General features: G+C 47.1%; 3 protein-coding genes across 3 annotated transcripts; 2 read left to right on the forward strand and 1 right to left on the reverse strand.

Annotated features, from left to right (window-relative positions):
- The first annotated feature begins 12031 nt into the window (after nucleotides 1–12031).
- Nucleotides 12032–17912, forward strand: RRAD (RRAD, Ras related glycolysis inhibitor and calcium channel regulator). Its single transcript, XM_075576390.1, has 5 exons — nucleotides 12032–12189; nucleotides 13870–14235; nucleotides 15074–15147; nucleotides 16281–16485; nucleotides 17080–17912. Exons 2-5 carry the CDS (start codon nucleotides 13872–13874, stop codon nucleotides 17355–17357), a joined length of 921 nt encoding a protein of 306 aa, XP_075432505.1. The 5' UTR covers nucleotides 12032–12189; nucleotides 13870–13871; the 3' UTR covers nucleotides 17358–17912.
- An 8977-nt stretch (nucleotides 17913–26889) lies between these two features.
- On the forward strand, nucleotides 26890–93598 carry CDH16 (cadherin 16). The gene is made up of 17 exons (XM_075576391.1): nucleotides 26890–26947; nucleotides 27904–27987; nucleotides 32764–32904; nucleotides 33649–33787; nucleotides 40279–40434; nucleotides 43634–43830; nucleotides 45987–46112; nucleotides 46623–46770; nucleotides 52311–52541; nucleotides 54986–55062; nucleotides 59740–59928; nucleotides 71994–72244; nucleotides 75068–75201; nucleotides 83712–83951; nucleotides 84265–84381; nucleotides 90983–91099; nucleotides 92169–93598. The coding sequence occupies exons 1-17, from the start codon at nucleotides 26900–26902 to the stop codon at nucleotides 92252–92254; spliced, it is 2481 nt and encodes an 826-aa protein (XP_075432506.1). The 5' UTR covers nucleotides 26890–26899; the 3' UTR covers nucleotides 92255–93598.
- A 40130-nt stretch (nucleotides 93599–133728) lies between these two features.
- Nucleotides 133729–139651, reverse strand: PDP2 (pyruvate dehydrogenase phosphatase catalytic subunit 2). Its single transcript, XM_075576392.1, is given in 3 exon segments — nucleotides 133729–136778; nucleotides 136781–137014; nucleotides 139496–139651. Coding segments are annotated over 2 exon segments (1608 nt in total). The 5' UTR covers nucleotides 136953–137014; nucleotides 139496–139651; the 3' UTR covers nucleotides 133729–135342.
- Between the last annotated feature and the right edge of the window lie 760 nt (nucleotides 139652–140411).

Raw genomic sequence — 140411 nt, forward strand, 5'->3', positions numbered from 1 at the left:
AGATGGCGCTGGGATCTCACCGATGACACGCTGCAAGTGTTCGTTCCGTGGATAATATGTGGCAACTAATCTTTAATCACAATTAGAAAACATTAGTGGAGCTCCCACAGTAAATTGAAGGCTGTGCAGCTTTAAAGCATTGAATGGACAAGCCCCTGGCAGTTGAGGTTCCTAACCTGCATTTAAATAAACACAAATCCTCATACGGGAAACTCAGCCATAATAACACTAAATACCTCCCGGGATACATAGAAACTAAAGGTGCACTTCATGGTAACCCTGCAGTGGCAGATTAAAGCTGCCGTTTACATTTTGTATTTTTTTCCATTCAATATGTGCATCTGTACAATCTGCACACTGACAAGTGATTAGCCAAGTTGCTGATCGATCCGTTCTCCTGTGATCAATCGGTGAAGATTCGCCTCGGGGGTTCACTAAATCCCTATCAGTGCAGCAGAAGAGGACACAAGATGCAAAGATCTGTGTGGAAGATCATGTGACCAGGCAGTCACTAGATACAATTAGTTCACTGCTAGAGAGGGCAGGGCTCAAACAGGGGTGTGCAGAGTTTGTTTGAGAAGATGAAGGGGATGTGACTTTGTAAATGGTTGCTATAGAAACAAAAATGCTTGTCACATTATAATACATTAAAATGTCTTTTAAAAAAAAAGCTACAAGTATTTTCTCATAGGACAGAACTGATATATTTTTTTTTAAAAACCCCACCAAAGTCCCTGAACCCCCACCAAAGTCCCTGAACCCCCACCAAAGTCCCTGATCCCCTATCAGCATCCCTGAACCCCTATCAGCATCCCTGAACCCCACCAAATTCCCTGAACCCCTATCAGCGTCCCTGAACCCCCACCAAAGTCCCTGAACCCCTATCAGCGTCCCTGAACCCCCACCAAATTCCCTGAACCCCTATCAGCGTCCCTGAACCCCCACCAAATTCCCTGAACCCCTGTCAGCGTCCCTGAACCTCCACCAAATTCCCTGAACCCCTGTCAGCGTCCCTGAACCCATATCCGTGTCCCTGAACCCCCAGCAAATTCCCTGAACCCCTATCAGCGTCGTTGAACCCTGGACCAGTATTGCCTAAACCCCTCTCAAAGTCCCCGAACCCCAACCAGCATCCCAGGGTTTCCTGCTGCCCCTGGAGATAATTTTCATGCTAAACCTAATTAGAGTCACTTTTGCATACACACATGCCCATACAGTAAATAACCCCTTTACATACAATCTTATCAGTTCCCACCTATTATCTTCTTTAGTTTAACCAATATGTACCTGGGTAACATAAGGCACAAGAACATAAAGTGGTTCATTCATTTATGAACTCAAATTCTTGATTTACTAGACTGTAGAAACCCCTTTGTGGCTAGAGAAAATGCCCCCTTTGCAGCAAACCCATTAAAGCCAGATCCACAGACGTCTGTTAACAGATCATTATCAAAATCATGATCGGGCTTTATTTTTCCTGAGGTTAACACATCAACAAGCTAATTATATGCAAAAACAACAGCCATTGTATATATCATTAGCATAGGCTTAACACCATGTTAATTTAGCCCTGCCATGCATTGGCTTCAAAGAACATAGCTTAAATGCCCACATGTGGACCCCCTAGTATTCGTGTAATTATTGTCCCCCACCCCCTATTATTCACGCTGAAATGTTCTTTCGTCATGCCAATACAGCTGATTTGATAGATAGAGAGATAGATAGAGAGATAGATAGAGAGATAGAGAGATAGAGAGATAGAGAGAGAGAGAGAGAGAGAGAGAGAGAGAGAGAGAGAGAGAGAGAGAGAGATAGATAGAGAGATAGATAGAGAGAGAGAGAGAGAGAGAGAGAGAGAGAGAGAGAGAGAGAGAGAGAGAGAGAGAGAGAGAGATAGAGAGAGAGATACAGTAGAGAGATAGAGAGATAGAGAGAGAGAGATAGAGAGATAGAGAGAGAGAGAGAGAGAGATAGAGAGAGAGAGAGAGAGGGAGAGATAGAGAGATAGATAGAGAGAGAGAGAGAGAGAGAGAGAGAGAGAGAGAGAGAGAGAGAGAGAGAGAGAGAGATAGAGAGATAGATAGAGAGAGAGATACAGTAGAGAGATAGAGAGAGAGAGATAGAGAGATAGAGAGAGAGAGATAGAGAGAGAGAGAGAGAGAGAGAGAGAGAGAGAGAGAGAGAGAGAGAGAGAGAGAGAGAGAGATAGAGAGAGAGAGAGAGAGAGAGAGAGAGAGAGAGAGAGAGAGAGAGATAGAGAGAGAGATACAGTAGAGAGATAGAGAGATAGAGAGAGAGAGATAGAGAGATAGAGAGAGAGAGAGAGAGAGAGAGAGAGAGAGAGAGAGAGAGAGAGAGAGAGAGAGAGAGAGAGAGAGAGAGAGAGAGAGAGAGAGGAGAGAGAGAGAGGGAGAGATAGAGAGATAGATAGAGAGAGAGAGAGAGAGAGAGAGAGAGAGAGAGAGAGAGAGAGAGAGAGAGAGAGAGAGAGAGAGATAGAGAGATAGATAGAGAGAGAGATACAGTAGAGAGATAGAGAGAGAGAGAGAGAGAGAGAGAGATAGAGAGATAGAGAGATAGAGAGAGAGATAGAGAGATAGAGAGAGAGATAGAGAGATAGAGAGATAGAGAGAGAGATTGAGAGATAGAGAGATAGAGAGATAGAGAGATAGAGAGATAGAGAGATAGATAGAGAGAGAGAGAGAGAGAGAGCACAACACTAAAGACACCTGAGATGCCTAGGAAATATGCTAAGTTCAGTCATTTGAATACACTTTGCATATCCAAATTAGCATATATCCCAGGTGTCTCAGCTGTGTTCCACTTAGGTCTCTCCCTCTCCAGCAAAACCCCATATGTCAGGGTCTGGATGGGCATAATGCCAATTTAGGTATGACTTAACTAGCTTCTCGTTAAATACCTGCGTTAACTTTAACAGTCCTCTGTGGATATGTGTTGTTACGGGGAACGCTTCTTATGCAAAGGCCCTGCAGACCCTGACCGAATATGCTTGTTCTGACCTTAAATACCTCGTCAAGGTCATCCCATAACTGAATACTGAATGTATTATGTATTAGCTAAACTTAGCATGGTAGCTGATATCCCCCTCCACCCCCCCCCCCCCCAACCCAATATCATAACACATATGGCAAAAAATCTAATTTAGCAGAACATTTTAAGAAAAAAAAAATCTCCTGCTGAATCTAGAAGGGTACAATTACCACGCATTTTGTGGATAATGTATCAGGAAATACTGCTGAGATGAAATAAATCACAAAACAACAAAACAACGTCCCGGCAATATCTGTAAAATTAACTTTATTAGGTTTTAAACTGTGTTTTTTAACCGTGTTTCTTGGGAAACCTTGGGTTTCCCGGGCATCCCTAAAGGGTTTCCTGCAATTTTCAGGTCATTTGAAAATTGTACCAAATACAGAAGAATGTACAATGCATCTGATCACAGACACGCTATTAGAGAGGGTATTGTATATCTTTATTTATATAGCGCCAAAAATGTACTCAGCGCTTCAAAGAATACAGTACAGGGAATTATAATAAAACAATAAGTGCAGCAAAATCAGACAATAGGAAAGGAAATCCCTACCCTGAAGAGCTTACAATCAAAGAGGTTTGATGGGAAACTTACAGAGACAGCAGGTGAGGGAATAAGTGCTGTAGATGGCAGTGCTTGGCCACAATGGGTGGTAGGAGTGACTGTGTGAGACAATAGCCATGAGTGAAGGCTATTGGGATGCATGATTTGTGGGGCGAGTTATAAGGTTAGTCAGTATTAAATGAGAAGGTTAACACCATTTACAGGGGAAGAGATGGCAGGGAGGCATGGGTGAGATCAGGAGTGTATGTCTGGCGCCAGGCTTAGGGGAGATCCCCAGCAGCAGGGCATAGATAGAGGGTGGGAATAGAGGATTTGTGGGGGTGCTTTTTATTGAGGGGTAAAGAAGTTGTTGGGAGAGAGGTGTATAAATAATGGTGCAGTGGGGAAGTTGGAGAGAACAGAGACATTCACAAAGGAGTGAGGAAACAGTAAACAGAAAAAGCAATAGGGAGGGCATAGTGAGATGCAGAAGGAGAGACTTCCCAGGTACTGGAGGATAGGAAGAGTACAAATAACCACAACTTTTGGAAAGTGAAGTTCTCACAGTTGCAGAGTTGCTGTTGTGCAGAGTCCAGATCTTAGCCTCCAATTTCAACTCCAAAATTAACTCTGCCAGACACTCTAAATGTGACACAGCCATACTGTATGGCTCACAGCCAAGATAGTCTGTCTTAAATACTGTGATCATATGCACTTGACTAACAATCAAGGGAGGGGGTTGCCTAATCATGTCACACAGACAGGACCGCCAACAGAAATCATGGGGCCCAGGACAAATGAAAGGAGCAGGGCACTCCCCCCACCCCCATAGCGCACCCCCCCCCCGAACCAATAGCTCACCTACCACGAAAAAATATTTTTTAGCGCGCAACTTTTACTTAACTGCTTTCTTATTGTGATACAGAAAAAAAAATTACAATGCAACCTGTTTACTTTAATATTTTCAACAAAAGATGGGTGACTGGGTGACTGCGTGGGTGACTGCGTGACTGCGTGGGTGGGTGACTGCCTGAGTGGGTGACTGGGTGAGTGGGTGACTGGGTGGGTGACTGCGTGGATGGGTGAGTGACTGGGTGGTGACTGGGTGGGTGGGTGACTGGGTGGGTGGGTGACTGGGTGGGTGACTGCGTGGATGGGTGAGTGACTGGGTGGGTGAGTGACTGGGTGGGTGAGTGAGTGACTGGGTGACAATGTTGGTTGGTTGTGACTTACCTTTACCGGTGGGTGCTGCTTTCTTGCAGCCAGACGCTTCCCCCACTTGCCCCCGATATCCCCGGCAGTGACCGGGTGGTGACTGGGTGGGTGGGTGACTGGGTGGGTGGGTGACTGGGTGGGTGACTGCGTGGATGGGTGAGTGACTGGGTGGTGACTGGGTGGGTGGGTGACTGGGTGGGTGGGTGACTGGGTGGGTGACTGCGTGGATGGGTGAGTGACTGGGTGGGTGAGTGACTGGGTGGGTGAGTGAGTGACTGGGTGACAATGTTGGTTGGTTGTGACTTACCTTTACCGGTGGGTGCTGCTTTCTTGCAGCCAGACGCTTCCCCCACTTGCCCCCGATATCCCCGGCAGCTGCCACGGGGGGGGGAGCTCGGGGTAGGGGGGTGCAGGAGGGGGGGAGGGCAAGGCGGGCTGGTGCAGGAGGCGCGCGAGGGGGAATCTGGGTTGGCGCTTCCCGCTCCATATCAAGTTGGGAGCGGGTGAGGGGAGGCTGGGTTGCGCGCGGGGCTGGTTTTGGCGCTTCCCGCTCCGTCCCACGTGGGAAGCAGAGGGGCTGGGTTGCGCGCTGGGCCGGTTTTGGAGCTTTCTCCTCCGTCCCACGTGGGGAGCGGAAGGGCTGGGTTACGCGCGGGTTCTGGTTTTGGCGCTTCCCCCTCCGTCCCACGTGGGGAGCGGGGAGGGGGGGGGCTGGGTTGCTGGGCTGGGTTGCTGGGGGGAACGGGCAGTGGGCCAGACACCCTGCTTGCCCTACGCATGCGCGCTGGGACCACGGGAATCGCCACCATTTTTTCAACTTTTTTTTTTAATGTAATTAACTGGCGCCCGGCCGAGCAGGGGGCCCAGGCGGCCAGGCCCCCCTGACTCACGGGGCCCGGGACGCCAGTACCCTTTGTGCCCCCCTGTTGGCAGCCCTGCACACAGACATACCAATTAGATTTTTAATTCTGTAGAAATTTATGATAGAATTCAGCTCACAGACATACCAATTAGATTGGGGTTGGGCAAGGTTTGGGGTTCCTTACAATGTATCTGATCTCCTCAGAAGCGCTATTAGAGAGGTTTGGGGTTCCTTACAATGCATCTGATCTCAGGAGTACTATTATATTAGAGAGGGTTGGGGTTCCTTACAATGCATCTGATCTCAGGCGCGCTATTAAAGAGGGTTGGGGTTCCTTAAAAAGCATCTGATCTCAGACGCGCTATTAGAGAGGGTTGGGGTTCCTTACAATGCATCTGATCTCAGACGCGCTATTAGAGAGGGTTGGGGTTCCTTACAATGTATCTGATCTCAGACACGCTATTAGAGAGGGTTGGGGTTCCTTACACTGCATCTGATCTCAGACACGCTATTAGAGAGGGTTGGGGTTCCTTACAATGCATCTGATCTCAGACGCGCTATTAGAGAGGGTTGGGGTTCCTTACAATGCATCTGATCTCAGACGCGCTATTAGAGAGGGTTGGGGTTCCTTACAATGTATCTGATCTCAGACACGCTATTAGAGAGGGTTGGGGTTCCGTACACTGCATCTGATCTCAGACACGCTATTAGAGAGGGTCGGGGGTTCCGCAGAATTTCACAATATAATCATAGGGTATTTAAACAAAAAAAGGTTGAACACCACTGGTATATACGTATCCACTGGTGAGCCATAGTCTGGTTTGGTAAATGTATTAAATACAACTGTGGCTCTAATAGACATACAGTATGTGTAAAATGTTAATTTCCTTTCCTACTTATTGTTCATTTTGGGACTTCCCAGAAGCCTACTTGCCGATTTAACCTTGTGTCATTTTGTGCTTCTGCTTTGAAAGATTGTGTTCTTGTGAGTCAGCAAATGGAAATAGGACTTTCGTGGCATCGAATCCCCTCCTCAACAATTATAATAAAACCCACCCAGACTCCTCCGATTTTATACACTTTTGGAAACGCTTTAACTCACGAATGTTCACAGTATTTTATCAATGTCACTCACCTATGAAATGAAAATGATGACTATTAGATGATACATACGGACTATGTTCACGGCCACTCACTTCCGTGAAACTGTTTCAGTGAATGATTCCTGAACCTTTTTTTCTAATGAGTAATACTCCTTAAAAAGTTCCTCATTGTTTGTGTTGTTGCCTAGGAACTTGCTGCTAATATGTGTATCCCAGCCCAGCCTTCCCAAAAATGTTTTCCTTTTTTAAACTATGACTAAGTGTTTGTATAGAGCGCTTTCTTTTCTGATTTTTAATCCCTTCATTGCTGGGTGTTTTACTCCTTTTACACGCTGTAGGCCGGGTGGGAGACTTAGGTCTACTGTCCCAGGCCTGGTGGCTGCAGGGGCCGTGCCCCGGGACCTCGGGCTAAGCCCAACTTCTGCATCTGGCGGCCGGGCCTGATTGGCGCTGAGCCTCATCTCTCCCAAGCTGCTGCGGGCCTCTCTCTCCTGCCAGGCTTGCCTCTCCCCCAATGAGCCTCACTCTCTCCTGCCAGGCCTGCCTCTCCCCCTGCTGAGCCTCACTCTCCTCACAGGCCTGCCTCTCCCCCAATGAGCCTCACTCTCTCCTGCCGGGCCTGCCTCTCCCCTGCTGAGCCTCACTCTCTCCTGTCAGGCCTGCCTCTCCCCCACTGAGCCTCACTCTCTCCTGCTGGGCCTGCCTCTCCCCCGCTGAGCCTCACTCTCTCCTGCTGGGCCTGCCTCTCCCCTGCTGAGCCTCCCTCTCTCCTGCCAGGCCTGCCCCTCCCCCGGCTGAGCCTCACTCTTTCCTGCCAGGCCTGCCCCTCCCCCGGCTGAGCCTCACTCTCTCCTGCTGGGCCTGCCTCTCCCCCGCTGAGCCTCACTCTCTCCTGCCAGGCCTGCCTCTCCCCCGCTGAGCCTCACTCTCTCCTGCCAGGCCTGCCTCCCTTGCTGAGCCTCACTCTCTCCTGCCAGGCCTGCCCCTTCCCCCGCTGAGCCTCACTCTCTCCTGCTGGGCCTGCCTCTCCCCCAATGAGCCTCACTCTCCCCCACTGAGCCTCACTCTCTCCTGCCAGGCCTGCCTCTCCCCCCGCTGAGCCTCACTCTCTCCTGCCAGGCCTGCCTCTCCCCCCGCTGAGCCTCACTCTCTCCTGCCAGTCTTGCCCCTTCCCCCGCTGAGCCTCACTCTCTCCTGCCAGGCTCGTTGCAAGTCTTCTCCTGGGCCGAGATCACGGTGGCCACTTTCTATTTAAAGCTAACCTGGAGACTTTTTTCAATACATTTTTTTACATTTATTTATATATTTCTCTTAAATGCGGCATCTTCCTGCAACTTCTCTCCCTGAAATGTCCAACCAGCATGGCTCTGCGATGTTAAAAGGTGCGCATTGCCATGACGTGACGTCACAGCGTCACGCGCATGTCAAGTTGCTATAACAACGGGGTTCCTTATGGTACCGAGGCATCGCATGACGATACGTTGTCATGGCAACGGAACACCGCGTGGCACTGCGACGTCACCTAGCATTCTGTTGTCATGGAAAAGGGAGTCACGTGGCGCCGTGACATCCCGTAGTGTTCCGTTGTCACGGCAACGGGGTGCCATTTTGCCATCAAGCAGCCATGTTGACGGGATTTGCAGGGGGAGATGCTGTTGCCGCCCGGAGATTTTCCAGGTAACACCCGTGGCCGAAACCCGTAGTCTCTGGGTCAAACCCGGAGTGGGGGCGACCCTGGCCGAGATAACTCTGCTCTGAAAATCTTTCAAAACAGGCTCACGGCCTACCTGTGTACGCAGGCATTTAATTACAGCTGCAGTCCCACCTGGCCATTGTGGTTTTTTTTTTATAGGATGGGAACCTGTTCTGTCCGAGCGTATCTGGGCTATTTTCAGGTCTGGGGTTGCCCGGCGGCCATTTAAATCCCTGGTAACATAAGTAACTTAATTATATATCTTGGGAACTCGGGAGTCCCCGAAGCTAAGAATAACGCGGATCAACTCAGAGGACCCCCCGCTTTCCGTCCGGTACAGAGAACAGCGGTGAATTCTGGTAGTAGCGCTGCTTTAATGCGCCACCGCTATTACTTTGTTACATTGTGTGTTTGGTTTATTTTACCGTTGTAAATGTTCTCCCTTATTTTGACACTTGGAAGTACTTTTGAGTCCCACTGGACTCCTTTTCCTGTTACTTTCGTGTCTTATTCCCATTGTGTGTTATATTATTATGTCATTACTGCTGTGACGCGCTGTGTTCCTGGATAGCGCTATATATTGTACATATACAGTGTATGTGTGTAGGGTGATGATGAGGACTCAGACATACAGAGATAAATGCCTGTGTGCAAAGTAAAGTTAGAAAATGTCCAGCACTCACAGGGCATGTAGAAGAATGAGACATTTTGGTCCGTCATTAAAACTCTCTTTCTTATGGCTGAGACTTGCTAACTAAACTCACGGTTGTTCATTTTACTCCCACCAGACTGCACTGTGATCTCTCTTTGTCATGTGAATATTTGTGATGAGGTGTTTTGCTCTGTAAGGATGTATCCGGAACTGTACCCCCTCCCCTCCCTGTTTTATTTTCTGTACCCCACCCCCTTTTTTAATTTATCCCACCCGTGAAAAACTTCAATAAAATTTGTTTAAAAAAAAATCCTCTTTCTTGATAATTTAAATAGAGTTGAAATAGGCAGTCACTTGGTACTTAGAATGAACAAAAGAATGTATTTCACGTGTTAAATAAATTATTGCATTCGTTTCATGTACCTGTGAGCGCCTATTCCAACTCTAGTTTAATTATCAATTCTCTATTAGTGCACCCAGGCAAATGACAGCAATGTTACATGAGTGCTGTCATATATACACACAATACAGTATATGTGTGTGTGTGTGTGTGTGTGTGTGTGTGTGTGTGTGTGTGTGTGTGTATATATATGTGTGTGTGTGTGTGTGTGTGTGTGTGTGTGTGTGTATATCTGTGTGTGTGTGTGTGTGTGTGTGTGTATATATATATATATATATATATATATATATATATATATATATATATATATATATATATATATATGTGTGTGTGTGTGTGTGTGTGTGTGTGTATATATATATTATGCGTTAAGAACAGAAGTATGAGGGCACACTGGTAAAATTAAAATATTCCATAAATGCTGAAAGATGTAAAGAATAAAATGTACAGATATATTACTATATAAGCAAACAGTGCGACATGCACAGGTATATTACACAGCACCTTTCTAACCCCCATTGTGGGCACCGTTTGATTGACCGTCCTTAACCCTGAACCATCCAACCCCTTTGCTAATGCAATATGTCTGGTGGCCTGTCCTGTTTAAATCCCCTATATCCCCTCCTGATGGTTATGGGACTGCAGGTATCTTTAGATCACAGTGGGAGCAGGACTTCCCTCTCTGTGTGGGTGTAATGCTGCAGCCACACTGCACAGACTCATGCAGTAGCACAGGGGATGCTCAGCATTGCACCTGCCATGTGTCAGACAGAAAGCCCACAGGCATGACGCCTTGTCAGTGTTGTCACTCTCCTATTTATATGACTTCCAGTTACTAGTTTTAGCCCAGCTGCATGCTCCTGTAACCCGATCCAGGCTCGTGTCACTTTCTCTAAAGAACTCACTCATCACCCCCTGAGTCAAATTATCCCCCCCAGGCCAACACTCAGCATCATACATGCGGATACCAGCATGCCAGACTGACATGCGCAGTGTGCTCTCTATACAGAGAGAGAGTGAGAGGGAATGCACATCTAATATGAAGCTATGCGCTGGATTGTCCCTCCATGATCTCAGTTCTGCATCATATTTAGATTGTCCAGCAGGCAATTATTTCTCTGTGTGAGTCACACTTTGCCAGAGCACTGTTAATCAAATGAGAATTCATTAGAACATTTCCGGTTAATAAAAACACATGCAAGTGTCAGCATTACCTAATGCATTCCCAATTAACTATTTGGTGTATCATTCAGTTAAAAGAACAGGACGCATACAAATGAGGGTTAACTAGGAATGTAAAACATACTGGACACCTAACAAGCTCCAATTAAACCCCCAAAATACCCACAACATATATATAAGCATATGAGTGTCAGAAGAGTGCTACTGAGCTGGCAATTGCATTAAAACCAGAGACATAACATAAAACACAGACAGGGCTCAGTTTTTAGCACATCTAGTGAGACTCATACACGGTACAGTGCCTAAATATATATGGAATAACTAATATGTAAATGGTCTTTTAGTTTGACATTTTTGGCCAAAATTGTTGTAAGCCCCTGAGCCAACGCCAAGGCAGACCACATATCAGGGGTCCCTAACGCTAATATAAATTCTTAATAACCTGTTTAATAACAGGAAGAATGAATTATAGTAAATCTGTCAATATTAGCTGTAAAGTTCTGTCTGACTGAAGCTTTTATTAACCTGTACATTACCAGGAAAAGCACTCTGTATTAGAGATGTCTCAGCCAAACTGCAAGCCAAAGTTCTGTCTGACTGAAGCTTTTATTAAAATAAAATGCCTTGGCGTTGGCTCAGGGGCTTACAACAATTTTGGCCAAAAATGTCAAACTAAAAGACCATTTACATATTAGTTATTCCATATATATTTAGGCACTGTACCGTGTATGAGTCTCACTAGATGTGCTAAAAACTGAGCCCTGTCTGTGTTTTATGTTATGTCTCTGGTTTTAACTAGGAATGCCCTGAAATAAGCTGGAATCAAAATGTTCTGCATTGTTGTATAGAGATATAGAGATACCTTTAAAAAAAATACATACTTGGTGCTGGATGTTAAAGGGTTGAACTGGCACATAAGCAGACGTTGGTTATGTGCCAGTTCAAACTTTTAACATGGGATAATAATAATAATACTTTTCCTTCCCCAGAGTATACATGAATCAATGCTCTTTATTTTCTTTGGAAAGACTCCAATTAAAATGCTAATAATACAGTTGAGCTTTGCATTAAATCAATGTTTAACTGATACCTACATACTGTGTGGCTGCGAGACATAAGCTTTCCAAATTAGCATGCCAGCTGACAGGAGGTGGCAGATGTGCAGGTCCCCCATTGGCTTTTGCCACCCCTTCTGCATTTGTAGAGGTGACACTGCCTGCCCAGGCAGCCCTGCCCGTGACGTCACGCTCCGAACCCATATGGTAGCAGGGAGGATCCAGGGCTCTCATATGCTGGGAGCATGGTGACGTCACATTGCCTGCTAGCAGCTGGACCATAAATAAGAAGAGGTGCCCAGAGCAGGATGAGCAGAGAAGTGAGAAACCCCTGAGACAGAGCAGATCACAGCTATAGGACAAGTGCACAGAGGAGCTGCCAGGAATATACTTTTATTTCCAAGGAGACATTCAGCTGACCACCTCTAGGAAGTAAGTTATTACTTTTTGTATTATTATTATTCATTGCTAAGCAGTTGGACATGCCATTTGCAGTGATATTACAGTTAAAGATCAGACGTGGTTAGTTCTGCTTGTATATATGGATTTGAATAGAAACGTTTGCATTAATGCAAGGCTATCAGGAGAAAAAGAAGTGTTTTTAAAAGGGAAATTCTTACAAGCAACATCTTCCCAGTTTGCCCTTCCACAATGACATAATAATTCCCTTTTAAAGTGGTTGGACATGCATACAATCTGCAGGCATCCTGGGGCATTCACGTACAGTAGTTTAGATATTCTTTGTGTTAACAATTAGTGTGATAGTTGCATGAGTCTCTAACCAGTGGATCTAGTCTGGCATAACACGCGTGGGAGAGAGATGCATCTCTGTGGGGAAATGACAGGGAATTCCAACCATCCCATTATATATCAGTCGGTTAGAAAGAAGACAAGACAAAACAGAACACAGCTTTACTACAAAAAAAAAAAAAAAAAAGAGGTAATGTAGGTAAAACATAGCTAATTAGTAAAAACGCGTTCTATCAAATAACAACACATCTAATAAATATTTCAACAATAAATACAATACACTTACACACTTAATACACTTAAATACAAAATACTTTATATGTCTTCTTTAAAATGAAACAAGTTGTATGCAGTTGTTCTGCTACCTTTGCATCTACTTAACCCTTTAACCGCTGGCTTTAGTTTTTATATCAAATATATCTCTGCATCAGATGTCCAGCCGGTTAAGATTGTACAGAATAGTAGCTCGAAATTTGATGATTCATTTATGAGTAAGATTTCTGATTTATGGAGGATGATGATTTGAAAGTAGAAAGGGCATCTGGTGAATCTAAGAGAGCGAGTTTAATCATATGTGTCTGACACTCTTATAGTGAGGGTGAGATAACTGGTACGCAACCTGTGCAGTTAGTCTACTTTATTCATCTAAAAATGTATTTAACAGGAAAGATGGATTGAAGTGAATATATTTTTTGGGGTTCCTTACAATGAATCTGATCTCAGACGCGATATTAGAGAGGGTTGGGGTTCCTTACAATGCATCTGATCTCAGACACACTATTAGAGAGGGTTGGGGTTCTATACAATGCATCTGATCTCAGACGCACTATGAGAGAGGGTTGGGGTTCCTTACAATGCATCTGATCTCAGACGCGCTATTAGAGAGGGTTGGGGTTCCTTACAATGCATCTGATCTCAGACACGCTATTAGAGAGGGTTGGGGTTCCTTACAATGCATCTGATCTCAGACACACTATTAGAGAGGGTTGGGGTTCCTTACAATGCATCTGATCTCAGACGCGCTATTAGAGAGGGTTGGGGTTCCTTACAATGCATCTGATCTCAGACGCGCTATTAGAGAGGGTTGGGGTTCCTTACAATGCATCTGATCTCAGACGCGCTATTAGAGAGGGTTGGGGTTCCACAGAATTTCACAGTATAATTATAGGGTTCCTTAACCAAAAAAGGTTAAGAAACACTGACATAGTGAGTAAGGAGGACACTTCTCCAAACAGTTGGTATCATACCTGCAGTAGTAATAAGGCATGCCAGTTACAGAGTATGTGCAGCTGGCAGCACAGATATGGTTGTTCACTAGTTAACGACTTGTGTACGTCTGTTTTGTGTCTCCTCCACTCTTAGAAATGACGCTTAATCGCAGCGATCGGCTGAAGAATATGGAGAAGCGACGCGGCAGTATGCCCTTCTCAGTGCACCAGCAGCTGCACAGGAGGAGCATGCCTGTGGATGACAAGGAGCTGCACGGCAGTGTTCCCTCGGGGCCCCTGGGGGAACTCTCCAGCCTGGTCCGCTGCACCTCGTATAACGCCGCAGAGGAGCACCGGGAGAGCTGGGCGTCAGACTCCTCCGACTCCGTCATCTCATCCGGCAGCGACTCCGAGGAGCACGTGTTCAAAGTGATCCTGCTCGGAGAACATGGGGTGGGGAAGTCCTGCTTGGCCAGGATCTTCGGGGGAGTGGAAGATTTACACGATGTGGAAGAAGCAGGTGAGAAGAGGCTCAAAGGATGTGAGAATACAAGCTACACTTGCCACAGAGTACACACTCACACACACACACTCACACACTCACACACTCACACACTCACACACTCACACACTCACACATTCACACACTCACACACTCACACACACACTCACACACTCACACACACACTCACACACTCACACACACACACACACACTCTCACACACTCACACACACTCACACACACACACACACACTCACACACACACTCACACACTCACACACACTCACACACACACACACACACTCACACACACACTCACACACACTATGCATACATATAATTTTAGATTTAAGGTCTTTTTTTTTAGAAAAAAATTAAGAGTATAGTATTTCTACATATAGATTATTTACTTCTTTTTATAATAAACACCACACAATTTAGAATAGCTTGTCACTTTGTTATCTTTGTGTAGTTTTTCTTATTGATCTCTCTAGTAACGTGGGTTGTATAGAATGTATTTGATCATGTAGCTGTAGTGCTTTATATGTGTACACACACAGTAAATGCATTTACAGAGTACACTTAGGGCATTCTGACTTCACTGGATTACTGAATCACTCATGACTGGTTATTTTTAGTTGGACTCCCCATGTTTGCTGCGTGTGACAGCCAGGATCACATCCAGAAACATCATGCACATTACCCTACAGTACATGTTTCCCAATTAAGAAAGGGTTAAACAGCATATTGTAGTACAATTCCGTGTAAACGACACATTCAGTACAATTCCACCCAAACTGTTTTTTCAGTAGATATTTGTATTTCTTTTTTTAAGTGTTTTTCCTTTCTCTGTAGGAAATACATATGACAGATCTATTATGGTTGATGGAGAAGAAGCAGGTCTCTTAGTCTTTGACATCTGGGAGCAGGTACGGAGCGTTTTTTTTACATCGCTATAATCTCGATGACATCCAGCACGTAGAAAGCAATTCGCAAAGCAACTGTGCCCCTCACTTCTTGCAACTTGGCAGACGGGGTTAAATATGACTCTGCTAAAGAATATTCCTACTTACAGCAACTCTCTTCCCAGAAGCCTCTATGAGATGAACTCACATCATGTTAGTATCTTGTTCCCAGAGCATGTCCTGCTCTTTATTTTTATCTTAAAATGTTTTTATAGTGTCAAAAACATGATTTTCTTCATCTCTACAGTCTGAGTTTACCATGGCGCTTATTCTTTATCCGTCGATGCAGGCGATTTGGCCTTTTTTGCCCCAAACTTCCCACGCTTCGGCGGTTATAGAATAAGACCCTTAGGGGCCTATTCTTGTAGCTCCAAAGTGGTCATTGCCAAACCGCCCGGATTGTACCCGCTTTAGAAGGGGAATGACCTGAGCTGGGGCTACCTCCCTCCCCAGTCTGACTCATGGGGTTTTTGCTCTCTCAGCCAAACCCATATTTCAGGCTCTAGATGGGACTCATAATATCAATTTCGCCCCCCTGGAGGTGCTGTAAAAACATGCAATTTTTTAGAAGCTGTTTGCATAACGGAGCTACAGGAATAGCAGTTCTGGCCCAAAAATGCGAGTTTGCGACTTTTTTTGACAAACCGATCAGATTGTCAGAGCTGGAGTGAAACCGCTTCTAAAAAAGCCGTATAGACGCGGTTTGGACATGCGATAATGGCTTATGGAATAGCAAAGCGTGCCCACCCGCTTCTAAAGTGCACTGTAGAAGCGGTCTGTCACACTACCAGTATAGGCCCCATAGACTGTAAGGGGCTCTAGGGAGGGATTCATTTTAATCCCCCAGACCACTTAATATTTCCAACGCATACATCTCCTGAACAAAGCGTTAAAAATGGGAGAGCGCGTTGGAAAGGTGAAAGAGGAGATAACTTAAAATAACATAAAATGCAAAAAGAAAATGGCGCTTAGTGCTGCTTTATAGCGCTCGCAGAACGCAATGATTACAGAACAGCACGCAGTGCAGGTGAATGATAAGATCTAGAATATTTTGCCAATTTCACTGGAATAATCATATCCTCCTGTTCTGTTTAAAGGATGACAGCCACTGGCTCCACAACCAGTGCATGAAGATGGGAGACGCCTACGTCATTGTCTATTCAGTTACAGACAAAACAAGCTTTGAAAAGGCTTCCGAGCTGAGAATCCAGTTAAGGAGAGCGCGGCAAACGGAAGATATCCCTATTATTCTAGTGGGGAACAAGAGTGATCTGGTCCGGTCGCGAGAAGTATCAATAGAAGGTGAGGACCAATGTGTAGGTGTGGCAATAAAGCATGGGGTGGCCAAATCCAGTCCTCAGGGACCACCAAAAGGCCAGGTATTAGGGATATCCCTGCTTCAGCACAGGTGACTACAGAGAGTCCATAACCCTGAATGCCATTTTTAATGTATTATAATGTAACAAGCATTTTTTTTTCTATAGCAACCATTTACAACGTCGCATCCCCTTCCTCTTCTGAAACAGGCTCTGGCACACCCCTTTTTGAGCGCTCTCTAGCAGTGCACCCATTGTATCTAGTGACTGCCTGGTCACATGATTTTCCCCACAGAACTTTGCATCTTTGGTCCTTTTCTGCTGCACTGACAGCCATTTAGTGAACCCCCGAGGCCGAATCTTCGCCCATCCATCGGCAACTTAGCTAATTACTTATTATTGTGTGGATTGTATTGATGCGCATATTAAAGGGGGAGAATATAAATTAAATTAAATATAACGGCAGGTTGGACTGCTGCTTTAAGATTGCAACTGCTGTGTGTGTGTGTGTGTGTGTGTGTTTGTGTGTGTGTTTGTGTGATATATTGCTATTCCTAAACGATCCTGTTTCATATTTCAGAGGGGCGTGCGTGCGCAGTAGTGTTCGACTGCAAATTCATCGAGACCTCAGCAGCCCTTCATCACAACGTGAAGGATCTCTTCGAAGGCATAGTGCGTCAGATCAGACTCCGCAAAGACAGCAAAGAAGACAACGCCAGGAGAATGGCGAGCAGCAAGAGACGGGAAAGCATCGGGAAGAAGGCCAAGCGGTTCCTTGGAAAGATTGTAGCCAAAAATAACAAAAAAATGGCATTCAAGCAGAAGTCCAAATCTTGCCACGACTTATCTGTGCTTTAAAAAGCTTTTATTGGGTCACGTGCTGCCCGGCACAACTGAGTATTGACTTTTATGAAATGAAGATCCACATGGTGATGGTTGGAAACAAATCTACAGCACTCATATTTTCATTTCTATTTTATGCCTTAATAAGCAAGACTGGGAAGTTGCATTGAGACGTTTGCCTCGGGGACGAGCGCTTTCAGATTGAGTGTGTGCAGTAAATGGACAGGTTTCCAGCGAGTGGCTATTTTTCCTTGCCTGCACTTTCTGTGCGTCCCCTTGTTCTCTGGATGCGACAGAACGAGGAAGACTGGTTCACTCTGCAAAGAAAGATCTCACCATCGCCGTTTGTGTTAAAACTTGAAATGTTGTACGCAGGATCGTACATATCAGTGTTCAGATTTTATTCTTACAGTATACGTATCTCAAATCACATAGACACACAGGCGCCTGGATTGAAATATAGGCTACTAAAAAAATTTTGAATTGTTCTTGCACTTCCATTAACTGTTATCAGATGGATTTATTACTTGTTTACATGCAGATTTTATAATAAAGTATTTACTGTTATAATCCTTAGACTCTATCTAATGGTGACTACAGAACGTAATTTCTTCCCTGTACATATACATTAATAAATCTATAAGTTCAAAAAACACGCTATGGTGGGAAAAAGTGACAAAAGCCCTCTACCGTGCAGATTACAGTAATGATGTGTTCTTTATCATTGCTAAGATATTGACTATGTACACAAATGTTATATGTTTGTGTGTGTGTATATATATATATATATATATATATATAAGTATATATATATATATATCAAATGGAAATATTACTGTGTGCTCATTTGCAGGTCTGCAACCCTACCTTTCACCATTATCACCCAGCATACAGTGCTTCTACTGCAGCAAGGGATTCTGGGAAATGAGATGCAAATGAGCACACAGTGCCACCTTTTGCTTCAAATCCATTTTGACATGGACCCCTATAAGCTTATGCTTGCTGCATTGCACAGCTTTTCAGCACAGCCTGGGTTAAGATGCATAGCCAGTAACCCTGCTCACAGACAGCTGTTTCGACCTTTTGTGTCTCATCAGTGTGAGGCTGGTTATAAGTATTTGTGGGCACCTTACTGCAAGATTTTGTAAAGTATCAAATCTATTTTATTTTATCAAGCGCTGTGATTACAGCAGTGTCATTATCTATAAAGCTAGCTGGGGGTGTCTTGCCAAATGTTAGAGACAAGCTGGACAGAAATATATCGGATAAGATGTTTTTTTTTAATGTTTATATTTGCAGAATGAAATCCTCACTGACCATGATAGTATTATTAGGGAATCCTGAATTCAGCAGAAGTGGGCAACATGATATACATTAAGCAATCCATGCACGCTGATAAATACTGCTCTGCTCCTCTTACATTGGGAATGAATGATTAGCACAGGAAAGGAGCCTGGCAGTATTTATCAGGGCACTGTTATTAAAGGAGCAATTCATGCATTATTATTATTTTTAACACGGGTGAAGCAGGGGGTCTCCGGAGCTTAACCCCATTAAATTCAGCTACAGGAAACCCCTGCTTCTGGAGATATTTACCTCCGTAGGGGGTGCCGGTAGCCACTCCATCTGAGCTAGCTGTGGTTTAAAGTTTCAAGCTCCGGCTTCACGCGGCCAATAGGAAGCCGAGCCTGATGACATCACGGCTTCCTATTGGCCCGCAGGGAGCTTTGTAACTCCGCCGTAATATGAACCCTGCTAGCCAAGCGGCTCCGGGAGCTGCCGAGTTACACTGACTGAAGGAGGGATTGAAACTGAAAGGCGGCCATTTAGTGAACCCTGGGAAGCAGGATCTTTGCTGATCAATCACGGGAGAACGAATCGATCTGCAGCTTCGGTAACTAGTTTTTAATAAAGGTAATCAAAGGCTGTATATATTAAAACAAATATATATATATTAATTTTTTTTCAAGTGCCGCTTGTATTGCCTCGTAAAACGAATACAAAATGGCATTGAGTTGAATAATAATAATAATAATAATAATAATAATAATAATAATAATAACAAATGTAGTAAGTATTATCTAAAACTACAGAACTGTTTTACTTAAAAACCTCACACGTAGGATATTGCAGGATTGCTCCTAAACGTTCACTTCCGATTACCCATATTTTTTACGTTCCATGTAAGGATTGAGGAGCATATGCTCAGCAAATCCCGCCCCCCCCCCGCACCCCCTGGGTGGGAAGCAGGGGGTCTCTGGAGCTGAACCGAGTTAATTTCAGAGATACCTTCCGTAAGGGGACTCATAATGGTTCTGCGGGTCTAAACGTCCTGATCATGCGGGCCAATAGGAAGCCGCAAGGGGTGACATCGTGGCTCCCTATTGACCCGAGTGACGCAGGAGCTTTAAAACCACCATTCGATAACACCCCCCATAGCCAAGCCGCTAACAGCACCCCATATGGAGGTAAGTATCTCAGGAATCAGGGGGTCTCCCGGGGCTGAAATGAATGGGGTTCTGCTCCGCAGACCCCCTGCTGCCATCCTATAACTAGAAAAAAAAGGAGAGCAGCAGCGCAGCTTCAAAGCAACAATCCCAGATGTATTTAATGTCTCTTTTTTACAGCATTGAGATGGAACAGGACGGGGGGATCCTCTGGGGGGGGTATCTTCTGGGGGTATCTTCTGGGGGGATCCTCTGGGGGGATCCTCTGGGGGATCTAATGGGGGGATCCTCTGGGGGAATCTAATAGGGGATCCTCTGGGGGATCTAATGGGGGGATCCTCTAGGGGACTCTAATGGGGGGATCCTCTGGGGGATCTAATGGGGGGATCCTCTGGGGGAATCTAATGGGGGGATCCTCTGGGGGGGGATCCTCTTGGGGGGATCCTCTGGAGCTGGACCATGTTATTTCTTAGCACGGTGCACCCCTGCTTCCTGACATACTTACTGGTGTAGATACCGGTGCCGAAGCAGCAGTACCTTTCCAAATGAATATTTATTTTTAAATCTTACCTGAACCGGAGCTTATCCCGGCCCCCTTGATGACCGGGGACCCCCGTGTTCCCCAAATATTTGTGCTTATTTCTGCCGGATTTGACATTAAAAAAATACAATATGGCCACCAGTCAACAAAAATGGCTGTGGCGCTCACCAATAGGAAGCTCCAGAAGACGTCGCAGCTGTTCTACTGGCCGCCGCGCCGAGCACTGGCCCCGCTTCCATTTTGTGTCTGGCGAGCACATATTTTGCCTGATCTGAGACTGGGAGAACAGGGGTGGGGAGAGGAGGGGTGGGGAGAGGAGGGGTGCCGCAGGGGTGGGGAGAGGAGGGGTGGGGAGAGGAGGGGCGCCCCGAGGGTGGGGAGAGGAGGGGTGGGGAGAGGAGGGGTGCCGCAAGGGTGGGGAGAGGAGGGGTCCCCCAGGCGTTCACAGGACCACAGAGGGAAATGCTGCTTTAAAGCTCCATGAAAATTAAAGTAGCTGCTGGTTCTCGCCAACAAGAAGCCACAAGGTCATCGGCCCCGGCTTTCTTGTGGGCGGCCGGTTTAAATGTCGAGGGAGAACACAGGCAACTAAACCGGGGAACTGGGGGTCCTGGGAGTTAAAACGTACGCTGGTCAGTTCTGGAAGCTTAGGTAAGAATGTAGAATGATACATTGTCACAGGCTTTACATATACACATAAGAAAAATAAAGTGGGAAAGTAGTTTTGCTGCTTTAAGCAGCTGGTTAGAAATGACCAAGGAGAGAACATGCTAGGGCCACATCAAGGCATTTCGTGGGCCGTGTCATTTAGCCTGTGGGCCACCAGCGGAAGAGCCCTATTACAAGGTCATAATGAGTGTCCGCTCCTGCCCCAAACAGCATTATATTACTATAGACCACTACAGCATACAGTGCTGAGCACAGAAAGAGGCATTAGGCGTAAAGGAATACTGCCAGCCCAACACTGCACAGAGTGCTCCTGGCATTATAACATGGGTTCCTCTCCAATATCCTAGTAAAAGGGAAATCCCACTTCTTCTATAAGAGATCCAGATGCCAATACTCTGCTTCTAGCTCTGAGTACAGTTCCAGTGTAGTATCATGCTGCAGGCGCATTTGTTCTGCAGTGAAGAAGAGAGACATTTACTGGACTTCCCATGCCTCGAATCTGTCCCCTCCTTCCCATCTCCCCCACCCCCCCCCCCCCAAATAAACAGACCCCAAGAGACTTTATGGGAGGAAAAAACAGTCACAGTTTTATTTACATAATAACATATCAAACATCACACATTGATTATCCCAGGGACCCAGCCACCATGCTCCGCCATCATTATAAGGGCCCGGGAGATTGCCTCGACTCGTACCCAACATCCAATTTAATGTGTAGTTAAAACACTTTTTACCAACCACTCTTGCTTGTCTATTGCATATGGGAGATTGCTCTGGTATTTTCTCACCATTTCTAGTCCCTGATGAATGAGCCATCTCCGTTACTAGCTGCATCTCTAACATATTAGGGCTCATTGTCCCATATTACCTCCTTCATCATTAGTAGGCTAGAGCGCACTCTCTGTTTCTTATACATCCTTCCCCATAAATGGTAATAGTTTTTCGGAACAAAAGCCGAGCGCTCCAATGCTACATTCAACACAACAAACCATCTAGTTCAGTACATCCCTATGTATGTTACCTGGGTCCTTTCTTCAGAAGCACTGTATGGTCCATCTAGTTCTAGTACATCCCTATGTATGGTACCTGGGTCCTTTCTTCAGAAGCACTGTATGGTCCATCTAGTTCTAGTACATCCCTATGTATGTTACCTGTGTCCTTTCTTCAGAAGTATGGTCCATCTAGTTCAGTACTCCGTACACATAGCGTTTCTTACAGTTTATCCCCACGCGGTTGGCCACAGTATTTTGTTTTTCTCGCCTCTCTAGGCCGTGGAAGAAATGCACGGCAGTATAATATTGGTAGTGTAGGACCTACTGAAATAAATGGGGTTCTCGTGACGTGATTGTAGGCTTGAGATGTTCTGGCCAAAGGATTGAACTAGGTGACCCATATTTATGAGGAAGGAATACGGCTAAAATACATAGAGATGTAGGAGAACACACACACACACACACACACACACACACACACACACACACACACACACACACACACACACACACACACACACACACACACACACACACACACACACACACGTGGGTTTGGAAGCATGAGCTGTACAATGAGCCATTAAAATGTCGCCTGCGGGAAATATAATACAGTTAGTGATTGGTGCGGGCGTAATTGTTAAGTAAATCATTAACTGGTACGTTTTTATTATATCGGTCCAGTAATTTTGTTTCTGTCCTTCAAGACTAAGATGAGGTAGGACACACTTTTATTTGCTCAGATCATATGTTAAAATCAAACTTGCTTTATTAAAACTTCTTGTATTTCAAACTGCTTTTTTGGGGTCAATTTACAGCAGGTGCGGCTAACTCCAGTCCTCAAGGGCCACCAACAGGTCAGGTTTTAATGATATCCCTGCTTCAGCACAGGTGGCTCAATCAGTGGCTCTGTCGAAGGCTGAGCCACTGATTGAGCCACCTGTGCTGAAGCAGGGATATCCTGAAAACCTGACCTGTTGGTGGCCCTTGAGGACTGGAGTTGCCCACCCCTGAGCTGGAGAGTTTGAGGGTTAGATGGTAGCCTCCTCTGTGGCACTTACCTACTGCAAATGTGGAAGATTTATCTAAGAAAGTTTTTCAGGCGGAGACTTAGAAAACATTATCTTTTCATGTTAGGACGCCAATATAATTGGATAAATTATCATTAAGTCCTAGTTTTTAAGGAAATAATGTTAGCTTAAACTAAATATCGAAACAATTACCTAATGACCAGATATTCCGGTGGATGGAAGTTTCTGCTTCAGTGACTCTGCGCCTCCCCGCTTCTCACTATAATCAGTAGGGGGCTGGTATATAATCACTCCTCATGTGGAATCACAGAATAGCTCATCTTAACATATTTTAATTAAGGTTATTATTAGCATATGAATGGAGTGGACTTCTTGTGACCTAATATAATAAGATCTTGAAACACATAATATTAGCTACTAATCTCCTTGTGATAGTTATTGGTCTGATTATGGATCAATTTCATTCATAAATAGCATATTTTAAGTTACACATATTGATTTGTCGTGCCTGATATCTTCCAAGAGGAAATAGTCCAAGTACAATGAGTTTAATAGAGTAGTTCCCCCTACACCAGGAGTAACAAACTTCGGTCCTCAAGGGCCACCAACAGGTCAGGTTTTAAGGATATCCCTGCTTCAGCACAGGTGGCTCAATCAGTGGCTCAGTCATTATGGACTATTTCATCTCGGAATAAAATAAAATGGAGATTTGAATCTTCTGCATCGCGCAGGCCAATAATAACCCACTACGTATCTTGGAAACCGCAGGGTACGTGCAGCTGCAATTAACGCGTTCAGCTCCACTGACCCCCTGCATTCATCCCACGTTTAAAAAAGGTGGGCATTCAACTGGGAGTGCACCTTTAAATATGGCTGAAGGACAATGACCCAACATTCTGAGCATGCAATCTCCCCGTGGGAATGACAGCTTGGGATGTAGCCAACATTTTGTACAATGCAAAGCTTTGGAATCTTATCCGTTCCTTCACGAAGAGCACTCAAATGAAAACTTCTCTTCCTTGTGACATTGGGGCAGGGGTACTAAGATTTGAATTTTCTTCTGCGTCATTTTCACTGCTAAAAAGTAGTATAAACCTTCATAAAATGGGAGTCCAATGTAGGAAGGTCGTACTGTAACTTCATACATCAGAGGCATAATCTGAGGTTTGGAATTAATTTTGACGCATCACATCACATCACGTTGAACACCTGATTGATACAATTTCAATTTTGGATTCTACAACTAGTATTAGTAACTATTAATTATTTGTGTAATATTATTTATACCAGCCCTACTGAGAAAATAATACATGTTGTTATCCTGTATAATGAAACATCCGTTCTGCGTGAAATACATTTTTGGTTGGTACATAGCAACTGCATTCTGCGCTAGCAATATACACTTTTTAGGGTTGACACCATTCAATTTTTCTCCTTTTTTATTTGGCGATCAAAAACATTCTCTTTTTTTTAGTACATACCGTTAACTTTGGTACGTTTAACGCAGTCCATTCATAGGCACCAAAAAAAAACCGAAATAATGTTTGGTGCTGATGACGCAGGGTGAGACATTTCAGGTTATTACATAGGTGCGCACAAGCACACACAAGCACACACAAGCACACACAAGCACAAGCACAAGCACAAGCACACACAAGCGCAAGCACACACAAGCACAGACAAGCACAAGCACACACAAACACACACAAGAACAGGCACACTCAAGCACACACAAGCGCACACAAGCAGTTTACAATGTTTAGTACATAGTTGACTCCAATGAGTTTGTTCGAATACAGTGACTTTGATTTGTTCAATGACATATTGTAATTTTATTGCATATACTGTATCAGGGGAGGTCAAATTCAGTCCTAAAGATCCCCCAACAGGTATTAAAGAAGCAATTCCAGCTAGCGCATATTTACATCTAAAAAAAATGTTTTTAACATAGGATTGAAACAGGGGGTCTCTAGAGCTGAACCCCACTCATTTCAGCACCGGGGACCCCCTGCTTCCACAGATACTCACCCCTGTTGGGGGTGTCTATACATCTCTGCTTTTTTTAAATCCCACGTTACGTGGGCCAGAAGGAAGCCGGCTTCTTATTCACCCGCAGGGCGCGGGAGCTCTGAAAAGCGGCCATTTTATATACCCGGTACCTATGAAAACCAGCTGTACCTATTGTACCAATTCCTGCCTCTCTTCTATTGGTTGAAGCTTGGATGCTTTAGCTCAGGCGTGCTCAAGTCCAGTCCTCAAGCCCCCCCCCCCAAACAGGTCAGGTTTTCAGAGATATCCCAGCTTCAGCACAGGTCAGTCAAAGACTGAGCCTCTGGTTGAGTCACCGGTGCTAAAAACAGGGACTGATTGAGCCACCTGTGCTGAAACAAGGATATCCTGAAAACCTGGCCTGTTGGTGGCCCTTGAGGACTGAGTTTGAGACCTCTGGTCTCTCCCATATAATGTTAGTACTGTATCTCACTCCTTTAGCATGTCCTGCCCTTGCAAAAAACAAAAACCCAAAGGTGATTATTGCGGCGTGCGGCTTTAAAACCTGCGCGCCCGCTGCTGCCGCGCAGCGGGATCCTACGGTGCCTCCGCAGGGTAAGGAGAATCCGCTGGCGGCATTGTCATTGCTGGTAGAACTGGAGGACGCGCTGAGCTGCCGCAATCCAGTATGTTCCTGAAATCCACCGGCAGTAATTGGTAACGTCACGCTGATCTCAGTCACACGGCATCGAGGTGCAGAGAATGTTAACGCCCCGCAGGCAGAACGCCGAAGGAACGGAACCATTTCACTGCTGGGGCGCGCCCGAAACGTATGACATGGGGACTGCAGGCCGCTTTATAAGGGGGAAAGGGTTAACGCTTCAGTTCAGCTCGATTTAACACGCTGCAGTTAAACGTAGCACTGCGAGTGTATGATGCCAACTCCCCCGGACAGAGTATAATACCCATCTTAAAAACCCCATCGCAAAATCAAGCGTGCTGATAATAACAGTAATGTATTCAATAGATTAAAGGACTCTATGCTCTTCCCTCATTTTTGTTCTCTCCCTAGGTTGGAAGCAGGGGGTCTCCGGAGTTGAACGCCATTCATTTCAGCACCGGGGACCCCCTGCTTCCGGAGATACTTACCTCTGTACGGGGGTGCCGGTAGCAGCTCCGCAAATGTAAATGTCCCAGTCACGTGGCCCAATAGGAAGTCGCAAGGGATGACGTCACGGCTGCCTATTGGTCCTCGTGCTTTAGAGCCGCCATTTCTATAGCCCCACATTGCCCAGCCAGAGCTGCTTCCCCTACGGAGGTATGTAACCTGGGAAAATCGCAAACTTAAACTGTATTAATTTTTATTTTTCAAAGAAGAGAGCTGCAGTGATATATTTTTGACATATATCTCAATAGGCTGAGGACAGTTCTAATGGAAGTGAGGGGAAGTTAATTCATTGTTAACTGTGCATTACACCCTTTATCACCATATTTAGCAAAAAATGCCCCCCTGCCCCTCTCCAAAAAACCCTGTTTGTGCCATTTTTCCCACTGCTGACGCAAACACTGACTCAGAGACAGAGATACATACAGACATTAGGCTGTTACTGGTGTTACTGGTGTTAACTGGAGCCATGCTACACTCAGCACAGACATGCTACACAGTTTGTTCTTTTAACCCTTGACAGCCAGAGGGTCACACAACCCAATATCAATCCCTGTAACAAGCAAAACATGTCAAAATATACAAACACAAAATGCGTATTTTGAAATTAAATGCAAGACTGTACTATTCCATTGAAACAATGAATTATATATATATATATAATGTGTATTCATAAGTAATGTGCAATGCGTGTGTGTTTCCCCATACAGAGCTGTTGCAGGGATGCATCACTTCTTCTTGTACTTTGCTCTTCTTTCTGCTACAAGTCAGGTATGTGTAGCCTGGGAAATCATTCAGTCTGAATACTGCGCCGCTAACTCAGCACTCGTTAGAGATCCGGGTTTAGCTTTATAATGAACTTATATGGGTCAGTGCCAAATTCTAAGTATATAGGCCCAAATGTACTAAACTGTGACAGTCGTTGCACCGTTTAATAGATGTGGCCCATGCAGTTCAAAGCAAATGATGCCGGTGTACAAATATAAAATGTGTCAAGTTTACAGCCTGAGGAAGTACATTAAGGCCTCGTTCATGCTGCTTGCACGCATGCGCGAGAGCTGCGCGATGAATCACATTAGGGTAATGCGATTGTGTATAGTGCGTGCGCGATCGTTGGCCGGAGAGCAGCTTACTGAGACAAATTATTTTGTATTTGCCGCGGGATGGCCGGGTCACGTGAGCGGTTCGCCCAATGAGGGGAAACCAGTTCCGTGATGAAATGACCCCAACACGCAGTTTCCCCCCCAACATCCCCCCACCCCTGTGTGTGCAACACCACTTTTCTACATGACCATGAATCGGCCCTGCTTCATCAGCGCGTGACACCACGGCGCTTGAGTGCGAACGCGCATTCAGCAAGGATGAGGCCTAAGAATTAAGTCATTCAAAGCCAATGGATTCCGTAACCATTTACGTCACCATATATTATAGAACATGAAACTTTGTGTGTGTGTATATATATATGTGGATATAGAATAAGACCCAATCATTTTATGGCCCAAAATCACTAAAGAGAGCTAAGCTTTAGCACGCATTAACTCCCATTCATTTCAATGGGACTTACGCCGTGTTAACGCGAAGCATCATTTAGTAATCAGGCCCTATATTTGCTAATATTGTCATGTTTCCCCGCAGTACTGTACAGCCGCGCTAGCCTTTATGTATGCAAGGTGAATATGTCGTACGACTGACACACGATTAAACCTTTCTTTTCTTTCATGACACAGATAACAATCTCTTCCCTTCCTCGTACACAACGCATTGAGGTTCCCGAAAACTATGGCGGATCCTTTCCCTGGTATCTTACCAAGGTAACGAAAATAAATAAAGGGTAACTTACAGTTTGTAGAAGTTTATTCTCAAACAATGCTGGGCTTAAAGAGAAGGCGCGTCTCAGTGCGCAAAGACACGGGTTTGATAACAATGACTCTGAGTTTGAATCAGGGGAGCCTGGTTCAAGGTCAGCTTGTGACCTTGGGCAAGTCACTTTATCTCCCTGTGCCTCAGGCACACAGACAGATTGTAAGCTCTGCGGGGCAGGGACTGTGCCTGTAACATTCCTACGTTCTGGGTACCGCGCGCTATACTGTAATTGTGACGCGCTCTGAGTCCTATTGGGCGAAATCCGCTATAAGCAATAATTATTATTATTAAATCTCCTCTTAAAAATGGTAACACAATGTTCTGTAAGTAGTTAAAAATGGGTTATCTGCTATCACAAGCCGATCATTCCAGCGAACATGTTAATGTCATTTAGTTTCCTTAAAGCAGCAGTGTGCACTGCTCAGTTTTATGTGGGTGTTCTGTACGCCCGTGTTGCAGCGAAGGCGGTGACATTTGAAGCCTTTCTTTTAAGACGGTGTACGGCTGTCAGTCTCCAAGGACTTGGATCAGCGAGATTGGGTGTTTGGGGTCCAGAAACGTAATTTGAAGGGAAAAGAGGCTACATCAAAGTCTATGGAGGTTATTCATTAAACCCTGATAGTGCTGATCGGGGCACAATCATACGGAAACTTCCATTGAAATCAATAGGCATTTCTGTGTGACAGTGCCGCTATGGGCACTATTGCAGTTTAATGAAACACCCGCTATGAGGCAGCAGCTGCTTTAAATAGGTTAACCCAGGGGGTTCTCAACTCTAATCCTCAAGCCCCCCACCAACAGGTCAAGATTTCAAGATATCCCTGCTTCAGCACCAGTGGCTCAATCAGTCCTGAAAACCTGGCCTGTTGAGGGGGTCTTGAGGACCGGAGTTGAGAACGCCTGGGTTAACCCCTTTCATGCAAATTGGCTATAACATGACACATTTTGCTGGTTTTAGCCAACAAGGTGTTAAAGCAAAATCTCTGTAGCCACAGGCAGGGAATTGTCCAGGAAGAAAGAGAACACAGCCCGTGCAAAGCATACGGAAATCTCAGCCTGACCTCAGTGACCTTGTAAAGTCCCGCAATGCAAAAACGTTTGGGGAATGTGCAAAGAGAGAATACACACAGAGACCGTGGTTTTTATAATTGCCACTGAATGCAAAAAGCTAAAGATGAAGGTTTTCACCTTGATTTCAAGGCTGCCGTTGATTGCATTCTCTGTGTCTGTCAAAATGCTGCCAATGTGTGATTGTACCAGCGCAAAGGCTGTAACTTTCCACTAACTGGGGAACAGAACAAGGATCACTGCTGGTTCCGCGCTGAAGCAGGGAGAACAAAACTTGCTAACATTTCCTTTATTTAAATAAAGGATGGTGTCTTGTTAACGCGAAGAATAGACAGACAAAAGTAAGATAGAAGTTGTTACGTGTACCTTTAGTAGCTAACTTGGGGTTAAAAAGAGTGCGCACTTTCATAAACACCCCTTCTTCAGGATATATTTTACCTGGACAAAAACCTGGATAAAAATCCGCCTGAAGAAGGCACTTTTGTGGTTCTGGAAGCTTACACTGTTTTTAACCACGAGTAATATTAAAGGTATCCCCTCTAACATACCTTTATTTACTTTATTTAAATTCCTCCAAGGTCTGAAATCAGTGGGACTTGGGTATTCTGCACTAAAAAATAGAACTTTGCTGGAAAAGTACTGGTTTATATAAGTGAAATAGTTATGATATAGCTATGGTTGATATTTGCAAATATAAACAATTACGCAAAACGTATGAAGATTATTGCTGAAAATGCAGAGAAAACGGCAGGAATCGCCAACAGGAAACAGGAGAAGAAAATTGCCAGTGAGACGTATGTGTATATCTGAGGGTGTAATGCATGCAACTGCGTTATTGTGAAGGAGATTATGAAAGATAAACGTTTACAGAAGACGCGGCATTGATTTATGTTTATTTATTTATTTATTTTATTTATAAAATATTTTACCAGGAAGTAATACATTGAGAGTTACCTCTCGTTTTCAAGTATGTCCTGGGCACAGAGTAAAACAAATAATACATGGTTACAAGTACAGTTACATAAATGAACAGGGTATACATTATATACAATACATTGCGTGCACAGTTAAAGAAAATATATATTATGGGCGTATGAAACAGTTACAGACCAGATTAAAATGTGAGACAGCCTTAGATTTGAAAGAACTTAAACTGGTGGTGGATGTGAGAGTCTTTGGTAGGTTGTTCCAGTTTTGGGGTGCACGGTAGGAGAAGGAGGAACGTCCGGATACTTTGTTGAGCCTTGGGACCATGAACAGTCTTTTGGAGTCTCAGGTGATAAGTGCTGCATGTGGTAGGGGTGAGGAGCTTGTTCAGATAGATGGGTAGTTTGCCCATGAAGAATTTAAAGGCAAGACAGGAAAGGTGAACTTTGCGCCTAGACTCGAGTGATGACCAATCTAGTTCTTTGAGCATTTCGCAGTGATGTGTGTTGTAGTTGCATTGGAGAACAAAACGACAAATTGAATTGTAGAGAGTGTCAAGTTTGCTAAGGTGGGTTTGAGGTGCCGAGCCATATACTATGTCTCCATAGTCAATAATTGGTATTAGCATCTGCTGTGCGATACGCTTTCTGACCAGGAGACTTAGGGAGGATTTGTTCCTGTAAAGTGCCCCTAGTTTATGATTGGGAAGAAGCAAATTATTGCACTCAAACAAGACAATGGATTACCAATAAGAGTGTGTGTTCATATCATGGAGGGAGTCGAGGACTTCTAAGAGCACAGAAAACGCAGGGCTTCATCAAGAGAATCAACAGCCCCTGTTGTACCATGTGTCAAAGGCACAAAAAATCCATCAAGAATGGGAAGGCGCCCGTGGAAGATGGAAAAATTACTGAAATCTTGAAGAATGCTGGGGAAGAAGTAGAGAACATACTGGCAGAGATCTTCACATGTTTCTTGAAGAAAAGGGAAATTCCAGAACAGCGGCGGAATGCCATATTTATGTTCATCGAATAAGAAAGGAGACAAAGACCAATAGAATTACATCACCAATCAGGCTCCTGTATTATGCAAATACTCACTGATCCGCTGCCACAGACCCCAGACTTTGCCAGTCTAGAACAAGAGAGATTCTGTAGTGAACACAACACAATGGACCACATCCAAGTCGTACAAGAAGTTATTTCTCCAAGTAATGACTACAATCTCTTACTTTAGGATTTGCAGATTACGAACAAGCATTAGGTTCTGTCCACACCTCAGCCGTTTTTTAAATGCATTAAAAAGTCAAAATGTTGAAGAAACGTACATTGATATTAGAAGGAACACTTACACGAATGCCACATCAAGCCTTGAACTACACAAAGATATAAGCAAGATAAGGATTAGCAGTGGTGTGTGACAGAAGGTGAACATGTCACTAAAACTATCAACACTGCGTTTCGTTGAATTGGGAAGAAAAAGGAATAGAATTCAACAATGAATATTTGAGTCAACTACGATTTTCAGACAGAATTGTTATTTTCGCCACAAATTCAGAAAGCCTCCAGCGACGAATCAGAGAACTTGCCGAAACAAGCAAGAAGATGGGCCTCCATATGAATCTCAGAAGATCAAAATGATGTTCAACAAATGTGAAAAGAGCGAAACAAATGGACTAGAACTTGAAGAAGCTGAAGGCTTTGTCTGTTTGTCTGCCTTATATGTAGGGTTCCCAGGTGGCTTCTATAAAAATACTGGACACAATGGTGAAATGGGCCGAGACAGACACACACCCTTCTCACCTCTCACCGCTCCATGCTGTTTCCTCCTCTCCTTTGTTCCACCCTGACACCCTGTTTTCAGGCTCCTGACACCTCCTCCTGATTGGCTGCATTAACCAGCAGCAATCAGGATGGAGGAAGCTGAAAAGCACCCTACCAGCAGCCCTACCGGTCAAGTCACTATGTCCAGAGAGGTAATACTGGACACAGACATGTCCAGTATTACTCCTCATTTTGTACTGGACAGTGTGTCCAAATACAGGACAGTCCAGTTAACTTCTGGGGGTCGTGTGATGTCATGTCACCCTGTGGCATCAAATGATGACACGTTACCTGCCATCTAAATCACGGTAAGTAGAGTTACAGAGGCTTCGCGCAATCCCCTGGCATTTGCCGTGGGGACGGGCGCGGGGCCTCTGCAACCGCCGCGCCCACCCCGAACAATCCAGCGCCCCCCCAGTTTGCGCACCAATGCTGTATATCATCATCCTCACCCCTGGTAGATCCACAGCTGGAGGAAGCCAATGATCTCCCAGGTATTGCGGTTACAGCCTCTTCTCCACGTTGCTCCAACAAATGTTCTGATTTCATCCTCCCACCTTACTTTTGGTCGTTGTCCTTATTATTTTAAATATCCTTTGGAATTCAGTCAAGTACCCCGCACGCGCACACACACACGCATAAATACACACATACAAACATACACACTATGTAATACCTATATTTTCATCCTATTTATCTTATTACTGCATTTTAATTCTTTTTCACACTATTCTCGCAATACTTTCTAAATCCCTTCAGAGCTATTTAGAAAGATGAGTTAGCATGTGTTTGTAATGTGCGTTTGGGAACAAGCTGTGTTCTCACATTGTCGATGCCTGCTGGTTATCCTTTTGTACTTTGCCAAATATATTCTCTCCATTAACCTTACAGTAAATTCCCTTCTAGATAAACCTTGCAGCAGATGGCCAGTATAACACAGAGCTGGCTGGAGATGATGAAGGAATATTTGGTGTTGATCCAGAATCAGGCTTTCTGTACGCTCTTAAAGCCTTAGATCGAGAAACACTGGCTTCATATACACTGCAGGTACGGTGCATCCCTTCCAGTCACTACGAAGAAGCTGTTTAAAAAAAACAACACATGTATTCTTGGGCATGATACTTTTGGAACAGGGGCAGCCAACTCCAGTCCTCAAGGGCCACCAACAAGTCAGGTTTGAAGGATATCCCTGCTTCAGCACAGGTGGCTCAATCTGAGCGATCACGTGGTCGCTTCTGTTTTCTGGCGGCCAGACCAGAAGGGGAAGGGTATGGTCCATCCCTTCAGTGTAGTCTGTGATCAGCAATCATGGACAACCCCTAATAAATGAGCAAATAGGCCCTGATGTACAGTAGGGGTGTGCAAATTGAGTGGGGCGCTGGGATTACAGAGGCCCCGCGATCTTCCCTAAGCCCTCTCTTACCTTGGCTCAGACGGCTTCTGATGACGCGTCAAATGACGCAGCAGGGTCACGTGATGTCGCGTTGCCATGGCAACGGGACATCAGAACACCTGAGCCAAGGTAAGGAGGGGGAGGGGAGGTGCAAGGAGTGGGGGACAGTCGGCAGGGGGGTGCAGGAAAAAAAAGATTGTGCACCCCGGATGTACAGCATACATTATAAGGACTTTTAGGGTTCCACTTTTTATGCGAGTCAGTAGGGCACTCAAGGAGTTAATACGATGTCTGACAAGTACAGTATATAGCCCGTATGTGTGTAATATAGGTCTCCGGTGTGCCCATTACTTATTAAACAGATTAACAATATTACAAATATTGGTATTGTTGTCTAGGTGACTCAAAGAGGTGATGATGGAGGACACCTGGCTGAGCCCATTACTGTTCATATAATAGTGAAAGATGAAAATGACAATATGCCCATCCTGGCGGAAAGCACGTTTTATGGCATCTTCAGCAAAGGAACAAGACAAGGTAACCGTCTACTCCAGGGGTGGGCAAAATCTGTCCCGCCGGGGACACATCTGACCCGCCATGGGAAGGAACCCCTCATTTCATACCCAGTCCTGAGCTCCACCTGTGGTGCAGGGCCTTCCCCGGTGGGAACATCGGGAGCCCACCTCAGGTGGTCCTAACATGGACGTGAGACCCAGCTTCCGCAATCACTGCCCGGGCGGGCTCCCTCCATCACCACCGACCGCATAATGTCCCACACCACAGGTAGTGCACTGGGGGTGGGGGGGAGGGGGAAGGTAGAGAGAGAGAGGAGCTGGGGGGCAGGGGGGGAGAGAAAAGTGAGAGAAGGTGGGAGGGTGAGAGAAAAGGCCAGGAGTATTTAAAAGAGAAGAAGGGGAAGAGTGAGAGAAAGGAGATTGGGGAGAGTGAGTGGAAGGGAGGAGGGAAGATGAAGGGGTAAGAGAGAGATGGGGGCATATAGGGGAGATGCAGGTGAGAAGAAGAGTATGCAGTAGAGAAGCTAGAGAGGAGGGGAGCATGTGGGGGAGAAGCTGGCGAGGATCTACAGTAAGTGTTACTCCCACAAAGCTTACCAAACCTAGTGAAGTGGCCCACCTGACAAACTAATTGCCCACTCCTGTTCTATTCTATACACAACATGTTTTGGGTCCTGTAAGATGACTTGAACCTATTGAACTGAAAGTCTGTGTGTGTGATAAGATGAATAAGTTAGGGGACTTCCATAGGAATTATTTTGGCATTCCTCCATCCAGTACAAGGAGAGGAATTACAGTGGTGTCTATTTTATGTGCAAAATGTAGAAGGGTCTCCCTTGTTGAAGAGGATTTTCTTTATCTTTACTTAACTACATTTGGGGGTTTGCTGGAGCAATACGAGTGTAGATATTTAGTTACAATCAACACCCTTGTGCTTTTGGAAAATGAAGATGGCCTTTAATAAGAAATTCTAGTCACACGTCAGTTAGCAATGGTTTGCCACTGAATTGCAGTTAGGCAGGAAGCTGCACCGTGGCCATCTTGGAAAAGGGCATTTAACGATAACATTATTAAAACCCTGAGCATAGACAACTAATGTCAAAAACTATTGGGGGGGGGGGGGGGGGAGGGAGAGAAAAACAGTGCAGTGAATTGCTATTCTCCGTACCATAATACAATGTATTTTGCTTCCTCCATGGAAGCAAAGATAAAGAAGGAAATAAGACTGCTATAAATTGGATAATACAGATGAGACTGGGCATACAGCTAGATTTTGCCTTCAAAGTCACTGCCCAATGAATAACCCCCAATGTATCCTTCTCCTCACATCAGTTTGTAGGGAGAGGTTATGTGGAAGAACACAGGGAACACAAAATATATGGGATGCAGGTGAAGGTTTGCCAACTAACTAGATCTAGGTTGGCTGGGCAGGTTAATCCACTTATTTCTATTCTCTCTAGACTATAGAATAGTTACCCACTTAACCCAAAATGGCAGGAGATGTTCATTAACTACTTTCCCAACACAAGATTTGTAGCCCATTTCTTCTATTTTTCTAAGGATAAATGGAGGGGATCAACATATCCCACCAACGAGGGTTTTGTTGGTAACTGGACATGTGTTGAGTCGTCGCAGTGAGATGCAGGCTTCGCGCACTGAACGCCTTAAACAAAGGCTCACCAACACTGTAGCTACACCTGTATGTGTGGATGTGAGAAGCTGATTGCTTCGCTCTGCAGGATTAACTGATCCTTTTCAGTTGCCATTTGGAGATGGAAACAAATAACAAAAATATAGAAAGCATGTGACTGATTGTTCCAAGTCCTCTTCTCAAAGCGTGTCCACAGATCTGCTTTCAGATGTCACTACAAAGCTTCCCACACCCCAATGCTCAGTAGTGAAATGTCAGGGCAGAGATATAGGCTTGTTTTAGCTTGCTTATCTCATGAGCTGAGCAGTTTTATCAATAGTTGATAGCTAAACTTCATTACTGGCCATGCAGAGCTTTGCTGTGTTTCTAGCTAAGCCACGTGTCTATGACATGATATGGATTTATGTACATGGTTGTACATGAAGAGGAGAAGATTTAATTGCATAATTCCAATGACTTTATAAATTGAGGTAGTATTTTTTTCTTTCACCACGTCAATTTCTACTTCCCGTTGCAGAGTAAGGGGGTAATTCTATATTGTATGATCCATCTGTTCGTGTTGTTTTCGACTGAAAATCCCCATTGAGTTCAATAACCCAGAATACTATAATATATATACAGTTGTATTTACATTTGCATATATATATATATATCAGAAAGTAGCCGTGTTAGTCCAGTTGTGATAGTGCAGAATAAATGAGTTCTTCAGTATTAGGTGATACCTTTTTTATTGGACTAACATTTTATGTCATAGGACAAGCTTTCGAGAGTTCTCCTCTCTTCTTCAGGTCAAGCAATACTGATATACACAGGAATCTATGGCTAAAACACTGTGTAAATCAGTATTGCTGACCTGAAGAAGAGAGGAGAACTCTCGAAAGCTTGTACTATGACATAAAATGTTAGTCCAATAAAAAAGGTATCACCTAATACTGAAGAACTCATTTATTCTGCACTATATATATATATTTTTTTTTCTGTACCGTATGTACATATACAATATATATGTGTGTGTTTGTGTTTGTGTGTGTGTACACTTTCACTATTACCACATTGGGGAGCACTACAGACTTGGAATTACATGATGAAATGTAAGGGCTTATAAGAGAGGATTACTAATATGTTTGTATGATTGGTTTACTGAAATATTATGGAATTAGATACTAAGTCAACAGGAGATCCTAGGAACCATTGGGGTTCAGAAGGCGTCTGTAAGGGGGTCCCTGCTAATTTCAGGTCATTTGAAAATTGTACCAAATACAGAAGAATTTACAATGTATCTGATCCCAGAGACGCTATTAGAGAGGGTTGGGTTCCTTACAATGCATCTGATCTCAGACACGCTGTTAGAGAGGGTTGGGGTTCCTTACAATGCATCTGATCTCAGACGCGCTGTTAGAGAGGGTTGGGGTTTCTTACAATGCATCTGATCTCAGACGCGCTGTTAGAGAGGGTTGGGGTTCTGCAGAATTTCACAAGGTAATCATAGGGTTCCTTAACCAAAAACAAGGTTGAAAAGCACTGCCCTACGCCGTTATGCTGCACAAACCTTGGGTTTACCTTGCAAACAAAAGAAAAATTAGTGCGCCTGGTGATCTGTTCCTGAAACCACTCACCGTAAAATGGATTATTAAATAAATCCAAGTGTGATAAAAAAAAAAAAAAAAAAGGGGGGAAAAAAAGGGGGAAAAAAAAAAAAAAAAAAAAAAAAAAAAAATTTTAATTATAAATTGAATGGAAACGAAAATACACCTTGATGATGTGAGTAGTTAAATCCTATGAATACATATACTTTTATACCATTAATAGGTTATGTGACATGAACCATTAGGAGTGAGAGGGGTTAATTGTGGTTATAGCACAAAAAATGGCAGACGGAACCAAAATGATCCAAACACATAAGCAGCTTCCAATGCAAGGTACCCAAACCTTGCTGAATAAAGACAATAAAGAAAACAACCAGGGAAGCGCTATATTAGTTGGGATCAGGCTCAGCAGCCAATTTTATGTATAAACCACATATAAAACAATAGCATAAAATAGCATGATTGAATACACAAAAATATAATATATAAAATGAGTAACACAAGTCTCTGCCAGTTCGAGATTGTCCAGGTGATGTAAGTGCAAGTTAATGCCCCTGTCTGGTGTGACAGACTCGGGCAAGAGTGACCTTTGAGAGGTATAAATCCAGAGTGGTAGCTGGGATGGAAAGCGCTACCAACTGTGCAGGTAATGAAGTGTGGTTTACCTTGCAAGCTAAACCAGCATTGCAAGAACTGCCGTATATAAACAGCTACTATTCAATGGTATGGAGAATTGTTTCACCACAAGGCACAGTAGTTGTTAAGTTACATAAACAAGACGAGAGTTGGGACATCAGTTTGGCGTATAATATAAATGAAATGACATGTTTGAATAACATCTCCCATAGCAGGGATTCCCCTCTCTTACAGAACAAGAATGGAAAGCTTGGAAGTGAGATGGAGATGGAGGTTTAGTAGAGAAACCTTTCAACACAAAACTACAGAAATGTATTGCACTAATGAATAAAGTGCCTTAAAGCTGTATATGAATTATTTCTTCAGTGAAGGGGTGGGGGATTTGCAGAATGGCCTTCCAGCAGGGGTGGCAGAGGGTAATACAGTAAGGGAACAAAACAAATGCTTGGGATACATATAAGGCTATCCCAGGGGTGCGCAAATGTCAGGTGCGTCACCGCTCTGCCAGCTCTCCCCCAATGCACGCCCCCTCCCACCCCCAGTTTGCGTACCCTTGGGTTATCCTATTGTCTCAGATTGTCTTAAATCAGCAATCCAAACGACATTGTTTTATTTTTTAAATATTTTTTTGTTTCCATATATGCCGCCTTTTCTTACCTTTATTGAAAACGAATGACCTAAACTGCCACTTGATTCCTTCTCCTGCGATCGATCAGCAACGATCCTGCTTCACAGGGTTCACTTACTTAATGGCCGCCTTTCCGTTTCAATCAATCCTTCAGCCAGTGTAACTCAGCAGCTACAATGTATCCTTATATTACTAAGGTAACAGTCTATTGTTACAGTTTGCAGCTCAAACTGCTGGGAATATTGGCAACAAATGATCACAAACAGGAAAGTGTTACAAAGATCTCGCGCTGATGGGGAGGTGGGATAAAACCTGCTATAGAAATCAAAGGCTGCTCAGTATATTAAAATGAATTACACATGTACACAAAATAAAATTGTAGTAATTAATACTACAGAACGGGTTATTTTTTTTTAAACACCCGTGTGGGTTTTGCATGGATTTCTCCTCTAACATATATGTGCTCTCTTGCTATACAATGCTATAGTCCTCGCTCCCACATTGTAAATATGAGAGAAAGACAAGGACCAAATAGATTTCTGATGTCTTCCAGCAGAGAGGAAGATGGGACATGAGGTGCCCCGTGCTTTGTGTCTTCCAGCAGATAGGAAGATGGGACATGAGGTGCCCCGTGCTTTGTGTCTTCCAGCAGATAGGAAGATGGGACATGAGGTGCCCCGTGCTTTGTGTCTTCCAGCAGATAGGAAGATGGGACATGAGGTGCCCCGTGCTTTGTGTCTTCCAGCAGATAGGAAGATGGGACATGAGGTGCCCCCGTGCTTTGTGTCTTCCCAGCAGATAGGGAAGATGGGACATGAGGTGCCCCGTGCTTTGTTGTCTTCCAGCAGATAGGAAGATGTGACATGACGTGCCCCGTGCTTTGTGTTTTGCAGCAGATAGGAAGATGGGACATGAGGTGCCCCGTGCTTTGTGTTTTGCAGCAGATAGGAAGATGGGACATGAGGTGCCCCGTGCTTTGTGTCTTCCAGCAGATAGGAAGATGGGACATGAGGTGCCCCGTGCCTTTGTGTGCCGTCAAATCTTATGTTTCTTCAAAGGCCACAAAGCAGTGTCTCTTCTTACTTGCGTTGAACTATGATTTCATGGCATATACCAGGAGTGGCCAACTCCAGTCCTTAAAGGCCCCAACAGGCCAGGTTTTAAGTATGTCGCTGCTTCAGCACAGGCGGCTCAATCAGTCGCTTTGTCAATGACTGAGCCACTGATTGAGCCCCTGTGCTGTAAACCAGGGATATCCTGAAAACCGGACCTGTTGGTGGCCCTTGAGGACTGGAGTTGGCCCACTCCTGGCATATACCCGCAAACTTTACATACAGTATATTTATTATAGTACCCCACAGAGACCCATCAATTATGTCAAAACATGGAAAATAAATCTGCAGACCAAGCAAAATCTTACATTTTTTTTTTAAATAAGTCCGTTCCGTGCTATGAGAAAATACTTGTAGCATTTTTTAAATGACATGTTTTATGTATTATAATGTAACAAGCATTTTGGTTTCTGCAGTATAGCAAACCCATTTACAAAGTCACATCCCCTTCCTCTTCTGAAGCAGGCTCTGGCACACCCCTTTTTGAGCTCTGCCCTCTCTCTAGCTGTGCACCAATTGTATCTAGTGACTGCCTGGTCACATGATCTTCCCCACAGAACTTTGCATCTTTGTTCCTCTTCTGCTGCACTGACAGCCATTTAGTGAACCCCTGAGCCGAATCTTCGCTGATCGATCACAGGAGAACGGATCGATCGACAACTTAGCTAATTATTTATCATTGTGTGGATTGTATTGATGCGCATATTAAAGGGAAAAAACTATTTAAAAAACAGCAGCTTGAACTGCTTTTTTAAGATCTGTAAATTGTAACAGTTTATTGTAACTTAAAAGTGAAATACATGTGATTTTTATTTTGACGCAATTATTATCCAAATGTCATTTAATTGAAGTTCTAATGCAGCAGCACAAATATAATATAACTGTCTCTGTATTTTGCAGGAACTGCTTTTATGCATATTAAGGCCACTGATTTGGACGATCCTGCCACAGCAAACGGTGATTTACGTTACAAGATCATTTCTCACAGCCCTACAGGATCAGAACATACGTTGCAGGTAGAACCCAGAACCGGAGCGGTGTCTCTTACTGAAGCAGGTAAGGCATAAATCACGTGCATCACACTTTGAAATTATAGGGACGATTCACATAAACCATGTTCAATAAAAGCAGAATCCGGAGTATTCTGAGCTCTAAAATATTGAAATGTTTGGTTTCAGTGTTTTTAAAATGACCTCATTATAATATACAGTAATAACAACTTTATTCCATATTGTATTGCGCTGGGACTCACAGCACGTCACAATTACAGTATAGCGCGTGGTATGCAGCACGTAGGAATGTTAGACACAGCCCCTGCCCAAGTGAGCTTACAGTCTATGTATTTGGTGCCGAGGCACAGGGAGATAAAGTGACTTGCCCAAGGTCACACGGAGATGGCTCCGGAATAGAACCATTTACTCCCTGAGCCGCTTCATCATTGCAGTTATCCAATGGCAGGACGCTACATCACTGGTATTATGACAATCCCACCTTCTATTGGTTGACCCTGGTTACTACTGTATCTCCTCCACCTCCCACCTTTATAGACTTTTTAGGTCACTTCAAGCAGCAATACCTGAACCGGGGGGGGGGGGGGGGGGGGAGGAGGGTCCTCCATGAGCTCATTGGTGGTCCAACCAGGGGTGGTAAGGGATCCACTGGGCAGCTTTGGGAAACAATATGGCGGCCACCTGGTTACGGGCATGTCTCACGGCCAATAGAAGTGACACAACACATAGGGAGACAGCCATGTTTGTAGTTTTTAGTGTCAAAACCGGTACAAAAAACCCCCACAACTATCTCCCCTGTCATGTCTTGCAAGTCTCACAATGGAAGGAGGTTTCTTAGTCAAAATAAATACATTAAAATGTCATTGTACTGTTATTTGGGTGCTTGGATATTGTCCTATCTACAGCAGGTAAAAAAGTCACATTCATTTGCCTTATTAGGAGCAGCAGAACCTGCATATACAACAGGTCCTACAAAGCTGACAAAGCTCCAAAAATGAAATGTTTACAAAAGGTAGAAGAGAATAAAAAAAAAATACTAAATAAATATCAAATTAGCAGGTACAAGAAAAATGGAACTGGAACCCATCCAAGAACATTTACTTACAAAAGACAAAGTCTAACCTTCCTTTATGGGTTTAGGACTGTCTACAGTGAACCAACAGAACACAATATAAAGAATGGAAGGCGTGAATTATGATACTGTACATGCGTTCTTGCAATGTTCTCCTTTTGACATTATAAGAAATGGGTGCCCTATGAAAGCCACAACTCTGAGCATTTTGTGCTGCTAACAATACCAGGTCCCAATAATTGCTTTCAACTGTGTGCCTGACGTGATAAATTCATTTACACCGTGCATTCATTTTCTGCACAGCCTATACATTTTAAATGCCAAGGACACAAGCATTTTACTGCAAAAGAACTTTAGCTAATGCCCGTTGCTACCGTTTCAATAAATAATTAGTCAGCAGCGCAGAAAGATCGCATTTCACCTGCATTATGTAACGCGGGCCTTTTGTCTTGGCCAAACATGATACCGGTCTTACAGCAGCAGCTTTGAAGGGATGACATTTACTCTCGTGTGAAAATACATGTGCTGCAAGGTATAATGGTGTTGAGTATCTCTATACGCTTGAAGTTCTTGGCTATATTATTATTTTGTTTAGTCATTTCTCTATGCAGTGAACGAAATGAAAAAAGACACTGCACTAAATTGTTAGTGTGGGGTGGGGGAGGAGGGGGGGAGTGGTCAACTCCAGTCCTCAAGGGCCAGCAACAGGTCAGGTTTTCAGGATATCCAAGCTTCAGCACAGGTGGCTCAATCAGTCCCTGCTTCAGAAGAGGTGGCTCAATCAGAGGCTCAGTCAAAGACTAAGCCACTGATTGAGACACCTGTGCTGAAGCAGGGATATCTGGAAAACCTGACCTGTTGGGGAGGGAGAGGGGAGATGGATTGAGGACTGAAGTTGAGCCCCCCTGTGCTAAGAATTGTAAAATGCTTTGTTTGGAGCAAAATGGCCACCCGGAAATTTAAATTACTCGTGTGCGCCCGTGTCCAAGTTTAAATCAGATTGACTATATACAGTGGGATTGCTCAGTCTTTCATACCTGATCAGGGTGCTGGGTAGGGGCAGGCTGGGTGCTGGGTAGGTGCAGGGCTGGGTGCTGGGTAGGTGCAGGGCTGGGTGCTGTGTAGGTGCAGGGCTGGGTGCTGGGTAGGTGCAGGCTGGGTGCTGGGTAGGTGCAGGGCTGGGTGCTGGGTAGGTGCAGGCTGGGTGCTGGGGTAGGTGCAGGCTGGGTGCTGGGTAGGAGCAGGCTGGGTGCTGCGTAGGTGCAGGGCTGGGTGCTGGGTAGGTGCAGGCTGGGTGCTGGGTAGGTGCAGGCTGGGCGTGAATAAGCAGATAGAAAAAGGATGGGCCCCAGGAACTATTGTAAAACATAAAATGTGCTTTATTTGTCATCTGTCTTTAAGGCTCCACAGGTAGTTATATATACATCACTTAACAGAAACTCGTGGCAAAACATAATACACCGAACTTCATCCCCTTTGTAGCTCTCACTCATACGCGGTGAGGTACGCGGCTTGTTACCGTAATAAAGAATACATTGTCAGGCTCTTGCATAGAGATGGTAATGCTCCCTATTGGATGGGCCTTTCATGGAATACACTTTAGGCTTTGGGTTAAGCAAGCCGCAAACTATGTATTGCATACTTCTTCCATACCTATGTGATCAGGATTGCACAAGGAACCTTCCATCTGATCCAAACCTACTGCGGAGTTACCACACCGAGAACTCCTAACTAGAAGCATGCTTCCTCCTGGTCAATAGTGAGAACAATCTTGGATCCTTACTACTGGTGCTTACTTAAAGGGCATGTTCCTAACTGAAAACAACAAATGGTGACAGGACACCTCTTAGCTGTACACACAACCATATTTACAGGATTCACAGTAAGGCTACAGTCTGAACTCCGAAGAACCTGTTTCTAGAACATTGGGTGGAGCTATATATACTCTTCTATCTAACTATGGTGACATCGCTGGTCACAAGACATACTGGGGAGTGGCAATCCCTTCTCCATAGTCATCCTACATCACATGATGGGGAGGGCAGAGACCTGAGTGAGCCCACACTGTTAACCTATTACATGATATAGTAGTCCTAAAGGGGGGCTACATATAATATGCATTTCAAACAGTATTGATGTATGTGGTATGATCACATTGTTGTATGTTTGCTAGGTGTTTCCATGCTGCTCCAGCTAGAGGTGAGCAAATTCAAACTCGGTGTTCACGTCAAAGACATGGGCGATGACCCTCTGGGGTATATCGCGTTGGCAAACCTTGAAGTTGAAGCCGTGGAAAACACATGGATGTCCCCAAGCCCCGTTTTCCTTCAGGAGAATCTGAAAGGAACCTACCCAAGGATCATTTCTGAAGTAAGAAACAAGTAACAAAAAGTGTTTATTTACTCTTCTAAAACAATACACCCGTACTGTGTATCAGATACGTCACCTCGTTCCCAGGTGGTGCTACGTACACTTTTAGAAGGGGCAAGTGAAATGTTTTCTGTCTGGGGAACTCAATGAGCATCGGGTCTGTGCAGGACTGAAACGTTGAGTTTCTCCCATGTTCCAGAAAATAAAAGAGAATTTAACACAGAGACTGTAGATCAGGGGGAGGCAACTCCAGTCCTCAAGGGCCACCAACAGGTCAGGTTTTCAGGATATCCCTGCTTTAGTAGAGGTGGCACAATCAGTTCTTGCTTCAGCACAGGTGGCTTAACCAGTCCCTGTTTCAGCAGGTTCTGCTGGGCCCCTTACCTTGTCCGTGTGGCATCTCCTCCTCAGCCGACTCGGCGTCACGTCGTGGCGCCAATGCAATACCATTTGATGTTGCGGCGCTATGATAATGGGAGACTATAGGAAGAGATGCCGTCGGGCAAGGTAAGAGACACTTACAGACGCCCCACGCTTTCCCCCGGCAATCAGTTTTATTGTTGTAAGCACGGGGCATGGGACACGGGGCACGGGACATGGGACACAGGGCAGGGGCACCAATGGAACTGCCATTAAGCCGGCCCTGATCTGGGCCAAAGAGACAGAGAGCGCAGAGTGAAAGGGCGGATCACCACTTCCTCACCTCTTCCTCGCCTCTAGACAGAGAAAAGGTGAGTACGCTCTGTGAAGAGGGTGGGCACATGTGGACTGTGTGTGAGGAAGGTGAGTGTGGTGGGTTTGTGCATACACGGAGGGTGAGTGTGGTGAGTGTGAGAGAAAGAGGGTAAGTGTGGTCTGTGTGTGAGGACGCTGAGTGGGGTGTGTGTGAGATGGTGGGAGAGTGGGGTGGGCTTGTGCGTAGGTGGAGGGCGAGTGTGAGAAGGGTAAGTGTAGTGTGTGAGAAGGAGGGTGAGTGGCGTGTGTCACGGTAAAGGGGTGAGCAAGGGCAGCTATGCAGGGGTGCCCGGAACTTTAAAAACCCTTCAGCGGTGCCCTTGCTTAAGAAAAGGTTGAGAACCTATATATATATATATATATATATATTCAGAAATATGGCACATGTCCTGTGCTACAGAACATAATACTGTTGATTCTCACAAGTGTCCCTAATATGCGTTTAGCTGTCTTCCCTTTATCAGCTGTTTGCTGAAAGCTCTTGTTGTGTTATTAACGTGAGGCCGAAATCCCCCCTTTTCTTCTTTCTTGTGGAACTCCGAGGGGAATCCCTCACACCCCCCCCCCCCCTCCCCCTGTGCTTCCCTCTCCCCTCCTGCTTCCCATCTCATGCTCAAAGGAACATTTCCACTCGTGTGACCAGAGCCACGTATCTTTTTAATAAGGTCAGTTACATGCAGGCGCTAAGGAAAAGTAAGCCTGGAAACCCATTAGCTGCAAAGCAAACAAGGGACATGTTTGATTTAGAAGGATGCCTCCCAAACAGTTATTTGGAGGAGAGCAGGTTCTGATTTACACGAGTCCCTTATAGAACACACTTTCTCCTTGTTAGGAGCTGTTCTGCACCCGAGGAGGTGGAGGACTTCATCCCCCACCCATTACAAACACCACAGCCAGGCCAATGTTTCAGCATACTTACACTGTCCAAACAGCGGTGTTTGTAGCTGTTACATTTCTATGGTAACAGCTGATGCTTAACTGTACATTTCCCCATCTCATTTACTGTATACAGCGTGTGCCATGCCGTCCGCCCCGGCAAACGTGTATATGGGCCGTACGGTGTGACATTGTTTGTCTTTTCTTTAGCGGTGCAATAAAAAAAACATTTTTTAATCATTTGACTGCACATTTTCCCGTAAGTATTTTTTTATGGTTTTCAAGGGCACGGGTCTTAGATCAGGGGGGCTCATCTTCAGTCCTCAAGACCCCCCCTCCTTCTCCCCCAACAGGTCAGGTTTTTAGGATATCCCTGCTTCAGCACAGGTGGCTCAATCAGTGGCCCAGATATAGCCACTGATTAAGCCACCTGTCCTGAAGCAGGGATATCCTGAAAATCTGACCTGTTGGTGGCCCTTGAGGACTTTGCGCCTAGTCTCAAGTGATGACCAATCTAGTCATGATGGGCCATGATGTCTTTACAGGTGAAGTGGAGAAGCACAGAGGTGCATTATCATCTGGAAGGCGACTGCGATACAGAGCTTTGCAGAGTTGATGAGACAGGAAACATTTACATCACGAAAGAATTGGACAGAGAAACTCAAGCAGAGGTAACTGTAAACATCGAATGGCCATATAAACGGTAGTAATGTTTATCCTCGCTGTTACTACTGTACCCTGAAAGGATCTGGGTTCATATCAAACAATGTGCAGTGTAATTTAGTTGCACTCACCTTAGTAGTACGGATCAGAGGCTGTGAACTCCGGCTCAATATCAGCCACGCGCTTAACCCATTATGTACAGTAGGGCTAAGAGTCATTTAAGTTAAATGCTTTCGAAGCAGGGAAATCTGGTTTGAAACCCACTGTTCACTCATTTGACGGTAAGCTTCCAACTCCAGCCCTCAAGAGCCACAACCAGGTCAGGTTTTAAGAATATCCCTGCTTCAGCACAGGTGGCTCAAAGTGGCTCAGTCTGAAGCAGAGATATCCTTAAAACCCGACATGTTTGTGGCCCTTCAGGACTGGAGTTGGTCTTCCCTGCTCCAGCATAAAGGAAAATATATACTTTAGCTGCCATTCCCTTAATATGCTCCCTTGTGCTCGTATCTTCCTCTTAGTACCGGATTGCAGTGCTCGCTGTGAATGATGACGGCGTCGCCTACAGTGATCCCTTAGAGATAAGAATAACAGTCATCGATGAGAATGATAATAAACCCGTATTCTCCCAGGACGCCTACTACGTCAATATTACTGAGAGAACAAAAGGTTGGAAGTTACAATATAAAGGGGTCTTATTGTGACGTGAATTGTAGTATGGCAGGCCGCCCCCCAACAGGTCAGTCCCTGCTTCAGCTCTTCGACCGAGCCTCTGATGGAGCCACCTGTGCTGAAGCAGGCATATCCTTAACCCCTGACCTGATGGGGGGGGGGGAGGGTTCTTGAGGACTGGAGTTAAGCCCCACTTTACTAGGACATCCTTAAATTGAGACAAAGAAAATAATGGTATAATGTAATCTTATACTATATTAGTGAAAGCACTGTATGTTTGCCTGCCTGGATGTCCGGTGTCCCTAGCGGCAATCTCATTGGTCCCTTGGCCCGCCCGCCCCCGCACACCTCTCATTGGCCTCACACACTCACACCACCCCCTTGGCCCGCCCCCCACACCTCGCATTGGCCTGAGGCGGAGTGACGGGCCAAAGGTCCACAAAAAAAAAAAAAAATAAACACACACAGTGTCACACACACACAGTGACACACACACACAGTGACACACACACACAGTGACACACACACACACACAGTGACACACACACACACACCTCTCTGTCCTCTCCCCCCCCCCCCCCCCCCATCACACTCACCTCCCTCCCACTCCATTCCCTCCCGCTCCACTCCCTCCCCGGCGGCGCCCGGAAGCCGCTCCACTCCCTCCCGCTCCACTCACCTCCCTCTCACTCCATTCCCTCCCGATCCACTCACCTCCCACTCCATTCCCTCCCAGTCCCTCCCCGGCGGGGGGACACGCGCCCACCTAAGAGGCGCCCGGAAGCCGCTCCACTCACCTCCCGCTCCACTCACCTCCCACTCCATTCCCTCCCTGGCGGGGGTTGGCACACGCGGCACCTAAGAGGCGCCCGGAAGCCGCTCCACTCCCTCCCGCACTCACCTCCCTCCCCGGCGGGGGCACACGCGGCACCTAAGAGGCGCCCGGAAGCCGCTCCACTCCCTCCCGCACTCACCTCCCTCCCGCCCTACTCCCTCACTCACGCTCTACTCCCTCCCGCACTCACCTCCCTCCCCGGCGGGGGGACACGCGGCACCTAAGATGGCGGCGCCCCGAAGGAGAGGTGATGTGTGTGTGTGTGTGTGTGTGTGTGTCACTGTGTGTGTCACTGTGTGTGTGTGTGTGTGTGTGTGTGTGTGTGTGTGTGTCTCACTGTGTGTGTGTCTCACTGTGTGTGTGTGTGACACTGTGTGTGTCTCTCACTGTGTGTGTGTGTGTGTGTGTGTGACACTGTGTGTGTGTCTCACTGTGTGTGTGTGACACTGTGTGTGTGTCTCTCACTGTGTGTGTCACTGTGTGTGTGTGTCTGTGTCACATGGGGGGGGCAGGAGGGGAGAGTGAGGGGGGGAGCGGAGAAACATACAGGGGGAGTGGAGAGGAGAGAGCCGGAAATTTTAACCAACCCACCCCCCTCCTGTCCACTCTCCCCCCCCCCCTCCTCCTCCCGTCCGCACTCTCCCCCCCCTCCCGTCCGCTCTCCCCCCCCCCCCTCCTCCCGTCCGCTCTCCCCCCCCCCCCTCCTCCCGTCCGCTCTCCCCCCCCTCCTCCCGTCCGCTCTCCCCCCCCCTCCTCCCGTCCGCTCTCCCCCCCCCTCCTCCCGTCCGCTCTCCCCCCCCCCTCCTCCCGTCCGCTCTCCCCCCCCCCTCCTCCCGTCCGCTCTCCCCCCCCCCCCTCCTCCCGTCCGCTCTCCCCCCCCCCCCTCCTCCCGTCCGCTCTCCCCCCCCCCCTCCTCCCGTCCGCTCTCCCCCCCCCCTCCTCCCGTCCGCTCTCCCCCCCCCCTCCTCCCGTCCGCTCTCAACCCCCCCTCCTCCCGTCCGCTCTCAACCCCCCCTCCTCCCGTCCGCTCTCAACCCCCCCTCCTCCCGTCCGCTCTCAACCCCCCCCTCCTCCCGTCCGCTCTCCCCCCCCCTCCTCCTCCCGTCCGCTCTCCCCCCCCCTCCTCCTCCCGTCCGCTCTCCCCCCCCCCTCCTCCTCCCGTCCGCTCTCCCCCCCCCCTCCTCCTCCCGTCCGCTCTCCTCCTCCCGTCCGCTCTCCTCCTCCCGTCCGCTCTCCCCCCCCCCCTCCTCCTCCCGTCCGCTCTCCCCCCCCCCTCCTCCTCCCGTCCGCTCTCCTCCTCCCGTCCGCTCTCCTCCTCCCGTCCGCTCTCCCCCCCCCCCCTCCTCCTCCCGTCCGCTCTCCCCCCCCCCTCCTCCTCCCGTCCGCTCTCCCCCCCCCCTCCTCCTCCCGTCCGCTCTCCCCCCCCTCCTCCTCCCGTCCGCTCTCCCCCCCTCCTCCTCCCGTCCGCTCTCCCCCCCCTCCTCCTCCCGTCCGCTCTCCCCCCCCTCCTCCTCCCGTCCGCTCTCCCCCCCCCTCCTCCCGTCCGCTCTCCCCCCCCTCCTCCTCCCGTCCGCTCTCCCCCCCCCTCCTCCTCCCGTCCGCTCTCCCCCCCCTCCTCCTCCCGTCCGCTCTCCCCCCCTTCCTCCTCCCGTCCGCTCTCCCCCCCCCTCCTCCTCCCGTCCGCTCTCCCCCCCCCTCCTCCTCCCGTCCGCTCTCTCCCCCCCCCTCCTCCTCCCGTCCGCTCTCTCCCCCCCCCCTCCTCCTCCCGTCCGCTCTCCCCCCCCCCTCCTCCTCCCGTCCGCTCTCTCCCCCCCCTCCTCCTCCCGTCCGCTCTCTCCCCCCCCTCCTCCTCCCGTCTGCTCTCTCCCCCCCCTCCTCCTCCCGTCCGCTCTCTCCCCCCCCCTCCTCCTCCCGTCCGCTCTCTCCCCCCTCTCCTCCTCCCGTCCGCTCTCCACCCCCCCTCCTCCTCCCGTCCGCTCTCCCCTCCCCCCCCCTCCTCCCGTCCGCTCTCCCCCCCCTCCTCCTCCCGCCCGCTCTCCCCCCCCCTCCTCCTCCCGTCCGCTCTCCCCCCCCTCCTCCTCCCGTCCGCTCTCCACCCCCCCTCCTCCTCCCGTCCGCTCTCCACCCCCCCTCCTCCTCCCGTCCGCTCTCCCCTCCCCCCCCCTCCTCCCGTCCGCTCTCCCCCCCCTCCTCCTCCCGCCCGCTCTCCCCCCCCCTCCTCCTCCCGTCCGCTCTCCCCCCCCTCCTCCTCCCGTCCGCTCTCCCCCCCCTCCTCCTCCCGTCCGCTCTCCCCCCCTCCTCCTCCTCCCGTCCGCTCTCCCCCCCTCCTCCTCCTCCCGTCCGCTCTCCCCCCTCCTCCTCCTCCCGTCCGCTCTCCCCCCCTCCTCCTCCTCCCGTCCGCTCTCCCCCCTCCTCCTCCTCCCGTCCGCTCTCCCCCCCCTCCTCCTCCCGTCCGCTCTCCCCCCCTCCTCCTCCCGTCCGCTCTCCCCCCCTCCTCCTCCCGTCCGCTCTCCGTCCGCCCTCCCGTCCGCTCTCCGCCCTCCCGTCCGCTCTCCGTCCGCCCTCCCGTCCGCTCTCCGTCCGCCCTCCGTCCGCTCTCCGTCCGCCCTCCCGTCCGCTCTCCGTCCGCTCTCCCGCCCGCCCTCCCGTCCGCTCTCCCGCCCGCCCTCCCGTCCGCTCTCCCGCCCGCCCTCCCGTCCGCTCTCCCGCCCGCCCTCCCGTCCGCTCTCCCGCCCGCTCTTCCGTCCGCCCTCCCGTCCGCCCTCCGTCCGCTCTCCCGTCCGCCCGTCCGCTCTCCCGTCCGCCCTCCGTCCGCTCTCCGTCCGCCCTCCCGTTCCTTCCGTCCGCTCTCCCCCCCCCCCCTCCTCCCGTCCGCTCTCCCCCCCCCCCTCCTCCCGTCCGCTCTCCCCCCCCCTCCTCCTCCCGCCCGCTCTCCCCCCCCCTCCTCCTCCCGCCCGCTCTCCCCCCCCCCTCCTCCTCCCGTCCGCTCTCCCCCCCCCTCCTCCTCCCGTCCGCTCTCCCCCCCCCTCCTCCTCCCGTCCGCTCTCCCCCCCTCCTCCTCCCGTCCGCTCTCCCCCCCTCCTCCTCCTCCCGTCCGCTCTCCGTCCGCCCTTCCGTCCGCTCTCCGTCCGCCCTCCCGCCCGCTCTCCGTCCGCCCTCCCGCTCCTTCCGTCCGCTCTCCCCCTCCTCCTAGCGGGAAATTTAACTCATGGGCAACGCCGGGTCTCTCAGCTACACACACACACACACACACACACACACACACACACACACACACACACACACACACACACACACACACACACACACACGTATACACACACACACGTATACACACACACACGTAGGCGCACGCATACACACACACGTAGACACACGTATACACACACACGTGTACACACACGTACAAACACACACGTGTACACACACAGGCACACGTAGACACACACACACACACGTACACTCACACACATGTACACGTACACACACACATGGAGACATACACACACACACACACACGTGTACACACACAGGCACACGTAGACACACACACGTAGACACACACACACACGTACACACACACACGTATACACACACACACACACACACATAGACACATACACGTAGACACATACACACACGTAGACACACACGCACGTAGACACACACACACACACGTACACTCACACACACGTACACTCACACACATGTACACGTACACACACACATGGAGACATACACACACACACATGTAGACATACACACACACGTATACATACACATAATGTATACACACACACATGTATACACACACACACGTGTATACACACACATGTATACACACACACGTGTATACACACACACACACTATCCCCAGCACCACCACATCAGCACACCGCTATCCCATGCCCCCCCCCCCCCCCCCCCAGCACACTGGCATTCTCGGCTCCCCGCCATTCTCAGCCCCCATCAACACCATCAGCACCCACACATCGGCACCTTTGCACCTCCCCCATCGGCACAACCACATCCGCACCCCCACATCAGCACCAAACCCTCCCAAATCAGCACACCGATACAATCACCATCAGTACAGCCACAGCAGCACTACCACCGCACATGGGCCGCGTTGACCACTCCTCACCCAAATGCCACACCCACACCACAAACATCCCGGGCAACGCCGGGGCTCTCAGCTAGTATGAAATAAAGGGAATGTGTCAGTGATACATAGGCTGATTTTTTGTTCTATTACAGTTAAACTTGTAAGAATTCCAACAGCTTTATCCAGGAAAATATCTCAGTTCTGCAAAACCTGGGAGTCATTTCACAGACCTAAAATGAAAATGAATACATTAGCTAGAAATAAAACTTCCTTTATTGCATTTTGTTTCATTATATACGTTTTACACATGTATATTGCTAACCGGTGTAACGGCGATCTGCAACATATCACATCCACTATCTGTTAAAAAAGTTAAAGTGGGTAAAAAAAAAAAGGACAAACCCTCTACTGTCCAGTAAATAAAAATCCCACTTGTGGTGCATTCACATGTCTCAGAAAGGTCTGCACCTCCTTACTTTCCCCATTATCGCTTAGCAAACAGTGCTTCCGTTGCAGCAAAGGATTCTGGGTAATGGCTTGAAAATAAATTCCTAGCATTGCTATTTGAATAATTATTCCCTTTGGCATCTTACGTAGGTACTCAACTTCTAAAACTAAAAGCCACAGATGCTGATGAAGAAGACACCTTGAACACGCAGATCAGTTACAAAATTCGGAGACAGGAGCCTCAGTTGTCGAATGATTTGTTGTTTCACATTGAAGAGGAGACTGGTGTTGTAACACTGCAGGACTCCAGCCTAAAAGCCGGCAGTGCAAAGAGATATGTGCTGGAAGTGTCAGCAACTGACCTGGCTGGGGATCGCGATGGTAAGTGGAACTTACAACACTGCATAGGTCGGCGGCTGCTGCTGCTATAACCCAGGCATTCACAATCTTTCTCATCTCCCACGACGTCTACATTTATGGTAATAAAGACTCATACAGACTTTGTAAGAGATGTGTGCAGGGGTACATATAATGGAGACCGGTTTGGGTGAAATTATATCTTGGCTTTATTGAGCCTGTTCCTTTATCCAGGCGAAATATACAAAAACAACAAAATAACAAACCCCTATCCCTTTGAAAGGGCTAACGTACTTCCCCATACCCTACCTGCAGGACTGGAGGGATATTCCTATTACCAGCCTATCACCCCAAAGTCTTAAGCAGGTGGCCCTCCATGTCAGTCTCCGGCAGGTTCCTTTGTCCTCTTTGTCCAGGAAATATAGGTCTCTGGGTGTCTGGGTGTCTTGATCACAGCACAGCCTTTGTGCTCATGACAGTGTCTGTGTGCAGGCTTCTCCGCTCTCCTTCTGTCAGCCCAATTGTGAGCTAAGGAATTTTTCTCCTGTTTCCAACAGGAGGCTTTTCTTACAGACTTAATTGTCCAGGTGGAGTCTGGTTAATCGCCTGCTGCACTTAACCAGATCCCTGCTGGATTTTAGAGATGGTTTCTTCAACAGGGATAAGTCCCTGTTACAGACTTAAACTTCAGAGAATCACCCTGACACACCGCCCTCCTTCCAGGCACGCACACCCAAGTACACACGCTGAGTCCCCAAAACACACACACTGACTCCATTGCAACGTGATGTCACGGCGCCAAATGATGCTGTGACGTCATGTTACCATGGCAATGCGATACTGTGTGATGTCACGTTACCATGGTAACGTGACGCCATGTGATGTTGCATCGCCATTTGACGCTGAAGGAGGAGGTCGGCACACAGGAGGAGCGCAGCACCAGGTAAGTGCTTAAGGACGGCAATTTTGTAAATTCACCACTGTCTGTATCTATAAAATATTGGTGCAGAACCGGAGTATTTTCCTTCTGCCCCGTCTATCAAAGCATTGTGCTGAAATTTGCCCCGTCTGCTCTAGTTGCACCTTGGGGAGAGTCAGTAGGAGGAGTTGGGGGGAGTTACATGGTGCACAGATTATAATGAGATGTATCACATTCTGCGTCTCTGCCCCAGCTTGCACCTTGGGGAGAGTTAGTAGGAGGAGTTGGGGGGAGTTACACGGTGCACAGATTATAATGAGATGTATCACATTCTGCGTTTCTGCATCATTTTCTTTGCTTTTTAGTTAACCCCAAAATCAACCATACCTGAGGTGGCCTAAATCTAAAATTCTGCATAAAATGTAAAAACACATGGAGCAATGCGTCTAAACACTCTTTTCTCTACGTTGATACATTGACCCCCAACTAGTTGAGTCTCTGCTGAAGATAATAGCAGTGTTCTGTAATGCACAGAAATGTTCTTCCAAGAGGATAAGGGATAATAAAAGAATAGCCCAATTATATCACACTAGCAAGATGTCACTATAATCCTGATTTCTGGAAATTCTGCTGAACAAAACTGTTATCTTCATACAGCCGGTGTTATTGGCTGTGTCATCATGCGATAACCCAATTAAACTGTACACTGTTCTACAAGATGCACTGTTCTTTTTGCAATTACTAAACCACAGCCCGCAGGATAACGACAATGCCCTTTATACCATCTGTGAAAGAAAAACAAAAAGGTGCCAACACAGTTCTATTAAATTGGAGACTATGAACGCTGTATTCCAGGTCCAGTTTCACACACTTTTTTGTAAATATTGGTAAACATTGGAAGTGGAGCAGTGCAAATGTTCACTGTTACCCTGAGGGAGAAAGCAAATAGCTATTTATGAGTTATGCATAAGAGGTTATTTCTTCCAGTAGCAATCCAACTGGGCCGTTATTAATTTAAAAAACATGTTTTGTTTACATAGCATTGAAGCAGAGGGTCTCCTGAGCTGGACCCCATTCATTTCCGCTCTGGCGACCCTGTGCTTCCAGAGATACTTACCTCCCAAGGGGTTGCCAGTATCTCCTGCAAATTCAAAGCTCCCACGTCACGTGACCCAATACGAAGCCGCACTGTGACGTCATGGCTTCCTATTGGCCCGCGGAAGCTTTGAAAAGCGGCCATTATGTGAACCCCAACTAGCACCCTTTAGGAAGGTAAGTATATCTGGAAGCAGGGGGTCCCCGGAGCGGAGATTAATGGGGCCCACTTGGATTGCTGCTTTAAATAGGTAAAATGTATGAACAAGTAATTAAACAGAAGTTAGTTACACACATTTCCCCCACCCCAAATATTTGGGTGTTTCAGTTTAAGCAAAGTTTGAAATACATCTTCATTCTGCAAAATCCAGAGCAAAACCAGAAAACATATATATTTTTTATTGTAAAAGGAGACTTTTGAGGTTGCTTTATTCTTCTCATTTTAACCTTACAGGCCTGAGCAGCACATGCACTGTGATTATTGAAGTGGTGGATCTCAATGACAGTCCTCCTGTGTTTCTGAAGAATCAGGTAATTAAAAAATGCTGTATACATTAATACCAACCAGGATCATCCAATGAGTCATTGGGCTTAGACTTGTCACTGTATCAAAGTGTATCTATTGTTTTCCAGGTTGTGAAGTTTACAGTGTAGGTGAGATTAAAGCAGTAATACTACATGTCCTCCCTTTTTTTCTTATTTGTATATGTAAAGCATGTAACAATGTATCATTCTACAGTCTTACCTAAACTGGCAAGGGCTTGGGGCTCCTGTTATAAATCTGTCAAAATCCCGACTGTGTGACTAATGAAATGGCCGCCTTCTGACTGTGCTGCAGTCAGTGAAAAGCTGCAGCTGATATGTAACATTATATTCATAAGGTAACACATTATTGTTCCAACTTTCAGAGTAAGGCTGCGCTTATAGTGCCGGCGACGCGACGGTGACGTCACGCTGCGTTCGCTGGAAAAATCAAATTGACTTGACTTCCAGCGATCGCGACCAAGCCGTCGTGCTGTCGCGTCACTTATACGATAAGCGCACGCAATGGAGGCAATACATTTGTTTTGCCGCAACGTCGCGTCGCTTTCGCCGGTGCTATAAGTGCAGCTTTATAGTCAGACTGCTGTTTGGAACACAGCAACAAATCTGTGTGACGGGGCGGCTGTTAGAAAAATCTTCGCGATGTAATACTCAGGAATCAGGTTTCCAGTTCAAATCGAAAGTCTTTATTTCTTCAATCAGCTCTTGCGATTCTTTATACTATCAGGACAAAGAGATATAAATCACTTGTCTTAGCTAACTCATTTTTTGCTGACTAAACATACTGGTTTCTCAGGAAGATTAGGAATTAAGAAATATGTACATCAGAGCAGAGAGACAAAAATCCTGGGAACTGTCTAGAAAAACAGACCAAGGCAGAGAGCAGATAATGCCTGTCAGGATATGAGTTAGAGTACATAGTATCAACAAAATACAATATGTGAGAAAGAAAGCTGAAACTGGGCAAAGCAAGTCTTATCAATAATATGCATACATCATGTCTCTCAGTTTCAAGTCGCCCCTGATACTAATAACAATGTATATACCATTACAACAGTCTACTGCCCTGTAAAGGGAGTTTAACTCCTTGACTCCATTACAATCTGTTTGTGATACTTTGGTGCGAAAGGGCAGAGCTCAAAAAGGTGTGTGTGAGATCCTGTTTCAAACAAGGAAGAGAATATGACTTTCTAAATAGTTGCTGTTGTAACCAAAGGATGATCAGTGCATTAGGAGTTAAAAAAAATGCAGACAGTAATATCTGATACTACAGAACTGATTTTTTTTTTTAAAAGGCATATAGTAAAGTTCATGTTTTGCTGCTTTAAGAGAAATTCACACTTCAAATAACTTTGAATGCCTCAGTATCTAAACCTTTAAACAAAGGGGTCTCCCAAACTAGGGACCCCACTTCTGTAATGTGAGCACTTTTGTTAATCAAATGTTTGGACCGGATTTTAGAGGAATTTATCAGACTTTAGACGTGGATGTTTCCAAGAGGGTTGGGGTTAGTTACAATGCATCTGATCTCAGACTCGCTATTAGAGAGGGTTGGGGTTCCTTACAATGCATCCGATCTCAGACTCGCTATTAGAGAGGGTTGGGGTTCCTTACAATGCATCTGATCTCAGACGCGCTATTAGAGAGGGTTGAGGTTCCTTACAATGCATCTGATTGGAGAAGTACTATTAGAGAGGGTTGGGGTTCCTTACAATGCATCTGATTGGAGAAGCTCTATTAGAGAGGGTTGGGGTTCCTTACAATGCATCTGATCTCAGATGCGCTATTAGAGAGGGTTGGGGTTCCTTACAATGCATCTGATCTCGGACGCGCTATTAGAGAGGGTTGGTGTTCACATAGGGTTCCTTAACCAAAAAAGTTTGGAGACCACTGGCCTATCTACTAGTTTTGTTTCCTTACCAGATTCTTGTTTGCCATAGCACCCAGTTTTATCCCTTATGACCCCTGCTAGGGGCATCCCAAGTTGCTGGTCCTGAGACTCCCTTTGTGTATTGTATCAGGGAACTTGATACATGATCCTGTGTGTTCCTGGAAGCTTTTCTGCAGCTACAAGCTATCACTTGAGTGGTGACTGAATACTGTAAATAGCTGCACTCTTCATAACTTACAGGACTTTAATCATACCGCAGCTGAGGTTATCCTAATAATAATAGCTGCAACAAGAAGAAAAGCTGTTGAACCTAGTTTCCATAAATCTGCCCGGGAGATCTGACAATGCATAAAAAGAGGATTTTAATTAAATATGCGTCTCCAGTTACTGTAGCTCAGTATAGTTATACAGTTGCCTTTTCTTTTTCTAAATCATGTTGTGAAATAACCCATTGGTTCCCTGAAATAAATCTAATTTTCTTGAAAAAGGACGTGGAATTCTAGCTTTGCTATTCAAAGGTAGCGGTGCTCAAGGTGTGAACATAAAAATAGCAGTGATTCTCTGGGTGTGAAAATAAAAAGTAGTGATACTCTGGGTGTGAAAATAAAAACTAGTGATACTCTGGGTGTGAAAATAAAAAGTAGTGATGCTCTGGGTGTGAAAAGAAAAAGTAGTGATACTCTGGGTGTGAAAAGAAAAAGTAGTGATACTCTGGGTGTGAAAATAAAAAGTAGTGATACTCTGGGTGTGAAAATAAAAAGTAGTAATACTCTGGGTGTGAAAATAAAAAGTAGTGACACTGGGTGTGAAAATAAAGTAGACACTCTGGGTGTGAAAATAAAGTAGACACTCTGGGTGTGAAAATAAAATTAATGGTCCTCTTTACCACCAGTACCGTCATATTTCAACCCCCGGGTGAGTGTTTTGCACTAGGCTGCAGATCCAACTATCTGACGTTTTCTCTTTCAACGTTTCACATCCCTCCTGATAAATGAAGGATCCAGGTTCCCCGTCTCTGCTGCTACAATATGAGAACACTAGGTTATAGGAACAGACATTACACGCGAGAGCAGCATGCTGCGCTACAAAGACATCACTACCATGGTTGTTATTGATTTTTAGCAGAGCTGGTTCATCGTGAACAAACCCTCCTGCGTGTTTCCTTTATTAGGTGTGTGTTCTCATACAATACAAAGTGTCCCTGTATTGTACCACTGCTACCTCACATTGCTGGTAAAGGTATGAAATCAGCTGCCATGTGTTCCATGCACCTAAACTCTGAAGGGGTTAATTAAAGTGTATCAATACACAGCCACATTGATACAATTAATATTGTAAATAACAATACCACTTGGGGTACATTTGCATGTCTGAGAGAGCTCTGCAACCCTGTCTTTCTCCATTATTGCTTAGCAAGCATCGCTTCCGCTGCAGCCAGGGCTTCTGGGTAATGACATGCAAATGAGCACTGAGTGAGTCACCCTTTACTTCTCATCCATTTTAACATTAACCCCTATAAACTTCTACCTGGTTAAAATTAAGAAAATATTAATTTCATCTTCCAACAAGGACTTAAACACTGCAAAACAGGAAGAGCTAGTGCTGATATACAATGAGCACACAGGCGTATAAGCGCTGACTATGTAAACAGCACAGTCTGGGTGCAGAATAATGCGCTGGGAGGATACTGCTACAGTCCAAATATAACAGCATTAGATATGCAAGTAGTATGGGGGAAGCCCTGCTAATGTACGTGGCCTGCTGGGAGAACGTGATATTAATGTAAATGCAGTGGGAGTTTTGAAGGCATTCAAATACCCTTTATGGACTCGTTTTCCCATAGGTTTCATGGAGAAGGAATAGTCAGTGATTAGCGTCTGTGCCTTTTAAGCAAGTGATAGCTGCTTTGCATCTTAGGGGCTTATTCTATATTGAAGTCAATGGAGAATTTCGACTGAAAATAGACATGTCGGCTGCTTGGGCAGATGTAGGAAAAGCAAGTGACTTTGTCTACTTGTGTCTCAGACACCAACAAAATAGAAAGAAATTCTGGCTAGGTTAGGGTTAATTTGGGGCGGACGTTGAAGGGTATTTAAGGGGGAGCCACCTATTTACAGAAAAATGGAGGAGAATCCACCAAACCCTCCCTTGGACTGGTATGATCAAGAGGTGCATGGGTAATTCTCAAGGGGTGGGGGACCTATGGGTGGTCTTGGGTGAGGTTATAGGGGCATGCCTGGCCAAGGGCAGCAGGCATACATGACCCTAGGATTTTGTGGACATCTGGCCAGGAGGACATCCCATGTAGCATTTGGCGTGTCATGATGGAAAGGACGATGAGCTCGATGGGGAGCTCTACGGTAAGAATGGAGGGACCTCCTGTATGTGCGTTTATTATAAAAACCGTGGCCGTTTGACCTCATCTATGGTGTCATGGTGTTTTTTTAAGGGGAGGATATATGGAGACCACACTGGTCATGCAAGCTCTTTGAGCCAGTAATTTAAAAATAGAATTCTTCTCTTTTTGGTAGTTATAGAGCAATCTAAACTTAATCTTAATACAAAATACATTCTAAAGCAGAACTAGAGGGTATGAAATCCGTGCCACCTAATATGTAGAAATTGTTCAGTTGTGCGGTGTTGTGTATTGTATTCTTTCTCGCTATTAATGCTTACTGGCTCCGTAATTACCACTCTCTGGTTTGTCTCTTGCAATGAAGCCAAGAATAACCGGCGGTGTGACCGAGCGTGACCCATTGTCTTTATTTTGCCAGTTTACACCATTCATTATCCTCGAGGATACGGAAGCCGGTGCATTCATCACCACTCTGACCGCGACGGACGAAGACGAACAACTGGATAACAAAGTGATAGAGTTTTATGTGCAGTCGGGGAATGAGGATGGGGCCTTCGGCATCAGGACTGATCAGGAAAACAGCACCGTGAGCATCTTTCTAGAGAAGGTAATTTCTAGTCTTGTGGATGTTTCCTGGGAGAGTAGATACTGCAAATGATTAGTATCGTTTGTTTGTAAAGCGCCAACATATTCCGCAGCGCGGTACAAAGGGGGGTACATAGTGATGTAAGTTACATAAACAGAATGACATACAAGAACAAACAGATACAGAAGGTAATGAGGGAGCTGATCCGGAGAGCTTACAATCTAGAGGGAATAAGGGGTAATGTTGAAACCAAAGGTAAAGTGGCTGCACGTTGTGGAACAGAGTGTACCTCAGGATAGAGTATACCTCAGGATAGAGTATACCTCAGGATAGAGTATACCTCAGGATAGAGTATCATCCAGCCGCAGAGTTGGTCCCATTAATGTTTGGGGATGTGGATGTTAGGGGGTGTTAGATAGTGTGGAGTTTGGACAATAATGCTCAATTCCCAACACCAAGGGTTTTTACAGTAAACTACCAACTGCCACTGAATTCACTATAATTGTCCTTCATTTTGTAACATCTTTGGGGATATGTAACAGTGTCCCAACGGCAAAACGGCACCAGATTTATTAAGGAAAAACATTCCCATCGAAACCAAGTGGATTTTCTTGCTGGATAAACCTGGCACCGTATTATGGCCTTCGTTTTCCCATTGCCTTTTGTGTGACTTTGACGTAACTTGCGCGAAATCGTTCATTTCCTCATCTTCTCCCTCGTCGGTCCGCTCCAAGCTCGACGCCGTGTGCGCGCGCGCTGCCCTATTATAGAATGGCTGGCTATCCTCAGCCAACTAAAACTGCCGCGCGCGCACCGCGTAGCGCTCGCCCGCACTACAGAACCAGCCTAAAGCTTCCACGTCACATGAGCCAATAGGAAACTGCACCGGATGATGTCACAGCTTCCTACTGGCCCGCAGGGCGCGGGAGCTTTGAACTGCGGCCATTACGTGACCCCTGCTAGCCGAGTGGCTACTGGCGCCCCCTACGCAGGTAAGTATCTCTAGAAGCAGTGGGTCCCCTGAACTGAAATTAATGGGGTTCAAAACAAAATGGCCGCTTGGATTGCCTGTTTAAATGATTTAATGAATATGCAATGTTGGGCTAAATGCCTCTTTTACATATCAGTTTCACTAAGATCCGTAAAAATGAAAGATATGTTACTTAAATGAGTAAAACCAGGTTAACATTGTGTTATTTACATTAGTGGCTAAGCGTTATTATTAACATGAAGTTTATTTAGGGTAATGTCACGTTACATGGCCGTTACATAGAGCTTAGAAGGGACTTCAGGCAGCTCCTACTGTATAATGAGAACAAAGCACAAGTCACTATCTTATTATCCTTTATCACTCCTTGGGTCTGGTAATTATAACAGAGATTCTTATATGTACTTATATACGTACAATAGAAGAATATTTGCTGCAAGGAAATGATATTGAATTAATATCTTACCCCTTTGTCTGTGATGCTAAGAAGATGTTAAAGAAACAATACTAAATCACCCCCCTCTTTTTATCCTTTCTTATGTGTATATATAAAGCGTGTGACAATGTATCATTCTACATTCTCACCTAAGCTGGCAATGGTGTGGTGCTCCTGTTATAAATCTGTAAGAATCTTGATTGTGTGCCTCACATAATGGCTGCTTCAGTTAATGTAACTCAGCAGCTACAATGTATCCTTATATTACAACGTTATCTATTGTTAGTTTGCAGCTCAAACCGCTGGGAATATTGGCAACAAATGATCACAAACAGGAAAGTGTTACAAAGATCTTGCACTGCTGGGGAAGTGGGATAAAACCTGCTATAGAAATCAAAGGATGCTTTCAAACATTAAAAATGGCATTAAGAGTTGAATAACATATATTTTAAATACCATAAGTATTGCCTAATACTACAGAACTGATTTATTAAAAATAAATAAATAACCCAGATAATATTTCACATGTTTTGCTGCTTTAAGAGCTCTTAGTCATCCTAAGCTCTCAATAAGCTGTTTAGCACCCTGTATTATCCGTTCTATGAGTTTATTTGTTGCTAACGTCAGTCTTTGTTAATGGTTTATTTGAATTAAATACATATATAAATATCAAAAACATAAATACTGCGCCTAAATGAGATGTTCATGCAAAGTAAATAAACTAATAAGAGAGATGTAGCATCAATAGAATAAAAATTCCAGATATCCTCAGGAACAACCTCCTTCCTCGATAACTACAATCTGTAAAACACTTGTTTCTGTGTCTGATCCGAATCCTTCAGCTGAAGCAGACACAGAAACTAGTGTTTTCCGGATTGTACCTTTTTAATGCACTGCATTAAGAAAGCAAAACAATTTAGGCCTCCTAAATCACCAGCAACCTGGAATAAAACCTAGATTGTAAGCTCTTCGGGGCAGGGATTTCCTTTCCTATTGTCTGATTTTGCTGCACTTATTGTATTATTATAATTCCCTGTACTGTATTCTTAGTGAAGCACTGAGTACACTTTTGGCGCTATATAAATAAAGACATTAAATTAGATTTATTTATATTAGAAAAGAGGCGTCTAAGAGGGGATATGATAACTATATACAAATATATTCAGGGACAATACAAGGAGCTTTCAAAAGAACTATTCATCCCAAGGGCAGTATAAAGGACTCGGGGCCATCCCTTAAGGTTGGAGGAAAGGAAATTTCACCAGCAACAAAGGAAAGGGTTCTTTACAGTAAGGACAGTTAAAATGTGGAATTCATTACCCATGGAGACTGTGATGGCAGATACAATAGATTTGTTCAAAAAAAGGTTGGACATCTTCTTACATGGGAAAGGTATACAGAGATATACCAAATAAGTATACATGGGAAGGATGTTGATCCAGGGATTAATCCGATTGCCAATTATTGGAGTCAGGAAGGAATTAATTTTTTCCCTTAATGGGGTTTTTTGTTTGCCTTCCTCTGGATCAATAAGTATAGATATAGGATAAAGTATCTGTTGTCTAAATTTAGCATAGGTTGAACTTGATGGACGGAAGTCTTTTTTCAACCTCATCTACTATGTAACTATATGTAACTATATGTAACTATGTAACATACAATACAACACATTGCCACTGCCTCGAGGTTGCCATTTGGAACACAGGTTACTTTCAGAAGCCAATAAATGCGGACGCGCACTCGCAGATTGCGTCCGGAAGCGGCTCCGCGGTACACACGGCTACACACGCTGTCTTGGTGTTTCAACGAGGGACTAACGGCGATGCCTGTTCAATGATTTATTCACATATCCTCGGCGCTTGGTCTATTTTACTCTTGTGAGGGCTGTAATCTATTTTTTGTGATCTTTATTAAAACTTGTGCAATATTACGCTATGGGAGCCGTGCTGTCCTTATTTGAATTATATATATATATATATATATATATATATATATATATATATATATATATATATATATCAGGCTGAATTATGATGATATCAAAATCCCCATGTTAAACTTTAATAGACCTCAAGGAGATGATAAGATACATCAAATGGGAACATTTTTATTTGTGGGAAAATATGAAAAACATAACAAAAATGCTCTCTGTGGGGCTCATATAAAAGGTCATGTATGAGCTCAGTATTTTGTCTCCATTTTCCACGTCTGTTGTTTATTTTGCTGCGACACGAAAGTTAATCGCATTGTTGCCAACTTGCCAGAGATATGAAGAAATCCTGAGGGATCTGCAGTGGGTTCCAGCGGCAGAGGGATTATATATTTCATATATCAGTATTAACTGAAGTCAATAGAAAGACCTGTGAGTAGAGATGGACGAATCTGCCCAAATCTGTTTCCCGGATTTTCTTGCCTTTTTCCCCCAAAATAAGTTTTGCGGTGTAAAGTCCGGATTGGTTGGTTTTAATCCGCACGGATTCAACAACAACTGCCGTTGGATGCAATCCGCTGACAGATCTGTAGAATCCAATCCCCAGATTCAGCGACTCATTGGCGGACTCTTTCAAATCCGTCAACGGATTGCAGAAACCGCGGAGTGTATTGGCAATAATAACAAAAATTATGCCAAACGTAAATCGCCCTTTTTTGAGATTGATCCGTTGAAATCCATGGACCATAGGAACCGGACGATCCGCAGCGGATCCAAATCTGCCCCTAAAAATCACCCCTCTCTACCTATGAGCACATGAAATACTGGAACAATTTTCTCAGACGCGCTATTAGAGAGGGTTGGGGTTCATTACAATGCATCTGATTTCAGACGCGCTATTAGAGAGGGTTGGGGTTCCTTACAATGCATCTGATCTCAGACGCGCTATTAGAGAGGGTTGGGGTTCCTTAACAATGCATCTGATCTCAGACGCGCTATTAGAGAGGGTTGGGGTTCCTTACAATGCATCTGATCTCAGACGCGCTATTAGAGAGGGTTGGGGTTCATTACAATGCATCTGATCTCAGACGCTCTATTAGAGAGGGTTGGGGGTTCCTTACAATGCATCTGATCTCAGACACGCTATTAGAGAGGGTTGGGGTTCCTTACAATGCATCTGATCTCAGACGGGCTATTAGAGAGGGTTGGGGTTCCTTACAATGCATCTGATCTCAGACTTTTAGGCAACAGCCCAAAAAATGGAAATATTAAACAAATACTTATCAAAGATGATAAATCAATGAGACTATAGCTGGTCTCGGCCAAGAACACTGGTTATCCAAAGATAGGAGATGTAGTTTGGAAGACAATCTGCCAGGATACTCCCCCTATTCATTCTAGAGCGGGTTAGTGCATCGTTGACCATTCATCAACTTTTATTCTTTATTTAGTAGGAGTGTTGCACTACAGAGTTACAGCATCACTCAGCAAGGTTTAAAGGGGCAAGTCACGCGCTTTGTTGGGATTATTTTTTAACATAAGGATGAAGCAGGGGGTCTCTGGAGCGGAACCCCGTTATTTTCAGCTCCTGGACCCCCTGCTTCCCGAGATACAGACCTCCGAATGGTGGCGGTGGTATCCCGGCAAAGTTTAAAGCTCCTGCGTCACGCGGTCCAATAGGAATCCGCACCTGATGATGTCACGGCTTCCTATTGGCCCGCACGGTGCGGGAGCTTTGAAAAGCCGCCATTACGTGAGCCCTGCTACCACGCCGGAGCGCATACCGGTACCCCCTATGGAGGTAAGTATCTCCGGAAGCAGGGGGTCGCTGAAGCCGAAATTAATGGCGTTCAGCTCCGGAGACCCCCTGCTTCAAACCTGTGTTTAAAAAAATGTAAAAATCCCTAAAATGTCCTGCTCTGATCGCTGGTTTAATACCAACGTTAGTTCATTTTGCTCTTCACAATGTTACTTTTGACAATAACCGCCTCTTCTTCCATCAGCAGAAGTGGAACGCTTCTCTCTCAGCGCAAACTGCTTGGTTTTGTTTTTTTTACATGACCCGAATGACTTCCATTATTCCCTCCCAAAACGCAACGCTACAGCATTGCTTCCCCAGCACTCCCCCCTGCTTTAAAGCGTCTAAAACTTGTCTCTGTGCCCAGCTCTCCTTTTGCCTGTGCGATCTCCTGCTGGTTCCATGAAAGTGCCCTGGATTTTGAAATGTTGAGTCAATGCCTCCGCCCGGTTTCCGTGGCTGGCGGCTCAGGCTCCCCCGCTGCACTAAAATGCCACTTTAGATAGGTGAGGGGGCGGAGAGGCCAGGCGCCGGGGCGAAAAGGAGGCATTTTGGGAAAGTGCTGCACTTTAGTGAGATTTGCTGGCTGCCACATAGATTTATTGAATAGGGGCACGTGCACCTCTCTGCTTAGCACGCTTGTTGCTGGCTTGCTGGATCACTGAGGGTTAATGCACTAGTCTCTCCTAGCAGCAAGCAGAAGAGAGACTCCCAACGGTGACATTTCCCACGCACCAAAGCAAGAGTACAAAGACAAATGTTCTACATCATGGGAGCCAACTCCAGTCCTCAAGGGCAACCAACAGGTCAGGTCAGGTTTGAAGGATATCCCTGCTTCAGCACAGGTGGTTCAATCAGTGGCTCAATCAAGATTGAGCCACCTGTGCGGAAGCAGGGATATCCAGAAAACCTGACCTGTTGGTTGCCCTTGAGGACTGGAGTTGGCCACTTCTGTTCAACATCTAGACAACAGGGATTTGGGATTATTAAAAACCAATACATGGCATCTATTTAACCCTTCCTGTTGAAACGCACAGGTTCTCTGGCATTGAAGTGGTTAAAGGATAGTGTGTGTTCATGTTAATATAACTCTGCTGGGCTCCCTTTGTTTTATTTATCATACTTGTATAGCCAGAATAAACCACCTCACACTGATGAGACGCAAACGGTCAAAAAAGCTGTCTGTGAATAGGTATACTGGCTCTACACTTTAACCCAGGCTGTGCTGAAAAGCTGTGTAATGTGAAACCCAGCTTCCGTACAGGTGGCTCAATCAGAGGCTCAGTCGAAAACTGAGCCTCTGCTTCAACCACCTGTGCTGAAGCAAGGACAGCTTGAGCCACCTGTGCTGAAAACCTGACCTGTTGCGGGGGCTTGAGGACAGGAGTTGAGCACCCCTGCCCTATGGGTTGTTAGTGAATCTATCTATCCTTAGCTTGGTCTCCACGCTGTAAACTCTCATCTTAATGATTAATAAATCGGAGTGATTTTATTTAGCTCACCAAATGCATTATACTTGCAAAGTAATTTGGAAATGAAAATCTAATGCATTAGCCTTCTGTGGCATCTGGCGTCCACATACCCACGAGTTGCAGTAATTCAATCAGAGAATAAGATGAAGCTGGTAGTCCGCAATGGAATAACCACATTGTTTGGATTTCCTATTACAGTATTTGGGGAGAGGAAGAGGGAGAGGGAGAGAGAGGAGAAGGAATTCATGCAATTCTGATGTTAGTGAGTCACACACACAAACTGAATTATAGAAAAGTCCCCTTACTTCTCAGCACTTACAGAAAACATTTTTAAAATAAAACAGCACAAGCCCAAATAATTTCCATTGTAGAAAGCACCTGGAAGTGATTACACACCTGCTCGGTTGATAAACATATACAATTTTCTATTAATTTTTTTTCAACTACCATGGAAAAATATCATTTATATTTCAAAAAGATATTCCTGGAAAATGCATAAATTCATGCTAATGTCAAACTTAAACAACATGAACAAGGCTAAAAAGTGAATACTATGATAAAAAAAAAAGATATACTCGATACCAGAAATATTGCTTGTATTGTATGTATGAATAATTGACATAAGAAAATGAAGTAATAAGGAATATTCTGGGCTGCAGAGCAGTGGAATATTACAGACACAGTGAGAGTTAAAGTGCATTTATTAACAGTGCAAGTCAGGGAGGACCAGTGAATCTGGAGTTAGTGTAGGGGTACATAATTGAATGCGATGCTTCTTTGATGAGATGCACATATAAGAGGCGAATTTTCAGCTGGGATTTCAAAATGGAATGATGGTGCTTGATGAAAATTGAGAGGGAGAGCGTTCCATCGGTAGGGAGAGATTCGTGAAAAAGGGATGAGAGGGCTGTAGAGACACAAAAGGTGCAAAGATGAGACATCCTTGAATTGATTGCAGGAGGCAACTAGGTGGTATAAGGAGAGGTCAGAGATGAGATACTGTATATGGAGGTACAGCCTTAAAGCAGCAGAGGATCATGTTGTAGTGTATACCCCCGCGTATTTGCGAGACTGGGTGGATAGAAATGTTATTGCCTGTAATAGAGAAGTGAAAAATGGGGCCTGGTTTGGGAGTAGTATGAGGAGATCTGTCTTAGACATATTAAATTGGAGGCAATAAAGGGCCATCCAGGTGGAGATAGCTGGCAATCTGTCTTTTGTGACTGGGCAGGTGCAGATAGGTGTAATTGTGTGCTTCAGCTGTCAGCTGTATGACAAATGGCGTTAATGAGGTCTCACAGCAAGAGTGTATATTGAGAGAAGAGTAGAGGGCCTTAAAAAGAGCCTCGGGGTAAACAGAGGAACCAATAAAGTTAGAGACGGAATTAATAAAAGATACACAAATGGAACGGCAAGAGATGGAGGAGGAAAACCAGGAGAGGGCAGTGCCAGAGATGCCAAGGGGGCAAGTAATGTGCAGGAGAAGAGGGTGGTCAATATTGAAATCAGAGACGAGGTCAAGAAGAATGCGAATGAAGTAGTGTCTGAGATTTGCCCATATGGCGGCCATTAGCTGTTCTGGTGTCTGGAAGTTGTGGGAGGGGAAAAATGAAGTACAGTATGCATATATACAGTACAGTATGCATAAATAAGCAGAAGATGTATTAAATGAGTTTTATGAAGAAATGTAACTTAACTGTTAATGTAACTTTTCTGTATAAACTGTCTGTAACAATTCTGTAAAGCTGAAAATAATCTTTGCTGTCCTATAAAAACATTGGAAATATAAGAGTTTATTCTCTCATTGGGCTCTATAGATCAATTTCAAGATTTAAGATTTTAAGAGCCTTTTTTGGCCTCTTTCATTGGGAATTTCGTCTGAAAATATTCTGATTGGCCACTTCGGGTGATATACAATACGTCCCTTAAGAGTCAAAGAATGATATTGAATATGTCTCCGCCGCACTCGCCCTTCTAACCCTAGACCCTGGCTAAATTCCCACATGCGCATGCTGCGTTCCTCCACTCGTTCCTCTGACCGCCTCTGGAGGAAATCTCATACTCTCGCAGACTTCCTTCACTACAAATGTATGCTATCCTGTTTCAACTCTGCCCTCTAGCAAGCTAAACAAGCCTACTTTTCTTCACTAATCAACATGTACAAGTCTAACCCACGCCGACTGTTCTCTGTCTTTGATACTCTACTCAAACCACCCTCAGCTGCCTCTGCTTCCTCCATCTCAGCTCAGGACTTTGCTGACTATTTTAAGGAAAAGGTGGAATCCATACGTCAGAACATCCCCTCTGTCTCTTCCTCCCATCCTACACCGCTTCCTAACTCTCCTCCTGCCTTCCTTGACTCTTTTTCCACTGTCTCAGAGGAGGATGTGTCACTGTTGATCGCCTCTTCTCCCTCTACCACTTGCCCTCTTGACCCCATTCCCTCCCATCTCCTAAAACCTCTTGCTCCTACTATAATCCCTACGTTCACACACATTTTTAACTCCTCCCTCTGCTCTGGAACCTTTCCATCCTCCTTCAAACATGCAACAGTCATACCATTACTCAAAAACAGCAAGCTTGACCCTACCTGTCTTTCTAACTATCGACCTGTCTCCCTCCTGCCTTTTGCCTCTAAACTCCTTGAACATCTTGTATTCTCTCGCTTGCTCCATTTTCTCAACACCTATTCTCTCCTAGACCCTCTACAATCTGGCTTCCGCACTGCTCACTCCACGGATACAGCCCTCACTAAAATAACTGATGACCTCCATGCTGCCAAAGACAGAGGTCATTACACTCTGCTCATATTACTCGACCTCTCTGCAGCATTTGACACCGTGGACCACCCTCTTCTCCTTCACATTCTCCATACTCTTGGTATTCGAAACAAAGCTCTATCCTGGATCTCATCCTACCTCTCCCATCGTACTTTCAGTGTCTCTTCTGCTAACACCTCCTCCTCCTCTATTGATCTCTCTGTGGGGGTACCCCAGGGCTCTGTCCTGGGACCTCTTCTCTTTTCTCTGTACACACTCTCTCTAGGTGACCTAATAACATCTTTTGGGTTTAAATATCACCTCTATGCTGACGACACACAAATATACTTTTCAACACCTGACCTTACACCTGCTGTACAAACCAAACTTTCTGAATGTCTCTCTGCTATATCATCCTGGATGGCCCTCCGCCGCCTTAAACTCAACATGGCTAAGACAGAGCTCCTGATACTTCCTCCCAAACCTGGCCCTACTACCTCCTTCCACATTACTGTTGGAACTACGATCATTCACCCAGTAGCCCAACCACGCTGCCTAGGGGTCACACTCGACTCCTCTCTCACATTCGCCCCTCCCATTCAAAACATTTCTAAAACCTGTCGCTTTTTCCTCCGCAATATAACTAAGATACGCCCTTTCCTCTGTTGCTCGACTGCTAAAACTCTGACTCAGGCCCTCATTCTCTCCCGTCATGATTACTGTAACCTCCTGCTATCCGGCCTTCCTGCCTCTCACCTGTCTTCCCTACAATCTATCCTAAACGCTGCTGCCAGAATCACTCTACTCTTTCCTAGATCTATCTCAGCATCTCCCCTCATGAAATACCTCTCCTGGCTTCCGATCAAATCCCGCATCTCACACTCCATTCTTCTCCTCACTTTTAAAGCTTTACACTCTTCTGCCCCCCCTTACACCTCAGCCCTAATTTCTCGTTATGCACCATCCCGACTCTTGCGTTCTGCTCAAGGATGTCTTCTTTCTACCCCCTTTGTATCTAAAGTCCTCTCCCGCCTTAAACCTTTTTCACTGACTGCCCCACACCTCTGGAATGCCCTTCCCCTCAGTACCCGACTTGCACCCTCTCTATCCACCTTTAAGACCCACCTTAAGACACACTTGCTTAAAGAAGCATGTGAATAGCACTGTGGATATTCTGAACACAATACATAAAGCTTGGCCCCCTGCAGACGCACTTACCAGAACTCCCTCCTACTGTCTCTGTACGTTCTCCCTACCTACCAATTAGACTGTAAGCTCCTCGGGCAGGGACTCCTCTTCCTTAATGTTACTTTTATGTCTAAAGCACTTATTCCCATGATCTGTTATTTATATTATCTGTTATTTTTTGATTACCACATGAATTACTGCTGTGAAACGCTATGTACATTAATGGCGCTATATAAATAAAGACATACAATACAATACAATGTCTCTCTCAACATAGCAAGAAACCTTAACATTACTTTGACCTGCTTCCACCTAAAATAAACATGGGGATCTGTCATATAAAGCAATAGGAGGAGTTAGAGGCAATCCATGCAGTTTTAAAAAAAAATGTTTTCTTTTAACATATGCAGCCTTTGATTGACTTTTATTGAAACCTAATTACCTAAACTGCCAATTGATTGGTTTTCCTGTGATCTATCAGCAAAATCTTGTTTCCCAAAGTTCGCTAAATGTCCGCCTTTCAGTTTCAATCAATCCTTCAGTGAGTGTAACTCAGCAACTACAATGTATTCTTATATTACTAAGGTAACATTATCCATTGTTACAGTTTGCAGCTCAAACTGCTGGGAATATTGACAACAAATGATCACAAACAGGAAAGTGTTACAAAGATCTTGCACTGCTGGGGAGGTGGGATAAAGCCTGCTATAGAAACCAAAGAATGCTCAGTGTATTAAAACTTATTCAAATAGCATGAAAAGTTGAATTTAAAAGAAAAAAGATAGTAAGTATTATCCAATCCTACAGGGCTGATTTTTTTTTTTTTTAAAAACACCCATGTGGGATATTATTTGGATTGCTCATAGTTTTTATTTTTACACATGTACAGTATGATACTGACAAGTATCAATCTTAGCGTCAGATTTATGAAAGTACAATATGAATGATCACATGAACTAAACCATTCATGTAAAAGTCTTGGGGTCCTTTGTTTCTATTGTTCGTGTTCAGTTTGAGCAACAGAAACCTAATCTTAGGCTTAAGAGACTAAAATTAGACATAAATTAAAAAATATATATTTTCTACTCTTGAGACAGAATGAGAAAGAATGTAATAACCCAGGAGTGGCAACTCCATTCCTCAAGGACCACGTGCAGGGCCAGCATTAAGCTTTGGGGGGCCCAAGGCATCTGACGCCGAGAGGATGGACCGCGGGGCCCCCGAAGCCACGGGGCCCAAGGTGCCATCTTGCTCACCCTTGCCCTAAGGCTGGTCCTGCAGGTCAGGTTTTAAGGATATCCCTGCTTCAGCACAGGTGGCTCACTGATTGAGCCACCGATGCTGAAGCAGGGATATCCTTAAAACCTGATCTGTTGGTGTCCCTTGAGGACTGGAGTTGGTCACTCCTGTAATAATCCATCACTCATACGAGTCTTCTTAATTAACAGACCCCAAAGTGTATTACAGTACTTAAAACTTTACAAAACTTAGGAGTATAAATGGTTTCTTTTTCAGGGTCTGGATTATGAACGAGCTCAAGAGTACAGCTTGATTATTCTCGCAAGGAACAAGGCTGAGCTTTTTGGAACGGAGTACAGCCCAAGCTCAACAGCCACCGTTCATATCAGGGTTGGAAATGTGAATGAGGCCCCAGTATTTACCCAGAAGATGTATGAGGTCAGAGTGCTGGAGAGTGCACAGCCTGGATCAGTAATACTGACGGTGGAAGCATCTGACCCAGACACATATCACCAGGCCAGCTTAAGGTAAGTGGGACCTCCAGTCATTATTACTGTATTTCCCTTGGACATGGAGTATCACACAGAATTCCAGATAAAATGCTTCTGCTTACATAGAGGTACAAATGCATTCAGTGGGATACATTAAAACAATCATGACAGACAGTAATCTAGATACAGTAGATGTCAACAGCAGATAAGACCACTTTGCCTATCACAGATCCCTTTTCATCAGCAGCAGCAGCAGCATATTTCTTCTACACCTATTTCCTTCTATGACCCACCTAACCAGGTTTCTCTCACTTAGCCAAAACAATTGAATTCCTGGCACCCTACCAGTTATCCTCCATAAATCTATAAATAGTGAATAAGGAAGTCATCAAGTGAAGGGGAGAGAAGGAAGCACTTTAAGGAATGGTCCTAAACTAGCGTGGGCCCCAAGCAGGTTGGGAACTGCCTTTATTCTGCCCATCAGCATTTGAATAGTCCTTTCACCCTTGAATGCAAAGCATCGTATTGGAGTGATACACTCGGCTTCTGGCCGGCCGCAAGATGCTGATAGCGGATACTGAGCTTGGTCCATGGCTTGATAATTCCATGCAACAATTCCCAGTCAGAATACATGTAGCCAGGGCCGGCGCGCAGAAGGTTGGCGAGTGCAGATAGCTGCCACCCCCACAAGGAGACTCTATCCTTGTCCACGTGGCCTCATGTGATAGGAGGAGATGCCGGCGCTCACAGAGGCACATTGCTTCTTTTTCTCACCCCTGTCGCCCGACCCTGTATCTAGCTAGTTACTGCTACTTAATCTAAAGCCTTGTTCACAATCTATTTGTTTGAACATAATGGCGTTATCATTGAGAGAAACTCCTCTGCCGCTCCCCTGGCAGAGCCATTAATATTAAGTCTGTAGCAATGCAAAGGTCAGCTGCAAATTCAGCACGGATATATTTTCCACTCAAAGAACTGGGCTTCTGCCAAAAACACAGTCATATAAAAAGCAACACTGATCAATAATCATATCAAGAGGCAACACATGGTGATTTTGTGTCTGCAAAATGGAAAAATCGATACATTATCTTGTCCCGTCCCAGATAAAGCCTGGGGATAATTTCAATCTTAGTTAATGTGTGTTCTGGACTATTAGGGTTGCTATAACTGCATATGCAGTTTGATTTTGTTATTTCTGCAAAGATTAGTTACATATATTAATGTCTGATTAAGCCAGCAGAATGCACACAAGTGATATTAATTGCAATGTCATTTTACTGATTAAGAAGGACTTTATTTCCTTGATAATGCTGTAGATTGGATAAAATTATACTAGCACTGGAACAAAACACGCCAGAATAAGCAAGAACACCTTGTTCTAAAATGTGACATTAACTACGTGTCGTAACTTCACAAACACAAGTTCATATAACATATTATTTAGGCCTTTATGATGGTAAAATATACCGGCCTGACCTTGGCATTTGTTAATGACTGTGCTAGCTAACGACATGTAGCTGTCACAGTCATTTGATGGTATTCACCGCCGGCTATCACTGGCATGCCCAGAGCAGAGAAGTGTAACCTCAGGATGGGGTAACATCAATTTCCCAACGCTTTTCCGTTCAACTATCAAGAAACGGCTTGTCTCTGGGGATTGATGGGCTGCTGAGAAAGGCCAGGGCCATTCATCAATTTCAGGTCACAGCCTTCGCTTGTAGGCCCCTATTCCATTGGTTGTGAAACAGTCTTACCACCGTGGAAGGAGATTTTAGTCTCATCTTCTCCAGCACAGGGAAAAGGGCTTCGCTGCACACTGAATAGGGCGCTAAATGCTTTATTCTTGGTAAGCCAGGTCAATACTAGCGTCGATGTTGGAATTTCACAAGTCTGAAGGTCGTGCCATATACTTGTGGAGTGGCACTGCTGCTTTAAGTAGAAATGGCGGCGCTCCTTTCATCTTATTACAAACATACAGGTAATTAAATTATACATGGGCTCCCACAGATGCATCATGGGGTATAGATTCCCGCAGAGAAGAACGGTCTTGGTAATTGCAGTTTTGCATTTACTAACCTGCATTAATTAATCACATTAAAATGTAATGCAGGCTGTACAAACTTTCCAAGATAAAATTATTATTTTTTAAAACATTAAAAATGCCTGCTCAGTCTACACAGGATGCTTGGGGGAAAATCCTTGGTACTCCAAATCGGCCATTCAGGACGGTTTTCGGCTGAAAATCCCATTTGAAGTAAAATGGAAATAGTCGATAACAAATGGCCTGGATGATCACCCCAGAGTATGTAGAATTTAGCCATTGGAGCTCGGGAACATTGATGGCTACCTCTAGGATTTAAATTACTGGCATAAGAATGCCCTTCCCCTCAGTACCCGACTAGCACCCTCTCTATCCACCTTTAAGACCCACCTTAAGACACACCTGCTTAAAGAAATATATGATTAGCACCGTAGATATTACTTGACACATGATTCATAAAGCTTGGCCCCCTGCAGAAGCACTTACCAAAAGGCCCTCCTACTGTCTCTGTACGTTCTCCCTACCTACCAATTAGATTGTAAGCTCCTCAGAGCAGGGACTCCTCTTCCTAAATGTTACGTCTATGTCTGAAGCACTTATTCCCATGACCTGTTATTTATATTATTTGTTATTGATATGATTACCGTGTGTATTACTGCTGTGAAGCGCTATGTACATTTATGGCACTATACAAATAAAGACATACAATACAATAAAATAAAAAAACAAAGAGGGCTTTCATTAAAAAAATTAGGATTTTAGAGCACGTTTAAAAATGCTTCTTTCCTATTTGAAATACAACTAAAGCATTTTCACAGGTACAGTATCCGAAATGATTCCAAGAAATGGCTTTCCATCCAAGAGCATTCTGGGAAGATTCAACTTCTTCATTCATTGGACAGAGAGGTGTCGGCGGACCCATATACCGTCCAGGTCATGGTGCAGGAGAAAGGTAGGGCCCGCTGATGTGATATGGGGATGGTGTCGTTATTTGTTTTATACAACACTCTGCATACTCTTCAACAGTAAATCCTCATATAGAATTCCTTCTTCGGTGTCTCTAGTGAAGAGCAACGCACAGTTAGCAATGCAGTAACATCTATTGATGGGAATGGAACTCATTGTGCTGTTAATTGTATGTTGCTCCACTTCTCACCATATTAATTATGGGCTGTGATAATAGGGGCAATGTGGCTTTTAGGATAACGGCTGGGCTTTACCTTTTATTATATCATTGGGATGAATATCCAGGGTAGCCCTATATATTCACCCTATCGTGGCTTATCTGGCCAAATGGGTCATGTATAAAGTGATGGTTATGTGTGTTATGTTGGAGTGATGTATAGCAGTGTATTCGGTGGTCCCTGAACGTTCTAGGCTGGTAATACTTACCCAGCCTGCACGCCCAGGGATCCAGGTTCTACTGGTTCCATGAGGAGGTTGGGAACAATGGAGGTTGGGGGTGGGCAGTTCTCCTATCTGGGAGACGTTGGTCCGATAAGCGGAGCTATTGTCTGCCCAGACAGAGAGGCGCCTACTGTATCTCCTCCAGAGATAGCGGGTTGGCACTGAGAACAGGACCAGGTAGGGGTTGTCCTCATTTGACGGTTTGTAATTCCCGCCCTCCTTGCCTCAGCCTCCCCGTCACACCCCTCACCCTCCTGGTCAAATATTCCCCCTCCTCATGGCCTGAGGGGACCATATCACCCGGCCACACTGTACTAATGGGTAAATGTGATGGTCATTCATATAATATGCAGTAAAATAACATGATTACATAAACAGCCAAGAATAGATCCTTCATTAATGCAACATTTAGGTTTTATTGCGTATTACGTCAGCATTGTATCCTTGTATTGTGTATCCTGTGAGGACAATGTGCCCATTACCTTTCCGTATAACATACAGGACGACTAAAAATAGCTCCTGACATTGGCAACTTGATGTACAACAGTGTCCAGAAACATATCATTCTAACGAGCATTGTATAGGAAGGTCGGGTGTAATAATGCTTTCCCGGAGTTGGCTGTAATTTGTGTGTCCTGAATCGAGCAGCCTTGGTTATTCCTTGCAAAACAACCCCAAGATCTTCTATAAATTGGGAGCCCAAGGGCAGGGGTGGCCAACTCCAGTCTTCAAGGGTCACCACCAACAGTCCAGGTATTAGGGATATCCCTGCTTCAGCACAGGTGGCTCAGTGATTCTTACTGAGCCATCTGTGCTGAAGCAGGGATATCCTTAAAACGTGACCTGCCCATGACAATGCCTTGGTACTGTACCTTAAAACCCTCATGTGCTGGATGCACTGCAAGCAGTGCAGGGGTTAATGATGACCAACCTGATACCTATTAAATTGGATCATTACTCGTTTGTTCCTGCTGAGCGTGTCCTGGAAGATGATTCACACCTCTGTTGATGTCATCCGAAGACACACTGAAAAGAAAATTAGTTTTCATTCACTCCAATTTCCTCGCTTGAGCCTGACAGCAAATTGATATTTTTCTTGTAGTGGCGGAGGGGATGTAAAATTAGACTATCCAGATGGCACCAGAATAACAGGACTGGGCTCGGTCAGTCCGGAACTGCCAAGAAAGAGAGGAGCAGTTTTATTTTGCCCAGTGAAGATACCGATGATGGAGAAGCCATGAGGGTATCCCCAGTTCCTCCATGGGCTCCCCAAACCTGCTTCATTAATCACATTGTCACGTCATACAGTGCTATAGCTGCAGTGAAGGATTCTGGGTAGTGATGTTGATACAGATGTAGCTGCCCTTCCTGTCTCTGGCACCAGGACAAACCTGTGTTACCCTGTTTGCCCCAACGGGGGCAAATTCGGATGCCTGAAACCCCCTGCAGCGATGTCACGGCTGGCACTGTCTCTTCAGCCGCGAGCCCAGAGACAGTGAGTCATGCTACCCCTGAATGAGCACATCGAGTTGGTCACTTTTAGCTTCCAAGCTATTTTTACATGGACTCCCTAGAGAGCTTTAACCTGCTGCATTACACAGATCGTACAGCCAAGCCAGGGACATGGAAGTGTAGAATCAGTGAACCAACTCAAAGACAACTATTTCATCCCTTTGGACTCATTATTTTAAGGCTTTCCTAATTCTTGTTGAATTTTTAGTGCGATTTTTAACTCCTTTTTTTATCCACCCTACCCTGAATGTGTCTGGTCCCCACGAAAGATTCAAACTTTGCCACTTGACTTGATATTTTTAATCTAAATACAATAGACTTCAAAATATTAGCGGACCTTTAACTAAATACATTGAAGGTGTAATTTTATTTTTCAAATTGACTCCCATGGTGATAAAGAATTCAAACAACATAAGCAAAAAAAGAGAGAAAATTCGCGCCAAAAAAGTTTTTTGCCTACTATTCAAGGTATGGCTTCAGTCCTTTCCACAGAATGATTCCGCTGCCTGAGTCTTTCAGAGGTTATTCACCAACCTCTGTATGAGTATGGGTAGAAAAGGGGAAATGTCCTCGGGCGCGTCACTCTGCTCCCAGCTCCACGACGTATGTTACGTGAAAAATAGAAGAGAAAGGGGAGGGCCACAATAAAAAACAACTCCAAGTTATACACACTTCTTATTTTTAGAGTGGGAAGGGAGGGGTGGTAGGGGAAAACAGGGGAAGAATGATATTGAACACACTTTTAGGGTAGAGACACACTCACATGGAATTTCTAATATCATGAGCTGGTATTCTCGCCTCAGCATGTAATGACATAGGTTGTAGATGAGGAAGTGCCCTCTGGTATCTTCCTTGACAAAAAATAAAAGGGAAAAACAAAATAGTGTAATACAATTTAATTAGACAATGGGTGCATGAGATTTAAAACTTACAAGCGACCGATATTTTCAAGCATAGAAAGGAGATGTCGCCGGGCTCCACAGTATATCCCTCTCTGGGTTGCAGTGTTGCTTCTCGGCTGATCCCTGCTGGCAGAAGGTCTTTGTATCTGTATATGGGGATAATTCTGGCTGCAGTATGGATACTTAAGGCCCGTGCACAGGCTATGTTCTCCTCCGGCCGCCTATCTCCTCCACAGATGTAGTTTTCAGCTTCGTTACTCCGTTGCGTGTGCGCATGCGCAGACGGCTAGATGCTGGGCCAGGATACAGGGAAAGAAAACTCCTCGCTACGGTGGCTTGGAAGGACCAAAAAACGTCAGACGCGTTTCGCCAATGCTTCCTCCGTCGTGGAGCTGGGAGCAGAGTGACGCGCCCGAGGACATTTCCCCTTTTCTACCCAAACAACGTAAGCAGGCTGCACCTGGATTAGGACCCACTCCTGCCGGATCATAAAACAGAACCAAGTGTTATTTTAATGAGCAAAGAAAACTTTGCTGCTCGATGCAAACGTTCTCTTTAATTGTTGAGCCCGTGTAGAATCCCCGAATTTACATAAATCTTGGTGTTCCTGGGTGGGATCCATTAAATTGCAATAGTGCCAATCGTGGCGCTATCCCGTGGAAACTCCAATTGAGTTCAATGGGAAATTCCATGCGACAGTGTCCCGCCTGGCACTATCACAGTTTCATGCATAACCCACATAGGGTCATAATTTCTAAGCAGTGCTACTTCATGAAATCCTTTCCAGCACCAGAAGACATGAATGAATGGTCCATTAGATGTCTTCCCCGCAGGTGTTGTATGGAGGAGCGAGGCTGAGCCGCTGTGCCTCACAGTGACGATCGTTTCTTTAAACCAGGCACAGTGCTACTGTTATTAAGCCATCTTTCAGCATTCTTGTGTCATTTGCATGTCGTTAGTCACCGTGGTGCAGTGACCGGTAGGAAGCCAGGCACTAATGCTATAACCAGGCACAAAAATACGTTATGGTCAGTAGAAAAGTGGCAACATCCCTGCCTTTCCCCATTATCTCTTGGCAAACAGCGCTTCCACTCCAGCCAGGGATTCTGGGTAATGACATGCAAATGAGCACGCACAATGTGTCACTCATTAGGCTGAGATTATACTCCCCGCGCGCGTGAATGTTCAGGCGATGGGGAGGCGTGGCCGTGATGTCAGGTGAGCGGTTTCCCTCATATCGCTTGGATTATCAAATTGATTTGCCTGTCCAAAACGCGGTCGCGCCTCATCGTGCGCACTATAGGCGGCCTTATCGGATTGAGGCGGGTGGTTCACGCGGGCGGGGGCTACTATAATCGCGGCCTTACTGATCCATTTTAACATGGACCCCTATAAACTTATGCCTACCGTATTACACAACTTTACGTTAACGCCATCTGAGTCATCCAGCAGAAAATACGCATGTCATCAAGGATTGAAAAACCGTATTTGTCATTTTCTCCATTATGTTTTATGGGGCAGCTTTTTCCAACCCCCCAAAAATTTCAACACAGCCACAAATAACATCAGAACTACTATATATTTTGGAAAGTGGTTTGTCTGTTTGCTATGCATTTGAAGACCTCTCAGGACCAGGGGTTCTCCCCTCCAGTCCTCAAGACACCCCCCCCCCCCCAACAGGTCAGGTTTTAATGATATCCCAGCTTCAGCACAGGTGTCCTTGACTGAGCCACTGATTCAGCCTCCTGTGCTGAAGCAGGGAGCCACTGACCTAACCTGGTAGGGGTCTTGAGGACTGGAGTTGAGAACCCGTAACCACATTTTGCAGGACGGTTCCTGAGATTAAGGAGCTGGTTTTTGTCTATGTTTGGATGCAATTGGACGCCATTTTTAATCAAGATGGCGGACTGAACCTTTCAAAACTGTGCTGATTTTAACCAAATCCGGCAGGACTGTAAGTAGCTGGGCTGGATGTAGAAAATCCATGTTTTGCACATTGGTCAACTTCATGTTGGATGCTCCAGAGCGGTCACTGGAAAAAATATGTATGTTTTTGCGCCAGATGGAAAAAACAAAAATATATGTTTTTTTACCCAACCGCATTAGAATAAAAATACATAAACATTTTTTCATTTGGAAACGAAAAAAATTGAATTATCCATTTATAAATCTCAGTATTTTTGTGGTTTCTTAGAATTCCCGAGCAATGCAGGGTACTTTCAGATTGTAAGCCGTAATTGTGTATGATTGCTGTATTGTTTTTGTTTGAATCAAACGAAAATGAAGATTGCAGCACAGGCAACGTGACATAGAATTGAACGAATAACGCCAATGTACCCTGAATATTTAATAGAGATTATTGAACAGCATGTATTTTCTTTTTTACAGTACTTTGTGATTTACACCTTACCCTGGGTACATTTGGCTCCTGCAATGCAGTGCAAAGCTATATATATATATATATATATATATATATATATATATATATATATATATATTTCTTACACATTCAGCAGCCAAAGCGTTAACTTCTAATCCCTTTATACAGAGGTATAGGCATCCCAGGGAGTTAAAGAGCATTATTCACACTTTTTCAGTCATTATTAAGTAATGGGGGAAAAGACAATAGGTTTAGTTTTCATGCATATACTTAAACGCCTTCATTCCCAAGGCTTTGTTAAATCGGCTTTTTCATTTAGAGGTACAGCTGTGTTATACTGTTCTTTATTTTCTTTATTCTCACTTCGTGCTGTGTATTTTAGGCAACTAGTGTCATTTAGCAAAGGCCAGGGGGGGTAACACAGCAGATCAGCTGATTCTGTGCTGCAAATGTCAATGAAATAAGGGCTGTTATTGCAGAAATCCATACCCGCCAAGGAACCCCAGGCCAGCAATGTGGCAGTCCCGACCAGTCTGTGTGCAGCTGCCCCTCTGTGTGGCAGTCCCGGCCAGTCTGTGTGCAGCTGCCCCTCTGTGTGGCAGTCCCTGCCAGTCTGTGTGCAGCTGCCCCTCTGTGTGGCAGTCCCGGCCAGTCTGTGTGCAGCTGCCCCTCTGTGTGGCAGTCCCGGCCAGTCTGTGTGCAGTTGCCCCTCTGTGTGGCAGTCCCGGCCAGTTTGTGTGCAGTTGCCCCTCTGTGTGGCAGTCCCGGCCAGTCTGTGTGCAGCTGCCCCTCTGTGTGGCAGTCCCGGCCAGTCTGTGTGCAGCTGCCCCTCTGTGTGGCAGTCCCGGCCAGTCTGTGTGCAGTTGCCCCTCTGTGTGGCAGTCCCGGCCAGTCTGTGTGCAGCTGCCCCTCTGTTATACCACTGTTGGTATAACAAATGGCATGGGTTGGCACAAGTATAGCAAGAAAAGCAATGCAAATGCTTTAGATCAGAGGTGGGCAACATCAGTCCTCAAAGGCCACCAACGGGCCAGGTTTTCAGCATGTCCCTGCTTCAGCACAGGTGGCTCAATCAGTGGCTCAGTCAAAGACTGAGCAACACCTGTGCTGAAGCAGGGATATCCTGAAAAGCTGCCCTGTTGGTGGCCCTTGAGGACGGGAGTTGGCCGCCCGTGGACCAGTGTTATGTAATGTGAATACAAAGGCGCATATCCAGTGTGCTACTGCTACACAGTGATACACAAGCAGGGATATCTTGGAAACCTGACCTGTTGGTGACCCTTGAGGACGGAAGTTGCCCCCCCCCCCGCCCTCTATGGCGCAGGCCCCAGTTGGCGTGTGCGCATGCACGCACAAAGCGCGATGTGCGACCACCTTTGCGAAAAGACAAGATTTTTGTCTTTTGGCGCGGCGGTGGAGTGCTGGCCCCGTCACGGCGGCAGTTCATCCAATGAGGGCGAACCAGCCACGTGATGTCATGGCCGCGCCACAAACGTTGTATTTTCTCCCACTGCTCTTCTCTGAACGCACGTCTCATCGCGACCGCAGATCGCGGGCAGCCGGTCCGACGCACGTTCACGCCATGACTGGCGCCGTAGCCTAAGATCAAATGCAAATTATTTTACCCACTCACTAGAGATGTGCACTTTTTTTTGGGGGGGGGGAGGAGATTTCTGTAAAGAAATAGCAAAAATGGCAAGTTTTGCACACAAACAATTGGCGAGCATTAAAAGTTAACGCGCGAGGTTACGCGGCCCCTTACGTACGCCCATTTTCGTGGACGTTTGGAAAATGTGTCCGAAATTTCGCATAATTTGCAGAATCCGGGCAATGAAACATTTTGCAAAAAGCGCCAACTTTAGGGGAAATCCTCGAACAAAATGTCACAGATTAATTTGGACGACATTTGCACAACTCTACAACTGTCTGTTTGCTTGGCGGGTCCATTGGAGTGAAAGGGGGTCTCAAAAAAGAGGGTGGGGTCCAGTTTGACAAGTTTAACTGATAATTACTAATGATAAAGAACACTTATCAGCACATTCACGTGTCTCAGACAAGCCCCCAAACCTGCTTTACCCCATAATCGCACAGCACTCCGTTATTCCACTGCTGCAAAGGATTCTGGGTAATGGCATGCACTTACACTAATACATAGTCATGTCAATCCTTCTAGTGTCTGTGGCAGTGCTGCTGCCTTGTCTATCAAATAACGCCAATCCCTTCAGATCACCATCTTTCTTACAATCACACACATGTTGGGTAAGTTGGGGGAGGGGTGGGGGGGGGTTGACATTGGAGGTTCCCTAAAAGTTGGAGAGGGGGAGGGAGGACATGTTCTCCTTTCCTGCGCCTTCATTGGTGGTGCCTCTTCCCCCAAGGTAGAGAAAGAGTTAAAAGAAAAAGAAATGTATTCACACGGTTACTCATCATGTCCCCGATCTGTTCTTTTATAATGGGGATAATTGAGATAATTGCAGTGGAGTTTAAATGTAGATCATTGTACAATTAATCTCTCTGATTTCCTGCCTACTCGCCAAACAGCAGCAAAGTATGCACTCTGAGCCCAGAAACATCTGCCCGGCCCGAAAAATGCGTTTCTACTGGGGGTGCAGCAAAGAAGGCGCAGGCTCCCAGTGTCAACTGCCTGTGCCAGTGCAACGACCTGTGCATCTTTCTACGTGTGAATAGGCAAATCTGTGGGCATCAGATATGCGTGTGCCTGTGTTTCACGTGCAGTATATTATTGCCTTTGTGTGTATGAGCGCCTGGGTCTGTTATTCTGTTGTTATACATTTGTGCATACAAAATATGTGCTCCCCCATCCTGCTTGCTGACTTGAAATGTGCAACGTGTGGTCAGACTCACTGCAGAAATCACAACATGGCAGAAAATTTCCTATATTGAGAAGGTGATCAGTACAGATGATTTAAAATATTAATTATAATAATAACTCACTAGAGCACGGGGCGCTCAACTCCAGTGCTCAAGACCCCCAAAAGGTCAGGTTTTAAGGATATCTCTGCTTCAGCACAGGTGGCTCAATCAGTGGCTCAGTCTTCGACTGTTCTCCTTGCCAGTCTTCGCCTGAGCCACTGATTCAGCCACTTTGGCTGAAGCAGGGATATCTCCAGGATACCTGGCCTGTTGGTGGCCATTAAGGACTGAAGTTGGCCGCCCCAGTGTTATGATTTCCAACGCAGTGTTTAAATAATGGCTGGTTTGCTTTCCGAGTAGAAACGCCCCGATGTCACTTTGTTTCAGGTGACCCACCTCTATCGGCCACTGCAGATGTTGTGATCCACATACTGGATGTGAACGATAACTTCCCATTTCTAGTTGGAGACTACTCAAAGGAATATTTCTGCACCCCAAAGAGGAACACCCAGAGAATCATCATCCGGGGGTTTGACTATGATTCAGTGGAAAACAGCGTCCCATTTACCTTCAGTCTTCCCGATGACCCTACGCTTGAAACACGATGGAGAGTAACTGCTCTTAACGGTATGTATGGTAACAAGTCTAACACTGAACAGCTACTTTCTATCAGGGTATGACCATACAATAATATACAATTATATATACAGTATGTACGAGAAGACAGGTGGGGGGGATAGAGAACCCCAGTCACGTGCACTCTCAGATCAATGTGTACGTGTCAGAGTGGGACTCAGGTATGTACTGGAGCACTAGGTAGGGTATGGTAAGGGTAATGACATTAGATCCCTTAATGATATTGTGCAGTGCTTAGTGAAAATAATGTGCCACGGGTTCTACAGATCCATAACTAAATGCGGGTTCTTCTGCCAATTTGTAGGGAGCCATGCTTCTCTTTCAATGGGGACCAGCTACCTGGAGCCGAAGGTCCATCACGTTCTCATCATCATCACAGACAGCGGGACGCCCCCTCAGAGCCAGCACGTGCACCTGCCAGGTAACAGCAGGACGCAATCTCCGGGTTACCCATGGGTGCTGAGAATACTGGGCTTATTTTATTTGGACTAACAATTGATATTATGAGACAAGCTTCCCAGAGTTCTCCTCTCTTCCTCAGGTCAAGCATTAGTCAATAGGATAGTTATTAGATACTCAGTGTAATGACTTTAACCATTATATATCGCTATAGGGACACATTTCTGTGTCTACAGCAGGCGGGCTGAGATATTGCATTATCATCACGTGGTAGTATGTTTAAGTATATTAAAGCAACAACGCTCCTTGTTTTTTATTTTACCCTCCATTTTTTTAACTGATGGTTTCCCCCGTAGTGCCACTGCGGTACTTTTAGGTCACGGGGAGACCTGGACTCCTGATATACTTATCTGTGAAATTACAGGGTTTAAATCTCCCTCCAGGGGAAACAAAATGGCTGCCAAATCTCAGGCCAGTTGGAAGCCACAACATCAGTTGGTGCTTCGTATCGGACGGCCATTTAAAGCCCCTTTAAAAATCAGGACGTAATACCGGTCGCTATCCCAGAAATCGGGGGTCCCAAGAGCTGAAAATAGTCCGGTTCAGGTTTGGTGGACTCCCCGGCCCAAACCTCCTATAACATCGTACGTTACTGACAGTGTAATCTCTGGAATGAATCTCTTCCGCTGACATTATTTGTGATGCTAAAGTAATATTCAGTGAGGCTGACCCCAAATCTGCAGTTTGACACAGAGAGGAATGTCTGCTAATTAAACACAAATGTGTTAAATCGGTGAATAGAAATACCGTGTTTTGCTTCATATCCATTTTACATGGACCCACTATAAGCCGTATTACCCAGAATCCCTGGCTGCAGGGGAAGCATTGATAATGGGGAGAGGCAGGGTTGCAGACCTGTCTGGGACGTGTGACTGTGCTCACTATGTTTATTTGCTGCACACAATATATTGTGGATGGTTTCTGCTATATTTTTTTTTTTATTTTTTTACCCATCATAACTTTTTTTTTATGTCTGAATAGAAATGCAAACTAAAGCAATCACTCATATACACCGTTTTTTATTTATTTTCATTAAAGTTTCACACGCCTGTCTGTGCATTGTTCGGCAGCAATACGTTTAAAAGACTTCCCAAGACAGAATTCCAAGTTGTTGTTCTAAAAATATTCCCTGCAGTTAGCCAGTGCGGGACTTTCCTCTCCGTGTCAGACGCACATGTCCCTTCCTGGATCACTCCTCTAGAAGTGACAACCAGTGATCTATGCACAGGTTTGGTTTGAACAAGACATCATGACATTGTAAATCCTACAGTATCAGTTGAATTAATGGTGCTGTCCCCTTTGCAGCATATGTTGTAGGTATAGGACGATCCGGCTGAACCGCAGGGACTTGAATGTGCACGGCTAACAAGCACTGCTGGTTAAAAGAGATGTGTTGCACTTACAAGTTGTGCATAGCAACAAACAGCACAAAAACCTTGGCGAGCTTCATGTGAAACGCGCAGGGAACGCTCTGCCTCGCGTCCATGTGCTGGTTTCTCCTATAACTGCTTCCCTGCTGCAGATTTGCTTATTAGATGGGCGCAAGTAAATATTCCGCCTGTTAATATGTATCAAATAGTCCACGGCCCTGTTCTTTTTTTTGCCCACAGCTGCGATTCTTGTAGCTCTGTTATGCAAACCGCTTCTAAAAAAAAATCACATTTTTTTTTTAAACACCACAGAAAAGGGGCGAGATCGGAATTATGAGTTACATCCAGGGACTGAAATATGGGTATGACAGAGAGAGCAGAACCCATCAGTCAGACCGGGGGTGGAGATAGCACCACCTCATGTCATTTGTCACTTTTCTTATAGATGCGGTTTAGAAGACGCGATTTGCAACAGAGAATAAAAATCTGATTTTATTCAGCTACTTCTGAAACTGGCAAACCGCGCGGTTTGGTAATGACGGCCTCGGAAGTGCTAGAATAGGCCCCTAAAGCTGCCAATGATAATGGCAAGCTGCAGGGGACTGTGCCTTTAAAACCGTGCCCATGTGATATAAGATGATACACATGTCCACAACAGGAAGACATGTTTTCCCAACCCAAGAAAAACATTTAGTTTGGCAAGAAACATTAATGATTTATTTTACCAAGCAGTGCTGCATTCATTCTACTTGAAGTGTCTTCTGAGTGCTAGAGGACATTGTCTGGATGAACTGTGCCTGTTTATTTTTTTAGCAGAGAAATGAATAGTGTGCCAGACACACACACACACACACACACACACACACACACACACACACACACACACACACACACACACACACACACACACACACACACACACACACACACACACACACACACACACACACACACACACACACACACACACACACACACACTCTTACATCTTGGGATAACTATAAAAGACATATACAGACACGCACTGCCTAATTTTAGTTGTTACTATTGTAGCGCATCGGAAAACAGCGGTGTGTTAAAGCAGAAGTACCAATGATCCCAAATGAAAGCAGTGGGGAGATGTTACTCTGATTCATCTGGTTTTCATACCAGTGTTGTGCCTGTGGGAGTATTTGATACATGTTGAGGCTGCTTGAGAAATGTCTTGTAAATGTGCTCTGTTTTGATCCCCTAATCTGAGATTGAAATATTTATGCAAAAATGTCCCTACATGGAGTAACTCTAAGGACATCACATCACCCGCACCTAGATGACCCAAACTTCTCGTCTTGCACACAGGTCGTTATGGCACCAATAGCATGGCATCTGGGCCGTTCCATATTAGCGCTGGGTACATAGAAGTTAGCCCCCCCAGCAAACATTGGGATTACATACATGCCAAGATGCAGGCACATAATGCACAGGGGAATGTAAGAGTGGGCTTATCCTTCTGCTACCAGAGGCATCACCACTCACCTCTCTTCTTCACCTGATTTTTGGAGCAGTGCAGGGAGGAAAGGGCAGGTTTGTGCTGTTTCAGACGAAGCAGGAGCCCATGTGAATAGTAATGAATCCCAACACCCTTCTTCCTTTCAGTGTTCATAAATGACATTACATTAAATACGGCTTCTCTGGACAGGAAAATAAGGTTACTCCATTGGACTTCTTTTGTGTTTGAGGAGAAACTTCATAAAGGTTATATCTTGATAGATGGTTTGACTTTGCGGGCAGCATTGAAGGAGTTAAACAAGATAATTCCCCCCCCCCCCCCCCCCCATTGTAAAGACATAGCACAATAACATGAGTCAGTACTGTAAATTAACATCAACACTTCAGTTTCATTATTACAGAGAGCACAGTTGATTCCCTGTAATTAATTGACATTTTGCATTGCACTGCCCGAATGCATTATAATTCCTGTAAAGTATTACAATTTCACAACAATAAAGTTACATTCGTTTTCTTTTTTGGCATCGGCAATAATCCCCTGGCAGCCCCGCGCCTGTCTAATTATGTCTTAACCTTTCGCAAACTAAAGGCCTGCCTATTACTACCTGGTATTCTCCTGATTGACGAGCAGTGAAAGCTTTCTGATCTGCGGCCCTGCTGGCTGATCCGCATTTACCTGCTGATTTTCCCTTTTGCAATCTGCAGCTGTCGGAGGAGACCTTGTCAGACTGCGCAGAGCTTTCAGGCTAAATACAAGTCGGTTTCATGTTAGCTGCCTTCATATAATCAGATTGGCTCCTGTCTCAGAGAATAATATACTGTAGTCCCCCGGCCAGGCTGGACTTTTGGAAGGAGTAAAAGAGAAGATACCAGTCTGAGGACGACTTGTTGGTTTCTGTCGGTTGTTTGTTTCTTTGGCCTTTTCCCTGGGGCACATGCAGAAGTGCCGCTCTCTGTGCCAGGCGGCTGTGCTCCTTAGCAGAGGCCTGTGCTCATTCTGCGTGCGCTGGGCTTTGTGCTTTGTCTTCTGATGCTCCGTAGTGCATTATGCTTCATGCTTTGTACTTGTGCACCGTAGTGGTCTCTAGGGCTCTGTGCTTGGTGCTCTTGGACGATGGTGCTTTAGTGCTCTTTGCTACATGCCATGTGCTTGTGCATCATAGTGCTCTGTGCTATATGCCGTGTTTGTGCATCATAGTGCTCTGTGCTACATGCCCTGAGTTTGTGCATGATAGTGCTCTCTGCTTGGTACTCTTGCACGATGGTGCTTTAGTGCTCTGTGCTATATGCCATGTGTTTGTGCATCATAGTGCTCTGTGCTATATGCCATGTGTTTGTGCATCATAGTGCTCTGTGCTATATGCTCTGTGCTATATGCCCTGTGCTTGTGCATCATAGTGTTCTGTGTTTGTGCATCATAGTGCTCTGTGCTACATGCCCTGAGTTTGTGCGTGATAGTGCTCTCTGCTTGGTACTCTTGCACGATGGTGCTTTAGTGCTCTGTGCTATATGGCATGTGTTTGTGCATCATAGTGCTCTGTGCTATATGCTCTGTGCTTGTGCATCATAGTGCTCTGTGCTATATGCCCTGTGCTTGTGCATCATAGTGCTCTGTGTTTGTGCATCATAGTGCTCTGTGCTACATGCATGATAGTGCTCTCTGCTTGGTACTCTTGCACGATGGTGCTTTAGTGCTCAGTGCTATATGCTCTGTTTTTGTGCATCATAGTGCTCTGTGCTATATGCCATGTGCTTGTGCATCATAGTGCTCTGTGCTATGTGTTCTGTGTTTGTGCATCATAGTGCTCTGTGCTACATGCATGATAGTGCTCTCTGCTTGGTACTCTTGCACGATGGTGCTTTAGTGCTTTGTGCTATATGCTGTGTTTGTGCATCATAGTGCTCTGTGCTATATGCCATGTGCTTGTGCATCATAGTGCTCTGTGCTATATGTTCTGTGTTGGTGCATCATAGTGCTCTGTGCTACATGCTCTGTGTTTGTGCATGATGGTGCTCTATGCATGGTACTCTTGCACGATGGCGCTTTAGTGCTGTGCTTGTGCACGATGGTGCTCCTTTTTTCTCTGCTCAGTATAGTGCTTTCTACGCTCTGAAGTCATCACTCATGCATAGCCCACAGTGCTTAGTGCATCCATATAGTGCTCCATGCAAATGCTCTGACGCTTGATCTTAGCCAAAGGGCTGAGTGGTTATTCCCTATCCTTGCATCCCTCTTGTTTAACCCCTTTACTCCCAGAGGGGTTTCCAATTCAATGGTATGATTTTCTGATACCAGTCCACTCTCATTTTCCTGCTTTCTCCCTGATAAAAATGCCCTCAACCCAATCTACGTTAAGAAGAAATGATGTCTCTCGTTTGCCTTCCCCACTTCCACTGACGGAAGCGTTCACATCAGGAGTAGCCAACTGCAGTCCTCAAGAGCTACCAACAGGTCAGGTTTTCAGGATATCCCTGCTTCAGCACAGGTGACTTAATCAGTCCTTGCTTCAGCACAGGTGGGCTCAATCAGTCGCTGCTTCAGCACAGGAGGCTCAATCAGTGGCTCAGTCTTTGACTGAGCCAGTGCGGAAGCAGGGAGACATACTGCAAACCTGAGTTGCAGTAGATGTAGATAGAGCACAGCCAGGGAAATCCTGCTTCTGGTATCCAGAGGAAGAAAAACAGCCAGGCAACTCCAAACTAAGATTAACGATCACATTTATTGCATGCTAGAAAAACAATAAAAAAACAGACCACATGAACGCACCATTTTCATCTGGACATTTATGTCTCATACTTTCTACAGACGGAATTGTGTCTGATTGTTGAGCACTACACTCACTCTTATACTGCAAACCTGACCTGTTGGTAGCTCTTGAGGACTGGAGTTGGCCGCTCCTGGTTCACATGTTGTCCAACATGCAGAGTAGTTTGCCACTCTGCTTCTTGTCACCCGAACCCTCTTCATCCGTCGGACACTGGTTAGGGAATTTTCTGAGGCGTGTTTAGTTAAATGACACACTAATTATTTAATGGGCAAATGCAGAGTTTTCATCCGTAACTTCTTTTCCCATCTGTTTTCAATGGAAAGTTTATTTCGCAGCAGTAACATGCCAGCGGTCCCATTTCTCTATTTTAAGTCTCTTTTTCCACCGTCAGGTTCTGCTACAGAAATGTACGGGACGGACCGGTCTCTTTTCAAACCGCAATACATTTTGGCAGGAAGCCAATCTTTCTTAACTTTTGGTTTATTAGCTATATAACATCTGATGTCATTTATAATGACTGAATAAAACATTTTATATCACTAAACTAATTGTAAACAAACTGTATAAATAGTATGTGATTATTTTTATGGGAAAGAGCGAGCGGTATTAAACCACTTTGATGCCCCAGTGTGACGCCATCCTTCTAGTCTTGATGCAGAATGGATATGTACTATTTACATTTCTGAAAGGTAGTGTCCCCTTTGGCAGAGAGAGGCCTATATATGATGGGTGAACATGGCATGTACCCACTTCTTGTATTTTTATTTCACCATCCTCTGATTGGGTAAGGTCACCGTTGGCCTTGAAAGGCCAGATGTTACCTGTTTCTGCTGGTTGGGTGCATACAAAATGTGTTCTGCTACCTGCTTCCTGCTTCAGAGAAGAACGGTCAATGGGCCTAATACGGTTATAATGTCCTGTTGCTCTGTTATCTCAGTGACTGTGTGCCGCTGCAATACCATGGGGCACTGTAAGATAGAAGTGGAGAAGATGGAAGGGATGCCTACAGTTGCGTCTGCCGTGGGCATCACCGTGGGTACACTGGGAGCCATAGGTATGTACTTTATCTGAACAATATACGATATATATAATATATATATATATATACCCACATACATATACATGTACACACATTCTTTTTATATATAAAATCAGTTGTGTGGTGCAACTGTTAACAAGTTGCAAACACCCACCACCATGAGAGTTGACAATCATTGGCAATGAGTTAATGATTGTTATTAGTGAATTGATCCGTTAGACCATTAGGCCCTGTTCTTGGATATGTTATTGTGATGGTTTACATCAGGGATATTCATTTGGTGGTCCATGGACCACATGTGACCAGCGCAGGGCCTTGATGTGGCATTTGGACTTCTGTCCCTAGTCATTTCATACCAGTTTCTTAAAGATTTCTTCTAGGTTTGAAGCAGGGGGGGGGGGTCTCCAAAGCTGAACTGTGTTAATGTCAGGTCCCAGGACCCGCTGCTTCCAAAGATATTTACCTCACAAGGTGCCCCCAGTAGCCTCCCCGGCTGAGTAAACAATATGGAGGTTTAAATCTCCCGCAGCACGGGAACCAATAGGAAGCCATCCCAATAGCACGCATGCCGCAGGAGATCTGACTCCTAAAGTTCCGGCAGCCCCTACAGAGGTAAAGATCCTGGGAGGCAGGGGGTTTCCAGAGCTAAAATGAACACTGTGCAGCCCCGGGGACCCCCAGCTTCATAACTGTTACAAAAATATAAACAAGAATTGGTTGAAATGCTGCTTTAAGCAAACAGTATAAGTGCATTTTTTTTTACATTTGTAAGGTAATATAAATATATGGCAAAATGTTGAAATATAATAATTTTGAAGTCTCTAAATGTATCTGTAATTACATTACAATAAACTTGTGGCCCTTCTACCCCTAAATGTTTTCTGATCTGGCCCCTTTGGGAACTGCTTTACATGATAATACAGCCTATATACTAGTGACGATGAATAATCTGTATACTAAGTGAGTAAAGGGGCATTCAAAGAGGCATCACTGGGGTTGTATATCCAGTTAAACAAGGGTCCTGAAACCCGTCACTAAATAGAATTCAGCTCATGAAAACGTTGAATAAACTGTTTCATTTCAGGTTTTTTCTTGATCATAATCTTTGTCCGCCTGTCTTTCGTGGCCCCTGGCAAGGCGAAGACTGGATCCTCCGACACAATGCCTTAGAAGTCGACCGCATAAAAAGGGAACGGCACGACGAGGAAGACTTTGAAAGACGCAGCCGAATAATATTTGCTGCACTTAAAAAATAACAAACAAAAAAAAAACACAACCCGTTAAATAAAAAAATTAGATTCCCAAATAGTTTCAGTAGCAATTCCAGTCTATGGAATTGGAATCGTCCCCTCTCCCCTGTGCTCTGCAATATGTCACTGATCCCGTTGGCGCTGAGAGAGTTAACACGCAACACTTCCAGTCAACAAACATCTTTGCAATGTGCAGGATGAATGTGAGATGCAATGAAATGTTATTTCCCATTTATGCTGCAGACCGTTGCAAAGACCTGTTGTTAGTTTGTAGGCTTTTAGGTTTTAAACATAGTGGCAAGAAGCAAGGTCTGCTCTGTAATATCAGTGAGTAGGCAGATCCAATTAAATCCCACACGAAAACCCTGACTGTGAATAAAAGAGATGAATTGTCTCGATGAGTTGGTTGATAGGAGTCTGTTCCGGTAAAAATGCCTGGTTGTTAGAGGAATCTTGCACGAGGGAACCGGAAGAATCAATTATCTAATGGGATTTTAATATAGAAATTCGGTTCTGCTTCCCCTCCCCGTGCTGCAAAACTGGACCAAAATCTCTGCTAAATTAGCCACGGGGAATTGTGAGTCTCCTCACTGTAACTGAGAGGCCCACCAACTCATCAGATAAACCATTGCACATTTAATCGCTTTTCCATTACACTTTCAAGTGAGTTTCCATTTCTCGAATGTTTCATTTTTGACAGTGTTGTGCTTTGTAGAAATATGTGTGCCCGGTTTCAGCGCCGCAGAAATAGCTTGTTTATAGTGATGGTGCCACCCACTCAGCCGCTTGATAAGTGGACAACTAAGCATATATTCAACACATCGGTGACATGAAATTGGGAGCTCAATTCACTTAAAGAGACAGTCTTGTGTAGCAACCCAAAAAATAATGTAACAGCTTATCATTGTAGTTGGTTCTTTACAAAGTTGCATCGCCCGAGCGTAACAATGTTACTTGTCTCCTGTGAAAATTTATGTTTTATTTTTTTTGTTGTATCTACTGAATTCATGTATATTTTGGCTACTGGGCAGATGTCTGATACATAACAGGTACTATGTCCTAATTGAGCCAGCTTGTAATTTAGGGATTTGGAAAGAGTTTATATGCTGGAATAAGAGAAGGAAGCCGAGATATATTTACTACATATTATAAAGGAATAAAACATGGTCTATATATCGAGCTGGTATGTTTTGCACTTTTCTCTGCATTAAAAATCGACGAACAGATTTCTGCTTTTTGGTGCAAAATAAAAAAATTAAGTTCATGCGTGACAAGTCAATGCAAATTTTTGCGCGGCTTCGAAAAGTAGCCTCCTGAGGTTTCCAAAAAGATAATGGGATCAAAGACGAATAGTCCCTTAAGTGGAAGAGGGGAAATCAAGATATTGCTACACAATAAGGGGTTGCCAATCTATTAGACCAATTATTTTCTTGTCACCCATTCTTACCAGTAGGAAATTACCAGGCCAAGCAGAGAGCAGTGTGTAATAGCTGTACGTCCCCTATTAGTTAGTACAGTTAGCTGGTTTAAATGGTAAAAGATCTCTTCTTGCCTTATCCAACGCTATTTTTATTTTTGACTCGTGAGTTTTAAATATTTTGTCTCTGAGATGTAAAACGGAAGTTCTCCCCAGAGCCCAGGGCAGACTAAATGTTACCATAGTGCAGTGATTTCCAACCTTTTTTGTTTGGAGGAACCCTTGAAGTATTTTGAAAAATCTCGGGGATCCCCTATCTGGCTGGCACATATTAGGTTCGACAGGGGTCAGTCACACAATTTCACTCCTAACGAGCCACCTCTATTTCCCACCCTCTACCCATGTATTTATCTCCCCTCCATCTCACTCACTCTCCCCCCTCCTGCTTCGCATGTATTTATCCCTTGCTTCTCACTCTTACTCCCTCTTTTCCTCACTCACTCCCTCCTGCCCCCTCTTCTCTCACTCGACCCTACCTTCCGTCAATTACCCCACTCTCAATCAATCCACCCTACAAAAAACATACCAAAAAACTCCACCCTGGGGGGGGGGCTGTGGTCCGAAGGAGGAACCCCTGAGACTGCTTCAAGGAGCCCCATGGTTCCACGGAACCCTGGTTGGAAATCACTGCCATAGTGGAAGCGTCAGAAGCTAGAGATTTAAAAAAAAAATTATAATGCTAAAAATCATGATTTTCTTTTTTTTATTATTATTTCCATTTCAATTTTCAGGGAACAGAAATAAAAAGAGGGTGTAAAAGGAGTTTTAGCCAAATGCACATTGCATATAATTTACATTGGTGCAGAGCCAGCCGATGGATTTACCTTCACACCAAGACTCATTACAAATAACCTGTTAGTCCGGGGCTACAGAGCGGCTTAAGTTTTAGCAAAGGTATACCTCTTTTTCAGATTGTTTATGTGGGGTCCCAACTCAGCCAAGCCCCCCCAAGTAAGTTCAAACCCACTTGAGTTCCTTTCAGAACACTAGTTAATTCTTCCATTGAGGCCATACCGTACGCCAAAAATTGTTAAATATAAAGTAAATATGCGGCACTTCTGGAGTTCCCCACTTGGACATTAGAGTTAATCTAGTTGCTATTAAAATGTGAATAAGTCGCTTGGTATCATGTTTCAATAGGGCCAACCACTTCGGAACCAGGAGTGCGACCTTGGGATCCGGAGGAACAGAAAAGTCAAATACCTTGGCGATCATATCGAAAATACTGACCCAAAATTGGGAAATGACGGGGCAGCACCACCAGATTTTAAAATAAGTCTTCACCTGGCCGTGACCTTACCTGCATAATAGGGAAATACTCTGATCGAATAGCTGACGGCGTGAAGATGTGATGCACCACCTACAGTATACATCATTTCCTTTATACACCGTACAGATAGAACTCTTGGCCGATCGCTCCCAGCCACTCCTGATCGCAATCCAATCCCAGATCTCGTTCCAAGTTGCTCATATATTTATCATTTGCCGGTTTATATGGAGGCCAGTTCAAAATATACTTTCTGTGTGCTTGAGTAATTACATACACTTTCACAAACTGTCGCGGGCTGGAAAACTTCCTGCGTGGGGAACAGAGTTTGCATAGCGCCTAATCTGGAAATAATCTTAAACTTCTGAATTGGAAACCATAGGAATGACCTTACTTTAGAATCTTGCAGGACATGTTCAGTGGGAAAGACACTCGGATGACCCATGCACCCTTGATTCTTGACCCTTCTGATTACCCATTACCCCAATCAACACAGACACCTTAAATTACATTAGGTTCAAATGGACACAGCTTTTTATTTAACCATAAACAAAACTTTTCTGGACCTGGTCAGCAAGTAGCCCCAAACCTATGACCCTGCCTTTCCCCATTATCTCTTAGTATGCAATGCTTCCACTGAAGCCAGGGATTCTGGGTAATGACATGCAAATGAGCATTCACAGTGGGACACCTTTTATTTTTTGTCCATTTTAACACAGACCCCTATAAGCGTACGCCTGCCGTTTCACACCGCTTTTCAGCAAAGCCTGGGTTATAGAAGTGCAGAGCCAGAAACCCTGCTCACAGACAGCTTTATCGACGTTTTGGATCTCATTTATGTGTGTTAGTGTTTCAATGATAAGTTCCTGCAAATGCAAGAATAGGTGGTGCTCAGATATTGGGTTTCTAATTTCATAAATGACCTAGCAGATTACCTACTGGGTTTTGTTACTGAAGAGGAAGCCATTGTTTGTGTCCAGCAAGACTTCAAAGCTTGTCACAAGACAAATAATTAAACTCAACATCTGCACGCACTCTGATTACAATCCGTTCATGAATTAGGATTGATCAGCGCAGGAATTAGGTCAATGATCTAAGCTCCTTTGATGTGCTGCCCAAGGCCTGTTCACTATTTCTCCCCCCCCCCCTCCTCCTCCATTCATTTCTTTCCCCCTCCATATCTGTGCCCAGTGATATGTTGTCATCCCTCTGCGTCTCTCAGCCCCCTCCTCCCTCCATCTCTCAGCCCCCTCCATCTCTCAGCCCCCTCCTCCCTCCATCTCTCAGCCCCCTCCATCTTTCAGCCCCCTCCTCCCTCCATCTCTTAGCCCCCTCCTCCCTCCATCTCTTAGCCCCCTCCTCCCTCCATCTCTTAGCCCCCTCCTCCCTCCATCTCTCAGACCCCTCCTCCCTCCATCTCTTAGCCCCCTCCTCCCTCCATCTCTTAGCCCCCTCCTCCCTCCATCTCTTAGCCCCCTCCTCCCTCCATCTCTTAGCCCCCTCCATCTCTCCATCTCTCAGCCCCCTCCTCCCTCCATCTCTCAGCCCCCTCCTCCCTCCATCTCTCAACCCCCATCCTCACCTGCATCTCTCAGCCCCCCAGGCCAATCTCTCCATCCCTAATCTATAACCCAGCCCCTTTTCCCCAAGCTAAAAGTCCCCTTACCTATATCGCGGAGCGGAACCAGTCCTGGCGGCAAACACCGGAAGTTGTCATTAAAACGCTGGGGCGGGCGCCAAATCCTTCCCTCCTCTGCTGCCGCAACCACCGCCATTGTCCCCCCCCCCCCCCCCCCCTGGAGCACTCTGCTGCAGGCACCATCCCCGCCACCCAAAAATATGGGACATTCAGCTTCCCGACAATGGGACACGGTACCCCAAAAAGGGACAACCCCGAACATAAGTGACACCTAGCATCCCCACCTGTGGAGCGGTGCGGGGCTTCCGGTCTTAGTTTATTGCGCCACAGTTATTGGCAGACCAGACAATGGGAATACACGGCAGAACTGGGCCAGTATACAGTGTGTTCAGAACTGGGCCATTATACAGTGTGTTCAGAACTGGGCCATTATACAGTGTGTTCAGAACTGGGCCATTATACAGTGTGTTCAGAACTGGGCCATTATACAGTGTGTTCAGAACTGGGCCATTATACAGTGTGTTCAGAACTGGGCCATTATACAGTGTGTTCAGAACTGGGCCATTATACAGTGTGTTCAGAACTGGGCCATTATACAGTGTGTTCAGAACTGGGCCATTATACAGTGTGTTCAGAACTGGGCCATTATACAGTGTGTTCAGAACTGGGCCATTATACAGTGTGTTCAGAACTGGGCCATTATACAGTGTGTTCAGAACTGGGCCATTATACAGTGTGTTCAGAACTGGGCCAGTATACAGTGTGTTCAGAACTGGGCCATTATACAGTGTGTTCAGAACTGGGCCATTATACAGTGTGTTCAGAACTGGGCCATTATACAGTGTGTGCAGAACTGGGCCATTATACAGTGTGTTCAGAACTGGGCCATTATACAGTGTGTTCAGAACTGGGCCATTATACAGTGTTCAGAACTGGGCCAGTATACAGTGTGTTCAGAACTGGGCCATTATACAGTGTGTTCAGAACTGGGCCATTATACAGTGAGTTCAGAACTGGGCCATTATACAGAGTGTTCAGAACTGGGCCCTTATACAGTGTGTTCAGAACCGGGCCATTATATAGTGTGTTCAGAACTGGGCCATTATACAGTGTGTTCAGAACTGGGCCCTTATACAGTGTGTTCAGAACTGGGCCATTATACAGTGTGTTCAGAACCGGGCCATTATACAGTGTGTTCAGAACTGGGCCATTATACAGTGTGTACAGTGCGTTCAGAACTGGGCCATTATACAGTGCGTTCAGAACTGGGCCATTATACAGTGCGTTCAGAACCGGGCCATTATACAGTGCGTTCAGAACTGGGCCCTTATACAGTGCGTTCAGAACCGGGCCATTATACAGTGTGTTCAGAACCGGGCCATTATACAGTGTGTTCAGAACCGGGCCATTATACAGTGTGTTCAGAACCGGGCCATTATACAGTGTGTTCAGAACTGGGCCATTATACAGTGTGTTCAGAACCGGGCCATTATACAGTGTGTTCAGAACTGGGCCATTATACAGTGTGTTCAGAACTGGGCCATTATACAGTGTGTTCAGAACTGGGCCATTATACAGTGGGTTCAGAACTGGGCCATTATACAGTGTGTTCAGAACTGGGCCATTATACAGTGTGTTCAGAACCGGGCCATTATACAGTGTGTTCAGAACCGGGACCATTATACAGTGTGTTCAGAACCGGGCCATTATACAGTGTGTTCAGAACCGGGCCATTATACAGTGTGTTCAGAACCGGGCCATTATACAGTGTGTTCAGAACCGGGCCATTATACAGTGTGTTCAGAACCGGGCCATTATACAGTGTGTTCAGAACCGGGCCATTATACAGTGTGTTCAGAACTGAGCCATTATACAGTGTGTTCAGAACTGGGCCATTATACAGTGTGTTCAGAACTGGGCCATTATACAGTGTGTTCAGAACTGGGCCATTATACAGTGTGCTGATGTGCAGTCACATGGCAGGAATGTGATACTTCTGTCCAACAAGTAGACCTACATTATAGTAGTTGTACTGGTCCTGGAGAAGCAGAGATTTGAGTGAATACTCACCTATAACTGATTCCAAAATATATGTAAACTATAATTGCATCTAAGAAGCATGTCCAAATATCTTTTGACATCCCTATGAATTTTCAGTATTTTATTGCATTCTTCTGGAGCACAAACATGAGGGACTATTGGACTAATCCTTGGCTGGCCAACTCCAGTCCTCAAGGGCCACCAACAAGTCATGTTTTCAGGATATTCCAGTGGCTCAGCCTTTGACTGAGCGCCTCATTGAGCCACCTGTGCTGAAGCAGAAGCGGGGATATCTGAAAACCTGACCTGTTGGTGGCCCTTGAGGACTGGAGTTGGCCAACACAAGACACTGCAGCTTTCATCTGCCTTTGATTTACCATGGGACCGTGTAGTATTGTTTAAAATAAAGCCAAGGTAAAATAGTGTTAATGGAAAAAGTTTTAAGCTGACTTCAAACAAAGAGCTCATTTTTTCCTTATCCCGAACCGAGGACATCAATCAGGTGGAGGCAGAAATGCGGACGCACGCCAACAAAATAAAGCTATTCCTTACAGACAATTCTTCCCTTTGGTTAACAAGTCCAATAGCATGTACATAGTCAACATAGTATCACAAAGAATCAGCTACAGTCCCAGCATTAAACATCCACATGTTCAACATGCACCTGTTTCTCCAGCATTGTGCTGCGATGAAAAAATGATAATATATTTCTTGTGTAGGTGGGTCAGTGCACGCGGCGCTGTACACAGAATTTTTGTAGCCCCAAGGCTTGCTTACAATGTAAATTTTGGTGCATGGGGTCGGAAAGTTGATGCGGCACTAACAGATTTGTTCAAGGACACGAGGGGCTAACAGTGGGATTATGAACCAGGCTCACCTTCCTCAAAAAGGACATTACCGCTATACTACTCTTTTTCTCATGGCCATCCTTAGCTGTGGGGGGTGTCCATCGTAAACACAGTTTGCAATTTAAATGTGTGATGCCCACTCCAAATGTGTTACACTTAACGGTACAAGTCTGATGATGCACATAAACATTTAAATCAAAGGAAAGCTTCTGTGGACGCCCCTTGCTTTAAATTGCTCTCCATCCATGACTCTTGTGCCCTTCACTTTTGCCCATTCCTTTTACTAGCCCACCCAAATAAATACAGACACCTTGGTTGGGTACAAATGGCCAGAGCCTTTTATTAAACATGAACACCGAAACTTCTGGACCTGGTCAACAAGCAGCTAACCTGATTCGTCTCAGCATCACTACATGACCCAGTGAGTACTAGTGGTTCGTAACACCTGGGGTGGACCGAGAAGCACATTCTTTGGACCCCTCCCATTTCTCAACATTAACCACCTGGGCAAAATTGACCAGTACGTACCCCTCCAGCGGTGACAAACATAATAACACCATCAACACCTTCACCCTCTTATATTTCTCTTTTTTTAAATATAACATGTTACAAAACAATCATAACAATAAACATAAAACATAACCGTACCCAATAAACCTGAAATCCCAAATGGGTGGTGGGTGGGAACCTTTTGGGGAGGTGGTCATAGGATGAGAGAGGTGGTCACTCAGGCCACGGGTCATGCTCCCTTCCCCTAATTTTGTCAGGGCTTCTTTTATTGACATCCTGGAAGCTCTGAAAATAATCTGTTGACCTTGGTTAGAACTGAGATGAGTTGCAAGCATGGAGTTATAACCTTCTGATAAAGATCACTTGATGGTGGTGCAACACTGCAAATTGTATTTTGTTGAGATATCAATAAATACGTGAATGAAATATGTCTTTGTTTGTGTCTCATGTTGGCCATAGTGAGATGCATTTTCCTGCGTGTTCCATACATTGCAACTTATTTCTAGTCAATATCATGCCTAAAGTGTAGGTCTAAAACATAAATTGGCTCAATTATTAAAGGATAAACTGGTTTATCCAGTTTCTCACCCAGAAAATAATCTATGATAACAAATGGGAGCAATTCCGCATTCCCAATCACAGCAGTGTAGCCTTCTCCCCAAACACATTTGGCAAGTAGTAGAATAGTAGGCAATCTGTTAGTCTACTCTATCGATGTCAATCCATCTCCTGCAGACACAATAAGAGCTGTCAAAATGTATAGGACTTCAAGATGCCAGCAGCCTTTTCCCATTACTCTAGTTGGCCCAAGACAATGATCCATTGGAATGTACCCAATCTTTGCCTGCTGGTTGCATTGTGTCAGAATTGGACACATTCCCCAATTTACACCTCAAGATAAAATTGTGAGGTTTTTTTAACCTCCAAACCCCTTGTTTGTACTCTTAGCCACACTGTCATAGTCAATGTCTCCAGAGCCAATCAGCCATGGGCCCTAGGCAAATATATATTAGAAACCACAACTCCCACACGTTAAAACCTTTCCATAGTGGCTTTCAGGGACATTCAACCCCATCTGTCAGATTACATGAATGATAAAGCAATGTATTCTCCTTCCAAGCAGGGAAAACACATTGCTTTATGGACTGCACCGTTTGGCGCATGGCGTGCACCCGAGACAGTTCCAAACAACGAGTCATGTGACTGCACCGTTTGGCGCAAGGCGTGCACCCGAATCAGTTCCAAACAATGAGTCATGTGACTGCACCGTTTTCCTATACCTATTATAGCTTAAATGACTGACCATAGTTGATTTTACGTGAAGATAAGTTTCATCAATTACACTTTCCGCCGGAATGTATTTCATGTTCTGAACATGCATAATTATGTACGAATGGGGCTGATACATGGAGAATGTATATGTCGATATCTCAAATGCTTTAAATAAAATATAGACAACTTGTTTAGGGTTCAACTACAAAGACTGACAAGAGGGTAAGGGTTGCATTGTCCTGGAGATCTTGCCGAGCGCCCACGGGGTGGATAACTTACCCCCATAAAGTGCTGATGAAATCTATTTGTTTGTGTAACCTTGGAGTTCCTGTTACTATCACATTAGGTGTATTTAGTCAGTCCGAATATAGGGCCCTGCACATTTGGTTTAACAAGCACACTGTAAACTGGGACCTTAATTATAGAAGGCGTGAAGTGGTCTGTTTTTAGCTATCTGCTTTAAAGTTAGCACTGATGCTATTCTTACTCCCCTTTGTGTAACACATCGTATTCCCACACCAAGGGTAATATCTAGTACGCTCGTGGAGATACCTAATCCTTATCAAACACATTCTCTGGAAACTTGGCAGAGGTTCATAATCATAATAGGAGTTCAGGAGCTCATCTATCTTTAATGGTGAGTTTGTAGCAACCTCCTGACAATGAGTAGCTTGTGTATCACTCTGTTGTATTATGAATATAATAGAAGGAGTAGCAGTAGCACATTGGATATGCGCCTTTGTATTCACATTACATTACAATAGTCCTGGGTTAGCCAACTGCAGTCCTCTGAGCCACTGATTGAGCCACCTTTGCTGAAGCAGGGATATCCTGAAAACCTGACCTGTTGGTGGCCCTTGAGAACTGGAGTTGGCCGCCCCTGCACTAGTCTCTCTAAAGACATTTCTAACCCAGTATGAAAGTCCAAAAACAACTGATACAATAAAACAAACAAGGGCCACACACCTTGCAAGAAATTAACTATAGATAGAAACAATGTGTCCCATTGGTGCATGCGGCTAATACAGTCTGCCCACTCACTGGCAGGGGCGGCACTAGACTAGATCCCAGCAACTGGCGCCATATATGAACCATCCAATCGGCTCCCTTACCCCAAACCCCAAGGGCAGATCTAGGCTGAGGTTTTTGGCAAACTGGGAAACATTTTGCCTCTACTTTCCATTTAATGTTTTTTATGCGTATTTATTTAAACAGAGGCATAATTATTCAGTTTGTCTGTCCAGCCAATCAATGTTTCAGATCAGATAAAATAGAGACATGACATTTTCAAAGTAGATTTGTCCACGACAGCTAGACGATATTTCAGTCCGATTTGAACTAAAAATGCATTAAAAATGTTAGTTATTATTGTTATTATGACAAGTCCAAAATCCTCCATTACGTCATCCTGTTTTAACTGCCATAACCACCACATTCAATGTAGAAAGAACTAAGAAAACTCTTCAATAAACTGTAAGCTGTAATTACAAAATACTCTGAATAAAACAACCAAAAAAACTCTGTGACTTTTCGTGCTTTAAGTTTTGATAATTCAGTCACTGGTTTTTTAGATCCAGTTTTCCAGCTATTTCATATTCTATTGACATTGTAACAAGTCTCTCTCGCACCATTGTTCAACCAGATATATTTTTATCAATCTTAACTTTGAGAAGCTACGTTCCCCACCAGCTACGGAAACCAGCAAAGTTAAAAGAATCCGTACAGCTATAAAAAATGTTTGGAAAACTGTCTGTGAGTTTATTTTTCACAAACAAACTTTAACACTGCTTCAGGAGTGGAATATTTCCTAAGTCGTCTTGAAAAAGCCTGAAGCTCCCTACGTAAATCTGTAGCATCAATGTCTTCTGAATTTTCATGGGAAAATGCCGAAACCAGTTTTATACAAAATTCTCTTATCTGTTTTGCTGTTTTCTTTAACAAACTGTGGATATCATATAGAAAAGCAAATTCCTCAATGTACAGGTCTCCAATAGGACAGAGGTACAAAGTACGTCTCTACTCAAGTTCACGATGCAATTTTTCATTTGCTGTAACAGCCAATAACAGAGGAGAAGCCACGTTTGCGGTCCCATATGGCCTTTTCATTCATATGTTGTGTTGGCTGGATTTTCTTCGCCTGAAATTATTTTCCCGTACTTTTGTTACCTTTCCTCTGAGTCTCAGCTGCCCCTTGCACTATTCATACCCCCATTATTATAGGCAAATTCTGCTATTGGAAGCAGAGATATCCAATCATATTGATTGTATTCCACAAAACATCAGTTGTATTCACCGATACATTGTGTGTCCATCCATATGCATCCTGTATATACACCGATCGATCCACTATATACATACAAATGCATGACTTACCTATACCTCAACGCTTAGGAGGGGGGGGGGGGGGAAGGGGCATCCTGAAAAAACCCCACATCCCCCTTTATCAATGAAACAAATACAAGTGGTTGGGAGAAACAGGTCACAGCTTATTTACCATTATACACAGTATAGCCAAAACTAGGTTACCCCGCCAAGTTGCTCTGTAAACCATCCATCCGGGATACCCCTGGCTTGTATATATTTGCCAAGTAGCCACCCAAACCACTTGGCCCCAAACAACAGCACCACTGGAAGGTCACTGCCATACCGCCCGCCCAAGCTAAGTAAGAACCCACCTTCCCCAAATCACTACAGGAGGTAACTTGGACCTCAGCTCAAGGAGCCAACATTCTGCCAGACTCCCTTCCCCCCATTAACGCCTTCCCGCCAAGCTGCAACAAGAAATAACACCATTAAAACATAACAATGACAAATCTCAACAATAACATTACAAACAGGGAGAGAGGGTGAAACTTCTTACAGGTCCGAATTCAAAGGGGTGTGCAGATTCTCTCTCCAGCACTAATATAACCAGGGCCCCCTCCTTAGTCCTCCCCACCTTCTCCTCACCTTGCTACATTAAACTTCCCCCACCGGTCAGGCACTCATGTTGACCATTGCCCAGGGGTTCCGAACCTTGCTTTCTGCGTGTAACGGGTCTTCCACCCCACCCAATCGCATATACAGTGTGGGTGCGGAGAACATACAGTGTTACCAGGTGTGGTGCGTTACCTGTTGGCTCACAGGAGGACTGAGCTTCCGCCACGGGGAACCTGGGGCAATTATATTAAGAGTAACACGGTACTCGGTACAGCGCCTCCACCTGCGAAGGTTCCTAGCAGAGCAGGAATTGCTCCTCGCAGGAAACATACAATAACCACATACACTGTATGTATAATAACCAAATACCTTTTACTTAGAAACATAAGACACATATAACACACACGTACTTGCATATCATAACCATCAACATGCACGTATATCAACAGTTGTCCCTCTCTAGAGGAGACACTAATAACTGCGTCGCGCAGGACGCTACCTCAACACCGGGAGATCCCACCCAATGTCCCGCACTCTTGCAGAGAGAGGAGATGGGTGACTGCGCAGTCACTATTAAACTAATGGGCACGTTGGTGCACGTATGGATGTAAAGTACCTGCCGAGCACTCCAGTGCTCAGATCGGCAACGGCTTCGCAAAGGATCCGTCGAGCTCCTGCCAGCAGACCGGATCCACCGTCCGGGGAGATCCAGCCAGGATAGCATCTGCAGCCGCAACGAAGAACTGCGCCCAGCCTTCTGTATGGATGCGCCGCGTCAAGGTGATCCCTAACTGGCTCCGTGTAATACCGTGACAATACTGTACTATAGGCCGTCCCTACAGCACAGCAACCTTGATGGCTTAAGGGGAAACTCCTAGGGGCCTACAGGGTAGCCTAACCTATGCAAGGGGTCCCTAACCCCCTGCACCCGCACTACCTCTTCCCTGTGTCTGCAGCAACGTACTGCAACCTAACACTAGGCCCTCTTGTCCGCCCTCACAGCACTGACCACTGTGACCGGACAATAAGGCACCTCACTCACTTAAGGTCAGCGTCCCTAACCTAGGGCCGTCCCTTGCAATTACCCACTAATATGGTGGGGAGTTGGGGCCTACCTGGGATACGCGGTTTACTCGCTCCCTGCACCCTTCCTTCCCCTGCAGCCCCCCAGCTCCAACTCACGTTCTGCAGCGCGCGAAATGTATCAAGTAACCCTCTCTGCAGGGAGAGCCTAAGCCCTATTGGCTCCCTGGCGTCACGTGGGGCATACAGAGGCTCATGGGACTCGTAGTCCCTGCTCAGAGCCTTCCCTGCTAGGCTAGGGTTTCGCGGGTTCCTATCTGCGCATGCGCGAGCTATCTGGGGGCCTCCCGGCGCTCCTAGCCCTTGCGCATGCGCAACACACTTCACAATGGCGGCGCCCTGCTCCGCGAGCCGGCGGGACCGCAGCAATGCGATCGCAGAATTAACAACGGCCCGATCGCGTCCCCGGCAACCGGCCTGCTAGCGCTGATAGCGCGCTACTCCCTGCTCCGGCCCCCACCTTTGGAAGCAGCCGTCGGGTCCGTCGCTGGCTCCGGCGGCACCCGCGACCGCGCTGCTCCAAGGGAGGGGGGTCTCCAGGAGCCGCAGAAGACCAGGGCTACATGCGTATACACCAGGGACGACTTGTCATTTGATGGGGAGCGGTGCAGGGACTTTCTCTTACCTGGTTATGGCAGGCCTTTCTCCTCCAAAGACGTGGGCAGCGTCATGATGTCGCAGAGTCACATGATGTCACGACGATCATGCAGTGACCCGTTGTCATGGCAACGAGACACCACGTGACGTTGAGGTGCCATGACGGGAAGCTGTAGAAGAGGAGATGTCAGGAAATGCCACCGGAGCAGGTAAGAGGCACTAACAGAGGATCCTCGCTCTCTCATAACAATCAGTTTAACGGTGGTGGGTAAGATCGCTGGGCCTCTGTAAGTGCGGTGCGGTGGCACTGATGGAACCGCCATCGAGTCGGCTCAGGTATACACCGCCACTAGGAAACCTATGTTTACAATACATCTCTGTGCATCACCTGCATGGCAAAACCCCATGTGCTTTCAGCTATATTTTTTAGACGCACAACAGATTACAGTATCTGCTACCGTCACCCACGCTCTGACACCCAGTCATCATTCTGCGTAAATGAGAGGCCCTAACCGCGAGCTAAAAGCATCACACGTCACGCCGCAGTTATGATTTGGTCCCTCTTTATTGGACGCTCCCATGAATCATGCTAGATTGTAGTCTGACCTCAGGGACCCCATCATGCTGTATGAATCTGGATGTTATTTAACTCATTGTCTGATTTGCAATGAGGGGCACTTGTTGGGCTATTAGCTGCGATCGCTGAAAAGGCTTTAATAACATACACTGCATCAACATCTGAGTCATACCACATTCTTTTGACTGAACACGGAAAAGGCTGAACATGTCACCCATTAGCATAAAACCCATCTTCTGCCGTTCTGTACGGTTCTGAGTGGTAGCCGTAATCACCACTTAGCTTAACAGCTTTTGACAAGATGACAGAAAAGGTAGTTTCCCGGAAGAAGCTTTGCAACAGATAATAGATCTGATAAAAATAGAGCTGAGTTTTTCTGAGCCGAAGCTAAAAACAGGAAGAAGAGACAAACAATATTCCATCCGGGCGTCATTTCTTACTTAAATCCCAAATATTGCCATTTTAAGGCACGGCTGCCCATTTCTCTATCTAGCATCATTGTTTTGTTTGCCTGAAGTGCCTCAGGTATGAAATGGTTCCATTGATATGAAAATGAGGGTCAGAGCTCAGGACAAGGCTAGTAATTTGTGGCAGGCGTCATTGGAAAGACCGGGATTAATTCCGTGACCCGCCTAGAATAAGGATTACAGGAAAACCACACAAGAAAAATCCGGTAGCTGTTAACCCTTTCATGTCTGTGAATGGTTTCTCTGGCTTTGCATCTGATTCCCATGCTGTGCTTTAAAGCTGTGTTAACAGCGAGGATTAGCTTATATGGGTTCCATGTAACAATGGTTTTTCAGACAAAAGGTGACACATTGTGTGCTCATTTGCATGTCATTTCCCAGAATCCCTTGCTGCAGTGGAAGAACTGTATGCTGGGGATAATGGTGAAAGGCGGGGGTGCAGACCTGCCTAAGGCTGTGCTTATAGCGACGGCGACATGACGTCGCGGCAAAACTAATGTATTGTTGCCGTCCCGTGCGCTTATAGTAAGCGCGACGCGACAGAGCGATGTGGCGGCGCGAAATTTGGAAGCCGGTCAAATTTGATTTTTCAGAGGCTGTCGCCACATGTGACAGCCTCTGAACCAATCAATGGCCAGGTTGCTTGCGACATCGCTGCAAAGCGAAATACAACTTTCGCGGGTGGCGACGGGTGACGTCATCTGTCGCCGTCGTGTGCACTATAAGCGTGTGTGTAAATTGTACCCCAAAAACCCCTCAGCAATCAGTGAGGACCGACACTTTAATTGCAATGGGAACTTCACAAATACATTCCATATTGTATCTTTTCATGCATCGCTGCTGGACTTATTGCGTTGCGATGTATGTGGGCGTTGTGCCAGTGAGTGATATTAATAGCGTACTTTTGTCTATTTCGCTGCCTTCAGCATGTCAATTTGTTCTTCCTCCTGACGGTGCAAATTTCCCGAGCACTCGCAAATTAGCGCAATGCCTACGGCAACTTCACAGGGGCCAAAATATTAACCCTTTCTATTAATATAAACCAACCCGTCAGTTTGCTACACTCCAGTTTGTGTTATGTTAGCAAATAAAAACCCCCGCGTGTGAGCACAGTCACATGTCTCAGACATGTCTGCAACCCTGCCTTGCCCCATTATCTCTTAGCATACAGTGCTTCCACTGCAGCAAGGGATTCTGGGTAATGACATGCAAATTAGCACAGTGCCATCTTTTGCTTCAAATCCATTTGAACATGGGCCTCTATAAGCTTAAGCCTGGCGCATTACACAGCTTTTAAGCACAGACTTGGTTCAAGAAGTGCAGAGCCAGTAACCCTACTTACAGACAGGTCTTTTTTTGACCTTGTGGGTCTCATCAGTGTGAGGCTGGTTATACAGTACTGCAATTTGAAGCTGGGATAGGTTTCAACCCCACGTTATGTTAGGAAACTGAAATAAACCAATAATACAGCAGAAATAGGGATGCTATTAGACAAATACCATTCTAATATATTTTTTATAAGTGATGCAATTTGTTTTATAAATAATGTTTTAATGTGTTTCCCGGTTTCTCCGGTACAGGCAGGGAGACCATCTATTGATTTGCGAGTGTATTGCTTTATTGACATTGCCTTTAAATTAAACCGTCTGTATTTTGGGTTCTCTCTCCCGTTTTCACATGGAGAATTCCCCCCACTTTATCCATCAGATCGTGGGGCTGTCTTCCGGGAACGCTGGAAGAACTGTCCGAGCTGGTTACTCCATATACAACCGCACTGGCTGTATTATCGTCAACATTGTGAGTGCGATACAGGCATACCCCGCATTAACGTGCGCAATGGGTGCGGAGCATGTATGTAAAGCGAAAATGTACTTAAAGTGAAGCACTACCTTTCCCCCACTTATCGATGCATGTACTGTACTGCAATCGTCATATACGTCCATAACTGATGTAAATAACGCATGTGTAACAGGCTCTATAGTCTCCCCGCTTGCGCACAGCTTCGGTACAGGTAGGGAGCCGGTATTGATGTTCAGGACGTGCTGACAGGCGCATGCGCGAGCTGCCGTTTGCCTATTGGGCGATATGTACTTACTCGCGAGTGTACTTAAAGTGAGTGTCCTTAAACCGGGGTACGCCTGTACTTACTAAGTCTCATCCTCTGATCTTCCGGTCACTATTTTATTCTTTTTTCACATAATCTGGATGTATTTGCGCTCCTGATCCTGCGGCCTTCGTGTACCTGTTTGGGCTTTTATTGAGTCCTTTTCCGGAGCTGCACTACCTCCAGTTGTATATATTTATTATCTTTATCATCACTATTCGGCTTATTGGGTCCTAATTCACGAACGGTATTTGCGCCTGAATCCTTGTCTTTTGTCTTTCCACGCGTCACGGAGCACACGGCAAGCTGCAAAAAGCAAATCGCTGATTAAATATCCATTTTAATTTGAATGGGATTGAAGCCGGGGGTCTCCGGGGCTGAACCACGTTCATTTCAGCTCCGGGGACCCCCTGCTTCCAGAGATACTTATCTCCGTAGGGGGTGCCGGTAGCGGCTGCGCTGTGTGCGGGCAACATAATGGCTGCTTCAATGTCCCCCATCACGTGGGCCAATAGGAAGCTGTGATGTCATCCTTTGCGGTATCATATTGGCCCGTGTGACATGGACCATTAAACCTCCGGAGCTGCTACCGACACCCCGGTATGGAGGAGTATCTGGGGGAGCAGGGGGTCCCCGGAGCGGAAATAAACGCGGTTCAGCGCCACAGACCCCCTGCGTCCCGCCTAAACAAAGCGAGAAAGGTGAATTAACGTGCGCCATCCCTTTTCCAGCTCTGCCGAATAGCATTTTAGAATGTAACCATTTCAATGCCGGAGTGCCACACCCAATCCGGAACTACTTTATGGGGACCCTCAGAGCGCCGGACTCGGTGACCTGGGGACTAAGTCATGGAGCATCGTTCTAAGGGGTTAACTCTTCAGCAAACAACTGCATAGCACCGCAATGATGGGGTGCTTCAATGTGTTGCCAACCTTGCTGGCATCAAAGGGGTTAACCCAGGGGTTGGGCAACTCTGGTCCTCAAGGGCCACCAGCAGGTCAGGTTTTCAGGATATCCCTGCTTCAGCACAGGTGGCTCAATCTGTCCCAGCTTCAGCACAGGTGGCTCAGTCAATCCCAGCTTCAGCACAGGTGGCTCAGTCTTCGACTGAGCCATTGGTTGAGCCACCTGTGCTGAAGCAGACAAGCAGGGATATCATGGAAACCTGACCTGTTGGTGGCCCTTGAGGACGGGCGTTGCCCACCCCTGGGTAAAACACGTCTAGCACAGCGGTTACATGTCAAACTGCTTTCACTTTTCTTTTCTTTTTTGCAACTCCAGCAGAAACTGGTAAGTGGTACTGCCCCTTTAAAGGAATGCCATGTGGTACTGCCCCTTTAAAGGAATGCCATGTGGTACTGCCCCTTTAAAGGAATGCCATGTGGTACTAACTAGATGTCAAACCATAATAGACCATAGGAGACAGAGCGGAGTCCTACTAATGACCTTAGCACAGCACTTCCAGCCTGCAGCTTACACATCCCCTCTCTGATTTCAGTCAATAGTTTCCAGAATAGACGCATTAAACTTTTATAGGAGTTAAGTGAAACGGACAGATTTAGAATGCACCAAAATAGCCCGATTCTATATAAAGGCTCATACTGTACAAAGAGTCTGATGGTAATCACACAGCATTGCATGTGCTACAGTAAGCCTATTCCGGCACACACAGGGAATTCTTACTTCTAAAATAACGAGAAGGAGAGACGTGATTTGTAGCTGGTAACCCGTCTTCCCCAGTCTGTGGCTATTAGGCGCACATATCACGTTGCTAAATATATTTATCCTCTTCCAGTAATGGATCTGTATCCGTGTAATGCTTGCCAGACATTGATCAGGGAAGTGAACGCCAGTATATATATCGCACTGTGCGCGTAGTCCTAAACTTGATTTAACCTTATCTCTCCTGTCCCTCTTTTCCGGCAGTGACCTTGATTTCTCCTCCGCTCATCAGAAAGTGACAGGGATCCCAAGACCAGCTCCCATACTGTTTCTTTTACAAACTGGCTTTACTTTTATAATATGTTATAAATAATACGTTAGCATGTCAAGGGCGTCATCAAATGAGTCATAATGTGCTTGTTATGTATGTACAGTATGTATATATATATATTTATATAGCGCCATCCAGTTATATAGCGCTTTACAGAAGGAGCGTATTTTCCAGATTAACACACACACTCACACTCACACTCTGTATCCGTCTCTCTATCTCTTGGCTGGACCTATCTGCCACAAGCAATATGGCTGCCTCAGGCCCCCAATGGCTTCCACCATTGTACCCTCCAACCTCCACATCCGGCTGAGGATTGGGTAGCAATGTGGGTGTGGCTAGATTAAAGCGAGTATGGATTTTTCAATGTAACTTTATTAAAAAAAACATATCACCTTATAATTGGGCTAATACGGTAATACACGTGACATCATATTATAACATATAATGGAAATAAGCACTACAGACAAAGCAATAGGAAAAAGAGTCCCTGCCACCAAATAGCATACAATCTATTTGGTAAGAGAACAAAAACTGTGTAAAAGCTCCAGGTGGTTTGGCAAATAATGCTTTTAGAGCATAATAATTAATGTAATAAAAGGAGCCAACACCGGATAATGGGGAATGAAGGGTTAAGCAGTAACAGTATGATTAAGGATGACTGGGGGTAACAAGAGGGGAAGATAACAGGGACAGAATGGTGTGATATACAATCACTAAGTCCCCATAGCCCCGGCTAAGCCTTGTGTGGAGTAGCTTCTACTCACGATAAGACACCGTCTTGATCCCCCTCCTTCCAGCTGCTTCCCTGACGCTGCCAGAAGTGTCTCCCGTTTGGCCTCCGGTGGTGTAGCAGATCCTCTCAGACAGCAGCAGAACAGGGTAAGGATCACAAGAACAACAGCTCCAAGAAAAAAGGTAAGGCGCTCACCAGCAAAAAAGGGGTAAAAATCAACTTTATTAGACTACATAAAAAACAAAGAAACAAACAGTGCTAGCTACTCTCCCACGCGTTTCACGCCCACTGTGGCGCTTTCTCCTTGAGCTGTTGTTCTTGTGATCCTTACCCTGTTCTGCAATCTATTTGGTAAGTGGGGAGAATTTACAGAGATATAAGGAGGGCGTTATGCTAACTGTGTCTGCAAGGGGTCAAGGTCGGTACATCTGATATGTACAGTATCAGCCAGCGGAGCTTCCCATATGCTTCATTAAAGAGGTCTGCTTTAAGAAAGGTTCTAAAGGTGGAGAGAGTGGGTGCCAGTCGGAAATGGAGGGGTAGGATATTCCAGAGGTGTGAGAGTGGTTTTAGGTGGGAGAAGGCTTTAGATACAAAAAGGGTAAAGAGAAGACATCCTTGAGCAGAACGCAAGAGTCAGGCAGGTGTATAGCGAGATATTAGGGCTGAGATGTAAGGCCTTGACCCCGCTGCCTACTACAGCGTCCGATGTGGCGGACGCTGCACGGACGAGAGCCCTCCCCTCAATGGCGCCGGGCCCGCTGCGAGGGGGGCCGCAGCGCTGGGGCGAGTTTCTCCTGCTCTCAATAGAATTGAGAGCAGGACTCGCGACGGAGCGCTAGGCCACGCCCCCCGGCGGTTCAGCCAATGAGGGCGAACCTGCCGGGTGACGTCATGGCCGCGCCCCGTCACTCCCCCGCCACGCCCTCCCCCCGGTCTCTCTTCCTGCAGTGAGCTGCAGACCAGGGAATCGGCTGCACGCACCGCCAATCTCGCGGGCGCGCGTTGCAGCGGAGTTACCGGGGTTTAGCCTAAGGAGGGGCAGGGGAGTGTATAGCCTTAAAAGTGAGGAGGATAATTTTGTAAGTAATATGGGATTTAATAGGAAGCCAGGAGGATTTCAGCAGGAGAGGTGCGGAGATAGATTTAGGAGAGAGTAAAGTGATCCTAGCAGCAGCGTTTAGGATAGATTGTAGGGGAGACAGATGAGAGGCAGGAAGACTGGAACATCTTATGTTCTATGCAGTTCAGGATCCTAAAGGACTCAAAGTTTAGAAAGGGAAGCAAGATATAAAATGAATGGCATATGCAATAGGGCACACTATAACAAATATTCCCCTTCTGTGACAACAATGAAGTCACTTGGGATCAATTGGAACGTGTTAATAATATGTTTACACAAAGGATCATTGATTGTTGCTGGGGGAAAAGATGCCACAAAAAAAGCCAATCCAAGAGAAATGAATGTGTACCTAAAATACAATTTCCAGTAGTAAACCAGCTTCACATAACAAATTGTTTGAGTAAAAAGCATGGAGCCCTTTTCCAGTACTCCAGAACCCAACGCATTTCATAATCACCATAAGAAGTATCCTGTTCCGGAACTCAGTTCCTGTGAGTAGTCACACAAAAACACACCTGCAAAGTGTGTAGGGGTCACACTAGCCAGTCGTGTCTTTTATATTTTCAAATACATTTAGAAAAATTCACAGTTACAAGCTTTGATTTGTTGCAAGTCTCTTCAGCAGTCCAAACTAATTGGGATGAACCCAAATTTAATACAGTGGACTACATGTAAAACTATGCAGAAGCGGATGTGTCCCTTTGGAACCAGTCTCTCTTTCCCTCCTCTGCTAATGGCCAAGTTTCCATTGTACTTAAGAAGAGAAATGGTCACGTGTCTCCACTATGTAAGAGCTGCAGTGTGGGCTCCCCAAGTCACCAATTCCCATACAAATGCCGAAGAACTTGAATATACTGGGCTTAAAATCAGGCACTGGGTCAAGATCCCATGAAGATGTGGAATCAGGTTGGCAAGATTGAAAAAGGAACTTTTCACTTTCATGATATAAGTTCTTTCAACTTAATGTAGGTGAATTGTATATTAAGAGATCACCTTGAAATCCCCCATGGAAGATGTCAAACGTTGAGCGCTGGAAGACTGAATATGATCAAATAATCTGAGATATATGATGTAATCTGTGATTTACAGATCTCCTCCAAGTCTGTTCTGCTACTATGAATACACCAGAAACATTTTCCGGGGAGTTCAAAGAGATTTCCCAACACCTTTACCAGCACTTTGCTCATTATATAGTGGATTCATGTTGCTTTGGTCAAAAAATATAGGCTTGTAAGTAACTGATCCCCTTAAGACTGGATAGTTTGATATGTGACGACAATATTGTCACAATTTCCCATTTGCGCCTATGTGGCATACGATTTTGTGTACACTCTGCAGACACCGCTCACTCCCTTTCAGAAGAGGTCTCAGATATAGTCTGGTCTTCACGCATGAAGATAACAGGTCACCGATGATATAGACAACATGTGACAACATACTTTCCATGTCACCTGCTTCTTTACTTACAGTATGTCTGCGGGTCACAATACATTTATTGCACTATATTTAGCCAAAGCCATTAACATACTAGCTGGCTGCGACTCATGAGGCTAAAGTTCACCGAGATTTTTAAATCAATGTGCCAAAAATAGCATGCATTCGATATCTTCAAATCAAAGAGCTGCTATAAAAAGCCCCATACTTAGCATGTGGAGTATTCACATCGCTTGGTCCCCGGGATCTTTTTTTGTATTGAGTGTTGACTGCCGAACACTTGTAACTAAAGCAGATAGAGTGACAGTTGGTGAGCTTTGTACTCGGGGAGAATACCATGTGTGAAATCTGTCAATCTCCTTGCGAATGGAGCACAATCAATGAAACAAACAAAAGCTTTGCGCTGTCATAAAGTTAGAACCGATTGAACCTTTAATAGGGCTCTGGCTAAGTAAGACCCGTCACGATGCATTGCTCATAGTGACGTTTAACGTTCTAGTATCCATATAGGGGCTGGAGAAATGTAGAGTTGTTGGGGGTTGTGATATCTTTTAGAGGAATCAACATTAGAATTGTTGATAGATTAAAGTGTACAGAAGTTTCCATACCTCATAGGTTTCTTCTTCAATAATATTGTGGCAGCATTCGTACCATATCCCTTTCAAATCCATCTCAGAAGCATCTGGTAGCAAAGAGGTTACAAATGCATACCCTCTAACATTTCCCAGATTAAAATAGGTACAAACGGAGCTATTACACAATATATATATATACAGTTAAGTCTGGACACTGACACAATTTTCATAATTTTGGCTCTGTACGCCACCACAATGGATTTGATATGAAACAACGGAGATGCAATAGAAGTGCAGACTTTCAGCTTTAATTCAAGGGATTGAACAAAAATATCATATGAAACATACTCACATACACACACACACACCACACACACCCCTCATAGATCTCCTACATCCCTTATAGAAACCCCCAACCCTTGTAAGATCCCCTACACCACTTATAACAACTCCAAACAGCCATCATAAAAAAAACCAACGCCCCTTATAATAACCTCTAACACTCCTTAGGAGACCCCTAAAATATTTACAAATAAATAATAAACACCCTCCGACCCTTGCCCCAGGTTGCAGGTAGTGGCAGAGGGACCACTGAGCAGCAACCCCCCCCCCCCCCCCCCATGGTGACCCTGGCAGTCCGGCCATGTTGTGACAGCCTATCAGCGTCGCCAAAGATTCCGAGTGGCCATTTGTCGTGGCGAAACCCAGGAGACCGCATGCAAACAGGTACAAGCAGGTGCATTGCTCGTGTGCAGATACAGTATGCCCAAAGCCGGTACTGTACCAGCCAAACCGGTACAGGTGCAGGGTCAGCAAATAGAATGACATGTTTAAGCTGTACAGTGCAGGGGACCATGACACCTGACCCCCAGCACGTCCACGTCATGTGATCATTCCTGCAGCAATCACATGACGCATCTGGTGCCCAGATGCCGGAAACGGAAGTGAAGGGGTCACCCTTTACTTTTCGATTGGTTTGGCCGCTCTGTTAGAGTAATCACCCCGATCACCCCCTAGAAAACGGGCAATGAGATGAATATCTATGTCCTATAGTCTACCGAAACGTCGATATCGCAAAATAAAACCAAAGCTTCATTGCTGCAACCACATTACCTGCAAGATCATTGGGGATCGATAAGGGCCGAAGGTGATAATGACTATAAGTAAATATGTGTGTGTGTATATAATATATGTATATATAAATAAAAACAAGGAACAAAGAGTAGCGCTATAAGTGTGATAAGTGCGCTCTAATGTGATGGTGAATAGAGCTAAATTATTAAATAATCAAATAGTGCTTATATAATATTACTAAATAAAAATTAAAGCAATAAGAAAATTAGAATAATAAAACCATATAACGTGAATATCAGAGAACAAACCAGTCCAAATGATGGAAACCGATGAGAAAAGAAGTCCAGATACAGAGATTAATTGTCAGTCACAATGTGGAGTAGGCTGCTCCTTGGTTGATCTAGCCAGATCAGGAGAATCTAAAAAACAAAGACAAAAAGAAGCGCCAGCTCCATGACATAATATTGTTCGTAAAATTGACAATTTATTTAAAAGCAGAAAGTGGCCGCCAGGGATTGCACTCACTTCAAATAGTGAAAAAGCATTCAAGGGAGACAACCTGTAAACCAGCTGAGACTGCAGGAGGGTAGAAAGCCAGATATTGCTGGTGATATACACAAGCAGTGAATAGGGATACTTATCCGTGGCTGGATGGAAGATGGTAGTCAGTGTAAGCAGGAGGGGTGGTGGTGTTAGGCAGGTCAGCTGAAACACCATCCGTAGTAGTAGGAAGATATCTAGGTGATAATGGCTATAAGTAAATATGTGTGTGTGGGTATATATCTTATACTATATTAGTGAAAGCACTGTATGCCTGCCTGCCTGCCTGCCTGGATGTCCGGTGTCCCTAGGGGAAATCTGATTGGTCCCTTGCCCGCCCCCGCACACCTCTCATTGGCCTGAGGTGGAGTGACGGGCCAAAGGACACACAGGGACACACACACACACACAGGGACACACACACACACAGGGACACACACACACACACAGGGACACACACACAGGGACACACACACAGGGACACACACACACACAGGGACAGACACACACAGGGACACACACACACAGGGACACACACAGGGGGACACACACACACACAGGGGGACACACACACACAGGGACACACACACACACACACCACACACACACACAGGGACACACACACACAGGGACACACACACACACACACACAGTAGGGGGGGGGGTGTACATTAGCAGCATGTATAACCCAGGGGGTGGGGCTCACATACCCACCGGTCCCGGAGCCTCCGCCTCTTCCTCCCCGAACATCAGCCTCCACACCCGCGCGCACCTCCTCCTCTCCCCGTGTCTCCCGCGCTTTCAGACCCCCCCCCCCCCCCCGGCGCCGCTACAGTCAGCGGGGGAGCGAGCAACAACAAGCTGCCTCCCGCCTCAGATCCACGTGGGAGCTTCCGGACGGGTGAGTGAGCGGCCTTCACCCCCCCTTCACCTCCCCCTCACCCCCCTTCACCTCCCCCTTCACCTCCCCTCCCCCCCCCGGCGCCGCTACAGTCAGCGGGGGAACGAGCGCCCGGGACACAGCGGGGGAGCGGCCACAACAAGCTGCCTCCCGCCTCAGATCCACGTGGGAGCGGCCTTCACCTCCCCTCCCCTCACCCACCCCTCACCCACCTTCACCTCCCCTCACCCCCCCTTCACCTCACCCACCCCTCACACGTGTGTATACACACACACACACACACGTGTGTATACACACACGTGTGTATACACACACGTGTGTATACACACACGTGTGTACACACACACACGTGTATACACACACACGTGTATACACACACACATGTGTATACACACACAAACATGTTGTATACACACAATATATACATACACACAATGTATACACACACACACACATGTATACACACACACACATGTATACACACACACACACATGTATACACACACACACACATGTATACACACACACACATGTATACACACACACGTACACATACACACACACACATGTATACACACACACACACACACATACAATGTATACACACAAACATGTATACACACACACACTATCCCCAGCACCACCACATCAGCACACCGGTATCCCATGCCCCCCCAGCACACTGGCATTCTCGGCTCCCCGCCATTCCCAGCCCCCATCAACACCATCAGCACCCACACATCGCCACCTTTGCACCTCCCCCATCGGCACACCCACATCCGCACCCCCCACATCAGCACCAAACCCTCCAAATCAGCACACCGATACAATCACCATCAGTACAGCCACAGCAGCACTACCACCGCACATGGGCCATGTGGACCACTCCCCACCCAAATGCCACACCACACCACAAACATCCCGGGCAACGCCGGGGCTCTCAGCTAGTATATATATATAATAAAAAAATAAATAGATGATACCGTTCTGTGGCTAACGAAATGCTTTTATTTGTGCGAGCTTTCGAGATACACTGATCTCTTCTTCCGGCGATGTTACAATGAATGAAGCAAGCAAAAGGTATACTTAAAAACAGTGTCTCTTGGAATGTTATCTGTGCTAGTCCTTCCCCCGGTGTGGATGTGTTTTTATGGCTAGAGTTGTCAAAAGGTTCCTGAAAGCAAGTGATGTAAGAGTGTGTGTGTGTATCTGTGTCTTACATCACTTGCTTTCAGGAACCTTTTGACAACTCTAGCCATAAAACACATCCACACCGGGGGAAGGACTAGCACAGATAACATTCCAAGAGACACTGTTTTTAAGTATACCTTTTGCTTGCTTCATTCATTGTAACATCGCCGGAAGAAGAGATCAGTGTATCTCGAAAGCTCGCACAAATAAAAGCATTTCGTTAGCCACAGAACGGTATCATCTATTTATTTTTTGATTATTGAAGCTCGGCTAACACGGTACTGATACCTCTACATGTATATATATATATATATATATAAATATATATATCAATTTTATCCTGGGGGCATACTCCAGATGTCACTCCATTGTGATGCTGTGACATCACCACGCACCGTGCATCCCTGGAACGCCGAGTTTCCCAGAACGGACGAGATTAGCTACTTCATCCATGAGGACCCTGCATGACACCGTCAATCCTGTGTGGTTCATCTACCGGGTTTGTGGACAAGTGACACCTGGAGTACGTCCCCCAAGAAAATACTCCTCTCGACAGGGATTCGAGGAAGCAGACATGTCCGCAGCCGGAGGATTGGTAACACGCACGGGTTGTGCCTCATTGCACATTTATACACGAAACCTGTGAGTGAGCATTTGTTATGCCTACTCTACCTCATTTTAGACTTTTTAGTAGAACGTTTTACCCTAAGGAGATGCTACATGACCTTGGTACCAAGTTGTTATTTATTACTTTTTGCCTATTCTTTTGGACTCTGAATGACTTTACTAGAACACTGGTTGGGCATTTATTTTTGGTGAATTTGAATGGATATCCATTACACAACTGTCTTGACACTATTTGTTGCCCACTATTACATCACAGCATTCTTCTTACATATTCTTTCACCCGCACACACGTTTCAAGTATTATTCACTATTTAGGTTAGCGCTTATTGCCTATTTATATATAAAATACATATTTACATTACGTGCAGCTGTTTCAGTTTTATGAAAGGGAATATTTGAACAAAACACGTGCAAACCCACAATTTTCAGTATTCCTCTTTATATAATGAGATACTGTGTAATGATCTTCTTTCTCGTGTGTGATACAACAGCGCAAGAAGCTGTATCTTAAAGTAATCCTTTTGTCAGGCATCTCGTTACTCTGATTACCGTTACGTGAAAGCCTACCCCATAAATTATCCGAGGTGATATTTCTGGTAACATTTCAGTCAATTATTCTTTGGTTTACATTTGCTGACTGTTTTGTTTTCCCCGCACCAGTTAGAACCATGTGAAACAAATTGTAATAAATGACCTGTCATAGCCGAAGAGAAGACTTCAGGAGAAAAGGAAATATCTCCCCTGATTGTTTACATCAAGCAAAGAAGTTGCATTGTAAGTGGAATTAAATCCTCAGCCCGGGCGGGCTGCTCCGGAAAATCAAAAATAGAGATGAGGCCCTTCAACGCATCGGGGCCTATGGTCGTGGCTCAGAAGTGGGACTATCTGCCTCTCAACAGCCTTTTTCGATGGGGTGGGCATGCTTTGCTATTCTGTCATTTCCCCCTGCAAGGTCCCAGTTAGCATGGCTCTGTGATGTCAAATGGCGCGCGTTGCCTTGACAACATGATGTCAAGTTGCCACAACAACGGGGCGCCGTATGGCGCCGAAGCATCACAGGACCCCCCCGTTGTCATGGCCCCTTGATGCCGCGTGACACCACGTGGCGTCCGTTGTAATGGCAACGTGACACCTTGTGACCATTGATGTTGCGCGGCGTGCTGTTGTCGTGGCAACGCGGCGCCATTTGACATCGCGGAGCTATGTCGACAGGATTTGCACGGAGAGATGCCGTTGCTGCAGCCCGCAGATTTTTCGGTTAAACCCGTGGCTGAAACCCGAAATCTCGGGTCGAACCTGGAGTGGTGGAAACCCTGGTGGCGAGATTGGCATTGCAAGTTACCCATCAGTCCGACCGGGGACGGAGGTAGCCCCACGTGTCATTCCGCCTCTAAAGCGCGCACAATCCGGGCGTGTGGCGTTATACCGGGCGGTTTATCACTTTTTATAGACGCGGTTTAGAAGACGCGATTTGCAATAGAGAACAGGGTTTTTTCTCGCGTTTCATTCCACGATTCTGAACCACGCGGTTTGGCGCTACGATAATGGGTACATTTGCGTTAGCTAAATGCTTTCTTAAGGTCAACGCCAGAAAAAAGGACGTAAGTAGCAATAAAATCTCATTATAAATACCAGCCAATAACCCACTAAAATAACGTTATCCCTCTCCACACTCATCGTTTGGGCGCCAGGAGGAGCCGCGAAAGCAAAGTGCCACAGTGGCTCTGGCGCAACGCCATCGCGCGACCGTTCTTCGGAGTGATCATGGCACCATAAAATAGCCTGTAAGCTCTACGGGCAGGGACTTGCGTCTGCAAAAATTCCATGTGCAGCGCTGCGACCACTGTGGGCGCTATGCAAGAAAAAAATATTGTTATTATGAGGTGAACGGAAGTGGAGTCCGCCATTTCTGTTCCTCTTCCGCAAGATCGCGTTCAGCGCGCCATATGAGGGCAAAATGCGAAAGCCCCTAGAAAACGAGCTGAAAGTACAGGTCGTAGTCGGTAGGTCATGGGTAGTCAACTCCTGTCCTCAAGGGGCCACCAACAGGTCAGGTTTTATGGATATCCCTGCTTCAGCACAGGTGGCTATATATATATAATAATTATTATTATTATTCAGCACAGGTGGCTATATATATATACTAGCTGAGAGCCCCGGCGTTGCCCGGGATGTTTGTGGTGTGGGTGTGGCATTTGGGTGAGGAGTGGTCAACGCGGCCCATGTGCGGTGGTAGTGCTGCTGTGGCTGTACTGATGGTGATTGTATCGGTGTGCTGATTTGGGAGGGTTTGGTGCTGATGTGGGGGTGCGGATGTGGTTGTGCCGATGGGGGAGGTGCAAAGGTGCCGATGTGTGGGTGCTGATGGTGTTGATGGGGGCTGAGAATGGCGGGGAGCCGAGAATGCCAGTGTGCTGGGGGGGGGGCGGGGGGGGGCATGGGATAGCGGTGTGCTGATGTGGTGGTGCTGGGGATAGTGTGTGTGTGTGTGTATACACGTGTGTGTGTGTGTGTGTATACATGTGTGTGTATACACGTGTGTGTGTGTATACATGTGTGTGTGTATACATTATGTGTATGTATACGTGTGTGTGTATGTCTACATGTGTGTGTGTGTATGTCTCCATGTGTGTGTGTACGTGTACATGTGTGTGAGTGTACGTGTGTGTGTGTGTGTCTATGTGCGTGTGTGTCTACGTGTGTGTATGTGTCCTACGTGTATGTGTCTATGTGTGTGTGTGTGTATACGTGTGTGTGTGTACGTGTGTGTGTGTGTGTCTACGTGTGTGTGTCTACGTGTGCCTGTGTGTGTACACGTGTGTGTTTGTACGTGTGTCTACATGTGTGTGTGTATACGTGTGTCTACGTGTGTGTATGCGTGCGCCTACGTGTGTGTGTGTATACGTGTGTGTGTGTACGTGTGTGTGTGTGTGTGTGTGTGTGTGTGTGTGTGTGTGTGTGTGTGTGTGTGTGTGTGTGGTGTGTGTGTGTTGTGTGTGTGTGTGTGTTGTGTGTGTGTGTGTGTGTGTGTGTAGCTGAGAGACCCGGCGTTGCCCATGAGTTAAATTTCCCGCTAGGAGGAGGGGGAGGGCGGACGGGAGGGCGGACGGAGAGCGGGCGGGAGAGCCGGACGGGAGGGCGGACGGAGAGCGGAAGGGGGCGGGCGAGAGCGGACGGGAGGGCGGACGGAGAGCGGACGGGAGGAGGAGGAGGGGGGGAGAGCGGACGGGAGGAGGAGGGGGGGAGAGCGGACGGAGGAGGAGGGGGGGAGAGCGGACGGGAGGAGGAGGGGGGGGGAGAGCGGGCGGGAGGAGGAGGGGGGGGGAGAGCGGACGGGAGGAGGGGGGGGAGGGGAGAGCGGACGGGAGGAGGAGGGGGGGTGGAGAGCGGACGGGAGGAGGAGGGGGGGGAGAGAGCGGACGGGAGGAGGAGGGGGGGGAGAGAGCGGACGGGAGGAGGAGGGGGGGGAGAGAGCGGACGGGAGGAGGAGGGGGGGGAGAGCGGACGGAAGAGCGGGAGGGCGGACGGGAGGGCGGACGGAGGGCGGACGGAGAGCGGACGGGAGAGCGGACGGAGGGCGGACGGAGAGGCGGGCGGGAGAGCGGACGGGAGGGCGGACGGAGAGCGGACGGGAGGGCGGACGGAGAGCGGACGGGAGGGCGGACGGAGGGCGGACGGAGAGCGGACGGGAGGGCGGACGGAGAGCGGACGGGAGGGCGGACGGGAGAGCGGACGGGAGGGCGGAGAGCGGACGGGAGGGCGGACGGAGAGCGGACGGGAGGAGGAGGAGGGGGGGAGAGCGGACGGGAGGAGGAGGAGGGGGGAGAGCGGACGGGAGGAGGAGGAGGGGGGGAGAGCGGACGGGAGGAGGAGGGGGGGGGAGAGCGGACGGGAGGAGGAGGGGGGGGAGAGCGGACGGGAGGAGGAGGGGGGGGAGAGCGGACGGGAGGAGGAGGGGGGGGGGAGAGCGGGCGGGAGGAGGAGGGGGGGGAGAGCGGACGGGGAGGAGGGGGGAGGGGAGAGCGGACGGGGAGGAGGAGGGGGGGTGGAGAGCGGACGGGAGGAGGAGGGGGGGGAGAGAGCGGACGGAGGGAGGAGGGGGGGGAGAGAGCGAACGGGAGGAGGAGGAGGAGGGGGGGAGAGAGCGGACGGGAGGAGGAGGGGGGGGGAGAGAGCGGACGGGAGGAGGAGGGGGGGGAGAGAGCGGACGGGAGGAGGAGGGGGGGAGAGAGCGGACGGGAGGGGGAGAGCGGACGGGAGGAGGAGGGGGGGAGAGCGGACGGGAGAGGAGGAGGGGGGGGAGAGCGGACGGGAGGAGGAGGGGGGGGAGAGCGGACGGGAGGAGGAGGGGGGGGGAGAGCGGACGGGAGGAGGAGGGGGGGGAGAGCGACGGGAGGAGGAGGGGGGGGAGAGCGGACGGGAGGAGGGGGGGGGGGAGAGCGGAGGGGGGGAGAGCGGAGGGGGGGAGAGCGGACGGGAGGAGGAGGGGGGGGGGAGAGCGGACGGGAGGAGGAGGGGGGGGGGGAGAGCGGACGGGAGGAGGAGGGGGGGGGAGAGCGGACGGGAGGAGGAGGGGGGGGGAGAGCGGACGGGAGAGGGGGGGGAGGGCGGACGGGAGAGGGGGGGGAGGGCGGACGGAGGGCGGACGGAGAGCGGACGGGAGGGCGGACGGAGAGCGGACGGGAGGGCGGACGGGAGAGCGGACGGGAGGGCGGAGAGCGGACGGAGAGCGGACGGGAGGGCGGACGGAGAGCGGACGGAGGGAGGAGGAGGGGGGGGAGAGCGGACGGGAGGAGGAGGAGGGGGGAGAGCGGACGGGAGGAGGAGGAGGGGGGGGAGGAGCGGACGGGAGGAGGAGGGGGGGGAGAGCGGACGGGAGGAGGAGGGGGGGGGAGAGCGGACGGGAGGAGGAGGGGGGGGAGAGCGGACGGGAGGAGGAGGGGGGGGGAGAGCGGGGCGGGAGGAGGAGGGGGGGGAGAGCGGACGGGAGGAGGGGGGAGGGGAGAGCGGACGGGAGGAAGGAGGGGGGGTGGAGAGCGGACGGGAGGAGGAGGGGGGGGAGAGAGCGGACGGGAGGAGGAGGGGGGGGAGAGAGCGGACGGGAGGAGGAGGAGGGGGGGGAGAGAGCGGACGGGAGGAGGAGGGGGGGGAGAGCGGACGGGAGGAGGAGGGGGGGGAGAGAGCGGACGGGAGGAGGAGGGGGGGAGAGAGCGGACGGGAGGGGGAGAGCGGACGGGAGGAGGGAGGAGGGGGGGGAGAGCGGACGGGAGGAGGAGGGGGGGGAGAGCGGACGGGAGGAGGAGGGGGGGGAGAGCGGACGGGAGGAGGAGGGGGGGGAGAGCGGACGGGAGGAGGAGGGGGGGGGAGAGCGGACGGGAGGAGGAGGGGGGGGAGAGCGGACGGGAGGAGGGGGGGGGGGAGAGCGGACGGGAGGGAGGGGGGGGGGGGAGAGCGGAGGGGGGAGAGCGGAGGGGGGGAGAGCGGACGGGAGGAGGAGGGGGGGGGAGAGCGGACGGGAGGAGGAGGGGGGGGGGAGAGCGGACGGGAGGAGGAGGGGGGGGGAGAGCGGAGGAGGAGGGGGGGGGGAGAGCGGACGGGAGAGGGGGGGGAGGGCGGACGGGAGAGGGGGGGGAGAGCGGACGGGAGGGGGGGGGGAGAGCGGACGGGAGGAGGGGGGGGAGAGTGGACGGGAGGAGGGGGGGGGAGAGCGGACGGGAGGAGGGGGGGGAGAGCGGACCGGGAGGAGGGGGGGGGAGAGCGACGGGAGGAGGGGGGGGGGAGAGCGGACGGGAGGAGGGGGGGGGGGAGAGCGGACGGGAGGAGGTGGGGTTGAGAGCGGACGGGAGGAGGGGGGGAGGGGAGAGCGGACGGGAGGAGGAGGGGGGGGAGAGAGCGGACGGGAGGAGGAGGAGGAGGGGGGGAGAGAGCGGACGGGAGGAGGGGGGGGGAGAGCGACGGGAGGAGGAGGGGGGGGAGAGAGCGGACGGGAGGAGGAGGGGGGGGAGAGAGCGGACGGGAGGGGGAGAGCGGACGGGAGGGAGGGGGGGAGAGCGGAACGGGAGGAGGAGGGGGGGGGAGAGCGGACGGGAGGAGGAGGGGGGGGAGAGCGGACGGGAGGAGGAGGGGGGGGAGAGCGGACGGGAGGAGGAGGGGGGGGGAGAGCGGGACGGGAGGAGGAGGGGGGGGAGAGCGACGGGAGGAGGAGGGGGGGGAGAGCGGACGGGAGGAGGAGGGGGGGGGAGAGCGGACGGGAGGAGGAGGGGGGGGAGAGCGGACGGGAGGAGGAGGGGGGAGGAAGCGGACGGGAGGGAGGAGGGGGGGGGGGATGAGGCGACGGGAGAGAGGGGGGAGGCGGACGGAGAGGTGGGGGGAGGGCGGACGGGAGAGGGGGGGGAGAGCGGACGGGAGGGGGGGGGGAGAGGGGGTGGGAGAGCGGACGGGAGGAGGGGGGGGGAGAGCGGACGGGGAGGAGGAGGGGGGGTGGAGAGCGGACGGAGGAGGAGGGGGGGAGAGAGCGGACGGAGGAGGAGGAGGAGGGGGGGGAGAGAGCGGACGGGAGAGGAGGGGGGGGGAGAGCGGACGGGAGGAGGAGGGGGGGGAGAGAGCGGACGGGAGGAGGAGGGGGGGAGAGAGCGGACGGGAGGGGGGAGAGCGGACGGGAGGAGGAGGGGGGGAGAGCGGACGGGAGGAGGAGGGGGGGAGAGCGGACGGGAGGAGGAGGGGGGGGAGAGCGGACGGGGGAGGAGGGGGGGAGAGCGGACGGGAGGAGGAGGGGGGGGGAGAGCGGACGGGAGGAGAGGGGGGGAGAGCGGACGGGAGGAGGAGGGGGGGGGGGAGAGCGGGGGGGGGAGAGCGGAGGGGGGGAGAGCGGACGGGAGGAGGAGGGGGGGGGGGAGAGCGGACGGGAGGAGGAGGGGGGGGGAGAGCGGACGGAGGAGGAGGGGGGGGGGAGAGCGGACGGGAGGAGGAGGGGGGGGGGAGAGCGGACGGGAGAGGGGGGGGAGGGCGGACGGGAGAGGGGGGGGAGAGCGGACGGGAGGGGGGGGGGGGGGAGAGCGGACGGGAGGAGGGGGGGGGAGAGTGGACGGGAGGAGAGGGGGGGAGAGCGGACGGGAGGAGGGGGGGGGGAGAGCGGACGGGAGGAGGGGGGGGGAGAGCGGACGGGAGGAGGGGGGGGGAGAGCGGACGGGAGGAGGGGGGGTTGAGAGCGGACGGGAGGAGGGGGGGAGGGGAGAGCGGACGGGAGGAGGAGGGGGGGGAGAGAGCGGACGGGAGGAGGAGGGGGGGGGAGAGAGCGGACGGGAGGAGGAGGAGGAGGGGGGGGAGAGAGCGGACGGGAGGAGGAGGGGGGGGATGAGCGGACGGGAGGAGGAGGGGGGGGAGAGAGCGGACGGGAGGAGGAGGGGGACGGGAGGAGGAGGGGGGGAGAGAGCGGACGGGAGGGGGAGAGCGGACGGGAGGAGGAGGGGGGGGAGAGCGGACGGGAGGAGGAGGGGGGGAGAGCGGACGGGAGGAGGAGGGGGGGGAGAGCGGACGGGAGGAGGAGGGGGGGGAGGAGCGGACGGAGGAGGAGGGGGGGGAGAGCGGACGGGAGGAGGAGGGGGGGGGGAGAGCGGACGGAGGAGGAGGGGGGGGAGAGCGGACGGGAGGGAGGAGGGGGGGAGAGCGGACGGGAGGAGGGAGGGGGGGGAGAGCGGAGGGGGGAGAGCGGACGGGAGGAGGAGGGGGGGGGAGAGCGGACGGGAGGAGGAGGGGGGGGGAGAGCGGACGGGAGGAGGAGGGGGGAGGAGAGCGGACGGGAGGAGGAGGGGGGGGGGGAGAGCGGACGGGAGAGGGGGGGGAGGGCGGACGGGAGAGGGGGGGGAGAGCGGACGGGAGGGGGGGGAGAGGGGGGGGGGAGAGCGGACGGGAGGAGGGGGGGGGGGAGAGCGGACGGGAGGAGGGGGGGGAGAGCGGACGGGAGGAGGGGGGGGGGGAGAGCGGACGGGAGGAGGGGGGGGTTGAGAGCGGACGGGAGGAGGGGGGGTTGAGAGCGGACGGAGGAGGGGGGGGTTGAGAGCGGACGGGAGGAGGGGGGGTTGAGAGCGGACGGGAGGAGGGGGGGTTGGAGAGCGGACGGGAGGAGGGGGGGGGGGGGAGAGCGGACGGGAGGAGGGGGGGGGAGAGCGGACGGGAGGAGGGGGGGGGAGAGCGGACGGAGGAGGGGGGGGGGGGAGAGCGGACGGGAGGAGGGGGGGGGGGAGAGCGGACGGGAGGAGGGGGGGGGGAGAGCGGACGGGAGGAGGGGGGGGGAGAGCGGACGGGAGGAGGGGGGGGGAGAGCGGACGGGAGGAGGGGGGGGGAGAGCGGACGGGAGGAGGGGGGGGGAGAGCGGACGTGAGTGGGGGGAGAGTGCGGGACGGGAGGAGGAGGGGGGGGGGGAGTGGACAGGAGGGGGGGTGGGTTGGTTAAAATTTCCGGCTCTCTCCTCTCCACTCCCCCTGTATGTTTCTCCGCTCCCCCCCTCTCTCTCCCCTCCTGCCCCCCCCCATGTGACACAGACACACACACACAGTGACACACACAGTGAGAGACACACACACAGTGTCACACACACACAGTGAGACACACACAGTGTCACACACACACACACACACACACACACACACACACACACACACACACACACAGTGAGAGACACACACAGTGTCACACACACACAGTGTCACACACACACACAGTGAGGACACACACACACACACACACACACACACACACACACGTCACCTCTCCTTCGGGGCGCCGCCATCTTAGGTGCCGCGTGTCCCCCCGCCGGGGAGGAGGTGAGTGCGGGAGGGAGTAGAGCGTGAGTGAGGGAGTAGAGCGGGAGGGAGGTCAGTGCGGGAGGGAGTGGAGCGGCTTCCGGGCGCCTCTTAGGTGCCGCGTGTGCCCCCGCCGGGGAGGGAGGTGAGTGCGGGAGGGAGTGGAGCGGCTTCCGGGCGCCTCTTAGGTGCCGCGTGTCCCCCCGCCGGGGAGGGAGTGGGAGGTGAGTGGAGCGGGAGGTAAGTGGAGCGGCTTCCGGGCGCCTCTTAGGTGGGCGCGTGTCCCCCCGCCGGGGAGGGACTGGGAGGGAATGGAGTGGGAGGTGAGTGGAGCGGGAGGGAATGGAGTGAGAGGGAGGTGAGTGGAGCGGGAGTGGAGCGGCTTCCGGGCGCCGCCGGGGAGGGAGTGGAGCGGGAGGGAATGGAGTGGGAGGGAGGTGAGTGTGATGGGGGGGGGGAGAGGACAGAGAGGTGTGTGTGTGTGTGTGTGTGTGACACTGTGTGTGTGTGACACTGTGTGTGTGTGACACTGTGTGTGTTTTTTTTTTTTTTTTTTTTGTGGACCTTTGGCCCGTCACTCCGCCTCAGGCCAATGCGAGGTGTGGGGGGCGGGCCAAGGGGGTGGTGTGAGTGTGTGAGGCCAATGAGAGGTGTGCGGGGGCGGGCGGGCCAAGGGACCAATGAGATTGCCGCTAGGACACCGGACATCCAGGCAGGCAAACATACAGTGCTTTCACTAATATAGTATAAGATAAGTAACCCATATCCCCCCCCCGCCCCCCAGACACAGATGCTATATCTAGGGTGTATGAGGGCTGACTACATGAGCTTGGGTGGTGCACACCTGCAGGTAACAGGAGGGCCTGAGCTTCCCGCGGTGATGTTGGGGACACAGGACCAGGCTTCTGGGGTAGTTGCCTCCATTCTCCTAGTGATGCAGCGCCTCCATCTTCTATAACTTCCCAGGGATGTGGGGTAGGACCCTTATAGAAGAAGATCCCTGGTCCCAGGGTGAATGCTCCAGAATCACACAGTCTTAGATAAAATCAGCAAGGTCTTTATTGTCTTTCTGGCACACAGCAGCAGCAGTATACAACAGGTTATATGCCCAAGGCACTCCAAATGTACACCAGATCTCCTCCTTCTCTCCTCTCCTCCAGGCTGTACTCCTGCAGGATGGTCTGTGGGGGCCTCAATACCCCCAATGCCCACCTCAGAGGATATCCTCTGGGTGGGGGTAGATTCACCCCCTCACCCCCTCAGTAGGGTGAGGGGCATTGGTCCACTCTAGCTCTGCTTGGTCTCCCAACTCATGGGACCGTAGGCTCTATCTCTGGTCCCAGGACAGAACTTCTCTCCTCCACCTCTCACCTAACAAGCCCAAAAGCCAAGAGCCCAGACCTCACAGGAACTGGCCACTAACACCTCTCATGATGTCAGCAGGACCTCCCCTCTGTCTCATGCCTGCAGCAGAGTCAGGGGCCTGCATCTATCACTCAGGGCAGGGCGTGAAGGGGGAAAACCTATGATGACTACTGGCGCCTGCCCTTAACAGGACTTACCACAGTAGGAGAAAGATATATAGCCCGTGCTGTTTACAGGGAGCTACATATATATATATCATACTCAATTAAGTTTTTAGGTTTAATCGATGTTTGGGATCGATTTGTTACCACTATATGTTGGGGATGACTGCATATTGGATGGTTTTGAACTAATATATATATGTAATATTATTATTCTTTGAGGTAGAGGGGAGCGCTTCATCAATCATGTAACATAAAAAGGAGAAAACCAGAACCAGAATAGTATTTTGCTTTCCAGCGATTTGACGCGAGTCCGGCGAGACCTCAGCGGTCCTCTCCCATGTTTGTTTATTACCACTGAAATGTGAGTGTAATTGTTCTACCTACTACGTGTGCAATACATTTTTTTAATGCAGTATTACACGATTGCGATATATTTCTTCTTTCCATCTGGGTGACGAATGGATGACAATGCCTATTAGAGGATACTAAGGGCCCAACCGCAGAACATACGCAAAGGGCTCCTATCAGGGAGAGATGAATGTCTGACGCGCCATATGATATGGGAGGAATATTGTGAGTGAGACCCATACAAATTTGATTGAGAATATCACATTCTCTTTGCCGGCCACGCTATTCCGGTTCTTGTTTTCTCCTTTTATGTTACACGATTGATGAAGCGCTCCTCCCTACCTGAAGAAGAATACTATTACAACTGGGACATCGACCAGTCCCATCTAAGGGCGCTGACCAGCTATTATAATTTATATATTTTTTTTTTCACTTGTATCACATTCGCATTGTATGGGGAAGGGTTTTTACACCAAATTGAATATTGTTTCATCATTATATTTATTGTCACACATTTGTGGTTCTTACTTATATTAATTAATTCACTTAGTATTTAAAATAGTTCACATTGCACTATTCATAATTCTTTAGAAGAGAGAGAGAGAGAGAGAGAGAGAGAGAGAGAGAGAGAGAGAGAGAGAGAGAGAGAGAGAGAGAGAGAGAGAGAGAGAGAGAGAGAGAGAGAGAGAGAGAGAGAGAGTGAGAGAGAGAGAGAGAGAGAGAGAGAGAGTGTGTGTGGTGTGTGTGTGTGTGTGTGGCATAGGATGTATAAGTACTGTGTTTATTACATTGCATAGATAGACTCATTCATGTGCTAAATCAATGTGGGAATATTTTTGTTGAGAGGTGAAACACTGACATCTACTGGTTGGTTTTGAGATTTAAATCTATTTATAATTTCTATTTCAAACATTCTTCAAAATTGTGGGAGACCAAAGTACTTTTTTGAGGACTATTAATGTAAAGATAAAAAAAAAAAATCAAATAAATGATACGGGAAGTGTTGGACTTTGGACCCCCCATAACATAGACTGAGTATTATTATCATTATTATTATTATCGTTTAGTACGATCTGGTGTGTTACTAGCATTTTTCATTCCTGCACAAAAAGGGTAATGTTCTGTATCAGGCTAACCCAGGGGTGGCCAAACCCAGGTCCTCAAGGGCCACCAACAGCTCTCTCAATGTATTACTTCCTGGGAATTTGTTTTATGAATAAATAAAGAATGGAAGTAAATCTAGAGAAGCAAAACATATCTCTCAATTTTCCCTCCTAAGGCTGCGTCCATGGTACCTCAGGTTTCGCGTACATGTGGCGTGCGTGCGCGCGGAGGCAGGAGGGGGCGCGGGATGCGCGAGAAATCAGTTAAAACTGATTTCTCGCGCGACAGACAGGTCACGTGAGCGGTTCGCCCAATGAGGGTGAAACAGCTCCGTGACGTCACTGCGAACGCCCCCAGGAATGCCCTGAGTACAATGGCCAGGGAAAGCACCCGCTTAGCCTCAGCGCGTCTCTGCACGGGGTGCGGCACTATGTCCGACACCTGATTTAGTTACTAGCTGTAGACAATGGAAGTCCCCTATATACATGTTCTCCAAAAGGAATGCAGAAGCTAGAGAATGTATGGGGGGAATTAATCACGGCAGATAATGCCAGGGCGGAGATTGTAGGTGAAGAATTACATGAGAATGAAGTAGGTATAATGTTATTGTCTGTGTGTATATATATTTGCCCCTATAAATCGGGCAAATACGGTAATATTCCTGTGTTGCCTCAGTGTCCTGAAGACAAGAATCTGATCTAGACAAATAATCTCTCCCAAGGCACATATATAGCCTTCCCACCTCATTGCACTATACACTGTATTTTATTGTTAGCTAGTTTTTGTACCCGGCTTCGCCCGAGGAGCTGCCGGCACATCCGGACCTACCCAGATTAGTTCATAAGAGGCAAATATGTTACCTCCATGCCGTAACTGGGAATGATGGCTTTACCCGGTGCCTCCGGTACACGTTCGGTGTGGAGCCGCTTATGCTCCCTACAATTCACCGCCACTCCCCCAACTGACCAGGCGCTCTGTGATCCGACGCTGTGGACAGATCTGTAACACCCGTGTGCGTCGCTCTAATCACGATAGAACCAAATGGAGCTGAGTACTCCTTGAGAAAGCGCCCACTCGATGCGAAACGCGTGGGAGATTTTTGTCTTTTTTGTTTTGTCATTTTTAGTATGTAAATGAATACACTTTTTCCCTGTATCTGGTGAGTTCCGCTAGTTTTCCATGGGGTAGCAGTCCCACCAATCCTCATTTATTTTCCATTTGAATCATGTTTTGATCAAAAGACCAAACGACTCCTTTTTTACACAAACTTAGGTTCTAAGTGTACAAATGTTGCTAGTATATTTGAGCCCTATTGGTAGGAGCGCCGGATCTGTTCTTTGCGGTCACTGATGGAGCCTGGCTCTGTGTTACCTACCTGTACCAGAGGAGAAATGTTACAAGTGGAATCTCTCCCAATCCTCTGATGTTTGACAGTAATGAAGCTTCCGATTCACGGGTCGCTTGACCTTTTCTCTACAGTGAAGTATACACGGGAATCGATTCTGTAATTTATATGCACAGTAGAAGATATCTTGGACGGTTACTGTGCTCACCACAAAAGAGGCATTACAACCGTATCCAGTACACAGTTTCAATAATCCTCTATATACACAGTTGTATCTCTACATAACACATTTGTAAGCCCTTAAATACATCTCTTATAAAGTTACATTATTAGGCTCACACCAAAGTGAATGGTCTTAGTCGCAGCTATTCGGTATTTTGCTCAATGCATGATCCTTTTACCAAGAAATTTAACCCCTTGCCTTCATAGCTGTAATATCCGTATACTTTACTCAGAGTTGGTGAATCGGTTAAAAACACTTGCTTCAAAGGCCCAGTTCTCCCTGTACATTTATTTATTGTTTTTTGTCTATGTTTAAGGGTGTCTTCACCCTACCATGCAATAAGGCAGTGGTTGCCAACTGCAGTCCTCAAGAATCCCCAGGTTTTAAAACCTGTCCTGTTGGGAGTTCTTGAGGACTGGAGTTGGGAACCAGAACAATCTGTCTGTTTACACCTCTCTAGTTTTTAACTATTTATTTGTAGCCGTTTTTGCCCGAGTTTCCCCGCCCACTTGCTTACTTTCACATTTATATATCTTTTCTTACAAAGTTTACACCGGAACTAAACCGCGAGATACTAGGGTGTTTCAGCTCCAATGTGGGAAATCAAAATGGCTCCCAAATTCGCACGCGACTAGGAAGCTGTGAAGGCTGACATTGAGACTTCCTATTGGATGACTGCAGGTGCCATCTTGGAAATCCAGGCAGCAAGGCGGCAACTAAAATGGAATCTTGGCATCGTGAAAACCAGCGGGTCCCCGGAGATTACAATGGAGCGGTTCAGTTCTGGAGGAATCTGGGTTTGAAATGGGTTTAAAAAAAAAAAGGGGTGGAGTTGCCTTTAATATGGCTGCTAAGCCCCTCCCACTTTGTGATATCACTGGACCCCAAGGAGCCTCATCAAAAACATCTCAGGGTAGCTTTGAAGTCTGCATAAAAAGAACTCTCTGCTCCCTGGCGAGCGGACGCAGGTTAGAACGCGCCGCAGAAGGTGCCGTGTGAATGCTCCACTTCCGGCCGCGTTGGGTGCATTTCAATAAAACAACAAACTGCTAGGGGAAAAATAAAGTTATCTGGTTTTTTTTTTTATAACTTAAATTTTATTGAATGTTTCAAACATAGGATACAATACACAGTACGTACAATACACAATACATAGTACGTACAATCTCGAAAATATTCTCAACAATTAGGTAATGATATCATTCTTGTGAAGATACCCGGCCTTTCGGGCCCTACTCCGCCGGGCTATTCCGGGTGGAATAATAATAATAACAACAATAAAAAAAAAAAGATGGGGGGGGTTGGGGGTATGGGGAGGGAAAGACAGGGCGGGGGGGGAGGGTATGGGGAGTGGACGCTGATCCTGGCAAGACCCGCAGATCATCAGTGACAGACCCCCGCCCATCCGAGCTCTTCAAAGTTATCTGTTTTAACACCGAGTTTTATTTTCGGGAGAGCTGCACTTTGTAGGGGAGAGACAATGGCCGGGGTTAAAACATACAATTAGAATTTAGATTATCCCTCCCTGAAAATGAGCACTTATATACCACAAAACCAGCCTAGCAGCCCCCCTAATGAGTTTACTCTATATCAGCCAAAACAGCCCGATCGGCCTCTTCAGTGGATACAAATCCCGTATACCAGGGGTGGGTATCACCAGTCCTCAAGGGCCACCAACAGGTCAGGTTTTCAGGATATCCCTGCTTCAGCACAGGTGACTTAGTCGAAGGCTGAGTCACCTGTGCTGAAGCAAGGATTGATTGAGCCCACTGTGCTAAAGCAGGCTATCCTTAAAACCTGACCTGTTGGTGGCCCTTGAGGACTGGCGTTGCCCCCCCTTGCCCTAAACCTTCTCCTACTGATGAAATAGCTGCCGGGTACCATCCCAAAGCCTGGCAGAGCAACTGATACAGTGTGAAGAATTGTGCGCGGTGGAGAGACAGACAGGAACGCACAGTGACGAAGGGCGTTAAGCGACAAGTTTATACAGTGAAGCCCAACGCTAACGGTAAGACAGGATATTATTATTATTAATATATGTATTATTATACAGGCACAGCGCAGCTGACATGAGGCTATGGCAGCCCAATAATAAACATCCTTATCTGGCTTTGGCTACAGGAGATATGATAACCAGCAGACCATGTTGTGGCGTCAGAGAGATGGTCAATAAAGGTTTTGTTGCTGTTCTCTCCAGGGCAATAAATTAATGAGGAAATGTAATGTCTAAGTTCCTGCTATAGACTCAGGCTAAAAAACAACCTGTATAAAACAAATCGCTGCACCCGTTCATTCATCTGCCTGATCAGGGGTGGCCCACGCCAGTCCTCAAGGGCCACCAACAGGCCAGGTTTCCAGGTCCAAAAAAGGGTGCTAAGCTCTAGCACACTTTTACCCCCATACCTATCAATGGGAATAAGGGACGTGCTAAAACCTAGCACCCTTTTGTGAATCTGGGCCCAAGGGCCGGCGGTTTGCATTAGCGGCATCATCGAATCCCACAGAAGAAACTGGGTCCAACACGGTCAGATTTCGAGTTGGAATAAATGGTCAATCGGAATTAAGGCGTCTGGGAGACCTGCACATTAAAAAAAAATCCACTTTGCTGTTGATCGACTTTGTCAGATGAGAGTTAACGTACAATATAAAAATGTGCGTTATGCTTCACGCGCTTTCGTTTTCCTTGTAGTGCATTTCGATAGCATTCGAGTTGAAGAAAACCACAGTGACCGTGATGTCGTCTCTATACATCCGCGCTAAATCCTCGGGCAAGCTCAGCATGGCAGCCAGCTTCTCCTGCTCAATCTCGCCGTATTCGGTGTTCCCCAGGGCGCGTCTAATCAGGTGGCTCGCCACATTCTGGTCATGGGTGTGAAACCTCTTGGCGCGTCTCTTCAGCAGCAGGTTGTGCATGTATCCTAAGCTGCGCTTTTCCACGGACACTTCAGGTTCCTGCAAACGGACTTGGGAAAGATGTCCGGCCACCAGCTTCACCACCTCATTGTTATCCAGCATGTCCCACAGACCATCTGAAGCAACAACGAGAAATTTATCCTGGGGCCTTAACCTGTGATAGGTGACCTCTGGTTCAGCGGTCAAGTACGGAGGAGTGTGGTAGTTGGAAGGAGAATACTGATATATATTTAAAGGTTCAATGTTACAAGCATTTTGCAAGACACTCTTCTGTAATTCCTGACTCCATTTGAACCCAACGTCTCCGAACGCCCTGAAGGGCATCAGAATTCCCAACAGCCTGTTGTCAGTCACCACCGTGTCCTCCTCTGACTGCGGGTGGTCGGCCTGTACTCTTAGGAGCTCGTCTTTGTTGAACGCATTGTGGTCAGCAGTAAGAGGAAGAGAAGACCATGTCCCACGCTCATCTAGTACACCCAAGATGGCGCGGCAGTCCCCGGCATTAGCAACGTGCAAGTCAACGCCGTCAACGTGCGACACGCATGCGGCTGCCCCCGAGAACGCAATCTGCAAGGTCAGGTTCCTGACCAGTTCATTTTCCATGGGTGCCTGGGCTTCCAGGGAGATGTCACTGTCTAGCCTTTGGAAAGCGTACGCCAGGGCGTCTCCCACACTCAGCCCAGACTCATTATCCGGATTGATTAGCTCCTGCCAGTAAACCCGCAGGTGGTCCACGTAAAGCGACGCTGTTTCTCTGTAAGTGTAGTCGTTTCGGTGCTTGTGCCACTGGAGAATTGGTAGCGCCGGTCTCATGTGTTCCTGGGCAAACTCCATGTCTTCCAGGGTTTGCTGGGACATCAGGGAGACCGCAATGTAGTACAAGAGACGTTCACTTATTGCCTGAGCACATGCCGACCCTGCGTGGCCATCAAACACGCCAAACATGTGACCTTTGGTCTGCAAGCATGTCGCTGCGCTCCTACGGTCCTCGTTTGGCGTGTTGGCAGCTAACTGGTTACTTTCAAACTTCAGGACAGTACTACGATTCTTCCCGTCAAATTCGGGTGGTACCTTGTAGGACAGCTCGTTCGCCCGGAGTATATCATTAATATGAGATGGGGACAGCTGAAAGTGCACCTCCTCCTCTGTTGAGGTATGTCTAAAGGATTTATTTATTGAGAAGATGTTCGGATCCCCTAACACAGACCTGTGTGAGTGAGTACTCTACTTGCATGTGTGCGCCTCCATTTCATTTGGTGTCTGCTCCGGGTGCATTTGGAGAACCAGCGCCTCTCCCCCTGGAACACTGGGACGCTGTTTTTGGCAGAGCTTAAAATCCAGCCAGAGACTCTTGACATCATCAGCAAAGCGTCTACAAGATTTTTCAGTTCCGCCGTCAGTAACAAGGGGAGGCTTGTAAATCCTTTAATGAAAGCAAAGGGTACACACATAATCAGCCAAATAAAGTACGCAAGTGGTTAAACAAAACAAAAAACATTCTATGTTCACTTTTCAGTAGCTATTTGTTGCAGGTTGTGATTCTTTCAAATGGACCAACGTGAAAGAAATTCATAAGCATGAAGATCTTAAATGATAAATGTACAGACCAGTATACTATGCGGGGCTTTGAAAACTCAGTTATGAGACCCGTGAGCTTTTGAAAGCAATTTCATCTGTTGATCCATTAAAGGAGCAATCCAAGCCAGTGGTGCAGCCAAAAAAAATTCCTTAGTAATATAAGAATACATTGTAGCTGCTGAGTTACACTGACTGAAGGATTGATGGGAACTGAAAGGCAGCCATTTAGTGAACCCTGGGAAGCAGAATCTGCAGAAGCTGATCAATCACAGGAAAACAAATCGATCAGCAGCTTTGGTCATTAGTATATATTTTGTTTTAAATGCACGTGGATAGCCTCTTTAAGTTACCAAAAGACACACGGGGAATGTTTAAGAAAAGACACTCTTTATTTTAGGTTCTTAATAAAAAAACGTCACATGTAGCTCTATCTTTAAAAAAAAAAACAGTCCGTACTGTATAAATATACACATGTGGACACGTGTGTGTGCATATATTCTACAAACACACACACAGAAACGTAGACAAAAATACTGACATACAAAAAGCAGCAAACGCTCCGTGACGTGGCTTTGGGAAGATCGTGGTTCTTCTGTATTAGAGATCGGCACCTGCAGTGGTTATAAACCTTTTGCTAAATCCTGAGTCTCAGGACACTGAACCCCACTTGCAGCCGGACCCCTGCAGTAGCTGGTGGGGTGAATGAGAGGGGTGAATGGGTTCATTGAGTCCCCCTCCCACCAGCGTACAGAATTCGCCTCCCCTTCACGTTATCACTGGAGCGCTGTGACCCGTCTGCCAATCTCATCAGCAAATCAATGAAACCTATATCAGGCAAACTTTTCTTCTCGGACCATCTGGCATGCTTCAGTTTAAAGTACTTTTCCATGCTCCCAGCTTACACATTATTACATCACGGAAGTATTATGTAAAGTACCAGTTACTGCACAGGGGAGAATTTGGCGTCACTTTTTTACCCACCATAACTGATATAATATGTGGTTGAAACCTATTCCAGCTTCACATTGCAAAGCCAGTATAACCCGCCTCACACTGACAAGAAGGTCAAAAAAGCTGTCTGTGAGTAGGGTTACCAGCCACTTCCTCTTTAACCCAGTCTGTGCTGAAAAGCTGTATAATAAGGCAGTGTGTGCCCAGTGGTTTTACCATCCGATAACTTTCTTACAATGTTCAAGCATGAACAGATGGTGTAATATATAAATAAATATTTATAGCATATTGGTCATGCCAAGCATGGCTATGCACAAACAACTCCCTGGAAATATGTTTATCTTTGATCACATCGAAACCATTCGCTGCTGGACAAGTCAGCGCCAGACCCAATCCAACCTGCCTCGTCCACCAGTGACGTGACTAAGATGTTATTATATGTGCGATACCAGCATAAAGTTATAAATATATAGCAAACTGTTACATTATAAAATATAGGTCTAACGTCAATAGTATTTCTGAGTGCATTGGATAAGTGGGCTGGGGTTCGGCAAAGTCCCAACATATTTTTAAGGGGTTTCACAGAGCCACGGTATTTTGGGACTGGTTTGTTAAAAATTGCTACAAAAGAACATTTAATTTAATGTTTCAATGCAAGCTTATGATTTATATATATATATATATATATATATATATATATATATATTATTTTTTTTTGTCTGGGGGGGGGGCGCTGGCGGTTGCAGAGGTCCCTGCGCTCTTCCCCGCAGGCAAGTAAATGAAATGCCGGGAGATCGCGAGGCCTCAGCAACAAGAAAACTTACCGAGATTCAGAAGCTGTGGCGCGTCTCTATGGCAATGCGGCGTCAAATGACGCCGCGGGGGTGACGTCACAGACAGGCTGACGCGGTGGCAGGTAGGAAGGGAGAGGGCGCGAATCTGGAGCAGGGCAGACAGGGGGTGCGCAGCAGGAAAAGTTTGCGCTTCCCTGTCTTAGACAGGTCTGCAACCCTGCCTTTCACCATTATACATATATACATATATATATATGTATGTATGTATATATATACACACACATACCTTCCTGACAGGTCACTAATACCCCCACTATGCACTGAATGGTGATCAGGTGGCTCTGCAGAACCCCAGTCAGTCTGGTCTTCACCCTAACAGAATGATGTCCATAGGGGAACATCTCTGTAGGACTGTTTGGGCTTGTCCCCTTCATCCATTAGGGTGACCACCTGGTTGCCTGAGACAGCATTAGCCTCATGTCCCCCATCCTAAAATTACTATGTAACTTCTAAAATGAGATGATTGCTGCAAGATACAGACTGGCTGCCCCTACCCCCGGTAATGAGGGTTATCTCCTTACCAGTGACACCCCCTCCAGCTGTGAGACGGTGCCTCAGTGTCCCCTCTCTCCTCCGGGCCCCTGGCTGGCAGACACGTTGCTTGCATGCAGACTGCCCGGGCTGTGTGTGGCTGGCAGAACTTGCTGGGATTGGCAGCTTCAGAGACAAACCCCCATGTCCGGATCCTCCTCTTCCCTGTCACCGAGTCACTGCTGGGTTCCTGCCTCTGCTGACACACCTCTCACACCACAGCCATCTGCATCTCCTCCCCCTTATCCCCCCCCCCTCCTCTCCCCCTTATCTCCCCCCCCCTCCTCTCCCCCTTATCTCCCCCCCCTCCTCTCCCCTTATCTCCCCCCCCCTCTCCCCCTTATCTCCCCCCCCTCCTCTCCCCCTTATCTCCCCCCCCTCCTCTCCCCCTTATCTCCCCCCCCCTCCTCTCCCCTTATCTCCCCCCCCCTCCTCTCCCCCTTATCTCCCCCCCCCCTCCTCTCCCCCTTATCTCCCCCCCCCTCCTCTCCCCCTTATCTCCCCCCCCCTCCTCTCCCCTTATCTCCCCCCCCTCCTCTCCCCCTTATCTCCCCCCCCCTCCTCTCCCCTTATCTCCCCCCTCCTCTCCCCCTTCTCTCCCCCCCCTCCCCCTCCTCCTCTCCCCCCCCCTCCTCCTCTCCCCCCCCCTCCTCCTCTCCCCCCCCTCCTCCTCTCCCCCCCCTCTCCCCCCCTCCTCTCCCCTCCTCTCCCCCCTCCTCTCCCCCCCTCCTCTCCCCCCCTCCTCTCCCCTTATCTCCCCCCCTCCTCTCCCCCTTATCTCCCCCCTCCTCTCCCCCCTCCTCTCCCCCTTATCTCCCCCTCCTCTCCCCCTTATCTCCCCCCTCCTCTCCCCCTTATCTCCTCCCCCCCCTTATCTCCCCCCCCTTATCTCCCCCCCCTTATCTC

The sequence above is a fragment of the Ascaphus truei genome, chromosome 19 (genome assembly GCF_040206685.1).
Source record: "Ascaphus truei isolate aAscTru1 chromosome 19, aAscTru1.hap1, whole genome shotgun sequence".
Taxonomy (NCBI): domain Eukaryota; kingdom Metazoa; phylum Chordata; class Amphibia; order Anura; family Ascaphidae; genus Ascaphus; species Ascaphus truei.

Bases quoted from the DNA above. Each gene is read 5' to 3' on its own strand.
- RRAD (XM_075576390.1), top strand. From the start codon at position 13,872: ATGACGCTTAATCGCAGCGATCGGCTGAAGAATATGGAGAAGCGACGC. The intron at 15,148-16,280 runs GTACGGAGCGTT...TTCTGTTTAAAG, and splicing joins TCTTTGACATCTGGGAGCAG to GATGACAGCCACTGGCTCCA. The intron at 16,486-17,079 runs GTGAGGACCAAT...TTCATATTTCAG, and splicing joins GCGAGAAGTATCAATAGAAG to AGGGGCGTGCGTGCGCAGTA.
- CDH16 (XM_075576391.1), top strand. From the start codon at position 26,900: ATGCATCACTTCTTCTTGTACTTTGCTCTTCTTTCTGCTACAAGTCAG. The intron at 46,113-46,622 runs GTAACTGTAAAC...TCTTCCTCTTAG, and splicing joins ACAGAGAAACTCAAGCAGAG to TACCGGATTGCAGTGCTCGC. The intron at 55,063-59,739 runs GTAATTAAAAAA...TTATTTTGCCAG, and splicing joins CTGTGTTTCTGAAGAATCAG to TTTACACCATTCATTATCCT.